Raw genomic sequence first — 126,320 nt, 5'->3', positions numbered from 1 at the left:
GTCTGTTTAGAGCTTGCTTCCTGCAGATATGATACTGAATGTGTGTGTGTGTGTGTTTGTGAGACTGTACTGTTGTCTCTGTACTTTACTATATGACATCCATTGGAGATATACTCATCCATGTAAAACAATGCAACATGCTGAACAATGGTCATGTCTTGCCCCATTTCAATATATACGCCCCCTCTCCCCACCCAGGCCAGTCTGGGGTCTACACCCTGGACTATTGTTCTGAGAAGTAGGTCAGACTTACAGAGCTATCACAACCAATTTGCCCTGTGGATTGATAAGGTGGCATGGGGGACCTTGGGGGTCAATGTGAACCTATGGTTGATTACACTTGTTGATATGAGTAGCAGCGGCAGTGGTCATCTGCCCCCCCCTCCTCCTTGCCTCCTTGTTAGTGGAAGTAATTAGTCTCTCTGGACAGATGGACAGCAGAGTTACGTAACCTCTGCCTAGAGTCAGTCACTCTAAAGGTTCATCTTCTTAAATGTCCGGAGAGGTCATCCCTCTTTACTTCCCTCCCTCTTTCTATCAATTGCTCCCTCCAACACTTCCTCCATTTCTCTACACCTCTTTCCTTCCATCTCTCTCCAGCCCTCCATCTCGCTCTCCCTCAGACTCTCCATCCATCCCTCCATTCATTTTTCCCTCCATTTCATCCTCCATCTCTCAGTTTATCTCTCTCTCCAGTTTTCCCTCTATAACTCCCTCTGTCTCTTCATCCATCTTTCCCTCCACATTTCCCTCTGCATCTCCCTCAGTCTCTCCCTGTGTCTCTCTATCCCTCCCTATACCCTCTCTCCACCCCTCCTTTCAGCCCAAACTGGGTTTACTGACACCTTGTCAGTCCATCTGGACATCTCACCATGTTCTGACAGCCTGGACCAGAATTATCCCTCTCCATCATCCCTCCATCCCTTCATCCCTCCACCCTGTGGGGTCTAATCCAGGTTAGACGTCTAAAATCTGGGCTGGGCAGTGCCGCTGCATACTGATGTCTCAGATTAGCTGCTGATCCTGCTCTATGTGTGACTGACGGCTACAAGCTGCATCTGATTGGACTACATTGATCCCTGTCACTTCATGTAGGTCCCATCCATGTCAGGTCACAACATTATGTCTAAACAATAACTCTGACATATGCCAGACCGAAGTGAGACTCTGGATAACCTCTGACAAACAAATAAACACACACACACAAAACCTCTCTCTCTCTCTCACACACACACACACACACACACACACTGTCTGTATGACTGTGCTTCCCATCACCTTGAAACATGCTGATTAAATCCACAGGGGGGAGCAGGCTAATTGATAGACGTGTGATAATCAATGTGTCCAGCATCTGTGTCCCAATGCATGGGTGTGTGTGTCTGTGTGTGTAAGTGTGTGTGTGTGTGTGTGTGTGTGAAGGGGGGTGGGGTCAATCTAATGATATGGATTATGTCCAGCCTGTGTCCTCATGTTCAGGCTGCCTGTAATGACCTCTAACAAGCATTGATATGACTAATTAAAAAAATCCATGATGGCCTAATATAGTGTCTGCCTGAATGTAATTGTTGTTCTAGGGTTAACTATCTATAATCTATCTGTCGATGTGTCCGTTCTTCTGTCTGGAAGATTAATTGTTTCAAAGATTAAGCAAATGTGAAAACTGTCAGTGTTTGGATCGAATGTTTATTTGTGAAATATGAAGAAGAATTGTCCAACTCTACCAAGAACATTGTCTGGTGAGGTTGTCATTGACAGCAGTCAGATTATGTTCCTAAACATAATCTGTAAACAAGTTCAAATCTATCAAGGATGACCTAGACACTCTCTTAACCGCACACAGACACATACACACATGTATACAACCGGTAGTATAAACCTTGTAAAGTTAACTAACACAGGGGAGCTAGAACTTCTTCCTGCTCTCTTCCTGTCATTGTCCTTGATAGGCTCCCTGAAGGTCAGGTGATATCAGATGCTCTCCAGCACTGTACAGAGCTATCAGACATGACAGGAAAAATCAGACCAATTCTATTTTTATGTGTACAGCTCTTTTGACAAGAAATGTCACAGAAGGCTTCACAGATTCCCATAGAACTATGCCTAAATCAACCGAAAACTAAAATGAAAATCCAGAATAACTAGTACACTGTTGTGTTGTGTTAATGTCGTCTTGCATGTGAAAGACTATGCAAACAGCTCTCTTCTTCTAGGTCGTTCTCTTTGTCTCTCTCTCTCTCATTATCACAGTCCAGTGCTCCCCCTTGTCTCCTCTCATCTAACTCTGGATCTGCATCCTCCTTCCTCCTCTATCCTCGTTAGAGTATTTTTTGACAAAAGCTGTTTTAGATGAGGAAGTCCGCATGCTTCAGACAGGATGGGGGAGAAGGACAGAGAGAAAAAGACAAGAGTGAGAGAGAGAGAGAGAGAGAGAGAGAGAGAGAGAGAGAGAGAGAGAGAGGGAGGGAGAGAGAGAGAGAGAGAGAGAGAGAGAGAGAGAGAGAGAGAGAGAGAGAGAGAGAGAGAGAGAGAGAGAGAGAGAGAGATGCTTGTCCTTCATCTCTTTCATTGTCTTCTAGTGTGAAACTATGTGTTAAAGGTTTTTGGTGGCTGAGAAGCTCTGGGAGTAACAACACAGAGCTCTGACACAATGAGACTGGAGTCAGAGGTCATTCTGCCCTGCAGAGAGAGACCCGCGCAGAGAAACTCATAACAATGACCCGGGGAAGACCAGAGGGGGGGCAGAGAGAGACAAGAGACAGACCAGAGATACAAGAGAGGCCATCACGGCTGTAGGGAGACGGGAGAAAGAACAGAGAAAGACCAGATCTTGACATGAAATCTTCCACATCCCTCCATTCTTACACCCTATCATCCATCCATACCTCCAATGCTCCACTTGTCTATCTCTCATCTCTCCATCCCTCCACCCTCCCATTTATCATCTCTACATCTATCCATCCCTCCACCCTTCTATCTTTCATCTCTCCATCTCTCCGTCCCTCCACCCTTCCATCTCTCATCTCTCCATCCCTCCACCTTTCTATCTCTCATATCTCCATCTCTCATCTCTCCATCTCTCTGTCCCTCCACCCTTCCATCTCTCATCTCTCCATCCCTCCACCTTTCTATCTCTCATTTCTCCATCTCTCATCTCTCCATCTCTCCATTCCTCCACCCTTCCATCTCTCATCTCTCCATCCCTCCACTTTTCCATCTCTCCATCTCTCCATCCCTCCACCCTTCCATCTCTCATCTCTCCATCCCTCCACCCTTCCATCCCTGGGCTGTTAGGCTGCCGGAGCTCAGAGGGATAATCCAGCTAGATGTGTAACCTGGAAAGTCAAGAGCAAACAGTGGAAATTTAACCAGGGATTATCCCTGAGAGATTACAATATTATCAATATGCAGCCACACACACATGCACACATACACACACACACATGAAGCGTGTTTCCAGGAGGACTGGTTCTGGCCCGTGCGGGCCAGATGGACTGAGACTGCGCGTGTTGAGCTTCACCTGCTGCTTCAGCAGCTCAGGCTCTGATCCTATTAGTGAGTGGATGAGGAGATGGACATCAGACTGGCAGGGCCTCCAGGCCCAGCCGACACGTCTGTCCAGGGGATTGGGCCACGCCCCAAAATCCCGCCGCCCTCCCAGGCTCTGAACCCTGACCCCTGGTCCTCATTAATGGCCAACATATGTCAGGCCAGCCCGCTGTTCTATACTGCTAGACTTAAGGAGGAGTCTCCATGCATGGAAAAGTACATTCAGATGATCAGATAGTTACCCGCTGCATAGCAGATCATCTGTATGAGAGGGGATCTAGATGACAACTGGTGGGAAAGGGGGGAACACTGGAGAGGAGCAGGAGAAAAGAGGGGAGGAAAGAGAAGTTGAGAGGGTAAGGAAAGGAAGGAAGGAGAGGAATGGAGAAGAGAGGGGAGAGGAGAAAAGAGGGGAGGAGAGGGGAGGAGAATAGAGGAGAATAGAGGAGAATAGAGGAGAATAGAGGAGAATAGAGGAGAATAGAGGAGAATAGAGGAGAATAGAGGAGAATAGAGGAAAAGAATGTCCTCCACGCTATGCTGGATGTTACAGATGAGTCTCCAAGCAGGAAAGAGATTCCCATGTGACAGGAAGTCAAAGTGATTAACATATTCTTGCTTGCGAGTAAAAAGCTTGTTGTTGCTCAAGTGTGACAACTAATATCAGGCTATGTGGGGGGGGGGGGGGGCAAGGCAAGACAGAGAGAGGAAGAGAGGGAAAGAAGAGAGAGAGAGAGAGAGAGAGAGAGAGAGAGAGAGAGAGAGAGAGAGAGAGAGAGAGAGAGAGAGAGAGAGAGAGAGTGAGAGAGAGAGAGAGAGAGAGCATGTGTGTGATGTTAGTGCCAGTATGGCTGCCAGGTCTGTGTGAGTGTGCTGTATTCTATAGAGAGACACAGGCTAGCCTCCAAACTGGCAATAGAACCAAGACACACACACACAGTCACTCACACACGCACACATAAATACGTACACACACATACGGTCTGGGCTGAGATGAAAGGCGTCAGGACCAATCAGAAGTGAGTTAGGGGCGCCCTGGGAGGAAGTTGGTTGGCCACAGGCATTCTGGGATGTCTAGCTGAACGACTCCCAGAAACAGAAACAAACCATAAAGGAGTTTGGGAGCGAGGGATGAGAGGGAGGGATAGATGAAGAGGGGAATGGAGCGTGGCTGAGGGAGGGAGGAAAGGAGTGAGGAAGGGGAGGGGAAAGAGCACTGTGAGAGCGCTATGTTATTGTAATCAACTGAAACGACATTCTATTCTAAAGTTTACCTTTCATTCAATCCGTTCTCAAAAACAGTGTGTGTGTAAATGTGTGTGTGTGTGTGTGTGTGTGTGCGTACCTCTCTCTCATCAGTCTCTCAGAGAGTGTGGTATTATTGGTGTTGGCCTGACTCAGTGGGATGGAGGATGCAGCAACATGCTTTCTGCATTTTCGGTTCTCTTCATGTGGTAACAGGAAGTACACACTGGAAGTGGAGAGGAGCAGGAGAAAGAGGGAGGTAGAGAGAATGAGAGGGATGGAGGACTAAGAGAAAAGCTTATCTTTCTTTTTCGCTTCAAACCCAAGCATGTCCTCCTCATACTCCTTCACAACCTTTCCCCCTCCTCTTCTTCCTCTCTGTTCTTTTTCTTTCTGTCCTCTACTTCTTTCCCTCCTCCTCTCTGTCCCTCTCCTCCTCTTCCTGTGGTGGGGTGGTCTCAGTGAATGCTATCTCATCAGGCAGCCTTTATAATCTAACTAGAAAAATATGGAGCATGGGGAGACTTCAAACCCCCCAGACACACGCTCAAACGCCACAGTCACTGCACTGTGCACACACACACGCACACGCACATGCAGTGAATACGTAAACATACACCCAGGCAAAACACTACATGCACACATACAATTATACTGTACATGTATACACAAACACCACACACATACAAACAACACATAGATAAATACCGCACACATACACACACACCACCCATGTGAAGCATGGCATGCATCCTTGCAGCAGCCTTTCATCCGCCCCAGAGAAAGACGGTGTTTATTTTTCCTGGAGGGAGGAGGGTTTCTAGCCACACTGATGATAAGGTAGGCCGAGGGTCACTCTGTATCTAGAGGAGAGGGGGGGGGGGGGCGGGGTAAGAGGGCAGGAGTGTAGATACTGTACATACAGTCGATTTTTTGACAACAGGATGATAATCTGGCGGCTCAGACTGGACACAGAGGAAGGCTCAATCCCGCAAGCGCCTCAATCTCAAACTCTAGCAACCTTTCTAAAAACCTCCCGCTCTCTCGCCTCCCCTGGTCTGCCCCATGGTCAGACTACCCTGAGGTGATCCAAGAGGGACCCGGTTATCCATAATATGACGATCAATAAGTGGAATGAATTAAACCAATTATCCAGATTATCGTGTGGACAGACAGAGGGAATGGAGAACATGTGCTGATTTTTAGATCAATAAGGGGATTTCAGATTTTCAGGTCAGTAAGGTAACTGATGCCACAGATAAATACTTAGAGAAGCTACACAAAGCAACACGCTATCTTCACTAACAGCAGTCAAGGCAATAGAAGGGATCGCCAACCCTGCAGAGTTATCCTTCTGGAAGTGTTCCGTCCAACCCTGCAGAGGACAGTTAATCTGACAAGGGCCCAATTCCCAGACACTCAGCATTCCCCTTACTGTCATCTGAATGTAATGTCTGTTCATTGGCAAAACTGAAACACACATATACACAAGCAGCAGTTGATTCCGAGGAGCGAGAGTGGCAGGTGTCCTTGGTAACCTATGTGTCCAGCAAGGTAACTGTGGCGACAGCAAACTCAGCAGCGAGACAGAAAGTTTAGGCCTCCCTGGACAGCCCTTTTGATAGGGCACTGGGACCAACCAATAATGTGAGCTGTGCCTAAAGTGCACACACATGTACACACACATGTACACACACATAAATTACTGTTCTACCAACCAAGTCTACACCGAGACAATAAGTTTTGTGTGGAGAGTGTAGGATGTGAAACCAGTGGAGATAGAAAGAGAGAGGTTGTGAAGAGAAGGAAAGGGGGGAAAGGGAAAACAAAGAGAAATTGAGAGAGAAGGAGGGGAAAAGGATAAGGAGAGAGGAGAGAAATAAGGAGAAAGGGTGAGAAGTAAGTAAAAGAAACCCCAAACCCCCCACCCTGCTTATTAAATGACTGCGGGGGCATGTCTGGCTGTACCCCACACAACTCAGACCTCCAGGATATCATAAGATTAATTGTGACAGCCAAAAATAACAACAGACCCGTTTCCACGGAGACAGGGGGCCTCCGAGCGCACACTTAGGAAATCAAGGTTTTCTTTTTTTTTCCATTTTCCTGAAAATGATTCATGTTGATGTCATTGGTGTGTGTTAGATGGCACATGTGGAAGGGTGTGAGGAGGAGGGGGGTGGAGGGAGAGGAATGAAGAGCGGGGGAAGAGGAGGAACAAATAGCATGGTGTGCTGAGGTTGAAACATACAATGTGAAACAGCTTTAAAATAGGAGGACTGAGTTAGAGTTAGCTTTATAGAGGTGTGTGTGGGGGGGGGAGTACATAGGCTGCTACTGGTTGTGCAGGTCAGAGGTCAGGTGTCAGGGTTGAGGCCTGGGGCTGACTCTGCTGTAGATACCTGAGAACAGGAAACAGGCAGGACTGGAGGCGTGAGAGAAACACAGCGGTGTTGCTGCTATGCTAATCCATGCACACATCTCTCTTTCGGCACCGTTCACTGCAGACGACCAATCAGAGCACTGCCAGGGAGACAGTGTTATGTGGGTCCATCACAAGGCGTGTGACTGTATGCATGGTGACTTGTTCCCTGCACACCCAAGGTGCCTGTCCAAATGGACCAGACTCTTCCCAGAGGCCTCAGTCTGCTGTCTCTGTGTATGTAAATACCACAGGGTGGTAGCCCCCCAGCCTCCCTTTTGTAGGGGTGGTGTCTGCAGGGTTCTGATGGCCCCCACACAAAGACAACAAAGGAACAGATATGCAGCCCTTTCAGTTTTTTGAGGAGCCCTGAAATGGCTGTCGTTCCCCCACAACTCTACACCATAGAACCTTAAAGCACTGGTAGTTAATGAATGAATGAATGAATGAAAGAACGGAAAAAATGAACATTTGAATGGGGCTGGAGTTTGTGACCTCTGACCTTTACCTGCAGAAAGGAGGATATAGGCCATGTGACTCTGCCCCCAAGGACAGCAGGGCCTGTCTGTCCAACCAAAGAGCTGTTGATGAGGGCCCAGAAGTGATGAGTCATATTTAAAGCCTATTGGTAAACAGAACACACATTGGGACTTGTCTCTGGTTGGGCCATGTTCCAGTACTTTTCCATGCTCCTGGCTCTTTGATAGTTAAGTAAACCTGTAGAGGACGTATCTATCAGGAAACGCTGGAGCCTTGAAAGTCCCATGCAAACACATGCAAATGAAGACACAGAAACATCCAATAGCACTCCTGGAGGAACATGCTTTATCCCTTTATTACTGTCTTTATTTACCCCTTCATTCTTACACCCCCTCGCTCGCTCTCTTTCTTTACAGTCTGCTCTTTCTTTATTTTCCAACTTACCTTTCCACTCCTCCCTCTGCCTACTTCCTTTCTCTCTCTCTGCTATCTCTCTATTTCTATCCTTCTCTTCATTCTCGATTGTTCTACAGTGTATGTTGATGTATTTTTACGTTCCTTTCAGTGTTGACCATGAAACTATGGAGAGGTGGTGTCTGTATTGAGAGTTCCAAGTTTCATTCAACCAGGGGTTTCCTCTCTGCCATCTTCTCCAAGATTCTGCCTCAATCCCGGGGTCTATCCTGTCATAGCTGCCCTTGAGCCTGTTCATGCTCCTCCCACCCTGACCATGTCACACACACACGCGCACACACGCGCACACACAGGCACACACACCATCACCCCCACCCACTGGGGCCACAAGTGTCAGGTCAAGCATGGTGCAGGACACACACACACACAGAGGACCCCAGCTTGCTCCCTGCTCCCTGTACAGTTCACTGAGCAGGACAATAGCTCTATCCATCTTCTCAGTGCTCATTGTGGAGATGACCAGAGAAGAGAATGAAGCTCCTTTCACAGAGAAACCTTCTCTGTCTCTCTCATCATCATCTGTTCTCAAATTAAGAGGAGAGAGGGTGGGGCTGTAGGGTGGGTCAAGAGAACAGAGGTCCTCCCAGACTGTTTGTCTGATAACCGACCCCACAGTGGCATTACGGCTTTAAAAAGACTACAACAAATTTGTAGAGAAGGAAAAGGGCAGTTAATTTATCACATGTTTCAGAAAACCTCAGACATGTTGAGGGAACAATCTCTTGATCTATGCATAGATGCACACACACACATACACACATTCCTATTTGTAAGTGTGGCCCTTGCCCAATTTGACCCCGGAGTCTCAGTACCATGTGGCCCCCAGAAAGGAGGCAATGCCAGTACACACAGGCCCCCCCTGTCCCCTGATTCTGGGGAGAGCTGTGGAGCAGGCTTCCACATGAACAAAGCATGGAGCTAGTGGGTATGAATTAACATAGGTCATTGTGGCACACACATAAACACGCTCACACACACAAGCTCTCACACACACACTCACTAGTCCATAATGTATTTATGTTGAAGCTAAGACTAATGTATGTGGATGTGAGAGAAAGAGAGAGACAGGAAGAACGAGAGAGCAATTGTTAAATACACTGTTTAAGTATTTTGTGTTGTATACCAGATTACATCTTTGAGTGAATGCCATGTGGTGTGCCATGGCTGCAGTAGGAAAACTTTAAAAGGGTGCACTGTCTCCTTAAGAACCACCCAGACTCTGCTCCCTTCCTGTTCTAGGTACCGTAACAAAGGAAGTAGAGGGCCAGTCCAAAAGTCACATGCTCGGTCTGCCTTTGTTCCACAGTAGAGGTGTGTGTTCTGCTGGGACAGCCTTCTGGGAGGCCTACATTCAGTCATGGAGCCTTCAGACTTTCATCACCCTCTGATGTAGAAATACAAATGACAGAATATATCCACAGGAAACACTTAGAGCCATTAAAATAGCACATTCGTTAAGTTTGCCATTTTATAGTATGTTTAGCAGTAGCACCAGGTTTACAAATGGGTTAGAAGGAAATGTTTTGATAGATGTGTAATAAATGTTTCACACTTTACTCTCAGTAAACTGCCACCTTTGATCAAATGTTTTCAATTGGAGAGTTATTGACATATTCCAAGTGTTTAACCGAGCACCTGTATTAACCCAGAGGTGGAAGGGACAGACAGAGGTGGAAGGGACAGACAGAGGTGGAAGGGACAGACAGAGGTGGAAGGGACAGACAGAAGTGGAAGGGACAGACAGAGGTGGAAGGAACAGATTGCATAAGATGTGTTTAAGCTCTCAGTGTTAAAACTCAATGCTCTGAACATTCTTCTCTGGTCAATGTTTATCAAAATTATGTTGTTAGAGATCAATTGGTGAACCATTGTAACTTATTGATAATCAAGAAATGTCCCTGACTGCTGTGGGAGTGATATAAAATAGTCCTAGGATCAAGCAAATGACATTATACTAGGTTTAGGCCTAGGTCTTGTAACAACAGATCCTCCATTCTAGCTGCAGCATTGGACCAAGCCAAAAGACAGTTTTCTGGGTTTTACGGTAGTCGGTAGCTGAGAAGAATCCTAGGAATGTGGAAAGCTGCAATTCATATTGAAACAAGACCAGAATGTGTGGGAATGAAAGGAAAATCGTACCTGATTACAACGTAGCTAAATTAAAGAAGCACATATACCACACACAAATATACAAATATAAGTCTATGTTAGATGCAGTTCTAGTCAAAATTATGAGATGTGTCTGAGCTTTTAGTACAAACTTTTAGATTGAGTGCCAGAATACTGCACCAAGAAGCATTCTGTTTACAGCTATACTTGCTAATATGTGATGTTACAGTAGTCTACTTAAAACTAAAACAATAGAATAAGAAAAACAGAAGTATACATTTAATTTCTTAGTACAGGTTTTATCAACCTATAAAGAGTTACATAAAGTTGTTCTGATAACTTAAGTTGTATTAAGTTACATCAACTTGTATTAAGTTACATGCAAAACAACTCTTTCTCTTGGTTATCTACAGTTTTACAAAGAAAACTTCCCTACACAGTCGCCTCACTTCTGCCTGGTAACAGCAATTCCTTCCATTGGTTTAACACTAATTTGTGTCTCCTCCCGCCTGTGTGTGTGTGCATTTGCGTGTGTGTGTTTCTGTGTGTGTGAAAGAGCGCGAGAAATACATAAAGAGAGAAAGAGAGGGAAAGAGAGAAAGAGAGAGAGAGAATGACAGCACAAAAAAGAGAAGTGTGTGGGGGTCTTTCCCCAGAACTTTCCTAACTTTATTGGACACGTTTCTGCAGATGGTCGTCTTGAGTTGAGTATTCCTGCTGTTGCATCAGACTCAGCAAGCATGGCAGTAAAATGAAACCAATCTATTGTTACTAAACCAAAGCCTGAAACTGTCCTTTGTTTTAACGTGCATCACTCTTACTCTTTAAGTGTTTATTTCAAAGTATGTATAGGCAAAGATATTTACATGGAATAAGATGAATCATTTTTGTAATTTTCCATTATCACTGAAAGTGCACAATGCATTGAATTAGTCATTGACCACCAACAGGGAATGGTGAGGAGAGTGTGAAGACTAAGCCCCCATACTGCCCCCTATGGTTCAAAATAACAGCGTAGAATGTTCTGCAGCCTACCAGACAGGGCCAGTTTTGGGGTGTCCATAGCCCCCATCCCCCTCAAATCTCCCCCTTCCACCCCCAGCGTCCCCCTCACCTCCTCCCTTTCGGCCATCCACCACCCCGGACCCTGGGCCCTCCCAACTCCATGCCCATAGCAGCGAACCAGCGGCCGGGGGAAGGACTAGGAAGCAGAGGGAGGGGGGTGCTACTCGCAATAGACTCTCCTTCCTAGTGCGCTCCCTCACAGACTCGCTGCTGGCTTTGATCTCCCCCTTCCCTTCCCCCTCAACCCCCCTCCTTAACAACAAGTAACGTCATCGCAAGGTCCCTGTGAAACGCAGCCTAGTCTGGCAGGGATCTGCGCTCGAGCTCTCAGAGGGCTTACGTACACTGACGGAAGAGCAGCATCCGCGCGCAACAGTTCCACGAGCAGCAGCACCTCTTCAAAACACTTCTTTACACTTCTTCCTGCAGTGAAGGCAATGAACCCGACTAAACTAACTAAAGATATGGAACACCAGCTGCTTTGCTGTGAAGCCGACGCGATCAGAAGGGCATACCAAGATGTCAACTTACTCAACGACAAAGTTTTAAAGACTATGCTAAAAGCGGAGGAGATCTACCTTCCTTCTCCAAACTACTTTAAGTGTGTTCAAAAAGAAATCGTCCCCAAGATGAGAAAAATAGTCGCGACGTGGATGTTAGAGGTGTGTATGGTTTACAAGCTGCATGGCTCTGCACAGCCAGTTAGTTCTTAAAGCCTTATTGATCAATGTCCATAGAAGGCCGTGTACGCCAATCAATCGATAATTTCGGTAGATTATAGTAGGCTATAGATTGTTTTAAGTTTGGTGTCTATGTGTGGTTCTTCCTATTAGGCCCCATAAAGTTGTGACTAACGTGCCCTCCGCGTCCCTCGGCCTATGTGACAGAGCAGTAGCCGAATTCTGCGGTATCTTGTTGCCTATCTGCGTGCATAATAAGGCAGATGCAACTTAATTGTCCATTTGCTATCATTGTACAGAAAGTAGGCAAATGTGCTGACTTGACTACAGATATTCCGAATTAATATCAATGTACACGTATGCAGTCTGACTCGTGCCCGTATTACGCGCCATCTTTGTTGTCGCTTGGGAATGTTTTTAATATTATAAAAAATCCACAATAATCAGAAGAATGACAGTTTATCGATCAGAATACTGAAAAGTGTATCTTTACGATGGCTGGCTAATATTTCTTAATTTAATGCAGATGTGAGTGCAAGCCCTTCTTGTTTAGCTTGGTCTTTGAGTCTTAATATAGGCTACATCACTTTGTGAAGGTCTCCCCACAAATAGCTTATGAGAATTCTGGCATAAAGAACGTAATTTCAATAGTCGGATTTGGTACTTAATCGATATATCTACATTTACATATATTTTGTGTTGGCATTCCCGGTTAATATATATTTTCTATTAATTTCCGAAGTTGCGAGACCGAACAGGAGGTCCATGTCGAAAAGTGCATGTGGAAAATAACTGTTTCTCAGTAACTAAATTGTTTTGGTGTTTCCTGTTTGACAATTCGACATATTTGGACGGATAGTGATAAAGCATGAGTTAACAATCATTTACATAGCAACTTTATCAACGGGGATAATTTTAAAGTATTTTTAATTCTTTTTTGAAAAGATGGCGAACTATAAATTGAACTGCAAACTCGTATTAACGCCACCTTTGTGTCTTTGCAAGAATTGACTGAAAACGATTTCACGACTATTTAATATGACGGCTAAACATTGGAGAATAATTGAGAACAATATGACCTGCATATTTGTGAATAAGTTTGAATTAGGCGGCTTGCAGTGAAGGTAGCATACTATAGCGTAAGAAAAATTAAAAGAATTAGGCATAGGCTATAGGCTATAACGCACCTTTTCAGTTTTTTGGGTTGGCGCAAATAGTTTATAATTGGCAAGAGGCATTTCGTTCACACTTCAAGGTATAAAGTTAGTCAGCAACAGATTATCGACGATGTAAGGGTCTAATTCCTTCTATTTGGATGCATGGTTCTAATGGCCGTTTTGCTTTTGCAGGTCTGTGAGGAGCAGAAATGCGAGGAGGAGGTATTCCCCCTGGCTATGAACTATCTGGACAGGTTTCTATCAGTAGAGGACACGAGGAAAACCAGATTACAGCTGCTGGGTGCCACTTGTATGTTTCTGGCGTCCAAGATGAGGGAGACAGTTCCTCTGACAGCAGAGAAACTATGCATCTACACAGATAACTCCATAGGACCGGACGATCTGAAGGTAAGCCATCTACACATGCAGCATGTCTTCCACATTGGAATATTACATAACATGTCCAACTAACCAATAGCCTATGTGTTTTCTATTTCTATGATGTGGGAAAGAAACTCTAGGCCTAATAAATGGGCCTTTAAAATAAATTAAGAGCCCTAAAATGGCCTTCTATCAATTGATCCAAAACAGCAGGCCTTTCTACAGAATGTAACTCTCATGAGATAAGTCTTCAAATGGTAGGCCCTAGCCGGTGGGCCTCAGAACTAGTTCTTGTGGGTAACAATGCAGGCAGTATGGCAACATCGCCCTCTAACGGATAACTTAAGAACTGACTCAGGCCAATAGTGTCAGTGATTTCTTGTAAATGAAACTTGTGCTGTTAAATAATTGACTGAAACCATTTACAATTGTAAATGTAGGTAAGCATAATTAAGTGTATTTTAATTCCACATTTAGACATTCTCTCTTATCACATTTGTATGTGTCTTGTTACAGCATATGGAGGTGTTGGTCCTGAACAAGCTAAAGTGGGACCTAGCCTCTGTGACACCTCATGACTTCATAGAGCACTTCCTGTCCAAGCTGCCTATCCACCTGAACGTCAGGCACACCCTGAGGAAACACGCACACACCTTCATTGCTCTCTGTGCAACTGGTACGCATCCAAGCAGCATCCATTCAGACGTTCATCCATCCATTCTCATTTCCTTATCTCAATCCTCCATGATCCTGCCACTCACCACAACCATCTCCTCCTCCCCTCCTCTCCAGATGTGAAGTTCATTGCCGTCCCTCCATCCATGGTGGCGGCAGGCAGCGTAGTAGCTGCAGTCCAGGGTCTGCTTCTGAAGCACCACGACAACACCCTCTCCTCCCAGAACCTCACCTGCTTCCTGTCCCAGATCATCAGGAGCGACCCGGTAGGTGTCACCAATTCTCCTTGGCTAGGGTGGCCATTTTAGTTTAGTCTGAATGGGTCTTTAATCTAATGGTAGGAGCTTATTTGTTTGTGTTAGAGTGATGGAGCAGGTTTAACCCTCAAAGACAGTCGACTTAAGTTCTTCGAAGTATAAGTATATGATAACTGACTGTTGTTCTCCTCTCCTCTTAGGATTGTCTGAGGTCTTGTGTGGAACAGATTGAGTCTCTCCTGGAGTCCAGTCTGAGACAGGCACAGCAACACACTGTCTCCACGGAAACAAAGAGGGTGGAGGAGGACGTGGACCTCTCCAGCACACCCACAGATGTCAGGGACATCAACATCTGATTGGTCGTTTCTGACAGACAGCAATATCTGATTGGCCTTGAATGACTGACGTCAGCATGTGATTGGCTGGTTGGTCCCCTTCTCATCTGTGGACACACCTATGAGGTTCTGTCTCAGCCAGGATGATTTATAGGAAGGGAGGACACCAGAGAAGAAGGAGCGGGTCATGTGACCTTCTGGTTAGCCCTGCCCCCCGCCCGCTGTGGGGGCCCAACTCCTCTTGTTTACCCATGCCTTGCCATGGCAGCAAGCAGGAGGGAACACCTCAGTAGTGTCTAAAGGGCCAGTCCCGGCCCTCTCCCTTTCTACTGCCCCGCCACTCCCCGGCTGAGGGCAGCCAAAACAAACACACATAAACTTCTTTCAGAAGCTCTATTGCTTATTTGCCAAGCCACAGATTGAAACTTTGTAACCCTCCAATATTAAACTAGGATTTTGAAATACTCAGATTAGACCTGCCTACATCCAGAAAGGTCTGGCTAGTCTGGCATTGTTATTGTTGTTGTTTACCTTTGTTTGGAATAATGATAAACAGGAAGAGCCTTTTATGTTTGTTACTTTCTTATCTTGGCTTAGTGTGGTAAAGATTACAACCTGGGCATTTGTGTATCCTTGTATCCTTATGTGTGTAGAGTCTTCATAATTTAGGCTTCGTTTGAATTTCTAAGATTGTAGTTGGTCTTTGTCAAAATGGCTTCATATCGCTCCGGTATGTGCCCAGTCAGTGTACTGCTTGGTTAGATTTCCTACATGGGCTCACTGCTGGTGCTGAGGTTTTAAGGAAGACCCCTTGACAGAAGCTGTCATCTAACCTTGCTGACCAATTTACAGTCTGTAGTTTGAATTTTGTTTATTTTGTTTTTGTTTTGGTATAATTATTTAGAGTTATATCCTTGCTAATGCCATTTCATTTGATGAAAGCACTTTTGTTCAGATTTGCTGACTCATAAAAAAATGAAAACGTTTGTAAAACATTAGCAAAAATGTCATGGGGAGGACATGGTGTATTTTTTAACAGAAAGGGTGCTGGGTTTGGTCGGGGGATGGGTGGGTGGGGGGTGCTTTGGAGATGATTTTGCACAAACCTGAAGACTTGGGCTGCGGTTTTGTTTGAAGTGGGCCTAATAGCAGGACAAGTGGGAGAGGGGAGAGAGAAGACAGGGAGGAGAAGGGAGGGAGGAGAAAAGGGGAGGGACCCTCAAAGCCACCAAACTGGGCTGGAGGGTTGGATGCTGAGGTCTTATTGTTCAAGTAGAGAGGTGAGCAGAAGAGAGGACAAGACAGAACAGAGGGAGAGACACTCCTTACCAAGCTGCTAAGGACCAATCCACGGCATCGTGTCAAACCTTTAATGAAAAACAAGAAAGAAAAAAAAAAGCTTTTTCTCCTATTGTTTTGCTGCTATATTTTTTTTTTTAAATTTTACATATAAAATGTCGATGTACTACCATGAAATAGATTTACATTTTCTCATAGAAAATTATGTTATTGACATACTTGTTTTTATGTAGATTTAAGATGATTTGTTTTGACACATGATTTCTGTGCTATTCCAAAAAAAAAAAAAAAAAAGACAAAGAAGAAATATGAAACGATAGACCAAGGTTGTGATCCACAATACCTCATCTTACAGTCAAGATGTATGTCTTCATTTAGTCTGTTTTACATTTTAGATCTTATTGTATTGGACTTGGATGGTTCAGTGCCAGATGGGTGTGAGGAGACTGCTATAGGTGGACGTTTACTGGTGATTACCGGTATGGGTCTAGCGCTGCGCGGGGGAGGGGGTGGAGCAGAGCGGTGTGTGTGCTGCTGTGTCTGGCTCCATAGAGTGTTAAGCTGTCTCAGTAAAGAGACATTGTTCCCTGGAGACCCGAGCAGGCTCCATCTTCTATATTTATAAATCTTTGTTCCAGTTAAAAGTCTGAATGCATTGATCTGTTGTATATAAACCATGCTGTTTTATCAAGCCATAGATGTTCTACAAATTACACACACACGCACACACACACTCTCTTCTGTACGGTCTGTGTCAGTGTTTCTGTGTCAACTGCACAATAAATGACTAATAGATGAATATCTGTCTAGTCAGCTATTTTACATTTACAATGCATTTTATTCATTCAGGGCACACTTTTTATCCTAAGTTTTCTTGTCCAAACTTTCATCCATCAGAGCTTAAGATAACAGATTAAAAAACAAGTGATCATGAATATGAATGAACAATTTTTAAGTGTCCTGACAAACCAGATTACTGGCTACACAAAACATTCTTATAATGGTGGATAACTGCAGGAGTAATATACATGTTTACATGAATATATTGATCCTGACCATGACCATACTAGCCACCAGACCTAGGACGTGGTAGCCAGGGTTTGGAGGGCAGAGGGCAGCGTTTTGAAGCCTTCAGCCGAGGACCGTGGGAAGGAACTCTGGGTATTTCACACGGAGCCGCGTCCCTCTGAGGTCTATGAGAATACACTCTCCACTGACACACACACACCACAACATCAGTCTCCTCTGACACAGACCACCTTGCAGCTCCAGAACCAGACCGTGCATAGCTGCCCACGGAACATCAAAGAGGTTCAGAGAGGAGAAAAGGAGAAGAGAGAACAGAGAGAAGAGAGAGAGTAAAGCGAGAACACATGCGAGAGAAGAAGAACGGTAGACAGAGAAAGACAGCCAAGGTTCCAAGCAGCAGGAAAAAGAAGTCCTGTAAGACAGACACAGGCAGACACAGGCAGAAGGAGTCCTGTAAGACAGACACAGGCAGACACAAGACGGAGTCCTGGAAAAAATACACACAGGCAGATAGGATGGGGTCTGTGTTTGTTTATTCAGAGAGAAAAAAACCTGCCACAAATACATAGTTAAGTATAATATCTTATTAAAGTTGAAACAGTGGAACAACTGAAGACGCCACTTGGCTCGCATCATGACTCATACTGCTTTTACTATGCCCATTATTACTAGGTAAAGAACAAAGAAATCACACGGAACAAATACTACATGATCTAGCCTGCCCTGGACAGCTCCCTAGCAACAAGTCTAGGACTAGAACTAGGACCAGACCAAGGCCGAGCACCAGAACAACCAAGCAAATCTGACTCATCTGCTGCAGTGTCAGGAAAACAAGATGGCACCCAGTCACTTCCTCTCCGGCCAAAACGGCGTCCTGTTCGACAAGCAAGTACCAGGACCTAGGGCAAGGTTCAGGTGTTCCTGATGTCCAAGCCAAGCTAGAACCAGGCTAGGTCCAGGCCCTAGACCTGGGACACCATAAGTAAGATACAGTTTATCATGGTTGTTATGGGCAATCCATGGGAGCAACAATACAAAGGGTTGAAACATATCAATTTATGAGGAGTTAAGGGAAGGTAAGCAGGCTCCATATAACATAATAGGAACAAATTCAATACAGAATGCAATATCAAAAGTCAAAGTCTTATAAATCTAAATATATGCTCCAGCTCTAGACAGGAATGTGGACCAGACAACACCGTACATACACTCAGAAGAGTCCTTATCAACGACTAACCTTCTGTGTAAATCAACTAGAAAAAGTGAGATGTCTGACCCATCCACCGGGTCCCAGGAGGGACATGCTTCACCATCCTCGTGTCTGCACCTCGTCACCCGCTCCATCTGCATTCCTCAGAACATTGGGGTCCAGGCAGACCTGGGTTAGATGGATCAGGTCCTGAGTAGACTGAGTGTTCAGACCACCTTAGTATAAGAATCATCAAGAGGCCCATTCTATCCTGCTTTCACATCTGCCTGGTAGTTGGCTCTGTACAACAGAACCGACTGACTGCTTCATTGACAATGACTGACTGCATACTGTGACTTGACAGAAACACTCACTGGTTCCTACACAGGGACACACATGGTGCTCATGCATTCTCCACTCATTCAGTTTCTCCAGTCACACCTAAAATAACTAGAATACAATTCCTGCTCATCTCTCAAAGATATTTTTGAATGAATTCATAAAGTGCCATATTTCAATGCATTCTTTGTGTAGGAAAGATATTGCGAGGAAATTAAAAGAGCACGACAATGCACATTCCATACCAGAGACATGGCAAAGTCTCACATCCTCTATCATGTACAACTTCTCCCTCTTTCCCTCCCTCTCTCTTAGTCCCTCCCTTCGTCCCTGCTGTATTTGATGATCTCAGTCCCTGTCAGGAACTAGAACGTCTACATGAAGCCAGTCGGAAAGATGGACAGGTTCATCTTAGTTCAAAGGCCTTTATGAAAACATGCATCCTTTGATTAAGACATCATTATTCTGACCTGATCAGACCACTGTGCAATCTCTCTCACAGTTATTTTCTGTCATGTGGTGAGGGGGGTCAGAAAGAGTAAGATCTACACAGTAGTGTAATTGAGGGTCTACAAAGAATACCCACTTCTCTTTTCACGGACACACACTAATGTAATTTGAGAAAAACCCATCATTCCTCAGTCAGCAATATAGCCCTGTCTGCACAGCAGCAGAGAACCTTATCTCTGGAGCTTGGTTGGTGGTGAAGGCCCACTCCTATGGATGTGGCTCCCTCAAGTGACTGAGTATGTGTACTACGCCACACCAGTACAGAGTTTATGCTTGCTCTCCCTCTCCCTGGCAGAGCCAGAACACTGCTCAACAACAGTACAAATGGTAAGATGTAAAAAGAAGGTAAAAGTCCCCTCAGACACGTGTTTTACTTTCTTGTTAATAGTGCACCATTTGAACATTGTTTTCTTCCAAAAAATATATATCTTCTTTTTGTTTTATCTGGTAGTGATGAATCATAAAAATATCACTGCAGCAAGGTAACAAGGTAAAAGGTAGATAAAGCAGAAACTGATTCCTAGATGTCTGTCCCTGTATACCAAGAACTACAGATAATTTATGTAGAAAATGCTGATTAGTATTCACAAGAAATCTAGAATAAAAAAGGTTGTAGCTTGTTGGTATTGTTTTGAGGCGGTGGCAGTAGTTTGGGTTGTGACAATGTTTACATGAATGATGGATAGATCTGTGATCTTCTGGTCATGCCTAAAGCAGGCAGCAGAACTCAGCCAATCACAACCTGCGTGTAGAGGCCAAACACAAACAAAGACAAACACACAGCAGTCTCTGGAACACTGACAGATGCAACTCTCCTCAAATGCAGGACACCATCGCTTGTTGAGTCTTGACAGAACCACAACGCCAGTCCTGAGGTCCTGATGCTGAGATGTTTCCATAGAAACGACAACAATGAGGATTGTTGCTGATGTTGAAGATTCTAACCCTGTTGGAAGAATCTTCTCATACACCACTCTCTCTCACTTTCTCTGTCGCTTTCTCTCTGACCGCAGAGTGGGACACATCTGATGGGGGCAGGGGCACTGAGGGGTGTGACAGAGATGGGCATGGCAGAGATAGGCGTGGCAGCAAGGTGTGTGTGTGGTGGACTCAGTTTTCTGCCAGGGAGAGAGCCAACGCCGCCTGGAGAGCAGCTTCCTCGTCAATACTGTAGTCCTGTAGTACACACACATACACACAAATAGACACAGCAAAATACAATTGTCTTTCCCTCCCTTCCTCCATCTCTCCATCTCCCCTCCTTACCACAAAGGTGTCGTAGCAGAACTTGTGTCTGTGGAGAAGGTGCTGCAGGAAGTTGGAGCTCTTGTAGCTGGGGTCTCCCCAGGGCATGGCTGAGCACACAGGACACACCTGCTAACCACACACACACAGACATCCACACCACATCCACACACAGACAGACACACCACATCCACACACAGACACACACCACATCCACACACAGACACACCACATCCACACACAAACAGACACACCACATCCACACACGCACACACACACACACATATATACATGCACTCAAAAGCAGGAATACTAAACCTTTAAATTTAAAAACAATATTTATAAACTATTATTACTACACCTCCACACAATCACGCACACACACACATATATACCACTTTGTTGGGGTCGTTGCGGTGATTGTCCATGCAATGTTTGACCAGTTCCTGCTGGTCCAGGTGGCGGGCACCACAGTAAGGACACACAAAGGTTGAGCGGTTTGGAATATTACTGCAACAATAACAACAACAACAACAGTTTACTATCAGCTACTCAGGATTATTTAGAACTTTTGGCTCGTAGCTATAACACACGTCTGAACGTACACCTGCAGGCACATACAAACACACAGAGTTGACAAGATTTCTCCTTAATTTATCCCAACCAATTTATCACGCTCATTTATCACAACCATTCTCCGAAGTTGTACGTCTGCTGTATTCGTATATCTCCAGAGTCCATATATATCAAAGATACTCCTCCTGTCCAATGACCTCTCTCAATAAACTCTCATTAACATAGCAGTACAAATATACACACACAGTGTGCTTACCTGGGGATGGGCTGTGTTGTGGGAACCACAGGTACAAACTTAGGGCAGTTGGCCATTTGCTCCTGTACCTTCGTACACGAGGTGATGTGGGACCTCATTTTAACTAAAGCCACCTGGGGGGCAGGGGGGAGAGAAGGGTGTTAGTTCAGTTTGTTAGTGGTTGTCTGTCTGTGTGTGTGTATGTCAGTATGACCTTCTTGCTGCAGCCTCTACAGGGAGCCTTGTAGGAGGACAGCTGCTTCTCCACACTGGAGGACTTGTCCACCTTCTTAGGATCAAAGGGCATCCGGCACAGGGGGCAGAGAGGAGAGGTCACCTGCAGACAGGGCTGGAGACACTCCCCACAAAACCTGGAGAGGAGACGGGAGGTCAGCCCGCTGTAGAGTATTCATCTCCCTCATCGCAGATGATGTTCAGCATCATGAATAAATACTGAGATATTCTCGAGTGTGTCTTCAGCGGAATCCCACCGTGAAGACGACGGTAATTCTACATTATGGGGAGTCAGATGGCTGAGCGGTTAGGGAATCGGCCTATTACTCAGAAGGTTTCCGGTTCGATTCCTGGTCGTGCAAAATGACGTTGTGTCTTTGGGCAAGGCACTTCACCCTAATTGCCTCGGGGGGAATGTCCCTGTACTTACTGTAAGTCGCTCTGGATAAGAGCGTCTGCTAAATGACTAAATGTAAATGTAATGTAGTACACACCGAGCCTGGTACCCTACTGTACCACCTCAACAGCAACACTACTGAAGTCCACAATCTTGGAATGCACTCCACACTCTGTTCCTTTTATCATTATGTATAGAAGCAGTTCTAGTGTATAAAAAACTCACTCTGTGTGTGTGTGTGTGTGTGCGTGTGTGTGTATGTGTACCTGTGTGTGTGTGTGTGTGTGTGTGTGTGTCAGGATAACTGGGGACAGTTAGTTCTGACTCCTTCCCCTGGAGTGGGACATTTTAGTGAGCTATTTATAAACCCCCACACACACACAATCTTCCTGTTTCAAAACCAAACAAAGGCCTCCATTGGATGATGTTGACACAGACACAGAACACGTATGTGCACAAACCCCACCCTCCCAAACACACGTCACACGCACACACCAACAAAGGATTCTAGAACAATGGTGATGTATGGCATAACAAAGAGAACTAGAGAGGGTACAATTTCTGGGGAAATTATAGGGTGTGCTTTCCTGTGTCGGTTGCACAGGGGGGTCCGTTTTTTTATGACATTTTTACAACTGATATTTCTGTATATTTTATATAAAAATGCATACTTATTATCTATAAAGATCGCTTTCATAAAAAGCTCACTGGTAGCGATCATTGTCAGTAACAACGCAAAGTGCGCTATCCCTGTGTGGAGAAGCTGCCCCGGTAAATTGTACTACTACAGTACAGTAGACTACTGCTGTGTTCGTCTTGGTAGCGATTGCGTTGGTTGAATTGGATTTAACGTTCCGTTGTACGGTTTAGGCTGAAATTAATTATTTTCATGAACAGATTGACAAAGTTTAGGCTGTGGCAATGAAGTTAAGGTTAATAGTTAGATAGACTTTTGATTTAAGTAAGGGGAGTGCCGAACATGTTCTGTCGCCGTTTGACTTCCTACAGCTGTGTAGATGTTTTTGTCTCACGTAGGCTACAGCGTTGCAGTGAGCAACACTGGTTTGAAACCACAGGTAATGATAATTTCATAGACCACTGTAGTATGTGTTGCCCGGGCAACAGAGGCTAATGTCATGATGCTAATGCTTCAGTGAAATAGTAGACTACCGTTTCCGAAAGTAGATGTGGGCCTACTTCCTTAATAATATCAGCTAATATTGTACATTACATTTCACAATTGTGTTTCAGATCACAAAGTAAAATGAGTAAATAGTTATCACCCTGGCCTCTTTGCTTGTGGCGTTTCTGCAGCTGCCTTGCAGTAAAGCTATAGTTAGCCTAGCTATCCCCCAAGTTAACAGATGCGAAACGAATGTTCTGCTACAGGTAGTCACGCGTGTTTTCGTGACGCAGTGACGTTAGTAACGTCAGTGACTGTGGCTATCAAATTAGCCACCGTTAGCTTCACTTTTCGCCACAAAAACTTAACTTGAGCCTAAACCATGCAACGGAACGTAAATAAAAATACAAGCAACTCAATCGCTACCAAGACGAAACTTTTGACACCGAGGTTGTCTATGTAGGCCAAATATTGACGAAGATTTAGGGGGGCAAAAAGTAATAAAAATAATAATATATATGTGAGAGAACAAAGGTTGTGCCCTTGCCGAAGGCAAAGCACACCCAATGAGGGGGAGAGAGATAGACATTTTATAATTGTGTAGGTTTATCCTCATCTAACCCCCCTCCCTTCCTCTCCTCTTTTCCTCTCCTCTCCTCTCCACACGTCCTCTCTTTCCCCCTGCAGGGGGGTGACCCTATTTCCTGTTCACAGAAAGGAAGCTCACTACCTCAGGAGAGATGTAGAGATGGAGGGAAGGAAGAAGAGAGCAAGAACAAAGGGGAGGAAAGATGAGAGAGGAGAAATAAGGGTGTAAGTGAAAGAACTAGAAGGATAGAGAGAGGAGTGTGGTAGACAGATAGAGGGAGGGGGTAGTGAGAGCATATGAATGCAGGTTCAGCTGGTCCTCAGAGCCCTGAGGGCCGACTTCTTCTCACCATCTGTACCACGCTTATCTCCAGCACACCCCATAATACTACACAGTACTGCACCTGGATACTCCACTGTACCCTGTGCTTCCACACCCTGTGATACAGTACTGCATACTAGTTAGTCTATTCCTAATACATACTAAGTACTGTTCTAGATCTACTCCTCCACTTAGCACTCCTCTCAGATCATGTGTGCTTGTCTGTCTGTCTGTCTGTCTGTCTGTCTGTCTGCATGACTTATAAATAGAAGTGTGTACTTTAATAGATACACAGTAAAGGTTGTTCCTGGACTGACAGACTGACTGGATCTCTCATTGAGACAGAACTGAAGCCTAACCCACACCTGACCAAACCATCCTTGCTCAGTCTAGTTAAGCCTCACGAGCTGTGAGCCTCAGAGGAGATGTAAGGAACAGGAAGATGAGATGAGACGATAAAAGTGATTCACTGTCCCACATACATGTGGAACTGCCATTTTAAGCCTCTTTGTCACTCCCTCATCAAACATTCATTTCATAAAAAGGACAGAAAGGGTCTGAGAGAGAGAGAGAGAGAGAGAGAGAGAGAGAGAGAGAGAGAGAGGGAGAGAGATGAGACACAAAAACACAATGGAGTTCTAGAGAGAGGTTGCTGTTCTTTATCAGTTTACAAGAAGAACAAGGCCTACATGCATGCACACACACACACACACACAGACGTATCACGTGTATTTAGTTTACATTGGTTTGTTGTTGTTGCATGGGAAGACTGTGCTAGCCCATCTTAGAGGGAGGGAAGTTATTGCACACATCATACATAATTCATACCAATTGAGGATTCTCGTGAAAAGCATCAAAAAAACGTTACGATGAGGAAATATCAAGATCCTACACACACACACATCCCCCATTTCTGTTTTCAAAGTAACAGGGCAGTGTGTTGCATTGTGTTGCATGGCTACTTCCTTATCTGACATGTGTTTTCTGGTCCTTCTCACTGGCCCAGACAGCTTCTACTGAGAACACCCTTCCCTGCTCCCCCTAAACAGACGTAAACACACGCGACCCCCCCCCCCCCCCCCCCCCCCCCTCCACACACACACGCGCGCACACACACATACAGTGTTTAAAGATAATTATCCATTAACCGGCCATGCGTCTGACCGGTACAGGATTTGGCTGGACATTAACATTTGCTTTGTGGACGAAAGGCCAAAAGCGTCTGGCTATTTCCGGCCATTTAGACTGTGGTAAGAATGTTTTGTCTAACATCCTCTTGACTAATATTAATGGACACTAAACAAACCATCAATAAACGCTTTTTGCTTCTTGTATTACTTGCATTACTAAGTACTTACGTGTGAGCACAGCTGGCAATGCTGACGGGTTTGTGGTAGACCTCCAGACATATGGGGCAGGAGAACTGGCTCTCGACGCTCTCCCCTGGAGCCGTGGCGGAGGATGCCCCGCTCGCTTGCTGATGCTGTCGGAACTGGGTAGCGGACACAAAACTGCGGAACATCGCCATCACGAACAATAAGCTCAGTTCGCTATTCACTCTCGACAACAGATATTCCTTTTCCTTGGGAACAGATGCCGCAAATTAAAACATAGATGGTGCTCTAATTAACGGATGAATATCCTACGTATAAACATGTCTAATGACAAAGATAGGCTACGTTTCACTAGAGGACACGCCGGAGCTGGAAACAAGTAAACATTAGAAGATAGACTGTTCGTTGACGACAGCTAGCTAGGGTAAGATGCTGTGTAGATTACTCGATGTGAAAACAACGTAAACCGTCAAACGGTAACGGTTCAGAAGGTACACATGCTACTAAGATTTGTGATTTTGCGCAGTGCCTTACCGGTCTGATACTTACGAACGAGCGTCCCAGCTACAACAAAACCCCTTTAAAGACGCTTCACGTTCTGGATACTGAAGTCCCATAGTAGCCTTCGTGTAATACCTTCAACGGAGCGCTCTTTTGGTTAGAACTACACTCCCAGTCACCAATGCAATTCGGCGTTGAGATGTGGTACACTCGTTTAGAAATCCGTGGTAGCCTACAACACGGCGGAGTCAGAAGCACCCAGTGTCACCCAGTAGGCTCTAAAAACAATGAAACCTTCCTATCTATACACAATTCAGACGGGAGAGTGTGGGGGTGGTGGGGACTAGTGGAAGCAAGGAGTAGGCCAACTCTTTGATCTTAACGTATTGAAATAGCTACAGTATATCCATACCTTTATTTTTGTTGTTTCTTACTGGAGTAAGTTGCATTGTTATTTGAAGCAGATTCATTTTTAGAGTATACAAAGATCTTCCGTCCCTAGTGTGGCCCAGAAGCCAGACTTGACCCTCCCAGGGCTGGCCTGTAGCTGCCCCTAACACAGCCTCTGGATGTGTCAACTCACCCAGCTAACCTGCCCTGACAGCAGCTAGAGTCAGAGTCTGCTAATTGAATACCCTCACTGTGTGCTTCTGTCTCCTCCTTTACCCTCTAGTTTCTCTCTCTCTCTCCTCTCTCTATCTACTTCATTCCTTTCCTTCCCTCTGTATCTTTTTAGACCATTTCTCTCATTCTCCATCTCTCTCTACTTTCTTTACCTTCTTTATCATCCTCCCCCATCCCTCTCACACAACCCCTAACACCCCATCCCTTCATCCCCTCACCTGTTCTGATCCGCATGACCAATTATTATGTTCCTCTCCTTTCCTGTATGTTGTGTTTTGGTCTAAACAACATGTCATGGTGAAAAGCCAGCAGGGGGCGCCAGCGGGAGGTGTCTGGGTCCCCGAGGCTTCAGGGTCTCCAGATTTCTCAGTCTAATCTTTCCTCCATGCTTGGGTGAAACAGTAACCTCTAGAACTCTGGTAGGTTCAATGGTCCTCTACCACCATACACACACATCCAGAGTACTCTAACTGCACACACACACACGCACCTTACCTCCACACTACATACAGTACGTCCTATCCTCACAAGAAAACATGTGATCCCCCCGTGTGTGCCCTACATCACACACAAACCAACCCCACATTAAATAAGTATAGCCAACACATAGCACATTCCTTCACCCCTGTCCCTCTCCAGCACATCAAACATACTTAAACAAGCAGCCTTTTCTGAGGCAGGTGGTCCTAATAGTGACACTGTCAGATTGCAGGGCTGGATGAGTAATAAGTATAATTTGTTGGGTTTTCAGTTGTTGTTATGAAAAACATGAGACAGGACCAGGAAACTCTGCATTCTTAATTTGTTGCATGTTAGGAATTCCTACCTTATCACAACATAGCCAGTGAAGACAGCATCTCTGGTATCTAACATGATTAAGGTATCATGTCTAGATCAAGATGAGGAATGGTGGCTGAGGTTTAGTTATGGTACATTTCATGTTTTTGTCTAATAATATTGTGTCTCATAATCTTAAATACCATCACAACCTCTGAAGAAAACATCAAGGCTACAGATACAGGCTTGTCATTGGTCCATCCTTTGAATCAATTCAGTTTACCCTCCAGTGTATGGTTCAGAGTCACACCCATCCGCTGGAGTCCTCACCCATCTTCTCTCCCCCTCCTCCTTTCCTATGTCCTCAACTACTGTTCATTTGGTCAAGCAGACCCCCTCCCTCCCCCCTCCTCCTCAGTCAGGCAGGAAGTCCCTGAAGGAGCTGAGGCTGAAACTGCGAGAGGGGGGCCCTGGGGGGCCGAGGCTGCGAGGGGGAGGGCCAGGGATTCCTGCGGGGGCAGCGGGCAGTCCGGAGCTGATTCTAGGGATCTTCTCCAACAGTTTAGACACGCCCCTTCGCCGGAAGGAGGCCGGACCGGAGTCCCCCTGCTGGAGCACGTCTGCGTAGAGGGCCTGGAACACAGCTGCCGTCTCCTCCCACCCGTCACGCACCGAGACCTCCCAGAACGGCAGTTTCAGCCCCCGTGCCAGGCCCTCCCCCTCCTCCCTGGTCACCATGCGGTCAAATGCCAGGTCCTTCTTATTGGCTACTATGACCATGGGCGGAGGGCGGGCCTCTAGGCCGCTGCGGCGACCGCCACTGGCATGGGTGTGGTTAACCAAGAAGCAGAGACGCATGACCTCATCAAAGCTGCAGCGGTCCGTTACAGAGTAGACAATGAGGAAAGCGTCTCCCCAGCGGATCTTCTCCTCGATCAGGAGGGCATCTTCCTCCTACACACAAACATACACACAAACAAACAACTCTCAGCTGGACTGACACAAACATCACGGATGTTAAGTCATTAAGGAGGCAGCTAAGTAGATTTCAGCTTGTAATATGGTCAGGTCTCATTTGTGAACAACACCAGTCTGAACAGGGTTCTCCATTTACAGATACAAGTTTAATTGTGTGTGTGTCTCCAATGCCAAACAATGATATTAAGTGTGCGTGTGCGGCCATGCGGAACCATGGGTGTCTTCTAACCATCTCTGCTACATCTCCAATGGTTTACCACAGGACATTGAACCCTTACCTGTCCTGCCGTGTCCAGTATCTCAAACTGCGCCACGTCTCCGCTGATACACATCTCGTGTCTGTATATGGTTTCTGCAGACACGTGCCACACAAATGGGAATCAATACATTATTGATCGTTATTATCTGATTTAGGCCTATCATGAATGACTAATAATATCAAAACAGTAGCCCTCATGGTAAAGGTTTTAATTTGACAGTGACCGCTTCACTAATTATTTACAATCGGGCTGCCCTCACCTACCGAGTGTTGGATCGTACTCTCCGATGAATCTTTTAGTGATAAATCGCACAGCCATTGCTGCAAAACCAAATTCGTGTAAAAAGTTTAGTCAACCATGTAGGCTAATTTATTTATCAATTATATACACCATGCATGAATCACAATAGACCGTATGAACATATTTTAGTTTTTTTCAATGCAAACTTCAACTTTTATCCGACAGCCTTGCTTGCTCACCGGTTTTACCGACTGCCGCTTGGCCCAATATCACAATCCGGACGGTCCTGGATGGGTGACTGCCCGATCTGCGAAGCGTTTTAGATAAACCGAAGTTTGTGGTCATGGTTTCTTTGTCCATTGACGATAAAACGGGTAACTATAGAACTATCCATGAAACAGTTCGTATCCCACTCATAGTTGGAGTGGCAGGTTGCGGGTCTCCGGTCAGAGAGGATAGCAAGAGCTCTGACATAACTCACACTTAGTTGCGTTTCCTCCTTTACTGGCAGTGGGTTCAGATTCCTCACTCTCAGACGAGACAGCTCAGCAACATCATGTTAGTGTCACTCCCTGGTCTGTCTCCACTCATACCTTCTCCTCTCTCTCCATTGCCTAAAAAGCCGTTTTCTGCACTTCCTCAATTGTCAAAATGGTTGATCACAGAGCAGTCAAACTGAACACTTTGTTAAAACAAAACAAAAAGAACAGAGACAAAGCAGATGTAAACACTTTTGGAAAACTTTATTTCATAATTGTCACAAACCATTTGTTAATTTCAGCACAGTGAGTAAGCATATTTACAAAGAGAAATACAGAAACTGAAATCATGAGAGCATAGGAGTCACTTCTATGGAGTTGATCCTTAGGATGGTCTGTGGCTGGATAACAACTGGAGGAGAGGAGAAAGGACAGGAGTAACCATTAGTCAGACATACAAGTTAGATACATTAGAATCACTGATAAAACATATAATATATGATATAACATGATAGTATTGTATGTATATTTTTCTAATAATCATTTTCTTAATAATCCCTTATCTCTTCCAATTCCTCAGCCTATCTTTCCCACCCCTCCCACTTTCTCTCTCTCCATCCCTCTGTCTATCAAGTGTTGAGTAATAATAATAATACATTTTATTTTCCAAGGCGACTTTCTCGGCACTCAAGGACACCGTATACAGAGGTACAAAAAACATTAAAAGCAGAAAAATTCAGAATAAAACAACATTAAAAACAACAGAAGGAAGCAGTGCAAATTACATTAAGTGAAATAAGCAGTAGTAAAGAGATGTGTTTTGAGTTGTGATTTGAAATAGGTAAAAATGAATCGATATTTGGGGTAGTAATGATAATGAGTAATGTCCTCCTGTCCACATGCTCTGATCGTGTTGACTGTATTAGACCTGAACACAGTGGAATTGGCACGTTAGGAGAAATGTAGGTCACTGATTCAGACTATAAACAGAATCTAACTAAACAGCATGGTCACACTCAGCTCTCTGCCTTCACACAGAGACAGACAGATAGGTAGAGATAGATACAGGCAGACAGACAGACAGGTAGAGATAGATACAGGCAGACAGACAGACAGGTAGAGATAGATACAGGCAGACAGACAGACAGGTAGAGATAGATACAGGCAGACAGACAGACAGACAGGTAGAGATAGATACAGGCAGAAAGACAGACACAGACAGACAGACAGACAGAGATAGATACAGGCAGACAGACAGGTAGAGATAGATACAGGCAGACAGGCAGACAGATGGACATGCAAGCAGGCAGGCAGGCAGAGACAGACACTGTGGTTTCAAAATGGAAGTTAGACAAAGTACACATACAGACATTGAGCCAGCTGGCCAGGCAGACATCATTACAGCAGGCTTAGTTAGTTCGAGACAACAGTCTGTTTCGACACCTAGCGCTGTGCCAACCTGTCTATCTCATCCAGAACACTGAATAAAAGGGGCTAATGACTAAGCCCTCAATTATATCAAATGACAAAGCGCATCAATATTATTCGTTTTCCTAATGAATCACTGTCTGGGATACCTTCTGTAGTCCATACAATATTATATATAAAGTCAACAGTGGTTATAGGCTGAGAACATGTCAGTCTATAGTAGATAACGCCCCTGACAGCAGCAGATGGAACCTACTTTTCTTCTTCTGGAAGCGGTGTCTCTTCCAGAAGCGCATGTGAACTTTGGGCCAGGACTCTGTCTTCTCAACCACCGTAGCTTCCACTCTGACCAGGTTTCTGCTGCGGGAGGGCATGAGGGGGAGATGACTGATTAGTCAGCATCTATTTACCAGTAAGATCAATTAGAACATTATATTGTGGGTAACACATGCATCTTTACATTGTAAGATAGATATGTTACCTGCATATCAGTAGCACCTGTAGCTAAGGATAGAGATGTGTGTGTCTACGTGTGCATGTGCAGCATACCCCAAAAGTGGCCTGCCAATCATAGTAAAGTCTTCTCCTCCAACCATCAGCACCTGAACAGCAGACAGACAAGATAACACTTTATTAATCAATGAAGACTCTATAGACACAAACCCCATTTGGGTACTTAGAATTAGAACAAGCTATCACCAAAGCAACCAACTGTTACTGGTTCTATTGTATGTATTTGTGTATGTGGTCGACCCACCTTCTCCATCCGAATCCTGTCCCCACACTCGGCCTCTATGTGGTTCTCTATGAGGATCAGGTCCTCATTGGTCACCTTCCACTGGCGGCTGGCGAAGTGCACCACCGCAAACAACCTCCCGAGATCACCCTGGGCAAGCACGCCATTCACCTTCTGCACCACCGCTGCAGGACACAGGAAGAGGAGGAGTTATGGCAGACAGACAGGAAGAGGAATAGTGATTGACAGATATATGACAGAAAGGAGATTTAAAACACAACAGATGCAGACGTCGAGGCTATAGTATGTTAGCACCACAAGGGTTGCGTTTCAGTGTTTCACTAACAGTACATTAGAACACAACAATATCCCACGGCCAGCATCTCCAATAAAGTGTAATGAGAGAACCACTCACACATACAATGTGGAATGAAGCCTAATACTGGGGTATCAGGATACTTTTACATGCTGGGGGTTACAATACACCTTTGTTACAAAAACGACATTATATTGTAACGTTGCCTAGATTTACTGGACAATGTGATAAGTGTGACAAGCCAGAACTTTACAGAACATAAAGTGAACGTCTCCAATCTGTTTTGTGCATACGGTGTGTGTGTGTGTGTGTGTGTGTGTGTGTGTGTGTGTGTGTGTGTGTGTGTGTGTGTGTGTGACAGTGCGCTTCAGACCTGCGTGTTGCTCTCTCTGCTCCTCAGGGTCAATGGGGGTCAACTCAGGCCATGGTGGTCTGGACAGGGACGTCTCTGGAACTGTTCTATTCAGGAAGGAAACCCACACCAATTAACTCTGGGTAATAACCACAACATCTTCTTGTCAACCAATCACATCACGTCAGGGGAAACCTGTCAGAGCTACAACAAAAAAATAAAGTGGGATCTGTGTGTGCATGACGTGAGAAAGCAAGACAAGATAGAGAGAGAGGGGAGAGAGAGAAGGCGTGTATAGACTAAAATGGGCACAGATGTATGAATATCATAGACACCTTGCAACTCGATTGGGTCGTAATTTGATTAGGTAGTTATTAGTTCACACACACGATTCCGTCATCATTACCTCGATGGCAACTTAACGCTCTGAGAACTGCAATGACGTACTAGCGCAGGGAACTGGACACCTGAAAGAACATAGAGACAACCCACAGTGAGCAAACGGTCTGTAAGCCGTGTTAGCCTTAGGGCGCTGTAATGTTACCTAGCCAGCTGTATTCATCTTTTAAATGACTCTCTTCCTATGAGATTACGTTCACCTCAGGTTATGTTAGCCAGCAGAAAGCTAGCTACGATTGGCTAGCACTGGTTAGCTTCCAGGACATAGGACTCAAATACAGTTAAAGTAACCTGCTACCACACAAATAATCAATTAAACACATATTTGTAAATGTCACCACTACCCACCTATCTGATTAATAACGGGAACATGAACATGTTGACTTTGTAAGCTCCGACACGTTCTCAGCAGTTGTACACATCCACCCCTCAAAGTCACCGCCATCTTTCCGACTAGTGTGTTTGGTGTCACTAAAATGTCCATCCTCACACTATGTAAACCAGAGCAGGATGATATTCAAAAATGTGTGTCACTATTATGTTAATTTTAACTGGCAGAAAACCACAAGTTTAATTAAAATATTTGTTAAATTGTTTTTGAATTCTGTTTAAAATACACGAAGGAGAAACCCGAGACGGAACAGTTATTAAGATTGAGTGGAAGGGAACACTTTCTCACACCGACCCTCTGCCGTCTCCCTGCAACTACTTCCTTCAAGGTGTCTCGGCCTAATTTCATATACAATTAAATATAGGATTACAACACTAGATATACTTCTATCAATCCACTTCTTACAATTGCACCTACACCCTACACCCTTCACACACGCTCATGCACACGCACACACACATATGGGGATCTTACCCCACAGTAACAGAGCACCTGCAATAAAAACATGTTTTGGATTGCATTCAATTTCACCTTTACAGTGTTTAGTATTACACACATTTAAATGAATCGAATTTGAATTAAATATTTTTTTTGTGTGCATGTGTAATATTTTTTTCCTGTCACTGGGTGGCGTTGTAACACCGCATCTTTCTGTTCTGTCTTTGTACAAAATATGCCAGTGGGCCTGGTGCAGTGTATCCACAAGAGCCAGGTCTATTCAGCTGTGTTTTCAATATAACGTGAAGGGGCAGGGTGAGGTAGAAGGCGATGGGGTAGTCAGGGGAACAGCTCAGTGCACCTTGATATGGAGAGACTACAGATGATTTGAGAGTAACCAACAGAGACCAGCTCAGGAGAGATCTGAGAAATCTGGCATCAGGGCTTGAGTCACTGCTCTCAGTACACCAGCCCCCCCCCCCCCCCCCCCCTCTCGCTCTCTCTCTCTTCTCTCTCAAACTAATTACACAACTTTCATCTCTCCCTCCACCTCCCATCCTTTTCTCCTTCCCATAATATCTTGGTCTCTCTCATCTCTCCATCCCTGTCTCTCTTTCTCCCCTCTCTGTCTCTCTCTCTCTCTCTCTCTCTCCACCCCTCACTCTTTCTCACACCTCCTGCTGTGCTTGTTGTTTCTTGGAAGTTATGACACATTAAGTCATCACAGGAATGTATTGGTGTGTATCTGTTTGTGTGTGTGCATGAATGTTTATGTGTGTGGGTGTATCTGTGATTTTTAGTCCATGATGCAGCCGTGTAGTAGCTGTGGCGTAGGCGTGTAGTAACTGTGTAGTAGCCATGTTTTTCTACATTGACCTCCAGGCTTGTTGAACCTCAGACACCCACAGGCTCACACACAAGGTCCCATGAATAATTGAGAGTTAGAATTCCAGGACTGCATGTGTTTATGTGTGTGCGTGGTGTGATATTGGATTTCTGAGGACAGCCATATGCTGGACCAGCATGAGACTGATATCCTAGCCACCAAGCCTCCTGGCTTTTAAGGAGGATGCCCAAATGTGTGCCTGTGTGTGTGTGTGTGTGTGTGCATGTATGTGTGTGATGTGTTTTTGTGAGTGTGTGTCTCTATTTGTACTTTCCATCTTTGTACTTCCATGACAGGATGCTGTTGCTAAAACATATGAAAGGTAGTGTGTGTGTGTGTGCGTGGGGGAGAGGGGGTGGGAGGGGTTGGAGGCATGAGCTTGCTTTAGGATTGTGTGGGAGTGAGAGGGTCTGGTATCTTAGCAACAGCACGTTTATGGTGAGAGAGATAGAGAGAGGTGGATGAGGATGCTCTAGTGCTTTAACTGACTCCACCCATTCCCCCACGCCTGTTAACACTGTCAGCTCCCTGATTGGCCACCTGGGTTCTGGCCTCAGAGCCCCTGTCCTTGTCTCTTTGCAGCCCATTCGCACCTCGTCCAATCAATAAAGGTCACGTTCGCAGCTCTCTCTGAGACACTATCCTGCACGATACTCATCCACATCTTTCTCTCTTTTCTGTCTTATTCTTTCTTATTTGTCCTGGGTCTCTCCCCTTGTCTTTATCTTACCTCTTTCTCCTCCACCTCTCATTCATCTGTCCTCTAACCCCCCTGCCCCCGCTGCAAGGAGGTGTAAATGGTCTGGAAGATGGCTGCCAGACTTGTCGATGTAGAAACTGCCACAGACCAGGTCCCCTGCCACAGCGACAAACAGATGGCCCATTACTGCAAAAACACCTGGGGGATAGGGGGACACAGAGGGGGAGGAAGGGAGCAAGTGTGTGGTGGAGGCAGCAGGGGAAGAACCATGAGAGAGGAGTGGGGGGGGGGGGGGTGGAGGGATGATCATAGAGTAAGAGGCATAGCTGGAATGTCCTCCAGAACGTGTGACTATCTTCAAGAACCAGCTGCTTCCATTTAGTTGACCATGTCAGAACCATGAGAGAAGTGGAGAAGAGAGCTGTTGCTGTCAGCTATAATTGGGCTCTCAGGAAAAGAGATGGACAGAGAAAAGAGAGAAGGAGAAGAGAGGGAAGAAGAAAGACGAGTATGTGTGTGCAGTAATTGCAGTGTGCAATTGTAATATAATTATTGGGACTGCTATATCAGAGCCATCCTATTCCCCAGAGAGCTCCTTCCCGGCGCAGAGAGCAGGAGATAGGTGTGGAGGATGACAGTCACTCTCCTTCTACTGAAGCAAACAAGCTTCTTTAACTAGGTCTCTCTTCTAAAAATACTCTTTATGAAACAAACCCTGATCCCCCAGGAGACAGAAGCACTGTACACACAGAAGCATATGTGCACGCACACACAGACACACACACACGCACCCATACACCAAGAGCGGCAGTGTGTGTGCAGAGATGAAAAGAAGACATATTCCTATGGTGGCTCTTGGAGGTCACAACAGAGCTTCTCTATCTGCCTCTCTCTCTCTCTGGAGGGAAGGAGTTAGGGAGAGAGAGAGAGAAAGTTATTCCTAGAGTAATTTTATCACCATGGCACAGCCAAATCTGAATGTGTGTTGTGTGAGTGTTTGTGTGAGAGAGAAAGTGTGTGTGTGTGAGTTATCAAACACCCCATTATGTCAAAACTGATGGATGAATGACTTTGACTATGTTCATCTAGAGAGATGAATGACATTCATTAAACATGCTCACGGCCAGCTTTGAAGTGTAAACGCTCCAGACTGTTCTCATTAAGTCCAGTGATTGTTTTCGTTTTGTCTGAATGAGAGCGACAGTAAACGAGTGGACTGTTGGGGTGAGAAGAGGAGAGGAGAGGGAAGGGGAGAGGAGGGGGGAGTGGTGTGGAGAGGAGTAAAAGGGAGAGGAGATGAAAAGAGGGGAGAGGAGGGGGGTGGGTGAGGTCACATGTCTGGTGTGTGTTGAGTTTGCTACGTCCCAGGCCGAGCTGCTCAGACTATGTGCAGCAGCGTGGAGACTCCTGCTGTCAGGAGCCATCAGCCAGACAGAGCAGAACAGAGCACGCTCTCCAGACAGCCTATCAGAAGACCCCAGGTGGCCACACAACCTATCAGAGAGCCCCAGGGGAAGCATGTGTGAGTCACACACCGAGCCAATACCGTTGCAGAACTGCACTCTTCACTGGCCTTGAGAAAAGACAAAGTCTTAGATGTGAGAATGCCCATCCCTCTCTTTACTCTCTCCTCTTTCCATCTCCTTTATCCAGAACATTCTTTTATTTCTTCCTCTGGTCTTCCATCTGTGTCCTCCTTTCTGCTACTTAGTCTGGAATAGGTGTGTTCTCCAGACATCATTATTCTTATCCTCATCATCATCCCCAATGTCCAAGCCAGTGTATTGCCAAACTTATACACACTGTGTGTGTGTGTGTGTGTGTGTCCGTATGTACAGTATGTGTGTTTGTGCGTGCATGAGAGGTTTGATTTATGCTGTTTCCATGGAAACTGCAATTATAAAACACACCCTTTAGTTTGTGTGTGTTTCCTGTTGCAGACAGTCTGGTTGACATGTCCTTATTAAGGTATCCAGGACAACCACAACCGTACTGATTAGAACACAGAGTGTGTGTGTGTGTTTTCTGTTGAAGGGTTTTAACAGAAAGCGCACACACACACTCTGTGTGTTGTCTGTCAGTGACAGCAAAACAGAATACAAGCATAAGACGTCAGTTGTTGTGGCATTAAGATGAGGAGAGCGGACAGAGGCAACATGAAGACAGGCTGGAGAACACAGCAGATTAAGACTAAATATAAACAACTTTTGAAGGATTCTTTCCAAAGCTGACAGGTACGTTCAGTGGTGTGTTACTAATCCTGCTCTCTCACTTCTCCTTGTTGACTTGGTTACTGCACATCCCTCAGGTTTCCTCTACCTCTCATCATCTTAAAGCAGGGCAAAGCAATGGTGGACCAGTTCTACAGTGAGTGTGAGCTATATTTAGTCTCCAAGATTTTCCTTACAACCAGTTAATGACCAAACTAGGCCAGACTGACTTTCACATTCCCTGCTTTGATGTAACACACACATTTTCACATACACTCACTCACACACACACACACACACACACACACACACACACACACACACACACACACACACACACACACACACACAGGTTTTTTTATTTCTAAGGACAATGATTTGCAAAATGATCTTAGACACAAACAGTAAGAATTGTGAACAGTAAGTAATGTGTGTGCGTGTGTGTGTATGTGTGTGTGTAGAACTGAGTTATTGCAGCATGGTGACAGTATCAACCCCCATTAGATCTCTGGTCTGAATTATTTATCACCAGGAGATTGAGATCACTTGAATAGAAACAGCCAGTTTCATCTATCTTTCCTTTCCTCTCCTCCCCCTCCTCTCATTTCCTCTCCTCCCCATCGTGTCCTCTTCGTGTCTCTCTCGTGTTCTCTCCTTTCCTCTCTCCTCTGGATGTGAAATTTTGAATGAGATTATAAATGAGGAGCGGTAGGATGAATTTCAATTTGAGAGGATTATATGTCCCAAACCTCTCTCCCACTCTCTCTTTTCTCCATTCTGTTTCTCTGCTTCCCTTTCTCCCCATCCTTCTCCTCCCTCCCTCCCCTTCTCTCTCTCCTCCCTCTCCCTTCCTCTGAAACAGAATCATGACTACTACAATGAGGACTTGGGGAAATTGGCACCATTGTTGCTACATAACAATGCTTCCAGTGATTATACTCTGCCTGTCCTTCTCCGCCCCTCTCGTGTGATGGCACACATTCTCTTTCACACACACACACACACACACACACACACACGCACACACACACACACACACACACACACACACACACACACACATACACACACACGCATACACCCACTCACATACACTAAACAGACACACACTTATAAACACCTATTCATACACTTCGGCAGATGGTCAGGGGATCTGGGTAGATTCTGGATCTGGCAGAGACAATAATCTTCCCACCCACCTGAACCCCCGGGCCCCCCATCGCAGCCCAGGGACACATCGACCCTCCAGAGCCCCTTCCACAGCAGCGTCCCCCCAAACAGTCTCATATCCTCCATGTGTATGTTTACGTTTAAGGACAAATAGAGAGCGAATAGAGAGATCACTGAGAGAGAGAGAGAAAGAGAGAGAGAGAACATAAAGAGGTCTAGAGGATGCAGAGATGGTGGAAAGAACAGAAAGAGAGAGTGAGAGAGAGAGAGAGATACAGAAGAAGCAAACAGAGAGACAGCAGAGAGATGAAAGAGAGAGATTCAGAGAGACAGAGAGGGGGAGTGGTATATACGCGTGTGTAGCAGGGAACTTTAAAGCAGCATTCTTGCCCAGCAGCCGCAACCAGAGCAGCTCCGACCAGCGCTCTACCTGATACAGACCCAGTCCCAGAGCCTCTACGACCCACAGACAGACAGTGACACGGGAGCACAAAGACACACAGGTAAGGAGTGCTAACTGCAGAAAGAGCAGGGCTGGCTCGTGTGTGAAATAGCTGTGTTTTGATTGCTGCTGTATCTTTCTATCTTTCTATCTATTTATATATCTATCTATCTATTTATCTATCTATTTTTCTAAGCAGAATTTTTATCTTTATATAAAAGATAAAATAGCTGCGGGCTAGAGATCGTGGTGCCTGTGTGTGAGCGAGCAAGCATGCAGTGTTTGTGTGTGTGTGTTCCGATCCATTGTTCCAATATTTTGCACTAGTAGTGTTATCTCTTGTTTTCTCTCTGGGATGAAAGCACACATGCACAAGTACACACACACACTCACACATAGTATGTCAAGGCAGGTGTGACTGTCAAAGAGAATACTAATATGGAGACAGCATATACATACGGAAGGAAAGATAAAACATTGACTAGGTGTCTCTTCCCGCTCGTCTCCTCTCTTCCTCTCCTCTCCTCCTCTCTTCCTCTCCTCTTCTCCTCTCCTCTCCTCCTCCTCTCCTCCTCTCCTCTTCTCCTCTCCTCCTCTCCTCCTCTCCTCCTCTCCTCCTCTCCTCTCCTCCTCTCCTCCTCTCCTCCTCTCCTCCTCTCCTCCTCTCTTCTCCTCCTCTCCTCCTCTCCTCTCCTCCTCTCCTCCTCTCCTCCTCTCCTCCTCTCCTCCTCTCCTCCTCTCCTCCTCTCCTCTCCTCTGCTCTGCTCTGCCCCTGAGCAGAGAGCAGCTGTACTGGAGCAGGGCTGTAGGGTGGGGCACAACCACCTGTACTCGTACATACTCTTTATACGGTAATCTGAACTTTACCTTTATCTGCATATTGTGGAACAATGTATGGAAAATTTAGGGCTGAGATCTATTATTTATGTTCACCTCTTTCTCCAACACCTGTGCTGAAGAGACCTAAAGTGGAGACAGAGGGTAATACTGTTTAGAAATCCCTGAATGACGGTTTCAGATCTGATTATTAGTGATGGTGGCAGGGATCTGTCCAGGAGCAGATCTAGTGGTTATCCAGTGAATCTCCAGAGGGAGGTGAGAAGAGTGTGAGAGCGACGCTGAGATGGTTACTCACTGTCTCTGTCTGAGAGACCGATCATTACCACAAATATCTGACTTACGTAATAGACAATAGATATATTATGAATGTCTGCTACTGTATATTGTAGTTTAATGTAATCTAATGTAATGTAAAGCTATATAATCAAATTGATCAAAATGAATTCAGCGATAAGAGGTGACGTGTTGTGCTATGTCGGTCTCAGCTTCATACTGGCTGCATGCTTCAGACAATTCACGTGTTCAAGTGTTATACGACCCTTCTTGAAAAGAAAGATGATGTCATGAAGATTGGGGGCTGATTGGGGTCTGTCAGACAATATCTTGCCTTCTAAAATCCGCCCAGTGTTAGACATCGTTACGTACGGTCGCACAATCTGTTTGGTTTGTAGAATCAAAGCTTCTGAAAAAGCGTTGCACAAAATGTAAACTATCTAGACTAGTGCAGAGTAACCATAGAAGGGGAGCACAGTATTGGCCAGACCACGAACACGGAGGTCATGTGCAGACCAGGGGGTTATATTCTCCTTAACGCTAGTCTTGGGTTCTTGTCAAAGAGACTTGTCTTAACGTGACTCCCGTTTTAAATGAAGGAAAATCTATCACACATGTAAAGGTATGCACACAAACACAAACTCCCAAGGACATACCTGCCACTGAGGGGGGAGGAGTCTGAGGATCATGTGATGGCATGGGGGAGGAGTCCGAGGGTCAGGTGACACCATAAGTCAGTGGTGGTCATGGCAGAGCTCACCTCAGGGGGTCTCTATCCATATCTTGATGTCCCTCCGGTTCTGTGGTCTGACGACCCTGCAGGTAGGTAGGTGAGGATGGGTCTCGCCATGGGGGATCTCAAAGCAAGATCCAGGCAGCCAACATCAAAATGCATCCCACCATGATTTCTATCTCTCCATTCCCACCTCCATCTACTCCTCGATCCATGTCTCAAACTCCCTTTCAAAGTTGCTCAATGTGTGTTCGTTTACACTTACATTTGACTAATTTAGCAAACACTGAATAAACTGTTCTCGATCTACCCATCTGTCTGTCTGTCTGTCTGTCTGTCCATCATCCCCCTAAACATTTTCCACACTTCCCTTCCTTTACCTTTCCATCCCTCCTTGCCCTCTCTCACACCCCCCTCTCCCCCCTCTCCCCCTCTCCCCCTTCTCCCCCCTCACCTTCCTTTCTTCAAATCAAATCAAATCAAAGAACTCCAAAATAAGTTATACTTATAGAATAAGGATGAAAACAACCCGTCCCCCGTTGCCTCCAACTAGTAACAGAAACAATAACAGTAACAGTATACAGCAACGGAAACTATAACAGTAACAATATACAGTAACATATTTACTTTATTTGTAACATCTAGATGTAACATCCAGATGTGAACATAAAAGCTATAATTACAATTTAAAAGTTACATGTGACTTTCTTCAATCCCCCACTGCTCCTCAGAGCAGACTCCCTGGCTGAGGTGCTCATGCTGGTCCCAGCCCCTCTCTGTGGTTCTGAGGCTAACATCAGCCTGCTCTGATATCCAGGCACTCAGAGAGGATGGTGCTTTGATGGCTCGCCAAAGTCTCACACACAGGCGGGGGCGGGTTCTAGCAGGGTTCTGAAGCAGGGGCCATTCAGGAGGAGATTAATCAGAACCTCAGAGACAACCTGAGCCTCTTATCCTGTTGGAGACAGGGTAGGAGCTGTGTGTGTGTGTGTGTGGCAAGGGGGGGATGTAAAGAGAGAGAATAAAGTGCGTTTGCATTATTGTGTGATTGTATGAGTGTGTGTGTATGTGTGTGTTTATGAGTGTATGTGTGTCTCTGTGTTACGGTAATAAGGAATAAACGTCCCACAGCCTCCACGGTCAGCGGGGTTTTTTCTCCAAACAAACAGTGATCTCATGGGGCTTGACTGGCAGGCTGTCCACCCAGACCATGCCTTACACCCTGGGAGAAAACAAATAACAAGAAAGTAAAATAGATTCCTCCTGTCCACCTGTCTGGATGGCAGTTTGCTCTGAGGGGGGTGGGAGCTCATTCGTTTTCAGAGATGGAGAGAGATTGGGGTTAGAGAGGTGGGGTGGAGGACATGATGTGTTGAACAGAGTAACAATGAGATACTTGTTTTACATCAAGAGCTGAGTGGATGGTTCACAGCAACAAAGATAGATAGTGTGTGTGCGCCCAGACAAAGGTGTGTATATGTATGTATGGAGGTGTGTGAGTGTCTGGCACCAGTCCCAGTGAGCTAGGCAGCCTCTCCCTGTAGTGGGAGTACATAGTGGGGATATTCATGTCTGGAGGAGGAGGATGTGAACATATATGTGCTGCCAACAGCAGACAAAGTGAATCATTTAAACTAACAGCAGTGAGATGTTCTGGTCTAATGATGTCCCTCCTCTCCCTCAATCCCTTCCTACCTTTCTTCTATTCCCTGGCTTTCATTCTTTCTTTCTTTCTCTCTCTCTCTCTTTCTCTGTCTCTTTCTCTCTCTCTCCATCCCATCTCTTACTCTACTTCCTCCTCTTTCTCTCTCGTTCCCAGAGTAACAGCAGTGTTTGTTATCGTCACCACCAGACAGCTAAGTGTGGAGGAGAGCTCCACAGACATAGTAACTCTGCCAGGGTGTGCTGCCCACACACTCCTCCAAACACACACACACACACACAATCCCACAGAGAAAAATGTTGGTTCATAATGCATGAATCGAAGTGCATTACATGATGCAGTCGAATATTTATTCACATTAGATGATTTAGCTCATGACTAATTGTCATATTTTCGGTCAGCTTTTGCACCTCCCCCCTTGTTCTCTCTCTCCCCTCTTTCACTCTCCTTTCATCCCCTCCCGTATCCTTCTTTCTTTCTCCATCGTCGTCTTTACCCTTCCGTGAACACAGTTATTGATCTCCCTCAAAGGAGGAGCTGACAGCTTTGATCTCTCACACTATATATAGAAGTAGGACTCCTGGCAGGACACAACACTGAAATATTCACTCAAGATGCAACTAAAATGCTACTGCCAGGCTGCTCCTGCCCCCTGCCCAGAGATGTCAGGTTGAAAGAGATCTTCTGTTGTTAGGTCTTGAAGACTTCCTGTCGAGATTACAGATTGAATGTAGAGTGAAGTTTGGTGTAGATTTCAAACAGCAAAGTCCGTGTTTATCAAGAATGCATCCCTGCCCCCCCCCCTTTACCAGCATCTCTGCCGTGTTCTAGAACCCTGGCACGGAATCATGCCCACGATGAAGAACATTTTGCCAAACACTGCTGAACCACAGTAACAGAACCCTGTGTTTCCTTATAGAACCTTGCCTACAGAATGCTGTTACTTATTCTAGAAACTTGGGTCTGGAGCTAATACAGAATGTGGGCCAGCAGCAGAACCACATCTCTGGTTGCGATATTAATAGTGCTCCCACATCTGTGGCCAACTCTCCAGGGGGCTCGTTAAGGAGGAGGAAATATCTTGTTTCTGTTTGCTTTGTTTCATAGCTGTTTCAAACGGACAGTCTCCATGGAGCTCTCCTCAGAATGCTTGTCAACCTGCCTACATGGGGGGCTGTCGAAAGTGGCTGAGACAGAGCCTTGATCCACATACCAAGTAGCACACACAGGATGTGTGTGTGTGCGTGTGTGTGTGTACAGGCACAATGTATTTGTGTGTGTGCCCAGACAGAAAGGTTGTGTGTATGTGTGTTTTGTGTGTGTGTGCCCAGGCACCAAGTACCAAATGTGTATCCCAGAGTGTGTGGTCAGATAAAGGTGATTAATTATCTATTCTGCTCCCAGGACACTAGAGAGGATCTGAACCCATTCACACGGAAAATAACATCCTGATCACTACTATTGATCAGCCTAAGGGCTGTTTAACACCACAAGCAGGGATTGATCAAGCTGTGATTAATGCTTTAACCATGTTTCACCTCTACAAGAGCAAATAAATGACAATCCTTGGAGAACACACACAAACACCTGCACAGCACCTGTGAAGACTAGGCTCATCTGGTTCACAGTGACCGATCTAGAAAGGTGAGGAGGAGGAGGAGGAGGAGGAAGAGGAGGGAAAAGGAGATTGATTTTTTGACGAGGTGTTCCCGAGGGAGGAAGGTTGTGTTTTGTACAGTAGAGACACCTAGGAGGTGTGGAGAGCTGGTTATGAAGCTTCCTGTCTGAGTCTGTCTAAGGTCTCATTAGCAGAGAATAGTGACATCTCTCTGACAGGTCCTGAGTAGAGACAACTGCTACAGCTACACAACAGTATCACAGTATAACAGTCTCAGTCCCACAGATCACTACACATCTGCAGTCAGGCTTATAGACACACAGTTGCACCTGCAACATCAGCATTCTAACATTGATGTGTCTTACTAACAAATTGACGTGTGATTACTTATCTACTTCTACTGGTCCGTTCTCTCATGAGAGGCAGAGAGAGGAGGGGAGAAAGATGTGTTTCTAAACTCTGGACTGTTTTAACGTTTGTTTAGGATCAGCTAGTGAACAAACCTTCTACTTGCTGAGCAATGTAAGCTGACCTCTCCGTCTCCTGTATACCCACAGGTAACCATGGCAACCTTTACCAACCGTCTTCTGATTGGTCTCCTGTGCCAAGCTGCCAGTGCGTGGGCGTTTGCCCGTCTCAGTGATGACACAGAGCTGCGCTCTGCCTTTTCGGTGGCACGCACCAGCAGCATGGAGGGTGGGGCCAAAATGGTGGTGACTTTTGACACTGTGTATGTCAACATCGGCGGGGACTTTGACCCGGGGGCGGGGCTATTCCGCTGTCGGATCCCAGGGGCCTACTACTTCTCCTTCACGGTGGGCAAGTTCCCCCACCGTGACCTGTCCGTCATGCTGATGAGGAACCGGAATGAGGTACAGGCCATCGTGTACGAGGAGGGCGGAGGCGAAGAGAGGCGAGTCCAGTCCCAGAGCGCCATGCTGCAGCTGGACTTTGGAGACACCGTCTGGCTGCGTCTCCACGGCGACCCCCGCTACGCTCTCTACAGCAACACGGGACACTACACGACCTTCAATGGCTACCTGGTGTACCCTGACACATACACTTTCCAGCAGACACGCCCCCCACCGGCTACAACGAGCAACAATGAAGCTGTCATCAATGAAGCCACCGACCACCACGTTCTGCCAGATGAGGTGAAGGAGAAAGAGGAGAAGAAGGAGGAAGTGGAAGGTGAGGAGGAGGAGGAGGACGACCAGAGGTCAGCATTCTCCGTGGGCCGCACCCAAAGCATTGTGGGAGAAGACCAGGGCTTCCCACAGCACCAGCCAGTCAGCTTTGACACGGACTTCGTCAACATTGGTGGGGACTTCAACGTGTCGGTGGGCGTGTTCACCTGTCGCATCCCCGGAGCCTACTTCTTTTCCTTCAACGCAGGGAAGCTTCCCCACAAGACGCTGTCCGTGAAGCTGATGAAGAACCGTCTGGAGGTCCAGGCCATGATCTATGATGACCACCAGGGGGAGCGTGCACTGCAGAGCCAGAGCCTGATGATGTCACTTCGGCGTGGGGACACAGTGTGGCTCTACAGCCACCAGAGGGAGGGCTTTGGAGCCTATAGCAACCATGCTAAATACATCACCTTCACAGGCTTCCTGGTCTACCCCGACCTGCAGACCAGTCCCCAGGCTCCGGAGCCAGGACAAGACCTGAAGGTGGGACAGTCCAACCCCAACCCACAAACATCTCACGCTGGCCAGGCCAAAGCCCATCCTCAGCCCCAGGCCCATCCCCAGAAGCGGGACAGCCAAAAGCCCTGACAGCTGCCTATGTGAGGGAACCAGGACCATACCACTGAGGGGGTGGGTGTGGGGGGTGTTGAGCTGTGGAGCTCCTGATGTCGTCTTATCTGCATCCAGCTGGGTTCCCTCCTCTGGCTGACTCCACACTTAACGCAGTTAGGCAGCCAAGGTTGGGTTGTGTTATCTGTGTGTGTTAATATTCTTCTTCTCTGGAATGATACTGTCCTGTACTGTATGTCTTCAAAGGCATGTGACTTTACTTTAGGGATGCTTGTTTTGTGTCAAAATAAGACCTTTATGAGTTTTTCCCCTCCGCTCTGGAGTGTTGCACCTCGGTTGAGACAGCTGGCAACGGTCATTGTAACAGCAACATTCAGGTTGAATGAACAGCCCCCATGATGGAGATTGGCTGGACCGTGACAGCCCCCCCCCCCCCCCCCCCCCGCCCCCGCCCTGCATCCTTCCTGGCTCAACCTTGCTTCCGTCCTCCAGGCAAGCTGCCATCATTTGTTAAAAAAAATCTGAGTGAGATTCATTTCTCTCTGGTAGGAAACGGTGGGGAGAAAATGTGATTGTCTCCATCCTCTGTCCAGGGCACTGCTGAATTGCTGAATTCACACTCGCAGTTGGAGCCTCTAACAGACCAGACTCCAGTCAATTACTGACTCAGTTTCACTGGTGTCAATTCAGCCAGAAGAAAAATAAGTCAATTTCAAACTGTGAATATCACACTTATGTCAAGCACACTAGCAGAGTTTTTTGTCATTGATGACAGTGCCTACAATAAAGTGTATTTGTTTCTAGAAACATACCAATTTGGACAAGTGGGTTCCACAACCAGGCTACAGGTTTGTTTAGAAACAGTCTGTGGGTCACAAAGTGACTAAGCACTGGTTAACTTACCCTCTGTGCACACTATCCGACTTCCTGGTCATACAAATATACAAGTCAGACTTTTTGGTATGCTACAACCTGCCAAGGTATTATCCCAGCCCAGCCAAAACTCTGTCCTTGTCCCTTACGACACAAACACTTGTAATACCTACGCCACAAAATATAGATAATCTCACTTTTAATCAAATATTTTGCTCATTTTGTACGTTAATAAAACATAGGGAAGGCTGCAGCCTTCTGGACATGGTGTGTGTGTGTGAGGGAGATAGCTGTGATTCTGTCTGGGGATGTGAAGAAGAAATGCACAAGGGGCCCTCCCAGAAGAAGCTAGCACTGCAGAATCACTTTCCTCCCTTTGGGAGGGACGGTTTCTGATTAGTGTTATGGACCCCATTTGGATTCTCTGAAATTGCAATCTTCCCCCATCCTCTGAGAACACACAGGTGAAAGCTGAGTGGAGGTGGTAGGAAGGGAGTAAGGTAGGTCCTGAGAGGGGAGAAAGAAAGATAGGTACTACTGGGGGGGGGGGGAGTAGGTACAGTATGTTTGTGTTTTTTACAGCACTACAGCAACCAGTTTCATGCATGCTGTTATGGAGATGTCTACAATAGAAATACAAATTAATTAAGTGACGATTCCTTTAATAAATACTTGTCTTAAAGCTTGAAAGGTCTACTTTCCATGTAAAAATGTGTTTCTACAGACAGCTTGTTGTACAGTGCGTAATACAGTGTAATGTTCCTACTGTTATTCCAAGAATTCCTGGGAGATTAATAAACTGCTCTAGTCAGTGGCTTATTAAATCACTCCAGTCATGATACTTTTACTGTTCTGGTGTTTCCTAAAGTTGTACAGTGAATGCTTTATTGAACTATGTCTATGAAAATAAAGAGAAATCCAATGATTGTTTCATCCCTGAGTTAAAGGCACACTTAACAGTGCCACATTAATAGATAATATATTTACTAATATATTACATAACAATACAATAAGTGTATTAATAATTCAGCATATTAGTGACCATCTACCAGCCTTTGTAGTTTGTGACAATTTCTATATGAAAAATAAGGAGAAAATTAAGCAGCGGTTTAAAAAGTAAGAACAGAAGAATCAATCAAATCATTCAAAGATGAATTATTGAAACATAATTGGGAGTCAATATTGCAGGAAGAGGATATTGACAAAGCATATGAAAATGTTCTGAATATCTTTAAATTATTATATGACAAAAAACTGTCCATTAAAAATGTTCTCTCATAAAAACAAATACTCAGAAGCTCCATGGATCACGAAGGGATTGCAAAATGCCTGTAAAAAAAAGAAAAAAACTATATAGAGATTTCATAAAGCATAGATCATTGGAGGTAGAGAATAAATATAAAAAATATAAGAATAAATTAACTGCTATTTTACGAATAGCTAAACAGGCTTACTACAGTAAATTATTAGATAGAAATAAGAAAAATATGAAAGGGATTTGGAATGTATTAAATAGTATTATCAAGAAAAACTTTGGAAAAAATAATTTTCCACAGTTTTTTAAAATAATGATGAACATTTTGAGGACAGTAAAGATGTGGTTCATAACTTCAATAAATATTTTGTAAGTGTGGGACCTAAACTGGCAGAAAAAATCCCTGATCCTACAACAGCTGGAGCTCTGAATGAAACATTAATCAGCAGAAATCCTTATTCAATGTTTCTCACTGCAGTGGGAGAAAGTGAGATCTTGGATATTGTCAGTAAATGTAAAAATAAAAGGTCAACTGACTGTGATGGCATTGACATGACAATAATTAAGAAAGTAAATGAGGACATTATTAAGCCTCTGACTTACATCTGTAATCTGTCATTTCAAGTGGGTAAATTTCCAGAAAAGATGAAAATTGCAAAAGTCATTCCACTTTATAAATCTGGGGACAGACACCATTTCACAAATTATAGGCCTGTTTCTCTACTTCCACAATTTTCCTAAATCTTGGAAAAATTATTTGTGTGTAGATTGGATACATTCATTAACAAACATAAACTCCTTTCTGATAGTCAATATGGATTTAGATCGCAAAGATCCACAGCAATGGCAGTCCTTGAATTAATAGATGTCACTAGCTCCTTAGACAAAAAGAAATCTGCAGTTGGTGTATTTATTGATCTCAAAAAAGCATTTGACACAATAGATCATGAAATATTAATCAAGAAACTGGAGCGCTATGGTATCAGGAGAGTAGTCTTGCACTGGATGAAAAACTATCTAAGCAACAGGCAACAATTTGTGCAAATGGATGACTGCCAGTCATCTTGCTTGGACATTGTGTGTGGTGTCCCCCAGGGGTCAGTATTGGGACCAAAACTGTTTATTCTGTATATTAATGACATCTGTAAAGTTTCTAAAATACTTAATTTTGTTTTGTTTGCAGATGATACCAATATTTTTTGTACAGGTGATAATTTGCAGCAGCTTTTGGCTGAAATCAACTTAGAGTTATGTCAACTTAAGATATGGTTTGATATTAATAAATTATCATTAAACTTGGATAAGACTAAGTTTATGTTGTTTGGAAACTGCAAAAGCAAAACAAATTTGCAAATCCAAATAGATGATGTGTCGGTGGAGAGAGTTAATGTGATTACGTTTTTGGGAGTGATGATAGACCATAAGATTTGCTGGAAACCGCACATTAAATCCATTCAGTCTAAAATATCCAGAAGTATAGCTGTTCTCAGCAATGCTAAACATTTTCTAAATTATGCTGCACTACATACTCTATATTGCTCGCTTATCTTGACTTACTTGAGTTACTGTGTGGAAGTATGGGGCAACAACTCTAAGACCTTGTTCAGACCGTTATGTACATTACAAAAAAGAGCCATCAGAAAGGTTCATAAGGCAGGACTCCACGACCATACCAACTTAATATTTATAGAGTCCTGCCTCCTCAAACTCCCAGATCTGGTAGAATTTCAAACAGCACAGTTGATGAAGCTAGAAAAGCTTGATGAAGCTAGAAAATAAACAACTACCAGATATCATTCAAAAAGTGTTCACTGATAGAGTGGGGGGCTATGACTATAGGGAAAAACTTAACTTCAGAACCTTGAGGGTTCGAACTACCTTGAAGAGAATGTGCATTTCAGTCAGTGGCGTGAAGGTCTGGAATAAACTTCAAAAAGAGCTGAAGCAAAGTCCAAGCATGAGGCTCTTTAAAAAAAAGGCTCAAACTGGTGATTTTCAACAAGTACTGTGATGAAGAGGGGAGGTGAATGGTATCACTACTCAGCACTGTATATATGTGTGTATGCTATGTGTCTGTACGTGGTGCATTTAGGGGTGCTTGGCCCACTTCACTTCTCCTGGTCCTCTGTTGCTGCATCCTGATACTGCAGTTGTTGATGCCTGGCTTCTCTCGCTGGGGGTTTGGGGAGGGTCTCTGTACTCTGTGTGCTGATGTACAAGGGTGTGAATGTGTATTGAGGTGTGATCGTCTCACAAGGGCCTGCTGTAGGGTTGTTGTTATATAGGTTGAATACAGTTTGGTACGTGGATGTATGTATATATGTGTATATGTTTTTTTTTGTTTGTTTTGTGAATTTTGGATAAAAGCATAGTAATCAAACAGGAGGGTTACTATAAGGCCAATTAGAAGGAGAAGGGGTATGAATAAATAAGTTTTGCTTCTTCATACCCCTTTTCAGACAATTTGTATTAATTCATGTCATATCTTAAGGTATGTATACTTACAAGTTTATTCAATTGGAAATCTTGTTTATATTATCAGTTTCTATTTATGTTCAAAATGTATATATGAATATGTAATGCGAGGCTGAGCTAATACTGGTGAATATGTATATGTTGTTCGGGATTGTTCTTTTATTTTTATAACTACTGTTTACCAATCACTTTTGTGGTATATTGTCTGAAATAAATACATTCATTCATTCAAAGCTAATGAACAACTCACAGATAGTACTGATGTAGCATAATAGTTGGTGCACACCACGTTAACATAGCAACCGAAAACCATGAATGCTATTTTAACCACATCAACAGAGGCATCTGGTGGTCTATGTAAAGAACTACAGGAGCCCCCCCCCCATCAGCTCTCTTCCCGTTGTGAAAATAAAATGTGTTCTCTGGGGATAAAGAACAAAAGATAAATAGAACACAATACACAGAACAAAATGACCCTCTTTTATACACGTCTTTATTTATTTACATAAATACTCAAGAGAGAGGAAGCAAGGCTCCACTACAGTTCAGACAGGTGTCTGCAGAGGGTCTGGGACAGTATCGGGGGGGGAAATATGGGGGGTAGTTATTTATTCTCAGGTGCCTTGTCCCCTGCTGGCAGCTTGGGGGCGTCCTTGGGCTCACGGTATGCGGGGAACACCTCCCACGGAGTGTTCAGGTCAAACTTCCGGAACTCCTGAGAGAGTTCCACAGGTTCCGCCACCACACGCTTCACCTCGTCATCGTAACGCACCTGGAGAAAGATGAGAAAGGACGTCAAGACGAATAAGATTAGCTTCTTGACATAGAAGCGTTCTTGTTGCAGTTAACCGTTCTTAACTGTCTATTTATTGATCCGTCCGATCACTAAGACAAATTCAATCTCCTAACATGCCTCGCTGCCTCACCTCCACATATCCGGACAGGGGGAAGTCCTTCCTGAATGGATGGCCCTCAAAGCCATAGTCTGTCAGGATGCGCCTTAGGTCAGGGTGGTTGGCAAAGAACACCCCATACATGTCCCACACCTGGACACACACAAGGAGCGCATATTGATGAGTCCTGATCTAGATGTGAGGCTGGATGAGGACAGGGTTTAGGGCAGAGCAGCAGGTATGGGACGCAGCCTGTGTGTACTTACTTCCCTCTCATACCAGTTGGCTGCCTGGTGCACAGACACAGAGGAGTCCACTGGTGTCAACTCGTCTGTGTATGTCTTGATGCGGATACGAGAGTTGAAGCGCAGGGACAGCAGGTTGTAGACAATCTGCCAACACACACATAGATCTACTCACTTTCTAACACACACACACACACACACCGGTTGTGTGAATGGATTATCACTGACACGAGCACCACACAGTGTGCAGTCAGGCAGCCGGTCATGTGTGGTACCTCAAAGCGGTTCTGGCGCGTCGGTATGTCGACAGCAGTGAGGTCAATCATATTCCTAAACTGGCCGTTGGTGTGGTCCCTGAGGAAGGTCAGCACCGGAACCACCCCATCAGGATGGATCATCACCTCCAGCTCATTGTAGCAAGTCACCTGTTTGTGTGGTGTGTGTGTAGGTGACAGACAGCATGGTCAATACTTGATTTAGTTTGACAAACAATATAACGCATGCTTTACATAAAATACAAAAGGTAGCATGCTGGTATGTCCCAAGGTCTCCAGGTTGGAAAAGCCAGATGGAACTGGACTGACCTGGACCTGCTGAACGTATTTAGGCATCATCTCTGCCACATACTCCCCAAAAGCAGACAGCTGGTTGTGAGTGACGGCATCCTTGGACCTTACTGTGGCTGCAGGGCGACACAGAGAACACAAATCACAACCACAGATGTGGTTTTCAGAGTACCAATATCGGCAACAGATCAAATAAAGTGTAATTCCGTGCCGAAACGGCCAAGTTGTCAGGCTACCGCGATTTCAAATATCACATACTAGGGGCTATTTGTCCCTACTCTAATAGAGCTCCCGTCTAATATTTCTATAATCCCCCAACTTTGTTAAAATACACTTACGTCTAGTTTCAGTAGTTGTGGTCTCCGCCCTCGCCTGCACCAGACAAGCGCTTCGATTGGCGACTGGAAAACAGAAAGCATTCACTTTCCATGTAGGCAAGCAAGATTGCCACCTGGCTATTACAGTAGATGACTTGGATGTCTTAGGATCATTTACCAGCTAGCATACAACATAGCACCACACAATGATAAACTAAACCTAACCTTCAATCATTAAAATAGTTATTTCTAATTTGCTAGCTAACTCAGATTATCTATAACACAATTGTGTGTACAGTTGCCTATAATTGTGTGGCTGTCGGCAAGCTAGCGAGACAGTTTCACAGAAGGTCATCGCTAGACAATTCGCAAGTTAAATCTCAACACATCGTAACGCAGTTCCAACCTTGGCAAAAACATACGCATGCCATAGCATGCTAAATGACAGTCAAAATAAGCATGTTGTAAAGCTCGTATATTGCAAATACCATTTAAACTCCGGCAAAGACCTCCGCGGACGAGACGGACTAACGACGCCGCCATCTTTGTACAAATGTAATATTTTCTTCTTCGGATAAAGGCAAACGTGCAGACCAACTCAGGGTCTACTCACTAACGCCAACTTCTGCACTGGAGTCCGTGTAAGTGTGGTGTATTTCGCCTGCAGATCGGATAAGCTCTTAAAAGTAACGGTACAATTAAATTGAATTAGATTAATGAGAGAAATGTGAGAACTTGTTTATTGAATTCCAAGCAAGCAACATCCTTGTACAAAATGTCTGGATATTTACAGTTTTAGCCATTTCATAAACAGGTAGTAGGCTATACATTGCTTTATGGATGTTGCTGAAATGGTACAAAAAATACATTTGTAAACTTCAGAGTTTTTGACACAGCAGAGACAAGTCCTTCGATATCCCTCGTCATAAATATATGTTTTTAATACAATTTAGACAGAATCAATTCTTGACCCCCCCTTCACAGACTTGCTGGTGGTACCCTCTGAGCATCTCCAGTTGTGCTGATCGAACCAAGATGTGTGGTCGGACAGAGGCTAACGTCTGACAGGCTTCTTCTGGACTCAAACTGTGTAACTAACGAGTTAAACACAATAAAATACACAGAAAAATTGGCAATCAGTCTCACTCTATATCTCACGTACACATGGTCTAATGGCACACTCTTGCTCTCTGATTAACGCTCTCTAGCACACTCACACTCTCTCTATTGATACCTTCAGCACACACCTGCTCTCTCTCTCACCTGCATGGACCTTGACTCACCCGTATGAGGTAGGCAGCGGCTAGGGTGGCACTACGCGAGCGACCGGCCTTGCAGTGAACGTAGACGCTGTTTCCATTCTGCCGGTGCTTCAAGGCGAACTCGACCCCTCTGTGGAGGTTCTCCATGCTTGGCACTCCCGTCAGGTCCACTGTACTCAGCCTCAGCTGTTCCACCCCTGCAGCACTCCACTCCTACGCATCACACACCCCGATGTGGTTAACACTTGAATTTTAAAGTTGGGAACCAGACACACCCACCACACACGTGCATCCCTGTCAATATGGTGACACTGGTATGAATGCCATCAAACGTAGGCCTATATCGGCTGTAGTAGGACTCATGTTTTCCCTAACTTACCTCAGCCGAGTTGCAGAAGTATTTTGTCTCATACTCTTCGTTCATGGTGATGACTCCCCTGACATGCTCTTTTTGTACCAGCTGGAAATTAGAAATACACGAATGATTGAGATTGTAATGCCCAGTCAAATGATGAAAGATGACATAGTAGCACAAGCTAAATTGTTACCTCATCCGTCATAGATCTGAAAGGCAGAGCCCCAAGTATTATGGTTTGGTCCACACGGTCGAACCACCGCCTCAAAGACACCTTCTCCATGACAACATTGTAGGCTAACGTGGGGTAAAACAGCAGTCTTGCTAATGCACCAGACATAATGACGATTATCCCTCTTTAACAGACGAGGAACTCGTTTTGGGGGACTTGATGATAACTTAACCGTGTTATACTTTTTACACTAGAGCTATGCATTTCAATGACATAATTCTGCCGGGAAGCTGCTGCTGCTTCCTTGGCTTGGTTTCGCTACACGTGAAGTTGTAGCTCGCCTCTTGTGGACGGGTGTCAAAGTACAGATCCAAGATGATACTGTTTAAATGCGCTTTTCTTAGGTCTCATTGAACAGATAAGCTCACGAACCAGCACTGTCTGTAAATAAATACACGTGTATTTGAACACACGGTCAATCATCTCACAAGCTACCTCAAGCCGGTAACTTCAATGTTATCCATAACTAAAGCACCCAAGTACAGTGTTGTTTACAAATAAACATCGTCAATCGGATTGGCTTCCCCGTTTTGTCTTCCTGGCAAAATTGATAAAATATGACATCTGAATTAATTATTAAATTGAATGAGGGCCTTAGTGGGATATGGCTACTGTCAGTCTGCCATGGCCCTCCTCTGTCGACCACACTATGTACAAAGAGAGGGGACAACTTGCTATCAAAACATTCAAGTGTTTCTTCAACAGCAGCGAAATATTTTTTTGGTCTATGATTTGACACATGTTACATTTGTGTTTAATGGTGAGCATGTTTACATGTCATGTTAAAGTAGATAACATGGTTCCTCAGGATTGGTCCTCCACCCAATCCCCTTTTCTTGAAGGCGGTTGGAAAATTCAGGAAAGACAGCCATTTTGCACAGCTTCCTCGCAAGAAGACACAAGTAAAAGTAGGCTGTTGTTAAATAATATAACGGAGACAGCTATCTAGTAGGACACAGAAGCAACAACACACGGTCTCATAGTTTCACTCTTGGTTTGTCGCATTTTTATTTAAACGACACAGGTAAGTACATTGAAAGCGAAAATATTTGCCAGCTAATTTGGTTGTTCTAGCTAGGTGGCTAGCCAGCTGTCAAACGTTAGACCACATATGGCATGTTTGGCCATCTCAGCTGATAAGCTAATGTTAGCTAACCAGCTAGCTAGCATGAATGCGTCATGACTGGAAGATTACAGAGGAATACCAGCATGCTCTCACGAAGTATGGCTTACCCTTTACTAGAGGGACTCGTATCCAGGTCATTGCCACCATGCGACCTCCCGTGTAAACTAGTGTTCAACAATCTTTTGAAGCAAGCCTTCAGGCCTTGCTATGCCGCTCACTAGCTAGCTGACTAGGCCCCCTATCCGCCCCTTTGAGATGCACACCCCATTGGACATGTCTGCATTTAGACCCACGCTAAAGCCCTGAGCCCGGTGAACTATTACCATGGGTGTCAAAATCAGGACAGCGGCCGCGAGACTCTCTAATAGAAACTATGGATACGCACGGCCGTGTCGTGGGTCTACTGTATACACTATAGCTAGCATCCCTCGGGGTCTCTGTCCGTTTCACCTGACACACCTAGTCAGTCACAGACTAGTCATACCAGTGTTTTAAGTGACCTGTGACAGCCACAGTAACCAGACTGTGAGCAGCCCCTTACTTTACATGATAGTAAGGCAGATAGCCTGTTTGATAGTGAGACACAATGAGATGCGTGTCATGTGCCACTGCCAGGCAACATAGTGTACTGAATGCAGCCCTGCCCTGTGCAACATGATCCTGAATGGCATATTCAGGGGTGAAGGGTTAGGAGAGCAAAACAGTTGCCCACCTATGTCATCACTGGTTGTAACATTGCAGTCTATCGTAGCAAACAATACATAGTAGGATATGTTTCTTGTGATTCTGATGGTTGTGGCATGATTTGACTGACGTGTGTGGGTTTCCAACAGAACCAGTGTAAAAGGGCAGGTTTCAACGTGAGAAACACTACAGGGTGAGTACACCTCACTAACACCAGCACTCTGACACAATGACTACAGGCCTTGCAGTCTCTTCCACACACTGCCACACTGCTTGCAGAGAACTCCTCACACATATTGCCATTATAGCAGGTTAGCCTCAGCTTTGTTTGAAAGGTGCTGAGATGTTGTCAGGGTTGTTCAGTTTCTGAAACTGACTGTACTAGTCTCTGAACCTTGGTGTGGACCTGACTGATAGCAGTAGTGATCTGTAGTGGCTGAATGAGAGGCTATTGGGCACACAGGTTGCCTTTTTTAGCTTAGTGACTGGCAGTGTGACTGGCACACTGAGTGGTTGATTGATTGACTGGCTGGTTCAGACCGTCAAGTGTGGCCTGCTTATGCCCATGGTTTGTCGGTATGTCTGTTGGGTGATTCAGACCTAAGCCATATCAGGCAGCACTGAGACTGCACCTCCTCTACCTCCTGCACACAGGGACTGGCGTCCAGGCTCTCCTTCCTGTAGCACCACTGTGGTCTCCTCCCTGTCCTGTCGCTCAGCAACCCCGTCAGCTGTCTTCCTGTCCTGTCTGTCCTCCTCCTCCGCCCTGACTCCTAGGTGTGTTTGTTTTTCAATGTGGTCCGTCTGTGATGTGTATTTGCGTACAACACTGTACATGTTTGTGTGTTTCTCCTGTCCTTTCCCTAAGTGTCATTTGTGTGTGTGGCCTGTTTTGTGTGTGTGTGTCTGTTCCTGTAGTGTAGTGATCGGCACTGGATGGATAGCCTGGAGGCTGAAGCTCTTTACCTGTCCCAGGAGCAGCATGGGCAGGTCCAGTGTGACCTGGACCCCAACACCTTGGGGGGGTAAGAATTCCTCACTCTCCCCCTCCTTGTCTGCCAATCCTCCCCTTGGCCCCCCCCCCCCCCCCCCCCTTCCCTAGCTTGGGGCAGGAGGATTTGTCTCTGTGTTGGTACAATACTGGTAATATTCATATTTCCTGTTAGCTTAGTATGCTATGAAGTGGTACTGGCAGCTAGTCTCTGCTTGTTCAGACAAACAGGAGAGGAGCTAGGTGTTGTGTAGCAAGGAGTAGAGTGTTGTTTAGAGGGGATTAGTTGTTTGGAGAATATTTAAGGTGTCGTGTAAACAGGATTAAGGTGTTGTGTAGAGAGGATACATGTGTTGTGTAGAGAGGAGTAAAGTGTTGTGTAGAGAGAAGTAGGATGTTGTGTGAAAAAGAGTAGAGTATTGTGGAAAGAGGAATACAGTGTTTTGTAGAAGAGTATGATGTGTAGAGAGGGGTATGATGTTGTGTAGAGAGGAGTATGATGTTGTGTAAAGAGGAGTAGGGTGTTGTGTAGAGAAGGGTAGGGTGTTGTGTAGAGAAGGGTAGGGTGTTGTGTAGAGAGGAGTAGGGTGTTGTGTAGAGAGGAGTAGGGTGTTGTGTAGAGAAGGGTAGGGTGTTGTGTAGAGAGGAGTAGGGTGTTGTGTAGAGAAGGGTAGGGTGTTGTGTAGAGAGGAGTAGGGTGTTGTGTAGAGAAGGGTAGGGTGTTGTGTTGACTTTCTGTGACAGGGTGACTAAGTCAGCCATGCTGAGTGCAGGTTGTTTACTCTGTCTGCTGTTATTATGTCCTCTGTTTATGATTCCACTGGCAGCTCCCACAGGTCAGTGAGGTGTGTATGCGTTGTTGTGTGTGTGAGATACAGCCTATGTCACATGACTGACTCCCCCACCCCTTCCCCAGCGCCGGAACCTGATAGTTGATCGTCCCTATTCTGGAGCAGGGATTACCCTCTTTGGCCCTGTCCATTCATTCCTGCTGTTCTGACAGCCTTATCTACATCGATCTGACAGCCTGTTTATCTGTGGAGGCAGCAGATCTGCTGGGCTAGGACAAAGCTGCACAATGGCTTCAGGGGCCATCAGCATTTTCATTGTGGCCCCAGGGGCCACAGCCCCTAGTGAGCTGGCTGGACGCAACGCTGCCTGGCTAGTCCTGCTCTCCTCTCCGCCCGCTCCGCGCTGGCCTGTCTGTCCTCTCCTCTGCCTCGCAGTGTTGCCGTCGTCCGGTCAGAGAGGAGCTGTCGTCTCACCGTCTTCTGAGAAGTGTTTTGGAAGGTTTTTTCGTGCCGTGTTGGTAGTACGGTAGACAGCTTTTACATTATTTATTTTTTAGGACGGTTCTCCATGAGGACCGCGTCTGTTTCTCCTCCCCAGCCTCTCCTCCTCCCTTCCTCTGCTCCTTTCCTCCGTCTGTCCTCTTGTCCTCTCCTCTCTGTGACTCGTCCGGAGGCTGTCGCATAGTCCGTCTAGCCGGGGTCGTCTTCCTCGCTTTACTCTGTTGCTCTGGAGAGATATCTGCACTCAACCATGGCCTCTTTTAAACTGGACTTCTTACCTGAGATGATGGTGGACCATTGTTCCCTAAACTCCAGCCCAGTGTAAGTACTGTACCTCTATTCTTCTCTGTCCATCTGGACCACCTGGAGGTTTTGAGTTGCTGTCTACTAAGGTCTACTGCATGTAACCTAAGCCTAGCTCATACAGCTGAACTCGTGTAAATGGCGATCCTGCTTTTTTTGTTAATCTATGAGTAGAGATCAAAAGCTGTGTCTGTTTTAGGCTGTGTGTGTGGGGGGGGTGTGTGTGTGTGTTTAGGTTGTGTGTAGTAGGCCTACCAAAACCTACACTGTACCAGTTGTGTACCTGAATCCATGTCGTAAGTCTGGTTGGATCAATCCCAGTATGACAGGCACAAAATGTACGTCTTCACATTCAGTTTGGTTGCACTGTTTGAAATCTGTGCAAGATATAGACTAGAGATGCCATTGTTGTGTTCTTAGGTTGGTCAGACTATGCATCTCTGGGTAGAGTAATATGAGGTTTAGTTTTGCAATGTGTTGGGCTGAGACTGGGAGTTGGCCTGGTCCTGACTCAGTCTCTGTGTTGTGGGCCCGGGCCTGAATATGGGTGTTGGCCTGAGTCCGGTCTCTGTGCTGTATCATGTCCGCCAGGTGTGTATCTGGGACAGCAAGCTCTCTGTTCCAGCATCACAACATCCTGGCATTGTTTACAACTGACTCGTCACCTCCACTGTACTCGCTCTATCTCTATTTCTCTCTCTCTCTCTGTCTGTGTCTCTGGTTTTGATCTCTCTCGGTCTCTCCTCAGAGCTAAGAAGATGAATGGGTCGCTGGAGCACCCGGACCAGCCTGACATCGACGCCATCAAGATGTTCGTGGGTCAGATACCGCGCTCCTGGGCGGAGGAGCAGCTGAGGGAGCTCTTCGAGCCGTATGGCGCCGTGTACGAGATCAACGTGCTCCGAGACCGCAGCCAGAACCCTCCGCAGAGCAAAGGTATCTGAAACTGACCTGTCCTTCCCTCCCCCCTCCACCTGTGATTGCCTCCCCCTCATTTGTGACCTTTCTCTCTGTAACAGAGTATGCTTTGAATGCCACTCAGAGCCGTGCTGACCTCTCACCTGTAACCTCTAACTCCGTGCCATCCTCACTCCTCTCACCTAATGAAACGAGGTTTGACCCCTGAACTGTGCTTTTCCCCTTTTGTCCTCCAGGCTGCTGTTTCATCACGTACTACACCAGAAAGTCCGCGTTGGAGGCCCAGAATGCACTGCACAACATGAAGATTCTCCCTGGGGTGAGTCAACACCCCAACTCCTCCCTCTACAGCCCTGTGCCCACCCGCATCCCTTTCCCCCCATCCCCCAAACAGATCCGTATCCATTCCTTTCTCCCCCCTTGTGTCTGTGCCTGTCTCCCTTCCGTTGTAAGTAAGCCCTTTCTCTCCCACCCCGGCTTTCAGATGCACCACCCCATTCAGATGAAGCCAGCTGACAGTGAGAAGAACAACGGTAAGTGTTGTAGAATGTCGAACATCTAGAGTTTCTGTGTCTGGGCTATCTGGAGGTGTAACAGAGGATCTGGTACCTTAGCTCTGTTAGAGGTCGTTTCTCTCACCATCTCTCTGTGCCCAGCTGTAAGGAATCCTGTACTTCCTGGTTCTCACCTCCTCTCTTCCTGTCTCAGCGGTGGAGGACAGGAAGCTGTTCATTGGTATGATCTCCAAGAAGTGCAATGAGAACGACATCAGACTGATGTTCTCTCCCTATGGACAGATTGAAGAGTGTCGCATCCTGCGAGGTCCTGACGGACTCAGCCGTGGTGAGGCAGATTCAGTTCACCTCAGGACACACACACGCACGCAGTCGCACGTGTGTTCAAAGGGCTGTGATAGCACTAAAGAATATGTTTGTGTGTATGTGTGTTGTGTGGCAGGTTGTGCCTTTGTCACCTTCACAGCCAGACAGATGGCCCAGTCAGCCATCAAGTCGATGCACCAGTCTCAAACCATGGAGGTAAGACCTGGGTGCTGAACACACACACACTCGCCTCTAATTCCATGCCAACACTTTGACACAAACGCCTCTCTCTTAACCCTTTATTATTCCTCAGCTATACATTGGTTTGGTCTTTCTTGGGAATTACCCTCATCGTCTATCTCTTTCTCCCCCACTCCTCTGTCTCTCCACCTCCTTTTCCTCTCTCTCTCTCTCTCTCTCTCTCTCTCTCTCTCTCTCTCTCTCTCTCTCCTCTCTCTCTCTCTCTCTCTCTCTCTCTCTCTCTCTCTCTCTCTCTCTCTCTCTCTCTCTCTCTCTCTCTCTCTCCTCTCTCTCTCTCTCTCTCTCTCTCTCTCTCTCTCTCTCTCTCTCTCTCTCTCTCTCTCTCTCTCTCTCCCTCTCTCCGCCTCCTCCAGGGCTGTTCCTCCCCCATGGTGGTGAAGTTTGCAGACACCCAGAAGGACAAGGAGCAGAAGAGGATGGCCCAGCAGCTTCAGCAGCAGATGCAGCAGCTCAACGCTGCCTCCATGTGGGGCAACCTGACGGGCATCAACTCCCTGGGGCCCCAGTACCTGGCAGTAAGCTCTCTTCAACGCTCTCTTCCTAACTTTCATCTCCATCTCTCTTTCTCTCTCTACCCCATCTCCTTCTCCCCTACACCCTTATCCCCCAAAGGTCAGTCCTGACAGATGTTTCTGTGTGTGTGTGTGTTGTGTGTTGGTGTAAATGTCTAGCTTTACTTACAGCTTCTCCAGCAGTCTGCTTCCTCGGGAAATGCCCTCAACAATCTGCACCCCATGACAGGTACACACACACACATATTCACACATGGAAGCATGCACACACATGTACATACAAGCAAGGCCGTACACACACAAACGCACACTTACCCTAACAAACTAACACACAAATGTCTCTCCCTTACTTCATCTTCCCTGAGAGAGAGAGAGTGTGTGTGTGTCTTAACTCCGCCCGGCTGTGTATCTCAGGGCTGAACGCCATGCAGAACCTAGCAGCCCTAGCGGCAGCGGCTAGCGCCACACAGGCCACACCTTCTGGCTCCAACGCCATGACGACGTCGAGCAGTCCGCTCAGCGTTCTCACCAGCTCAGGTACGACCGCCGGGCAGAACCTCTCCTGGGACAGCTACAAGGGTTGGTCCCTCTCCTTACCTCCACACACACACACACACATACACACACATACACACACATACACACACATACACAAACTTCTGGGAAATCTCCAAGGGGATGGTCCCAGACGATGATGATGATGACAAAGGCAGTGTAACAATATGGGCACGTCCTCCCCCCAGCAGGCTCCTCCCCCACCTCCAGCAGCAGCTCGTCGGTCAACCCCATGGCGTCTCTGGGGGCTCTGCAGTCTCTGGCCGCCGGAGCGGGCGGTCTCAACATGGGCTCCCTGGCAGGTGGGCACATCCAGCCGTACACACACAGCACTCGGGCTCTAACTGCCTCGGTGATCCTTATACAATCAGCAATGATATAAACCGCATGCTTAAACGCCTCTCTGTGTGCGCCTCCTTCTACGTGTCTCTCTCTTTGTACGTGTCCGTCTTTCCTCCCGCGCCCCGCCCAGGTATGGCAGCTCTGAACGGTGGCCTGGGTAGTGGGGGCCTGTCCAACGGGTCGGGCAGCACCATGGAGGCCCTGAGTCAGGCCTACTCTGGCATCCAGCAGTACGCTGCTGCAGCCCTGCCCAGCCTCTACAGCCAGAGCCTGCTGGCCCAGCAGAACGCCAGCGCAGCGGGCAGCCAGAAGGAGGGTGAGGACCTGGGGGAGGCCAGAGGGAGGTGCTGGGGAGAGCTGGGGCAGGGACTGGGAAAGCGGGTGGGGTGGATGTGTCTGAATGCGGACCTCCTGTGATGTGACTGTCCTGTTGATGTTTAACTCACACACTCCTGCTATCTGTGTACTCTGTGTTTTTGTGTGTGTGCTGGACGTTAGTGAACAGGAGAGCTAGGTCAGCCGGAACTAGAAATAGAAACCTAGGCTAGAGAGTGTCACCTTCAGCTAAGGCTTGTGTCTTGTCTTGAATCTGCTGCAACAGCCAGTGAGAGTCGGAGCACCGGTAAGACCCCCATCCACCACCACCTACTTCTGGAATGTTCTCTTCATCTCTGACTAACACTGCTACAGTAGTGATGTAGCCTGAATGCTAGCACTCTCTGTCCCATCACTCACCTGCACCCAGTACTGTCAGTGTCAACCATTGATTCATTTATTGATTGGTTGAAAGGTTAATTGCTTACCAGCTTTCTCATTGTGTAGTATACCGTGCCCCCCTCCCTGAGTGACCGTGCCCCCCACCCTTAGGTCCAGAGGGGGCCAACCTGTTCATTTACCACCTGCCCCAAGAGTTTGGAGACCAGGACCTGCTCCAGATGTTCATGCCCTTTGGAAACGTCATATCAGCAAAGGTCTTCATCGACAAGCAGACCAACCTCAGCAAGTGCTTTGGTGAGGGGGGGGGGGGGGTCAGGGGTTAACATGTGAAGGCATGCTTAGATGCCATGTGTGGTTAGTTAATGTGATATAGGCAGGCTCCATTAACATTTAACTAAGTTTATGTTTCCCCCTAGGTTTTGTGAGCTACGACAACCCTGTGTCGTCCCAGGCAGCCATCCAGTCCATGAACGGCTTCCAGATCGGCATGAAGCGCCTTAAGGTGCAGCTGAAGAGATCCAAGAATGACAGCAAGCCCTACTGACCCCCCTTCTGCCCCCTCCCTCTCCCCCTCCCCAACCTGCCTCCTATGTGCCCAACTGTCTGTCTGGGGCAGGCTCAGAAAGGGGGGCTACCTGGTAAGTGAAGAGAGAACCAGAGCCTGTTAATGCCCCCCCTCACCCAAACACACCCCTTATTTAACCCCTCCCTCTCTCTCTGTAACTCACCTCTACTGGGGCTTGCCCCCCCCCTCCCCTCTGTATTAACTAAAGTTCACAGACACCACTATTGCAACACAAATGTGTAGAAGCTGCAGGAGGGGTTGTTGCTTATGATGAGTTTGTTTACCTGAAACTGGATTCTTGTGTTCTGTTTTTGGAATTCGTTTCATTTCTTTTTCTATTTCTTTTTTTAAAAACCTAAATATACTTGTATTTTTTATTTAAGAGAATTTGTCATATTAGTTTGCTGTGTTCTATTTAAAGTCTTGATGATGTGTTGCACAATGACAGCCTGTTGCCAAAATACACCCTTGATGTTATCCCTGACCCTCACACCCCACCTAATCTTTTACCCCTGCCTCCTGCCCCACTCTTAGATACACACACACACACACACACACACACACACACACACTGACATTGACCCCCCCAGCCCAGAGCCGGTCAAATCACACAGATCCTCTAGACACCCTGTCTATCACCCCACAGACAGACAAACACAATCACATCTATCACGCAAGATAGACGCTCAGAGAGACTGCGTAGCAGCTGTCTACTTTCACTCTTCCTACTGCTGAACTAGCCTGGTTACTTCTGACAGTACTAGCCTTGGTACTAATTCCTACTGTATCTGTGTACCAGTAAACCTGATGCACATCAGTTCTTTTCTAAGTATGATGTTGTATCAGGGAAAGAAAATCATGAGTGAGAGGCTAAATTATTATTTATTAGTTGTGTTTTGTTTGTTACTTTAATTTATTAATTCAGTAACCAAAAATAATAAGCTTGAATTTTTGTTCTGGGAATCTTCAGCTAAAGGACGAGTTGAGTAGGGCTGGATTACTATACTGGGACAACCGGATGAGCATGAGGTAGCTCTCTGCTTTTCTCCTCTAATCTCCTCTTTCTCCTCTACTCTCCATTTACCATCTTCCTCTCCGGTTGCTGCCAGAGCTTGTCTTGGTTTTAATTGACCTAACTCGGAACCCTCCTAACGGGTAGAACAGGAGACCCCCCCCCCCTCAAAGGTTCTAATGGGTAGAATAGATCTTGATCACCACAAACCCCTGTCATCTACCCCAGCCTTTGACGAGGCATCCAGGAACTCGCGTTTTTATAGATACTGTAGGAGAACCAGGTGTCCACGATGATGATGATGATGATGATTCTGTATATTACTAAAGTATTATGATGCCTTTTCTATTTTTATAGAGGTTTTATACTCCTGAGCAACAGGAATCTATTTATTGCCTAAATTATTTCACTGAATTGAAATGATTGTTTTGAGAATCTTCAACAGTATTTTGTAGAATCCTTATGTGAAGAGGTTGCCATGCCTACTTTAAGACTACTAGCCTTAGTGGGCGGTCCTATCCATCTACACAGCAATTGTCAATTATCTAGGTGTTGTTGTGGGCCGGTCCTTGTTGCCATGACGCTGTGTCATGGTGTGGAGGTCTGAGGTACAGGATAGCTGTCCTAGCTGCTGAGGGCCACAGATAATCCCTCTCGCTCGCTCTAATTTCCAGTCTCTCTCTGTCTCACTCTTCCTTTCTCGAAGGTGGTGACTGGGCTGGGGTGTTATAACATTTGCCTAGTCTTACAGAGACAGTGGACATAAAGTGGCACCTTGTCCAACTAAACCACCATTGTCACCATCAGTAAGATGAACCTCCTCTTGAGGAGTCAAGCCTTAGACCATCACCCCCTAGTGGTCTGGTGGTTAATTTGCCAAATGCCACAGACCTGTGTGTGTGTGTGTGTGTGTGTTACAGTAAACCTGACTAGCTGTAACCACGTTGGAATAGGAAGTATGTTGGCTCAACTGTGTTTGACTTTATATAGTGTACCGTTATATCCACCAACCGCTACCGTTACGTTCTGAAAGACTCATTTAACACTATCCAATCAGGGTACAGGTCTTTGTTGTCGAGGCCCTCGCTGCACTGCTGCCTAGGACACACCAAGTACACAACGAGACTGATAGTAAAGCACAAGCCCACACCCAAAGATGTTCAGCTCTGATGAGAGATGAAGCCACCAGGAGGTGTCAGTGAGTCCTGAGAGGCCGCAGAGCCTGATGCCAGTGCAGAGCGATACAGGCCACCTAGTGACCACTACTGGAGGGAATGTGAAAGCACATGTTTATACTGAGCTGAAAACCAGCCAGGATCTATTTGCTCGATGTTTCCACAGAAACCTATGGCGTGCGTCTAATCTTGTACAGAAATACAGACAGGTTTGGTAGAAGCTATGCTAGGAGAGGCAGACTTGTTGGTTGGTGTCTGTGTTGTCAAGTGCTGTATGTTTTCATCTCACCTCTATGTTACAGCATGTTACTTGTTGTCTCCCCCCCTCCCCCCCATCATCTATCCCTCCCTCCCCTATTCAGTGTTAAGTGTCTAGGCTACATGTATTTGTGCCCAACCTCCCTCCCCCCACATCCACCCGTTCTCCACCACTGTATAAAGATAATCATTTATGATTTTCTTTTCTGCCCCTCTGTGTGTGTTACCTGTGGTAGTGTTGTTAACCTAGGGTCCTCCTTCTGTCTGTCTTCTGTTTTTATCCTAGATCTCTTCCAGCCCACGTTTGTTCCTCGTTTGCCTAGCATGTTGATGTGACGTCAAAAAGCTCATCGTCCAGTCCCTTACCCTCTACTCTTCTCTGAATCCTTTGACTCCTTTAGTTTTTTTTTTCTTGTGTTTATAAAGAGGTTTGTGTTTGTGTGTTTCTCATCTGTCCTTTGTGCTGCCAAAAGGGGGCGCTAGTAAGACTGCTGTTTGGGAGAAGAAAAACAAATGTATAAAGTTACATGAGTATTGTTACGAGTAACAAAATAAAAAAGAGGATCTATTTTTCTAGAACTTTCTGACATAACCACTAGAATTTTGCAAACCTTTTTGTTTATTTTTCACTTAGTTGGACCTGTTTTCCTTGGTGGTGTGATTGTATTTGAGTTCTCGTAGTGTTGGAGCAGTCGTCCTAGCGCTTCCCTGCTGTGTTCCCTTGGGTTTGTGTGTTGAAAAAGCAGCCAATCAATTTCTAGAGAGTAGTTCAGAGTGTGAGTGTTTCTCTCTCGTCTGCTCTAACCCTTTTTGTAGAATTGTCTTTGGTCACATTTTGCTAAACAGGGGAATACTTTGTAGTTTTGTGCTAGTTAGTTAGTTAGTTGGCATGGTGTAATTTTTTGGGAGTTCCTACTGAGTGATGACAGCGATATACACTTGAATCATTGTTAGTCCTACAGAGAGTGTGTGTGAGATCATCACTGGCACATACTGTTCTCATTTTCTTCTGGCATGGTGAACCAGCAGGGTCTGAGTACTGAGATAGTTATTACACTAAGCAGAACTGCGTGTCATCAGTCAAGCAGATATTAAGCATGCACCTTTCTTTCTTTTTTTCTTTTCTTTTTTTTTTTGTAACTGCACTGAAATCCTCAGCAAAATGTGATTTAGTTTTGTTTAAAAAATAACGACTAATAACGAATAAACCAGTGCCAAACATTTTGCACATGGGTCATATTTTTCTCTGACACTTTGCCCTTGCTGATGCTAGGATTGAGAGTCTGGGGCGGTTCTGGGTGTTGCTGTGGTGGATGGGAGCATGCGTATGAGCGAACGAGAGAATGTAGAATTGAAGTTGAAGTTGGCAGTCATGCAGAACAGTATAGTGAGAGATTAGTAGTCACCCACCTGTGTTATAATGTTCAATATCATTCATCTAAATATGGGCCTGCACTGGCTTTGTTGAAGCAATTTGAGGTAAAAAGTGTGTTTTGTGTGTGTGTGTGTGTGCGTTTGCTCAGGGGTGTGTGTGCGTGTATGTGTGTTGCCAGTCTTTGTTTGCGTGTGTTTTAGTGCCTCAATAAAAGCAACCTGATCAGTGCTCGGTCTGATAAACTACAAACATGGATCCTGTAATTTAAACAGCTACAAACATGGCCGCTGTAATACGACCAGTCGATGGCTTCCTGTGTTACCATGTGACAGCTCATACGACTCCTCAGTCAAACGGGAGTTCTCGTAGTCAGTATGAAGGTGAAAGGCGTGTTTATAACTCTTGGTTTGTACAGTACTGCCTTTTCTACTACAACAAACACTCTGTAAAATGTTAGTGGTGAACCCTGTATAGCTTGACACAAAGACCAAACCCTAGTCTTATAGAAGGCCATACAAATCAACTGGTATGAAGACAATTCTGTAAAAGTCGCCTTTTGCTGCATTCAATAAAATAAACTTTTTATTTTCCTTAATTTTAAATTTTTTGTTTTACATTGTTGTGGTTTTGATGTGACACATAGTAACTGCTGACATTGTTAGTAACTGCTGACATTGTTAGTAACTGCTGACATTGTTAGATGGCTTAATCAGTTGTAACTGCTTGTGATGGGTAGATGGCGTACCGAATGTTCTGGAATGTAGAAGGCTTCCGTCTCGTCATCCAGGGGACTGGGGCCACACTCCAGCAATCCTCTCTGTCAGCAGACTGTGTGATTCTGATTGGTTGGTTGGTTTGTTTGTTATGTACAATTAAAATGTTTGAGAAGATTCACATTCAGGGTTTTTTTTTTGACTCATTTGTGTGTATTCGAATGTTTTTATTCAGTTCAAGTTCGCTACAGCATATTTAGTATATAAGTATAGAAATGGGAGTACAAAATGTATCAATTAATGTAAAATGATCCACACGCTCAATACTGCATAGCATTGGGCTCAAATAAACATCAGGTAACCAACTGTGAATCACAGCAACACCTTGACATTTCCGAAGGGAGGGTAGACGGGCAGACGGGCAGTTAGCGTGGAGGACGCCCGGGGCTCATGCTGATGGATTACTTACTAAGCTGTTCCCTTACTTGTCAGTGTTTATTGAAGCTTCCTGCTCCTTAGGCAAACACTGGATCTCCCCTTCAGTCATGTACACACTGCTGACCATTCTTTTAACAGGTTTGATACTGGTTGTGTGGTTCTTTGTACCTTTCACTGCACTGTACGTTTGTCTGGGCAGTGGGCAAGCGGCTTAACAACTCACCAGCTGGATTTATTTTGATTCAGTTTAGAAACCATGCAGTGTGATAAAAGCAGCCTTCAGCCATGACTGAAGATCTATATAATAATACCATAATAACAGAGGGTTGTACCGTGTCACTGCACTAAGTCAAGATGGAGGGAATAGCTCAGTGGTTAGAGCACTTCACTGCAGATCAAAAGGTCACAGTTAAAATCCCCCTTGTGCTGAAGTCTGCTGAATGAATACATTACATTGCAATGGATAAAGCACGCATAACTGTTCTTTGATTTTTTTAACACAGCCTTTGTTTTGTGAACGGACATGAGTCCGTTCAGCATGCTAAATGTATTAATCCGATGAGGCTGTGGTATTACAGTAGAGCAGAATCATGTGAAGATAGTGAACCAGCAGTCCTGACTCAGCTCTGATTCAAGTGTTTATTCTGCAAAGTACATTGGATTACATGATTGTGTCTGACAAAGTGTGGTCTAAAGGACCACACAAAACACATCTCTCTCTCACACACACACACATTTCAATATCTCTCACACACCTCTACATCACCCACAGAAACTTCCCTAGCCCTTTTCTCAGTACTTCCCATAAGTCCTCATTCTTACAACTTTAGTCTGATTAGTTCATGACACAAAAACATTCATTAAATGATTTAAAAGTTGAAAATAAATTAAAAAGCAATTAAAAAGTCTGACTGTAGAAATCTACCATGAGCAGAATCAAGTGCTGGATGATAGGGACTGTGTCAACATAAAACACCCCTTACCGTTCAGAGGAAACATCTGGTCTTAACACACACACACAGACCACAAACATGGGTTTGAAGAACTAAATTACATCAGCATTATCTGAAGTTTACCCTTAAAATGCCTCTTAAGGATTCAGAAACTTGACATTAAGAGATGAGGAGCAGCTGGGCCATACTAGATATACATGATGGCTGATGTGCTTCTCTGCTCTTCAGAACCACTAACAGTAACTCAAACTGTGCATAGAGACAGTTTGAACATGAAGAGAGAAGAAGGGCGAGTTCTGACCAGAGCCCCACCTTGATCACTCTGGGCTGTCTGTCATGTCAGGACTGGTCCACTAGGGGGGGCCGAGGCACTGCTCGCCCCTCACTGGAGGTCTGTCTGACAGTCATACCAGCCAGCAGAACTCTTTAGTAAGGCACTGGGTGGGTCTGGGTCTTGATCTGGTCTGGTCTAGATGGATCTGGTCTAGGTCTGGCTCTTGTAACATGTACAATTTTTTGTAGAGAGAACGTGTAGTCTGTAGTATTAACTTTGTTCTTGACTAGTCATATGGTGACTGTCCTCTGGTGACTAGTCTCCTGGTTAGTTTGAGGGGGAGGGGTTTAGTTAATTCTGTATTCCAGCTCGCTGGTCTAGAAGCGTTCCCGGTGCCTCTGTGTTGTTGGCGGAATGTCCAGGGGCAGGGTTTGGGTGGTTGTGGGCATGGGGTTGGCAGGGCATCAGGAGGTCACAGCCTGGACGTAGTTGGCGGGGTAGAGGCCCATCTTTCCAGTGGTCAGTCGGCCTTTACACCAGCCCTGCTCATCCTCCTCTCCCAACTTCATCAACTCTTCACCTGGAGGAGGAGAGCAGAAGGTTACCTCAATAAATACACCACTTCCATACATCTCTCCATCTGTATTCAGATCAGTGTCTGACCTGAGAGCCAATAGACCTCATAGACCTCATCCAGGGATCACCAAGGACACATCAAATCCTGTTACACTGTCCCTGTCTTACCTCGGCTGATGGTAATCCAGGATATATACACCATAAGAGACATGAGATTATTTGAAGGTTATGGACCAGGCCAGACCTTAACCCTAACTCTAAAGAAAGTCATGTCTATGCATGTTGTTAGTCAGGAGGGTTGTGGATCTCATCACAGCAGATCTCTGACAGAACCCGTCCGTGCGCAACTCCGCCCCCCAGAGGGGCTCAGACTGGCTTAGCACCACAGGAAGCCTGATTGGACCAGGAGCTGACAGGGATCAAGCCAATCACAGAATACGATGCCAGGCAGACAGATTTCTTTACACCAATGCTCCCCAGGGGGGGAGGGGCTCTACAGGATCAACCTGCCAATCAAACACTGAGAGCACAGTTCCGTCCTGGTTCCTCAGAAAAACCTAGACCAATCACATTCGAGCAGGCCCCATATGATGAACATGCTCCTGGTACAGGATACATTTTAAAAAGTGGATCTCTGACCTGTCAGAACAAGTATGGTGAATTTATTCCTAATATCATAAATTAATAATAATATGCCACAGTACTATGACAACATCCTGAACACTTACCAGCCATGTTGACGGTTCAGTAAGTGGTGAGAGGGTTTAGACATACTATAGTTATCATCTGATAATCATAGTGGTTTTATAGATCAGTTATGAATGTTACACCTCCCGCTATCAGGCTGGATAACTCCATAAATGGTTTGTTACATTCACACTGGAAACCATGACTACCCCACACATACAACAGTTGGGCCTATGGATACAGACAGTGAGAGTGTATCATATTCTTACACGAGTACAGACAGTGAGAGTGTATCATATTCTTACACGAGTACACACACACAGGTACCCGTACCCACAGGTTATGAGTACTGTTGGTATAGCAGGCTGAAGCAGAGGCCAACATGCAGATACTCCCACACTGTGTTTGTGTTTATGTGCATGTGTGTGTGTGTGTGTGTGTGTGCGTATGTCATTAATAAGCATTAGTAAGGATTAATACCTGCTTTAAAGCTCAGCTCGTCAGCCTCCTGGCCAGTGTAATCATATAGTGCTCTGACTCTCACGGCCGCTACCTTCTCCTCATCCTCCTCCACCTCCTCTTCACCCAGCCCGTTGGCTGAAAGGCCCTTCTTAGGGCTGTCTTCATCTGACCAATCAGAGGAATAGTCCTTCGTCACCCTGGGAATCACACATGCGCGAGTGCACACACACACACAGAGTCAGTAATAGTCCACCTCTGACAGCAAGGCTGACTGGGGTTTAACATTGTTAAACTTTGGCATTCCCTCTTCCCCAGTAGAGGGTGCTGGTAGACATTCTATCACCCCTCCCCCTCCGCCTCCCCCTCCCCACCGAACACAGGGGCTTGTTCTGGTAATCAGATCTCACTGGTGACTGTGTATGAACAATAAAGGAACACACAGGTTTACATCAAACACACAAAAAGAGGACACACAAAAAGAAAAGACAAAAACACACAAAAACATACAAATAAACATACCCCCCCCCCCCCCCACACACACACACACACACACACACACTAACCCTTGGGCCCTGACTCAGCATTATCCTTCTAATTACAGACTAGTGAGTGATGCATGCTGGGAACAGGAAGCATCCTCCATAAGAACCCAGACACCTTAAGCCTTATTCAGTTTGGGCCTGGAATCTACCCCAAGTCTGAGTGAACAACTCTGGCCTGGTCTGGGTCACAAGTGCAAATACACAGACACCTTTCCCACCAGCAGGTCCTGGTGGTCCTGGTACCTGGTGTTCTCTTGGGGGGTTGGAGGAGCCTCCTTCCCTGATGACACAACGTTGGTGAGAGTGACCACATCATCTTCACAACTGCTCCTCTCCTTCCTGCCGATGGAACAGTTTGCCTCTGGGGACCACTCCTACACGCACACGCACACGCACACACACACACACACACACGGATTACGACCATGTCTTTCATCTTGTTGGGTCAGGTATCGAGTCTATTGTAAGTAATCGGTTTCAACCATCAGACACACCCTTTTGGCACAATGAACCCAGACGAGGAGAGGTGGAAAGGAGAGGAGGAGAGGAGCAGAGCTCCAGGTTCTGGTTGTCCAGAGCAGCTCCCAATCTGACCAGCCAGGCCACTAAGACAATGGAGCCTCTGTGTGGGAGGAGCTCTGAGCTGTGGGAACGCAAGAGGATGCCTGCTTCCCTGCCAACCTCTCTGCCAACCTTCCTCACTTTGCCCTACCAGCCTGTCTCTACCAGCCTGTCTCTGGGGCTGGGAGGGGGGCTGGGCTGGGCTTTGGAAGGGTTACTGTCTAATTGCTGGATGGAGGAGCAGAGGGGAGGGGCTTGGCTCAGAGAGCCAACAAGCATTCCAGGGCCCACTCATCTCCGCCCTCCAACACAACAGGCTCCTTTTACCAGGCTACCTCTGGAATGCACCGCCTGGCAACCAGCATGGCAACCAACAACTTTATACCAGTTAGTAACCAGGAAATGAAACAAGAGTATGTGTGTGTGTGTGTGTGTGTGTGTGTGTGTGTGTGTGTGTGTGTGTGTGTGTGTGTGTGTGTGTGTGTGTGTGTGTGTGTGTGCGTGCGTGCGTGTGTGTATATACATAGTATATGTCATAATGTGTGTGTTTGTGTCTCACATCAAACTGGGGCCAGTTCATGCTCATCCCAGGTCCGTGTGTGTTCCTCCACCACTTCAGGTCCTCGCTGTCATTGGCTGAGTTGATGGTCTGGCCAAGGTCCCGGTACAGACCCTTAAACCTGATAGGAGATCTCACATGTCAATCACAGGCCCAGTCTAATAGTTCTACTAACACACACATAACTAGTGTGCAGATATACACATTTATTATATAGTATTTTAGTATATAGTTACAGTTATGTAGGTATAGTTATACATTTATAGTTGGATTGGTGCATTTCCTGCTATATATTAGTTCTAATTTCAGGACAGGTTTCATGGGTATGTGGCCATGTTGCCTAATTTGTGGTCAAATTCCACTGAATATTTACTCAGTGTGAGGGACAGCGTTGACATAGTAACCTAAGCAGTGTTTAAACAGTAAACAGTGTTTGGAGGACGATACAAGGTTGTTGGTTAATAAACAACATCTCTGGAGTTTCATTCACTCCCTAGACACACACACAAAACGAGAGACTTGATCAATATTGAACCAGTAAACACCCTCACTCAAAGTTAAGAAATAAATGGTGCTGTAGTGTCCAGTAGTGTTTTTGTGTGTGTGTTGTTTGTGTTTGTATCCTACCCATCGCGGGAGGAGAGGTCCAGGTGTGTGTGGATGTCCAGTAGCACCTCCTTGAAGAAGCAGAGCCGGTTCTTCTCTGCCTCCTGAGTGAGGTCAAACACCTGCTCCATGTCCTCCATGTAGCGAGGGTTCACACGGTTCAGCTCATCCAGGGCCTTCTCATAGTGATCCTTGGCCTAGATACACACACGCGGCAGTTACTGGCAGGTTAACACTCTAGTTTACAGTCTTGAGAACAGTGGATCTCATTACAACTACACACACACACAGCAGTACCTTCTCGGCCTCTTCGCTGCACCGCTCCACGCGCTCGCTGTACTTCCGTACTTCCTCCAGAGACTTGGTGGTGTCCGCCTTCGCGTGCGTCTCCCTGGTAATGGCAGTGCGCTCCTCCTTGCGGGCCTGGTGGTAGCTCTTCCGGGACGCCTCCACCTGGGAGTCAGGGGTCACAGAGACAGCCACACAATCACCGTCACAGATAGTAAGAGAGAGAGAGAGAGAGATAGGGGAAGAAAGAGGGAGATTTGAATCAGCCCCACCTCCTTCAGTTTCCTGACCCAGGGTTTCTGGGCCTTGCGGAACCCTTCATCGGCGTCCTTGGACTCACGGAAACCCCCGATCATCTGCTTGTGGAAGGCCTCCTTCTGCCAGCAGCGCACCTTCTCACTGTCTTCGGCTGCCAGGCGCTCCTTCAGCTCCAGGTGCAGCTCGCTCAGCCTATCAGCAGCCAGCATGAAGGCATGCCACGCCTTCTCTAGTGTCCCATATTGAGGCCCTGGAGGAACAGCATTCAGAAGACTTAACTTTAAACTGTTCCTTTTCCTTCAGCCTTAACCTGATTTCTGATTCAACTATATGAAATCTAATATACATTTTGAAATATACTGGTAGTGAAGCCCTGTGGGAAGCGTAGTTCATCCCACGTGATGTTTGTTGTCCAGGTCACTTCCTGCTCACCTTTCTCGACCACGCCCCTCCACTTCCTGGCCCAGTCGCTGAGCTGTGTGGAGTAGCTCTTCTCTATCTTGGCTCTCTCCTGGAAACAGCTGACCAGATCATTACACAGACGGTGGCCATCATCGATGCGCTTCACTGTCCTCTTGTAGTTACCCGGCTACACATGTGCACAGACACACATACAATTAGAAGAGCAGGTAGGTGGTTAGGCAGGCAGGGCGTAGAGCCAGGGTTAGGGACAGCTACATCATAGGATAGGTGTGTGTTGCAAGTGGGAACTGGCCTGGAGAAGAGGGTGTGTGTGTGTGTGTGTGTGTGTGTGTGTGTGTGTGTGTGTGTGTGTGTGTGTGTGTGCGTGTGTGCGATCACGGAAAAGAAAAGTCAACAGGGACTCATTAAGAGTATGTGTGTGTAAATGTGTGTACACACTCAAGTGTGTGTGGGGTGTTCCTTTCTTTAACATGCAAGTTTCCCAAGCTTCCTGGTAAAATGCAGGGTGTGTGTACGTGTGTGTGTGTGTGTGTGTACGTGTGTGTGTGTCCTCACCTCCCAGAAGCTGTCGCTGCTGCCCACGTCTCTCAGGTCTCCATTGGAGGACATGGCCGGGTCTCCCTTGCAGCACGGAATGATGGCGGCTAGCGGTCAACCTGGGAACAGACAGACAGCCTGGAAATAGACAGACAGCCTGGTAACAGACAGACAGCCTGGTAACAGACATCCTGGTAACAGACAAACAGCCTGGTAACAGACAGACAGCCTGGTAACAGACAGACAGCCTGTCAACGTCTCCTTCTCCACCCGCCTCCCTCCCTGCCTGTCTGTCTGTCCATGTCCAGCAGATGACCTCCCTAAAGACAGACGACCCCAGGACTTCCTCTAGCCTCATCCTTCACATCCTCACAGCCCACACCTGATTGGATGGCCCGGTTGCCAAGGTCATACAGCTTCCTGTCAGAGCCACAACAACTTCCTGTGTTAGACAAGTTCTGTGTGGCCTGGTCCAGTCACTACTACATCAAGGGATGTGTGTGTGTGTGTGTGTGTGTGTGTGTGTGTGTGTGTGTGTGTGTGTGTGTGTGTGTGAAGGGCCAGTGGAAAGTATGCCAGCAGGATAGGCATCTCCCACAAACATGCAGAATGAAGAGCATTTGTGAGAAGCTTACTTATTACATTTCTAATTACATTGCCATGCACTCTCTCCCTCTCCCTCTCCCTCTCCCTCTCCCTCTCCCTCTCCCTCTCCCTCTCACTCTCACTCTCACTATTGGCTTGTGTGTCTTTGTGTTATGGCACATGGGCATGACAGGGTTGACCAGGGGTCAGGGATATCCTGCCTGCTTTACCAGTAGTTACCAGAGCAGAGACACACTGACAGGCCCCAGCAACTAGGTCTGTTGCACGCACACACACACACACACACACTTCCCCTGAGACCTCACTCCTCCTTCTGGATTACGACAACTGGAGAGAAGAGGAGATGAAATGGAAGAAAGAAGAGGAGATTGAAAATGCATCATAAAAATTAACAGAGGATTATTTCAGAGAGAGGGAGGGAGAGAGGGAGGGAGGGGCGCACTGTTGACCTGCAGTGACTCATCCCTCTCTTCCAGGCCTGTCCTAGTGATGCTGGTCATACTGAAGATCAACACAGAACTCTGAAGCCCAGAATCAGGACCAAGACTTCGAAGAGGCATTTTTACCCAGAGTTCAGACTGACTAGACCTTTCAAGCACAGCAAACACATTGCTGCAGCTCACAGAACTGACAATAACAATAAACCACAACAAAAGAGACATGCATAAACACACACACACACACACACACACACACACACAGTGACTGAGAGAACTCTAGAAATATGTGTGTGTGTTCCCTCGGTCAGTGACTCCATAGTGTGTCCACAATGTACTGTCAGGGTGACTAACTGGAGAACGGTGGGGAGGGGGAGGGACATCAGAGTCTCTGGGCTGACAGGGCTGGCTGACATCAAACAGCAGCTCCACTGTAGGAGCAGTGTGTGTTTATAGGGGAATGGCGGGGGGAGGGAGGGGGGGGTTGCATTGGGGAGGGTCATATGTCTGGACTGATGGAGGAAGAAAAGGAGGAGGTGCAAGGCTGTAGTAGTACAGCAGTAAGCCTACTGTGGGTCCTGGAGGACTCCACACACAGACAGGAGACAGGGCTGCACACCACATGGCTGCACATTCACAACCCATGAGAGAAGCTTGTACCCCTCCTCCTTCTCCTCACACACACACACACACTTCAGATTGGTTACAAGAAGACAACTTGTAAGCATGTGGAACTCATTTACATTCAAGGTTTACACATAGGTTTTGTTGGAGAAGATAGCCGAGCAGGGAGAAGAAGAAGGGAGAAAAGAGGAGGAGGTGGAAGTGGGTCAGGGAAGGCAGGCCAGGTCACTAAGCCCCTCTGGAAACTGGTAATCATTAATCTGATTAATGTACAGCACCATGTGCTTCTCCATGCCTGGTCTAGCCTGGCCTGGCCTACTCTGGCCTAGCCTTGACCTTCCAAACCTTTGTCCATTACGCTCTACTGCAACTAGGCTGACTTGGCACACAAAGTAAAAATCCCAGTAGAACTCCAGTAGAATCCCAGTGGGAGTGGCAACACCCAGCTGTACAATGAGAGATGGAGGAGTGGACTTACCCAGTAAGAAAGGAAAACGGAGGAGAAGAGGCTGTGCCTCTGATAAGGACTGGTGTTTTCTCTCCGGGCCTGACGGAGAGAGTGAGGGGAGGATGATTACTCCAGAGAAAAGAGAAGAGAGAAGGATGAAGCCTGTGACTATAACCGACAGAGTCTCAGTGAGTCATTGGAGATCCACACCAGGTCCCTGTAGCTGCCTGGGTAGCTAGCTAACTGGCTGTGTTGTAGGTAACTGGCTTGGCCGGCTTGCTGCTTGACTGATTAGCTGGCTGGCTGGTTAGTCGACTGTTATAGATGCTGAGTGTGGGAGGTGTTAGATTCTGAAGAGGAGGGTGAAATGCCACACATGGAGATGTGGATGATGAGTGGAGGAGAGGAGGAGTGATCTTGGTCTTGGGGAGTGGGAGAGGGAAGGGGTCTAGAGGGGTCAGGGCACATCACACCTCCAAAATACCCAGCTGGGTTGTTGGTTATTGGGATGCCCTCTTTCTTGTTAAATACCTGTTAACTGCTGCCAACACTGACACCACCTACAAACTCACTAACACACTGCCATCAAGGCCTGGCAGTTCTGAGACCTGTTGTTCTCCTCAGTTACACCTCTGACACAGGAACAGTCTCTCCTACACTGGAGACCACACCCCCCACCGTGCCCACATTCCTCCTCCAACGACAATGTCAGGTTCCAACCTGTCCTCTTTCCTTCTAACCTTCACAGACTCCACACACCACAGGAGTGGTGAGGAGAAGAGTGTCCTCGGAGTAGAAAGAAGAGGAGTCGAGGAGAGAAGAACAGAGGCATGGCATGAAGAGGCAGAGTGGACTGGGAGGAAGAGGAGTGGAGAAGCGAGAGGGACGAGTCAGCCTGCTCCTGACCATGTGCTCTCCCAGACTGATGGACTGACTCTGTCATTTCGAACCCACAGCAGAAGGCTCAGCTTTCAAGAAACTGTATATAGAACAGAACCACACAAACATACACACACACACACACACACACACGTGTGGACATGTATTCTTGTATATTTCTTAACACACACACACACACATATTTCAGAAAACTTGAGAACCCACTCTATACAGTGGCAGAGTAGGTGTGGTATTGGAACACGTCCATACTTCCACTAAACAGTGGCCTGGCAGGGGGTGCAGGAAGGTTCGAATGTTGCTGAGCTACAGTGGCAGACTTTGGCTTTTTGAAGGGCAAGGGCGAAAAAATAAAAAGGGGACATATTACACGACATGGGGCCAGCACACAAAAAGCTATGATTCATCATTTGTGATGAAATTGTCTTCATCCTGATTAAGATTAACAAATTATAAAGTCATCCAGATTATGAATGTAACCACAACCAATTTGGTAGCATTCCTGTTTTCACAGGGAACCTTTACGAAACTTCCCCACATTCTCACTCATGTGGTGACATAATTTAGAGCACTGGATCACTATACACTTGAGGGGCACTTGTCCATTAGAGAAGCACCCAATTGCATACTTCCGTGCTTTCTTCACCCGTAAGACCCTGTACGGGACTGCATTCCATTTTCTCTACTGGAAAGGGCACCCTTTGGGACACTGTCATGTAGTCGGCATAGTGGGAACTTCATAACGGCACCGTTTTCAATTGTAATGAAGGCCACCCAGATAGAGGAACATCAAGTTTAGACCATAAGGGTACCTTATAGGGCACGTTTTCTCAACTAGAACGGCATTCATAAAGACACGTTATTGAATTTTCTTGCACTAGAGGGCACATTAGAATTTATTGCATTAATGGACACCCCGTAGGACACAATCATTTTGTCCTTGTGAAGTGCAGCCATTCCTCTCGTTTTCGCCATACTATAGTGCACTTGAGCGACGCTTTATCAACTATGGGGCGGCCAGCGCATACTGCCCCCACCCTCCTGAGTCCCCCAGTGAGCTATGAAGTAGGCTAGTGAGTGAAGTAGGAAAATTAGGAGGAATCGGAAGGGGCCTACTGTAAACTCTGTAACAAGGAGTTTTCAGTAAACCTGTAGCCTAACTCAATAGCGTGTACACGCTGTACACAGCGGTCAACGAACGCGGATACCTAGGATAATGTAGGTTAAATCAACGCCAAGATCTCTTGAGCAGTCTGCGTCTGCAGATTATGACCATTGAGTAGATATATAGACGAGCTGCCCCATACCGGCATAATCCGCGTTGATTTGGCAACATAGTCCGCTTCTTTTATTACCATACCAACCTGTAGGCCAACCTAAACATTAAGTTAGTACTCAGATGACTTGGAAGAACAAATTATCGTTACATTAGATCCTTTGGAGCTAGATTTAGGTCATCAAGGAAAGATACAACCATAATTCCTTGAGGGAATACACTGTAGCCGCATGAATATGCTATGTAGCTATCTATTAACACGCGAGTTTTACAGACGTGGCATGGTGCGGAGCTACTTTGTTACTCGTTGACTAGTTGCGACTATTCTACCGCTCGGGTTTACCTGTTGCAGCCTCGAGATCGTTGCTCCGTTAGAACTTTAGTTGACAATCCACCGAAACCTACGATAGATCCGCTGTATCACGACTAACAACGGGTTTAAATTTAGTCTCGTGTCCTAGTTTGATTGCGATGTGCTCCACCATGAACTCAGAAACGACAGTTTGTTGACAACGACTGGTCCTCGCTCATCCCCCTCTGCCATTGCAACGAATCCATCTGTATTCTCTAGCCACTAGATTCACTAGGTGGGGCGCTCCACTCGTGAATTGGTCAGGTTGCGTGAATTTTACCATGGAAAAACAAATATATCCGTAAATATATCCCTCTGGGAGTTTGACAGACAGGCGGGCCTTATTGTTCGCTGTGTTCTAGAGAGGTCTTGCATGCGTAATCAGATGCTGCCTCGCCACAATATCCATTCATCCAATTATAGGGTTAACCGTTGCCTGGCCAGAGGAAACCCATACAGAGACCACACTCGTTTAGCTAGATCAGTATAGTTCACTTGCTTCACTGAGGTTAATGTTGTCATGGGTTCTGTTTGATAGTTAAAAGACACAAACTTTATTTCAAGTTATAGTTATTGTAGTAAAATATAATTTGTTAATGTAATGCAATATTTCATAAGTTTACAAACACAGAACAGACTGATTCATTATACCCTTAATACATGTTAAAACTTTAAATAAAAAAGCTGGATTGGTGTTTTTCGGAGCTCCGTCATGTATTTTGAGTGTAGTTTACAGTTCACTGGTTAGGCGACAGCGCTTCCTACAGGGAGTGAAGGGGATATCGCAACGCAGAAGAGGTGGAGAAGAACACCAAAGTGAAGTTTCATATTCGACATTCTTCTCACATTTGGAAGACGCTACTTTGCAGCGTCGCGTTAGGGACCGGGTGAAAACTACATTACATTACATTTACATTTATGCATTTAGCAGACGCTTTTATCCAAAGCGACTTCCAAGAGAGAGCTTTACAAAAGAGCATAGGTCACTGATCATAACAACGAGATAGCCCCAGACATTCCAAGCAGCCAAAACATGAAACATACATGGTGGAAAACCAAATAAGTGCCAAAGGGAAGAACCATAAGAGCATGCATTTAAACAAGTTACAATTGAACAACATGAAACTCCCCACAAGAGTGCAAGAGTGTACCTGTAGAAAAAACAATCAACAGTAAAATATTTCACAGCGAGTACAATAATTTGAAACCGTTACAACTAACAAACAAGAGCAACAAGTCTCTCAATACGAGTCATTGTGATCCTGGAGGAAACTAACATCAGGTCCAGCCAAGCATTCCTAAGTGCCGTTGTACTCCCGGAATAAACTACCCATACAATTTTGAAAAATGATTACTTTTATAATATTTTTATGAATATAAAACCTCAAACCGACACCAGAGTATTCTAACAATGTCTGGTATACTTCCACAGCCTTTACTTTTTCAATTAAGTTTCCATGCATGAATTTTGACAACCTTAGTTGGGATTTTTTTCCCATGTGTTTTTAGTCCTCTTTATGCATACAAAAAATTAAGTCGTTTGGTTCTCACATTCACAACTAACAACTGGGAATTTAAAGTTCAATATTTTATTTGACAGACTGATTGGATTAACCTTGTTAAAAAGACAATACTATTATGTGGCACTTCATACTGTGAGCTTACCATGGCAACCTCCTAAACGGACCCAGACTTCCTTTATCGCTGGAACAATAAATGATTGTGTGAATTAATTACATTCTCATTGGAAAAGTTGCAATAACAACACAAGATCCTTAACTTAGATGCAATAAAATGTACAAATGCTGACAGAACATGCAAACGGTTGATTAAGTAACTAGTGTAGAATAAAGTCAAATGAGTGTTGTTGGAGCAAAAACCAACAGGCAGGTAAAAAAAACATAAATCAAATTATAACAGACCAAAAAGTTGTTGCAGATGAAGTGTTTTCAAGAACATCAAAGTTGCAGTACTAGAATAAATTGTGGTTGACAAAGCCAGTGATGCTTGATGTCCAATTTAGTGGACAGATGATCAATTGTAATTTTCTCCCAAAATAAAAGCAATACTTCGAAGATTTGACAATAGTATTGCCCAAAATTGTGTCAAAAAGTCTAAAAAATACACCAGATTATTCTAATAAAGTCTGGCCTACTTCCACACCCTTTACATTTTCAATTGCTCATCTCTGAAAATACCATGAAATCCTTGCTAATCTTAACTACAATTTTATTTTATTTTGTTATAAATTTTCTAAATTTTTATTTTGTTCATTATGATAAAATGTTCACTGTATGCACCTGCCCACCAAAGTCAATTCCTTGTTTGTGACCACTTACTTGGCGATTAAACACGATTCTGATTCTGATAACCTTTTCAAAATTTTACTGAGAAAACTCATTAGCGAGGATTTCATGCTATTTTCAGAGATTAGCGATTTATTATCATTTTGTTTGAAACTTAATTGAAAATGTAAAGGTTGTGGAAGTAGGCCAGATTTAGAATAATCTGGTGTATATTTGAGATTTTTTGACACAATTTTGAAAAAATTAAGATTAGCGTGGATTTCATGCTATTTTCAGAGATTAGCGATTTATTTGAATTTTGTTTGAAACTTAATTGAAAATGTAAAGTTTGTGGAAGCAGGCAAAATTTTATTAGAATAATCTGGGGTAATTGAAAAATTAAAGGCTGTAGAAGTATACCAGACATTGTTAGAATACTCTGGTGTCCGTTTGAGGTTTTATGTTCATAACAATATTATAAAAGGTCATCATTTTTCAAAATTGTATGAGTAGTTTAAACACGGTCCCTAACGCGACTAGCGTTTCCTGAATGTGAGACGAATATTGAATGTCGAATATGAAACTAACTTCACCTCACTGAGAAGAACTCTGTTGTGGTGCCTCTACTTTTTCTCTTAACCCTCGTGCTGCCTTCGGGTCACATGACCCAAAGGTTCATAACGAACCATCGTTGTGTTTACCCAATTTTACCCAATACAATACTGGTCTGAGACAGCCCAGCGGTTAAAAGAAAATGCTTCACTTTGTTTTTGTATGCGGTAAAGTTGTCGCAATACGACGGTGGGTCACAATGACTGATGGGTCAGAACGACCCGAAGATAACACAAGGGTTAACCCATCCTCTACTGAGAGTGAATGTTTCAGACAGGAAGTAGTTTGGTTCTCACATTCACAACTAACAACTGGGAATTTAAAGTTCAATATTTTATTTGACAGCACAACTGATTGGATAAACCTTGTTAAAAAGACAATACTATTATGTGGCACTTCATACTGTGAGCTTACCATGGCAACCTCCTAAACGGACCCAGACTTACTTTATCGCTGGAACAATAAATTGTGTGAATTAATTACATTCTCATTGGAAAAGTTGCAATAACACCACAAGATCCTTAATTTAAATGCAATAAAATGTACAAATGCTGACAGAAAATGCAAACGTTGCTAATTAGTTTTACAAAACAACAGATGTCTTATCAGAAAACTGCTGAAATCATGTCAAGCCTTATTACAAAGACATTGGTAAAGCTTATTGGAAATTATCTCAGAGAACATCCTAGAATCCAATGGTAATGGTCTCAGAAGATTCTCAAACATAATGGTGAAGGCCATTGATGCCATGTTAAGATTCAACCTAAAATGGTGAAGATCTCATAACATCCTAGAATTCAGAAGCTTGTGTCAAGTTGGACTGTGTGAAGGAAGCATCACATTCTACTAAGAACATTCTTAGGTTGAGCACAGCAACAACTAGTGTCAGGAATCACACATGGAATGAACAGAGTTAGCGGTTGTGGGGGGAAGGGGGGGGTCAGAGATAGTTCAAGGGGAACAGTAGTACCAGTGTTTCACAAGCCTCTCCCCCAGTTCAGCCATGAGCCTCAGGCCACAATGTGAAGGCCCGCTCAGCACAGTACACAGTCTGGACCCTGTGGTTCCTGTTACGTCAGCCAGAACTACAGGCATCAAGCCACACACACATACACACACACATTCAACTTTCAGCGATAAACTCTCTGGTTATCAGAGGTCAAACTCAGGATGTCACATAAAAGGCAGAGTTGAAGACCAAGATTAAAAGCAACCATGTTCCCTTCTCCTGTGGCACCATCAAGGGGCAGGTAGACAGCCAATCAGTGGTCACAGCAGGGCAGAACACCAGCTGTTAATTTGCGAGGTGGAGGGAAAAGTTCAGAAGTCGTCCTCGCTGTCCCAGGGGTCATATCGATGGCTGCCTCCACTGCCCAGCAGGCAGAGCTTGTCCATCTGTCAGGACTCCTCCCCCTCATTCATCACATGACTGTAACCACCGCTCACATCCTTCTGCCGATACATGACGGTGAGGATGAGGATGATGAGGAGAAAGAGGAGGCAGCCACATACCGCTAGACCAATCATCAATTCTGAGAGAAGGGCAGCAAGAAAAAAAAACAAGGTTAGGAGGAAGAAGATTTAGTGCAATATCCACGTTTATTGTCTCCAAGTGAAAAAACATTTCATCCTGCTCTTCAGTTGGTGGTTTTTGAAGGTCTGAGCGTTGTCGTGGTGTGGAGCCCCAGCGTACCCGTGTCCCTGGAAGAGGCGTCCAGCTGGCACTCTTTCTCCCAGTCGTTTGAGATGGAGGGGCTAGTCAGGTGGATGAAGTCTTCCAAGGGGCAGTGGAGGGCACACCCGGGCAGAACCAGGGGGTAGGGCTCTGCGGCACTGTCGTTACGATAGAACATGGCCACTGATAGGGACCTGGGGGGAGGGGGGGGTTAGGACACATAGGGGGGACAGATAGAACTACTACTAAAATAAAGTGTAAATATTTCTAAAATGTAAACAAATAAGTCATGACTGAGTCATGAGAGATGAGGAGAAGCTATACCGCCCTCTGCAGGTGTTTAATATGTAGTGCATCGGTTTCACTAGGACGCCGACAGGGCCAGAGGTTGAAGCCTAGACAACCACCTTTCTGCAGTGTGTTTCTGTGACGACCACCTACCCGTTGTCTTCCTGGTAGAGCTCGAACATGTGACAGGAAGCATATGGAGGCTGCTGGCCGTTGAACACGCCGAGACTGGACTGAAGAGCCACGATGGTGGTGTCATGCTACAGACACACACACACACACACTGATGGAACACCGATAGAAAGCTGATAAAGCTTTACATAGTATGTGGTAAAGCACAGAAGTTCTTACAGCAGACAGCATCATCATGCGTAGATGGCGCTTGGGGTCTGGAACAGAGAACTTAGACATGTTCTTCAATATCTGGCCCAGCAGAATACCTGGGGGTGGGGAGACAGTTTGTTTAAGTTGTGAAAGAAAATGACATGTCTATCCCTCTCTCCCTCCCTCCTACCTCCGTTAAGCCGGCTCTTCTCCTGCTGCTTGTAGACTCCAAACATGATCTGGAAGCCAAAGTCCTTCAGTTTCCTCAGGTTTTCCATCACCTCCGCCGTCACCCAGGAGGGGGCGCTCATGTTGTGCTTTGACTGGAGAGGAGACACACACCATTGCCAGCCGATACAAGTACATACATTTCTGCAAACATAAGCACACTGCCAATCACTTTTATGGGCAGAGAGAGATCATGTGAAGCTGTGGCTACAGCTGAGCAAGACAGGAAGTCAACACTACATGTCTCCCTGACAACACTGACCGTTTCTGCTGACACAACAAATGCCTGGGGAGAGAGTGGCATGGGGGGAGAAGGGGGGATGTCCAGGTCTCCCCTCTGCTTGGTCAGTCACAAGACAGAAAGCAGCTGTTGTCTCCTAGGCTTCAACCGTGGCCACACTACTGAAGCCAGGCAACATACCCCACTCTTTCTCACCCCAGAACTTCTGCTTTCATTTTCAACTAATGTGGTGCTGTTGCCTGCTGCTGAAATTCACACTAGATAGTTGCAATTCTCTTTATATCCCTTCAGTTCCCTTTTGTACTATGCTGTATTGTTTTGTCGTTCGTGTGCTGCTCACCTCACAGAAGAGTGTGTCGTGGACACTCCAGACAGACTCGATGTTGGCTGTCGTCAGACCAGTCTTGTTCCTCACCATCTCTAGAAAATCCTGCCAGGAGAACATGTTCCTCAAGGTCTAAAGCCTGGTTCTGCACACCAGAACCAGGCTGGCCTCTCTAATTCCACCAACATGGAACAGATTACGTTTCGGTTTGCACATCTTATTTTGAACCAGATGAACTGGTTCGGAAATAAAAATGTTTGTTTCTAGCATTCCAACATAGCAGGTTTTCCTTGACGTAATATGTGATATCAGTGTCATTCTACAGGTAAGAAAAGGAGGATGGAGAAGGCGACAATGGAGGAGTCAAGTGAGAAATTGTAATGAGAGTGCGGTAGCCAAACCCAATGCTTGGTGACAATTTGATCATCTCCTGAGTTTTAGGAAAAGCTAGAGATTGGGTCGAGTAAGAGTAAAATGCCAAAATTGTTGAAGAGCTGGCCAAGGCTGGGTTCATTCAAACTCAAAAACATAATAAACAAACTGAAATAAAACAACCAAAAAAAACACACACGATGACGCATCCTTGATTAGAATGGTTCCGCTCAAAACCGGCACAAAGGTTCCAGTGCTAACTGGGTGGAAAAGTGGCAGGTGGCAATGAGCGCCCAATACCTTGTAGGTGTCAGTCATGTTGAGGAACTCAGGTGTCTGCGCCGTCTCGTTCATGAGTAGTTGGTAGCGAGGGCAGTGTGAAATGGGGAAGGACAGCAGCTGGAGGGGGTGGGAGGAGAGAGAAAGAAAGAGCGGATATGAAAGCACAGCAGTAATCCCAAATCCTATAGCAGTCCATCTACATAAAGGGCCCAGTCCCTCAGCTTCTATCCTCCAGCACCCAGCACCCAGCTCACCCTCTCCTCTGCCTGGGGCACAGTGTGAACAGGGATAGGCTGCCAGTCCAGGCCTGGTCTGAACACCTGGGAGCCATTGGGGGGATATAGGCCTGCCAGGTTAGCCTGGGCACTCATTAGGGTCCGGTCATAGTCTGTACTCCTCACCGAGATCTGGATGGGGGAGGGGATGGGAGAGTTAATTAGTTATACTGCCTTTGGATGCACAAGTGTATCTGATTGTACACATGCTAATGGGGTCGTTATAGAAAGAGAATGGATGGCCAGTAAGGGAGCAGGTACCTGGTGTCGGTCGTACGTTTCATTGAGGAAGCCCTGGTATCTCTGCCTGAGCACCCTGCCCAGCTCAAAGTGCTGCCTCATCCCCTCCTGGGAGGAGAAAGAGAGAGAAAGAGTGTGGTGGTGGTGGTTAGTGGTCACCCAAGACAGCTGTATCACTTATATAAATGATACAAATAGGTGAAAAGTGTTGTGAGAGAACAAGCAAGAAAACAAGAGATGTGAGAGAAGTGATGTGTACCTGAGACAGTTGTCCAAAGCCCTGGGGCCAGGAGCTGTCTTGATAGGGATCTGTAGGATAGGCTTTGACAGGGGATCTGTCTCCATGACGATACAGCTGAGAGGACAGAGACAATTGTAGTTTCATAGATAGCTCTAATTGGGAACTAGAAAAACGTATTTCTTGTGTTGTTGAGTACAGCGAAAGCCAACTATGCTTGTCTGGGTTATGGGTCTAGGATCAACACAGGATACACAGTCCACCACTGTATGCAAACATACCTCCTTATCAAACATACAGGTGATACTGACAAACGGAAGCATCCAAAACGTCCAATCTACCCTGCACTTGGTTTTGCATAGTTAGCACAATGATACTAATCCGCCCTTTGTGTTACTATGTCACTAAGAAAAACAATTCCAGGTCGCTCGCTGGTTGAGTAATGTAAGGCTGGTTAATTAGCGGCGTCAGGTAGACTCCTGGACCACATCCTCAAACTCAAACAAGACTTGTAGCCAAGTAGCTAATGATGAAAAATGTGTTTGTCTTGAGTTGGTTACGTTTTCACTTTTGTATGACACTGATTGAGCAATAACCACATTTTTCGATCACAAGACAAACATCCCTAGGAGATGACTATACAGCTAAAGTCTACAGAAGACTGTTGGAAGGTGGCCATACAGCAAGGGAAACTTGGCTTAGGAAACGCCAAGTTTTTTCTACTTACTATCATGCATGACTTCTAGCAAGTCTGGCTAATATCTTCACGAGCCACTGTATCTCCCTTTTCAGACTACAAAAAAAAGACTGCAAAAAAGGCTGTTAGACATTTGCTAAATCGTCTGTCTGTGTGCAATCCTTTGGTGCCTCACAGTCTTCTCAGTATGTTAGCTATGCGAGGCCAGTTTGTGAGAATATAGTCTGAACAGGAAGTTCAGGTTCAACTCAATTTTCAGACTATATTCTGAAAAACTGGCCTTACATAGCTGGTGTTTTAAGGGATTGCACACAGACTATTTAGCAAATGTCTAACAGCCTTTTTTACGATGGCAACTCACCACAGTCACGAATGTTAGTCTCTTGTCTCCCAAAATTTCGTTGAAAACAACGACTAATGTCAGTATAAACGTGGGCAGTGCCGAAGCGCCCATTTCATACAGTTAGCTAGCTACGCTTGACAGAGGCAAAACACCTGACTGACTGTTAGCTAACCAGCTAGCACAATAATCTACTGCCTGAAACAACCAAAGATGGGCGGGCTTAAAGACGCCACGTAACGATGTGCGCGTGCTCCCTTGGCCAATCAAGAAGACACGTTTATAACGTGAGTAGATACATTTTGGGGGAGTATAATGCCCTGAATTAGTCAAAAGTACGAAATTTACTAAGGTTGTTTATTTAAATTCAAACGTAACTATTTAAATGTATTTCTTAGCTTATATTGAATATCTAAAGAGTAAAGTTATCAGGACAAGTATCTATCTCTGACACATGTGTGAGTCAAAATTGTTGGATTCCTCATGTAATTTTTCTCACAACAGTGACGCCCATCCGTCAGATCCATTGGACAGCAGCTTATAGATGTAACATTCAACACTGGAGTATGAAATAAAAGTAAGCCACAAACACACATCACCGGGGCACAGCAGTCTCATCCAGTACAGGTTGTTTAGTGACTCTAGCAAGGGAGTTGGAGGCCACCATGGCATGACACTGATATTTTTTTCAGATGCTCGTTCAGCATTCAGACCAAGGAGAGACGTTTTGTAAATGTATTCATTTGTTGGTTAATTGTTTACTGATTGTTTTGGGGTAATGGAAAACACATTTCTAACAATGGGAGTCAGGTGGCTGAGCGGTTAGGGAATCGGGCTAGTAATCAGAAGGTTGCCAGTTCGATTCCCGCTTGTGCCAAATGACGTTGTGTTCTTGGGCAAGGCACTTCACCCTACTTGCCTCAGGGGGAATGTCCCTGTACTTACTGTGTCGCTCTGGATAAAAGCGTCTGCTAAATGACTAAATGTAAATGTAACAAGCAGTCGTCAGTGTGAGATGACCAGGCTGTGCTTGGACAGGCTCAACGATGTCAGGAATGTTGAGATCATCTTAGAGCATGAGCCTTCACCTCAGCAGACCCATGTGTGTTGTGTGTTCCAAAGTAGGGTAGTCCAAAAGCAAGTGAAGAACAACAGTGCGTTCACACTGCACACTTTAATGTAATCTTTAAATTCAGGCTCGTCACATTAGTAACTTTGTTCTGCAGTGTGAACGCACTGTTGTTCTGAACAGAACTGGGTGTGCAGACACATACGAAAAGTTTCTCCTCCATCTTGAAATTGTGAAACCTAGAAATGTTTATCATGACCAAAGGTTGCTACTTTACAAGAAACAAGAAAACAATCCGATTGGCCAACGCTAGCGTTTTCACGCTCCTCATTCTCGCCTTCCCACAATGCCCTACGCGAGCGTCAACGCCTGGTTTCATTGAAAATGAATTGGAAGCCGACGCCGCGCGCCGCCCGCTCCGCTGCAGTGTGAACGCACTGACTCCGGAGCGGAGCGGAGCGTTGCAAGTTGGATTTTCTCAACTTTATGTAAATGAGGAGCGTGAAAACGCTAGCGTTGGCCAATCGGATTGGTTTCTTGTTTCTTGTAACGTAGCAACTGTTCGTCATGGTAAACATTTCTAGGTTTGACAATTTCAAGATGGAGGAGAAACTTTTCGTATGTGTCTGCACACCCAGTTCTGTTCAGAACAAAGTTACTAATGTGACGAGCCTGAATTTAAAGATTACATTAAACTAATAATGCATGGTGCATGGTTGCCGATGTCGTCATTGTTCCTAGTGTGTTTTTATAGCCTACTTTTAAATGTAGTCGTCACATTACGTGACTGTTCTGTGCCACTGCTAGCTCGCTAGCCCAGCCTACAAACGACTGGTTGAGTGACCGGTGGCGTAACATGTATTCTACTGTAATCTTGCACTAGTAAAATCTTGCACTTACATAAATGTTGTGTAAAAGTGGTATTTTGATCGATATTGTGAGTACATTAACCCAAATCTGCACGCTTGGCCATGACTACAACAGTGACCTTAGAGAACTACAACTCTGTATTAACTTGTCTAACACGCCCCCGAGCGTGGTGTACTGTGGGAAGGCAAGCGATGCAGAGCGTTAAAAAACGCTGCAGTGTGAACGCACTGTAAGAGCAACAGAAAAGAGAATTGTTCTCATGTTGTTACTTTCTTGTCCACGAGGTGGCAGTGTGGCACTGTCAGAACACCCACAAACACAAACACTGTACATAAAGAAAGATGAGGAATTACGAGTGGAAAATGATTGCATCCCTCCTCATTAGATCTCTTGCCTTCACTTCCTTTCTTTTTCTGTTATATCTCCCTCTTGCTGTTCTGTCTTTTACAATCTCACTCCTTCGCCGTTACGCTCACTCTTTCTCTGTCTCTCTGTCTCTCCCCTTTATCTCTCCCTATCTCTTGAGGGAGAAAGGAAGACATGGAGCGAGAGAGGGAGAGAAGTAAACATGGAGCTAGAAAAAAGGAGGTGGAGAGACCATGAGTGATAGAGAGTGGAATAAGAGAGATTACTGAGACAGCTGAATGTATCCCAGCCATCAGTGAACTAAAGAGCTGGGGTTTTTCAGGGTTTCATCACCCGGAGTGGTGACGGTCTCAGAGGGCCCAACAGGGTGTCCAGACTGTCCCCTCCTTGCTCTAATGATCCCAGTGAGGGCTGTGACTTGGATAGCTCAGTGTCAGTGTGTCTGTCTAAAAATGCCTGTAACATCTGTCCAATCATAGCGTGATAGACGTCTGATTGTCTGTCCAATCAGTTTGTCCTGAGGAATGTTCACCCCATCACATGGTATTGTAGCTGAGACAAATGAGCAGATCAACTTGCCCCCAGACTCTCCGATTAGCTCAGTCCCTGGAGTGTCTGTCCAATCAGCGCTTCGTATTGTAGCTAAGACAAGTACAGCTAGTTCCCTGTTAGAAAAAGTCTTAGAGGACTGCCCTGAAGTGAGACTATCGCACTGTGACTGATCACATTATCTATTATCTGGCAAACCTGATTACCTCATAAAGCACAGAGGTACTGATAACTATTTGACAGACTCATTTCAAGAGACTATCAGGACTCTCTCTTTTCCTTCTGTCTATCCCCAAGACACCACATTTTCATTTCCTCTCCAGTCTGTGTTCTCCTATAGCTTGTGATATCGCTTACCGACTAGAATGTCATTCAAATAACAATTTAATTAAATCACCAGGAACATTTTTCCTCTTGATTGAGAGTATTATCTGGGCAGAAAAACAGTTTCTCCATAAAATGTAATGAGAATACTAAACTACTGTAGCTATCAGAAAACAGAGAGTAAAGCTGGCTGACTGGTTTAATCAATGGCCGGCTGAATGGACAGCTGACTAACTTACTGGCTGGATGGCTGAAAGGATGACGACTAACTGACTGGTTGACACACTGGCTGGCTAACTGGCTGGGTGTGAACTGGATATGAGGACTGTTTTGCTGTAGAAAGGTAGAATGCATAATGAGGGAGTAACAAGACCAGCAGGTCTCGGCAGCAGACAGTCTGTGGTCAGGCAGGAGGAGGATGTCGGGCTGGGAAAGGGCACTGTCGTGATGGAGACCTCTAATTGATTATTTACTTTATAGCCCCTATTCATGTGTAAATTCTGGTTGAACCTGTGGGAGAAGGGAGGCAAGTAGAGGAGAGAAAAAGAGTGGAGAGGAGGGGGGCAGAGCGGAGAAGAGGGGAAGAGAAGATAAAGGAGGAGAGAAATAATTGAGAATATATTTTGTGTGCATTGACAGTGTGTTTCTGTACTTTCTCTTCTTTCTCTCTTTCTGTCTTTCCATCTCTCTCCATCCTCCACCTCCTCATTTACTGGAGTTGTTTCACAGCTCTAATTCGCTACTAGACCCTCTTACCCTGCTGCATAACACACTGGAAGAGGAATGGGAGGGGTAGAAAGAGAAAGGCAGAGAGTGAGAGAAAAAAAGAGAGAGAGAGAGAGAGAGAGAGAGAGAGGGGGGGAGCAGCAGTAGTTTAATAATGACCTGAGGGGGATAATCTCATTAGCAGCTCCACCTCAGATGACTCTAGGGGCAGCATCCCCACAACGGCCTTATGAGAGGAGGAGGAAAAGGAGAAGGAGCAGGTGTAGGAGGGACAGGACAAGGAGGAGGAGGCGGGTGGAGGAGGGGCAAGAGGAGGAGTAGGAGGAGGAGAAGGAAGAGGAGGTGGAGGAGGAGGAGGAGGTGTCTTTCCTCCTCTACAGACCCAGGCGGCACCGAGACAAGCTCTGAGTGTTTGCCTTCATGGAGACACTTCTACTCACTGTGTGCTTAATGCGTTTATAAGGTCTGTCAGGAGCCCCTCTGTCCAACACTACTCACTATGTATGTTGGGAGTGACTGAGCTTGTAGTTTAAACCCGGATGGTAAACCTGAAATCCTCCTTTTGCCCTAAACTTTAGTTTTCACAAACTCCAGCTCTACTCCCTATTCTAACTCAAACTACCCAAGGTGAATGTCTAACCTGGTAAAGCACTTGAACTCACGTTGGCAGATCTTTGGGCTCACGTTGGCGCTGTAGGACCTGCCCTCCCACTCAGTGTTCCATCAGAGCTGGAGGAGGTCCATGATTGGCTGCTGCGGGTAAGTGTTTTGCACGAAGCCTTTGTGGTGATGGCGCCCCCCTGCTCCCCACCCACGCCTCCTGTAGGGTCGTTGTGCGGCAGCCATGTTTTTGTGGACGAGAGGATAATGAATTCGTTGTGGAGAGCCTCTCTGGTTGCCCTCCTACTCTGACTCTGACATGCAGCTACGCCCACACTCCACATCTATCTATCTATCTATCTATCCATCTATCTATCTATGTATCTATCTGTATGTTTGTCTGTCTGTCTGTCTGTCTGTCTGTCTGTCTGTCTCTCTCTCTTACATCCTCTCTTTCTCTCTGGTGTGTGTGTCAGGATCAGATGAAATGTGTTTCTTTAGTCAGATGTGGTGCTTACTATATGTGTGTACAGTCAGGAGCATGTGTGGGCAGAGTCAGGGTTGTGTGTGTGTGTGTGTGTGTGCGCGCGTGTGCGTGCATTTGCTTCTGATCCATCTCTCCAGAGAAGCATTAGCTTGCCACGCTGATAACAGCTGATGGTTTAGAAGGCTTCACTCAAAATATGTGTGTGTATGTTTGTGCGTTTATAATGGGTGTGTGTGTGTTTGTTTATGTGTGTGTGTGTGTTTGTTTATATGTGTGTGTTTGTTAATGTGTGTGTTTGTGATTGTGTTTGTGCAAATGCACTCATTTACGACTGTAGATTAGAGTAGTTGATACCTGACACTTCACCCCCCTGCCCCCTCCTCTCGTTTTCTCCATTCCTCTCCAACATGCCCCCTGCTGTCTCCCCTGCTTACTCTCCTCCTTCCCTGAATCCCTCCTAGTCTCTGCCTCGGTCCCAGACCTGTCACCAGTCCAGAGTAATACCCGGAGCTTAGCTCTTCGAGGGACTTTTCCCTGACACCAGCCTCAGAACAGGGCTCCTCCATTCACATTGTCCCTGAATGACTTGTCTCTATTAGTCATCTGTCCTCACCTCGACAGCAGAGCAATGGTGGACCATGAAGAGGTCATCTACTCACATACAACTACAACACAGTCAGCATGTATGACTCAACATGAAACTGGCACACGATCCATCCGTCTCTGAACAAACACAAACATGTACACTGTTTTTCACGTCCCTAAACTCACATGCACATCAGTGTGGAGAGGAAGAGTGATACAGATCAAGGAGGAATAACAGTCAGACTTTCTCCACCCGACATCAGTTTCAGACAAGCAGACATACACACGCACACACACCCATCCTCAGGTTCAATACTGAGACAGTCCACTTAGTCATTTTGATATAAATATTCCCGACAAGGTCTCCCGGAGTAACAACATTACAGGACCACAGCCATTAGAGCTAATGGTCCAGGACGGCTCCCATTCTGGGGGAAGGCCGTCTCTGTGCTGCCGTGGTCTCTCCTGATCTCCAGCCTCTCACCCCAGGTCTGTCTGCACCTGCTCTCCAACCCTCTCTCTTCCACTCTCCTGCTCTCTGTTTCTCTTTGTTTATCACCGTATCTCTCTCTTTCTCTCTATCTCTCTCTTACCCCTTCTCTGTGTCTCTTTCTCTCAAACTCGATACCCCTCTCTCTAAATCTCGCTCTGTTCCTCGCCCCACTCTCTGCTCTCTCTCTATGCCAGATGGACACTCATACAGAGAGCAGGTCTATTACTGGAGGGGGCTCTGACACCAACATGGCTTCCTGTAATAGATGGAACTTTTGAACCTCTTCAAATAGTAAATGATCTCTCCTTTCCTGTCCTCTGGTCTCCTTTCCTGTCTTCTGGTCTCCTTTCCTGTCCTCTGGTCTCCTCTCCTTTCCTGTCCTCTGGTCTCCTTTCCTGTCCTCTGGTTTCCTCTCCTGTCCTCTGGTCTCCTGTCCTCTGGTCTCCTCTCCTGTCCTCTGGTTTCCTCTCCTGTCCTCTGGTCTCCTCTCCTGTCCTCTGGTTTCCTCTCCTGTCCTCTGGTCTCCTCTCCTGTCCTCTGGTCTCCTTTCCTGTCCTCTGGTCTCCTTTCCTGTCCTCTGGTCTCCTTTCCTGTCCTCTGGTTTCCTCTCCTGTCCTCTGGTCTCCTCTCCTGTCCTCTGGTCTCCTTTCCTGTCCTCTGGTCTCCTCTCCTTTCCTGTCCTCTGGTCTCCTCTCCTTTCCTGTCCTCTGGTCTCCTCTCCTTTCCTGTCCTCTCCTGTCCTGATCTCTACTGTCCTCTCTTCCTATCTTTACCTCCTGTCCTGTCCTGTACTATCTTCTCCCTTCCCTCCCCTCTCCTGTCCTCTCCTATCGTCTCATCTTTGCGTCCTCCTCTCCTTTTCTCCTCTCCTCTCCTCTCCTCTCCTCTCCTCTCCGGGCTGAAGGAGCAGCAACCAGACCATAATAAACGCGTTGCTGCTTGGTGATAAACTGTAAGAAGTTAATCCCCAACACTCGGCAGCCTCTGACTGTGTCTGATAAACTTGTGTAGCTGGCGGAGCTAATCATGGCGGCTTCCATCTGCTCTTAATCTGCCTTGTTTCTGCAAACATGAAGGGAGCTGAACCAGGCTCTGTGTTTCTGTATGCGCTGCTGGTTGATATTCTAAATAGCACAGTCCAGGAAGTGGGGTGTATTTTGTATGTCTGTGTGTGTATGTGAATGAGCGTCTGAGTGTGTTTCTGTGTACATGTGTGTCTGAGCGTGTGTTTGTGTGTGTGTCCGCCTGTGTCTGGTCCAGTGAGGAAGTTCTTGTGCTGCCAGAGTGTCTGGTGACATCATCGTCTCCGTCTCCGTCTAGCCCCCCTGAACAGCAGGGGATACCTGCACATGCACACGACTGCTCACTCACATGCACTCTCATGCCCTTCTTACTTTCCCTCGCTAGGTCTCCTATCCATTTCTGTGTCTCCTGTCCCTTTCTGTACTGCCCTCTCTCCTGCCCACCACTTTAGCCCCTCTAGCCATAACCTCCTTCAAGATGATCTTTAATACCCCTGAGTTCAAATCTGACCATGAACAATTGCATTAACCATAGCCACCTGAGCAAAGGTCAAAGGTTGTACAGTAGTTCAGAGTCAGGTCTTGCCATGGGGTATGTGTACCGTAAGAGCTCAGACTGTGTCTTAGCGTATTAGCATGTTAGCCCACAGGCTGGTTTGTTCTGCCCGGATGCTTTCCTTTCAGCTCCCATTCACGCACACGCACACGCACACACATACACACTCTCATACTCACATCCTCCTTTGAGACTAGAGCTCCAGCGAACAGAGAGAATGACCATAAGTTATCAAGCTGCTCTTTTACTGGTTATCCTACCATCCTACTATAATGAGGGTGTTTGTGTGTGTGTGTGTGTGTGTGTCTGCGTGTGTATAATAACTATTCCTGGCCGGGTTATGAAATGGCTCACATTGACTTCTTTATCTGTGGCTTTATCTATGGCTGAGCTGAGAGCTCACTGGATTACATCAGAGTCTGCATCTCTACCTCCTGACAGACTGAGTGGGAGTGGAATACTACCCGTACACCTCTCTGTCTCTCTCTTTCTCTCTCTCTTTCTCTTCTACCCTTTCTTGCTTTCTATTCCCCTCCTTCCCTCGTGTGGTTGGAAGTCCCTCCTCAGTCCCAGCAGACTAAGTGCTGGTGGAGCCTCTAATGACTGACCAGAACAGCTGTTGAGAGCGACAGGAGCTAGCAGTGTGTGTGTGTGTGTGTGTGTGTGTGAGAAAGTTTGTGTGTGAGAAAACGTTTGTGTGCGTGTGTGCACACACGTTTATGTGTGTGTGTGTGTGGTAAGCAGAGCAGTTTGTATTCAGCCATCACAGTCCATGCTGAGCGCCTCAGTGCGCGGTGCCCCTGGTAACCTTGCCATATGTAGATGGTTAGATATGCTAATACCCAGCATGTAGGCAGGCAGCGCCTGGTAAGGATGGGTTCTGTGTGGGCTAGAGCCCAGATAGACGTTTAGCAGCTTCCTAGTGGCTGAACTGAACTTCTGTCTGTCAATTTGTCAATCTGTCAGTTTGTCAATCTGTCAGCTTGTTAATACACATGCACACACACACACACTCTCCATTACTATAATAACCCCCAATAAAAAGCCCCATGAAAGTTTTAGTCAACTTTTGAAGGTATTGGAGCCTGACCAGGCCAGACCAGACCAGACCAGACCAGGCCAGACCAGACCACACCAGGCCAGACCAGAGCAGACCAAACCAGGCCGAGCTGGATCATTGGATCCTACAGCTCAATGTTCTAACACCCCAGAACAACCAGGACAGAGACCCTGAACGTCTCTCTGGTTTAATCGGTCTGTTCTCGCCTGACCTTGAAGAAGAGCTCAGACACACTAACAATCTCTCTCCTTTATTTTCCTCTCCTCCTCTCCTCTCTTCTCCTATATCCTCTACTATCCTCTCCTCCTCTCCTCCACTTTCCTCTCATCCCTTTTTAGTCTAAAGATTTACTCCTCTTTCTGCATCCCACTCGAGACACTAAGAGGGGAAGCTCATTTGTGGTGTGAAACTCCCCTCCAAATCCTGTCTGCGGACAGAGAGAAGGAGAGAGAGAGAAGGAGAGAGAGAGAACGAGAGAGAGAGAGAGAGAGAGGGTGGTGGGGGGGTGAGAGTGACGAAATGGGATGGAGAGAGAAAGACAGATTGAGAGTAAGAAGGGAGGTGTATTTATTGATTGAATTATTTCCATCCCTCCATCCATATATCCATCTATCTATCAATCCCATTGACCTATGTCTCTCGCCATTCACGTGGCTCTCTTATTGCTGATCGGCCTGGTGATCTCCCCCCCGCGTCCTCTTCACCACCCCCCCTCCCCCAACACTCTCACGCACCAGAAGGGGAAGAGAATAATAAACATTGTGGAAAACAATCTCGTTTAATTTCAGCTGCACGCACCCCTCCATCACGGTGCCTGTGTGAGAGCCTAGATAATGAACAGTTTGTGCGTGTGTATGAAACAAACTGTTTGTCTGTGTATGTGTGTGTGCGTGTGTGTGGAACACACTGGCTAAGTAATGGCTGGTGATCGTAATGACCTGCCTGTTTATTAGGGACGACAAACGCTTGTTTTAATTATCCCCTCTCTCTCCCCTGCAGATCACAACATGGTTGTTCAGAGCACTAATGTGATGATTACGTACATGTAGTCTTTGGAGTTGTTGTGGTTGTTATGGTTGCAAGCAAGCTTTTTCAGGTCCTGTCTCAGCCTGGTTCTGTTCCTGCGCTGTGGGCCCTCAGCGGGGCAAACCAGGCAGCCCCAGGTAACACTCCTTCCCTTGTCGTCTCGCCTTGAGATTTGACGTGTCAGTTTTTAGAACGTTCGTTTCAACATTTCAAAAGCGTCACAAACATGAACGATCCCCCATGGTTGCTGCCGGTTACGCAGCCTGGGCAGAGGACAGCCGTGGCCATATGCAAATGTACAAAAAATCCTTCTCTCCGGGAGATTTTTCTAGTAGTTTCCATGGTCCACTCGGATACGTGGCTCTAGCATCTGTTTGTGTAGCAGGTGTAACAGTCGTAGAAGTAGCTCTTTAAAACACACACACACCTCACACTCCCTGTACATGCTGGAGCCATGTGGAACATTAGAGTGTTGCTGTGTTTATTGGTGTGTTCACAGATGACAGTGGCCAGCTCCCAGCTGTACTAACACACAATCAAACCGCAGCCCTCCTGAGTGTTTGTCTGTGTCCTGACAGATAAGCCTAATAACCCTGCCACCCCCCCCCCCCCCCCCGCCCCCCCCTCCATCACACACACACTCACTGACTCCTTGGCCTCCATAGACCTCCAGTACAGCAGTTGATCCATGCTCCGGAGTCCAGACTATTAACCTTCTCTTAATGATGGTCTGGATATGAGTGTGTTTTGTCTTCCTGAAGAGGAGATGTCAGGATGCTGGGCTCAGCTCCTAACCTCTACTACTCCCCATCTATCTTGCTCTGTCTTTCTCTATTTAAAAAGACCTTGGGCGTATTTACTAGAGTAGTTTACTGTTTCTCTATCCTATGCTAATGACTGTATATGCCGCAGGGGGTAGCGTTCGCTACTCTTACACAAGTATGTTACCCCCTCCTTCCCTCTCTCTCTCTCCCCCTCCCTTCCTGACTCCATCCATCCCTGCTGTGCCGAGCCTGAGAGAGCAATGATGTTGTAATATGAGAGTGAGGGGAACTTCATAACGTATTCTCATCTCTTCACTCCTATTGTCTTTGTTTTTCTTCTCGCCAGAGTGAATGTTGATATTTCTCCAGCAGTGATATCAGGATGCCAGGGTTCTGTCTGTGGGCCCCTGTGCTGTCCTTGGGGACAGGCTTGATTACACTTGTCTAACTAGAAAAGGTACATTTTCTAAAGAAAATGTGTGTGTTTACTGAAAGCAGTTGACACGATTTTGTTTTGATGGCTTGAATAGTGAAGAAGGTTTTACAAAGTTTTTAAAAGAGGTATGTGCTTTAAAAACTAAATGATGAGACAATGTTAAATGTATATCTGTCATTGTTATGCATTGCGATATTTTCTCAAGGTTGAAAAAGGAGAAAAAAGAGTGATGAAAAGGGTATCTTATTTAATTTCATAAATGTTAAAGATATGTTACATTAGAGCTCAATGCTCTAAAGACAGTTACCCCCATCATCCTGTGCGACTCCCCAGTCAACACTGTCCTCTCCAAGGACTTCAAGTGGGAACTGAACATTAACTCCCTCACCTAGAAAGCACAACAGACGGTGTTCTTGAAAAAGTGCGAAAGAAAGAGAGACAGGGGAGTGGGAAAGGAGAGGGGATGAGAATTTTCTGTATTCAGTGTGGGCTAGGTTATGACAAACACTGTCTAACCAGGGACACTCTGAGCTGTCTGACATGACAGCTCACACACACACACACACACACACTCAATTTTGTTTCTCTGACAGGTTAAAACACAGGCAGACAGACATGCAGGCAGACAAACAGATAGGCAAACAAGTTAATGGTGATGTTGATGATAGTATGTGTCTCAGGGTGTATGTAGGGTGGGAGGGGATAAGAAGTGAGATCACTTCATCCTGCAGCTGGGGCTTTCAGTCCCTCTGGGCCTGGCCTGGCTGGGCCTGGCTCCCTCTGGACCTGGTTCTGTCTGGAATAGCTCTATCTGGGCCTAGGTCAGTCTAGATGGGCCAGCTCTAGAGTTTCTAGAACTCACAGAGGAGTGTGTTTGGGTCAGCTGTGCCCTGGTAAACTGAATTTAACCTGCATCAAAACCCAGCTGTCACACGCACACACACGCACACACAAACGACTCAAGTTAACAGGCAGGCTTATTCTCAGTAGTTAAACATTGTCACTACACTAAACCTGCTGCTTGGTCAAAACTTGGCAACCTTGTCTTGGCTACTGCATTAAAAACACACACACACACAAACAAACACACACATACACACACAAGCTGTCAGGTGGCTCTCTTATTGTCTGTCACACAGGTGTTATGTCCTAGTGTATGTCTGGGTGTGTGTATGTGTATTAACTGGACAGTGTAATGATATATGATATGAAATATGTGGGTGCGTATTGGTGCATCGGCATATTTATGTTTGCGTGTGTTAGTGTGAGTGAGTGTATGTTTGTGTGGCAGTGCATGTGTGTGTGTGTGTGTGTGTGTGTGTGGCAGCAGACGAAAGAAGCAACATGTCAGGATACTTCCGTTGCAGGGATTTAGGTGTCATGCACTCAATATATCTCTCAGATGCATATTCCTCTAGCTTGAAGGAGAGTAGGAAAATATACAACCCCCATCTCTCTCTCTCTCTCTCTCTCCCTTTTTCTCACTCCATCTGTCATTCTCTCTTCCTTTCTTTTTCCTTTTTCTCTGTCTTCTTCTCCCCCCCCCTCTCTCTGTCTCTCTCTCTCCCCCCCCCTCTCTCTCTCTCTCTGTCTCTCTCGCTTTCGTTCTCTTGTCTTTACTGTAGCTCTCATGTGTTTTCCGTCAGCCTACCAGTTCATCTACTGGTAAATGGACATTTTGTTTTTGCTCTGGTGAATGGTATTCATACTGTCCAACCCAGGCAGCATAGATACACATGCACACACACACACACACACACACACACACACACACACACACACACACACACACACACACACACACACACACACACACACACACACACACACACAGAGAGAGAACCAGGCGCACATACACATACATACACACGCCGAAAACTCCAATCCTTCACACTCACTCAACATACACAACACTGTGTGTGTAAGTGTCGTTACTTTATTAGCTGCTTAAGTTTTCTGCCTTGCAGCACTTTCCCCAAATCCACTGGGGAAGAAATCCAAAAAGAGCCATTGCTCATTCTGTTATCAACTATTTCACTTTCCTGTGTCTCTATAAGGTGATGAGTGGTGGCGGTGTGGAGTGTGTGTGCGAGGAGGGGGGGGGGAAGAGCTTACGTCGTTAAGCGTATGCGATTTATCACTGATGTCTGTAGACGGATGCTGATTTGCTGACTGGCCATGCTGTCTGCTGGAGCAGGGATTAATGAGACATGGTTTCCTTTAATGATAGTCCGGACGTGTCTCAATCCTTCCGCTGCCTCCTCAGCTGAGGGACACATCTCAATCCTGCTGCACTTCTTCCCATGCATACACCTCTGCTGTCTCTGCGGCCTCTGCTGTGTCGTGTGTGTGTTTGTGTATGTCAGCTATTAGGTGAATCATTTGGTGGGAGAGGAGTCAGACAGGCCTCAGGTTTTGAAGATATTATTATCTGAGCCACGAAACATAATCATCCCAGAGTTGGCTTTCAGCTTCCCGTAGCGCAGTTCTAGGGTTAGATACATATCTGTTTGGTAGGGTTTCATAAAGCCCAGCATCTCAACATCTTCACACCTCTCTCTCTCTCTCTCTCTCTCTTTGTCTTTATCTGTTTGTCTTTATCACTCTCTTTCTGTCTCTGTCCCTCATGACTAATTGACTAATTTCCAGGAGGACTCTCATTTAGTGCATGTCATTAGAAAAACAACTGATCTGTGGACACACACACCATTTAATTTAGTAGTTAATGTGGTACAGGAAACTGATGATGATGATGGGATGGTGGGTATGTTAGTGTGTGCATTTGTTGGTGGGTATGCAAACTCATGTGTGTTTGTGTATGTGTGCATGTTTGTGTGTGTGTGTGGGGGGGGGGCTCCTCATCACATTTCTGGAAGGACCACCATGACTGCCTGACTGCTTCTCTGATTCACAAGCTTTGTTTTTGACATGGCTGACAGCAGCATTCACTGGAGACTGGCTGGCTGGCTGACTGTCTATCTGGCTGACTGGTTGGCTGACTGTCTAGCAGACTGACTGACAGGCAGACTGAAGGAAACATTTGCAGACAAACAAACAGATAAGACACACAGGCACACATCTGTCAATCATCTACTTCCTGGCATTAGAAGGCACTCCTCTCCTTCAACTGTGATTGGCCACATTGAGTCAGCTGAAAGCAGCTGAATTGCCTGCTTCTTGAATTCAGAACTTCACAGAGATTCACACAAACCCAAATATGTCACTCTTCACCATGTTACCCCTCCCCCCCCTCCTCTCTTTCTTGCTATCACTATGCATGCTCTCTCTAACTCTCTTTCTCTTTACCTGTCTCCCTTTCTGTACATTTCTCTAAACCTTTCTCTTCCTTTCTGGCTCTCTTTATTTGTTCCTCTCTCTGTCTGTCTTTCTCCGCCTACTCCTTCACCCCTCTCTAAAAGTGGAACAGATAACTGTTATTGGTTTTTCTCTGAGCACCTCTCATCACCCCCCCCCCCCCGCCCCCCTGCCCCAACGCACACACAAAAATGTACACACATGCATAAACACACAATGTACACTGGCCCTATAAAATAGTGCAGGCATATTTAATTTGTAATTCAGGCAGAGCCTAATCCATCCATTTCATTTCACCAGGTAAGATAAACCAAGTGCACTTAATGAATGTGACAGTATCTGGTCATTGTGATTGAGGCAAGATTGGTGGAGGTGTGTTCTGGTGAGTCTACTGTCTCCTCACAGAATGCAGCTCATGTTTAATGCATGAGTCTGTTGCATAACCGCAACATCCTATCACAGCAGTTATTCAACTAGAACATTTAGTGTTGGATAATGGGAACCCTGGTTCCATGTAGGTCAGACGTGAGGGTAGTTTTACTATCAACAGCCTGGGGGGGAATGGTTCAAGCTGGTACTGCACAGGTTATCTTTTTATTTCTCTTTCTCTCTCATTCTCTCCCTCTGAATCTCTCTTTCCTTCTCGCCATTTCTATTTCTCTCTTTCTCCCCCTCTGTATCTCTCCATATATCTCTCCATTTCCTTCCAGTTCTGTCTGTCCCCCTCCCCTCTGCCTCTACCTTCGAATATCTATACATTATTATGATTAAACTGTAGTAATCAACACATCAGCAACTGAGCGATAGACATTGTAAGATGGTCCCAGTGGAGTTATTGGAAAGATTTGTAACTGAAGCACAAATACTGAATATTTGGTGCACAACTCCTCAATCAATGCTATTATACTGAGATCCCTTGCTCTCTCTCTCTCTCTCTCTCTCTCTCTCTCTCTCTCTCTCTCTCTCTCTCTCTCTCTCTCTCTCTCTCTCTCTCTCTCTCTCTCTCTCTCTCTCTCTCTCTGTCTCTATCTCTCCTCACACACACATACACACACACACACACTCACAGGGACTGCTGAGAGAGATATGAGGCCTCACATATCTCCCACAATTCATTGTTTCTTGAGAAGCAGAGTCAGGAGTCTTTATTCGTTTACTTTTTTTCTCCTTCGCTGCCCAGAAGGTCATCATCTTCAATCTGGTGAAACTTCCATGTGAGGAGATGAAGGCACACAGGAGGACGCAAAGTTGACAGTGCTACTAAATAGATGGATGAATAGATTCAGAATGGTGGGATGGATGAATGGGTGGATAGGTGGATGGATGGATAGATGTCAGATGAAAGCCTGTTGGGATGAAGGGGTGAGTGGATGGGTGGATGGATGGTTGGATATTTCTGACTGGTGAGACACTGGTCTGTATAGAGTCAGATGAGCACAACACAATTAATCATTTTAGGGATGCTTTGATTGGCTGTTGGAGTGTTTACAAGTGAGTGATATCAGAACAGATGGATTTAGCGTTGGAGATATATTTAGGACACACACACACCACTCTCTGCTTCTCACACGTCAAAACGCTTATATAACAGTCTAAATGGATAGGCCACACAGATGAAAACATCTCTCTTGACTTTAACAATGCTGTTTGAAAGCCTGAGTCAGGAGCTGGGCTGGGGTGTAAAGTGGGCGCCATTGAGAGCCCCGTGTTCTCTGTGTAGTGTTTAGAGTGCAGTGTGGAGTCCTAGCCTTATCCCCCCCCCCCCCCCCCCCTCTGTCTACAGGGCAGGTGGAACCAGCAGCAGCCCAGAGCTCCAGTCTCCGTGGCAGCCATCCTAGGAGCAGCTCCACTTCCTCTTCCTCCTCAGGGGATGTTTTCTCAGTTGGTGTGTGTGTGTGTGTGTGTGTGTGTGTGTGTGTGTGTGTGTGTGTGTGCGTGCGTGTGTGCGCGCGTGTAGCTGTCTGCCTCTGCAGCAGTGTACCAGCTGCTCAGGGGAAACTCTCCATAAAAGTGAGATGTTTTCACCCAACAGAAACTCCATGTCTTCTCTTCCTCTCTCTGCCTCCTTCTCTTCCTCTCTCCACCCTTTCCCTCCTTTCATCTCTTCATTTGTTTTTGTTTGCAACTTCTCTCTCCCTCTCTCCCTCTGTCTCTCTACCTCTGTCTCTCTCCATTGCTTCTCCTGTGCCTTCCTCCTCCCTCTCAGTAATTCTCATCATGCACTCTTCCCTCCCTTCTACTCCTCCTCCATCTCCTCTTCCCTCTCTTCCATCTTCGTCCTCCAACCCTGCACCACCTGCCTCCTCCCCCCCTGGTCTCTCCTGTTAGAATATCTGTGCCCCCCATGCACAGTATTTAGGGTATGCCAGATTGGCACTTCAAAGCAAGCGTCTTAATTAATCCAGTTAGGACAGGGAACACTACTGGGAAGGCCCTTACTGTCCAGGAGACAAGCAAAGTGCATGCTGGGTACTGGGGCGTGGCTCTTCAAAAGAGAATGCCTTCCTATCTTTCTTAGCCACAATGTGTGTGTGTAATTATATTTCTGTATCGAGTGTAAGTGTGCGTGTGAGTGAGTATGTGTGTGTGTGTGTGTAATTTACTGTTGTGGTCATTACCGTTATACAACAGATACAGCTATGCTATCCATACTGCGACTCATCACATCAGAACACCATGGTTACACAGTCAGAACATGACAGATGAGGTGCTGAGGCTCTATATGTATTCACCTTCCACTGGAGAGAATGAAGAGCCTCTCTCCTCTTCCCATCACTGTTGACAATCTCGACTGCAAAAACACCCCTCTCTACTGTTCCTTTCTGCACACACACAGATTATCTCACAAAGACGCACACACACACACACACACACACACACACACATGCATATACATCCAGCACACACACAATTACACGCTCAGTCCCACACACACACGCGCACACACACACACACACACATGCATGCACACACACACACACATACTACTTTCCTCACTCTCATGGCCGGCAGCTATGGGTTAAAGCTGGATGCGGTCTTTCATCACAGTAAATAGCTTCAGGACTCTGAAATGGAGCGTGTCCAAGAAACAAACACACAAACACACACATACATACACACACCAGCCATCTTTCTCCACTTAGTTGTTCTTGGTCAGACCATGTTGTTTGGAGTATGGCTGCTGTCAACCTCTGCTCTGTCTGGAAGAGGAGAAACATTACTTATTATCACAGGACATGGAATAGAGTAGAATAAAGGTTAGATAGTGTTTTTGTGTGCTTCAGCGGTCTGATGGTGTCAAGTTGACTGGGTGAAAGGGAGATGGGCAGTAGTGGGTGGGAAAGGTGGCAGGGTGAGGAGGAGGCAGGGGATATGGAGGAGTTGGTGGGGAAAAAGATAGAAAGAGAGAGAGAGTGAGTGAGTGAGAAAGGTAGAAAGAGTTATAGCAAGAGAAGGAGAGCATTGACTGCAGTGAAGCTCAGTGGTTTTACTCTGAAACTGTAAATTGCTCCTGCCTTTTTCTCTCCTTGCCGTCTGGTTACAGAACAAGAATGTGTAGTGGAATGTGTCAGGAAAACAGACATTGTACCCCCCCACTCCTTCTATATCTCTCTGTTTCTCTTTTTCAGGTTTTTAACCTTGATTTTGGAAGCTTACCGAATTAACCAAACAGACTCCATCCTGTCGTTTTTGTTTCATCCAGCTATTCTATGTGGATGACTGTAGGTTTCTAAACACACAGTATTGACTGCAGTAGACAGATGTACAAACACTCTCTCTCTCGACTCCACACTCACAGAATATTTATTATAATCATCAGCTAACCCAAGCATACAAGTCAAATGCTCCCATGAATGGGAAAATAAATCTTGTGTGTGTAAGTGTGTTTGTGGGTGTATGTGTATTTTTGTGTTAGCAAGTTGTAGGAGAGGATTTATAACCAGAAAAAGACCTGGCCTTTAGAGAAAATCCTGTTAAGCTCCTCTCCCCATCTCTTCTCTTCTTCCCCCACCTTTCCTCTCCCCTTCTCCTTTCTTGCCTCTTCCCCTCTCATGTCCTCGCTCCTGTGCTGCTAGCGTCAGGAGTCTAACCTGCAGAGGTGGAGCAGAGATGCCTCTGCGCGCTAGTTCCTACCAGAGTCAGGTATGGACTTGATGAACATCTCCTGCCTCCAGTTCATCCAACTACTTGGTGAACTGTTCCTTTAAGCAAGTTGCATAGATACTTGAAGAAGTCTGCTCAGTGACTTTGAAACAGCAAACTTCTCAGAGTCAGCTAGAAGCTCATACAGCAGTTAGCCTATTTTCTCCTCAGCAGCTTTCATCTTTCATCATCCACACAACCGCAACACCGCAACAACGGTGTTTCTCCCAGCAACGCCATCTAATTATCTCCATGCATGCTCAACATGAATTATGTACCGTAACCACGGTGACTATTCTCATTACAAGTAAGCAAGGTGGAGGTCCCAGCCATGAAAATTGGTGTGTGAGTGTGGCTGATCAAGGCTTATTCTGAATGTAGTTATACAGTCAATTATAAAGACACGCCCACAGGGTAGGTCACAGCTTCTGTCTATCCCTCCATCTCTCTCTCCTGGCTTTGATTTTTAATCTAATTTCTGGAAATGGCAAGTTTGGAAGCGTGTGAATATCAAGGGTTTCTCCTACAATCTGCCACTCCTTTAGATCCTAATATAGCATAGTGGTTTTATGAATCAATTGGTTGAACCAGCCTGCCAGAGTTGTGTGGATCAGTCAGTCAGACAGACTGCCTGAATTGTGTGGATCAGTCAGCCAGACATACTTCCAGAGTTGTGCAGGTGGTTCAGTGTGTCATAGGAGAGCTTATTGTTACTGGGTGCACTCTAGAGACCGTCTCTCATGGCAACCGAACATTTTATGTATTTTCAACAGCCGGTATTACAAACACACACACATACACACACACACACACAATGACCTTCTGAGAGTCACCTGCTGCCTCATTGTTCTAAAACATCACTCACACATTTTACTCCACCCACTCCTCCCGTTTCTCCCCAGCTTCCCCAACCATCAGCTTCCCCATCTCCCCCACCCTAATTAGTAGTTTCTAAACAGTGCATAACAAAACTGTGTAATTCCTCACTTGTCAATTGTCATTATCTGGACACACTTTCTCACACACACACATACACACACAATAAACCTTTTTCAGGCAGTGCCATTTAAAAGGTGTGAGAATGGAGGGGATAGATTATTGGTCTGGTTATTGATTGATCTGCCATCATCCTGTTACTGAACAGTCAACATTGTGTGGAGATCGTCAGACAAGTGCCACCCCCCCCCCCGCCCCCACCCTCTCCCTTCAGCTCTAGAGGGAGAAGGGGGAGTGCACAGGACATGAGGGCATAGAAGAAGGAAAGAAGATGACAAGAAATAAGAAGCTGTTGCAGTTTTCCATTGCTTGGCTGGTGTTAAACCTGGTCGCGTTCTCTCACTCAGCCAGCCAGCCTGCCAGCCAACCAGCCAGCCATCCAGTTAGCCGGCCGGCCTGCCAGCCTTCCAGTCAGCCAGCCAGCCAGCCAGCCAGTTAGCCTGCCTGCCTGCCAGTCAGCCAGCCAGCCAGCCAGCCAGCCAGCCTGCCAGTCATCCAGTCAGCCAGCCAGACAGCCAGCCAGTCAGCCAGTCAGCCAGCCAGCCAGCCTGCCTGCCTGTCAGCCGAGCCAGGTCCTGACTGTGAGTACCCTCTCTTCTTCTCCTTCTGTCGGGTGTTTGATGCCTCAGACCTCCCCAGTAGAGACAGAGCTGACCCAAGGGAATCATGGGAGCTAATGGCCCTCTAATCCTGGTGGGAAATGGAAAGAGATGCACACACACACACTTACACACACACACACTGACACAGACATACGTATACACACACTATCATCACCATCATCCTAACATTCCAGTGTGTCAGTGTTCTTGCAGGCTGATAGGCGGTCCTCTGATCTCTGGGAGAAGATAACTCCAAAGCTTTACCAGCTGTCCGACCTGTGAAAAGACATCACATCACTGGAAACATTAAGACTCATTAGCACAAATTCCAACACCTTTCTTCAGCTGCTTGAAGACCTGGTAAAGTGTGAGACTTGGAACAAGACCTGCTAGGAAAGGTTCATACTCTGCAGTGCTAGACTTCCTTGTGCATGTGTGTGTGTGTATGTGTCTGTCCTTGTGTTCTAGAGTGTAATAGCATTTTAATCATCAGTGTTTTGTGTGTGTATTGTATAGTTTTAATTGCATTTCAGTGGGTGTGTGTGTTTCATAGTTTAATGGTATTTTAATCTGCTGTGTTAAGATAATGAACTACATCAGACAGTAATGAAGTCGTTATCATATTATGACATTATCAGATTATCACATCATCACACTTCCTTGCGGAACACATGCTCTGCTCTACTTTTCCGTCAAACAACCACACACACAGACATTCATATTCACCACATACACAGACAAACACACAGATACACACACATCAAGTACAACAAGTACCACCATCACCTTTGCTAATATCACCTTCAGATATGCCACTATGCTGCTTTTCATTTAGTTTGTGTTAAATGGGACTGTGTGTATGTGTGTGTGTGTGATTGTGCACTCTGGTCATAGAGCAGTGTGCATTCTGAACTTGTTTATATATGGCGGTTGTTGACAAGACAACCTGTGGAGATGAATGACGTTTGATCTAGTCTCATCTCGTGTGTGCTCCAGGTGAGCTGGTTTCTTCACAGACAGATTTCCAGGAAATAGAGAGACCAGAGTTGATCTTTTCCTGACCTTTCTCCAGCCACCAGCCTTTGTAGAAGGTCATTGGTTTTAGTGGCTGCATCATCTGGGGGTGATGCTGCACGGATGGAGAGTTGTGATAACACAGGTAGACGTGGCTGCAGAGGGACATTTACCCCAGGCTGCTCACACACATGTAGAGGCTGAGGAACTACAACCTTGGACTGAAAAAACGACTGGGAAACTACAACTCCCAGACTGGGAAACTACAACTTCCAGATTGGGAAACTACAACTTCCGAACTGAGGAACTGCAAACTCTAGAGTGAAAAAGGTTCAACCCCATACTGAGGCATTGCAATCTCCTGACTGATAAAGGAAGCTTGTAAATTATAAATAAACCATCAACCATCAACCCTAGCCTGTTATCCAGTCTCAGGTCAGTATCCAGACCGGCAGGGACTCTTCCCTGCTCCCCCTGGGCAACATAAACAACCTCCTGGATAAACAAGACTTGTTAAATAGTAGGATGAATCCTGTTGGTCACTGGACACTCTGCCAACATGGTCGATAGAGAAGGACTACTTACCTGTTTTAATTAGATGCTGTATAAACACATATCAATCATTAAACCATTAGTGTCACTAAACTGTATAAAGTTACTGATATATGTAACACTCTCAGTATTGGATATTTTGACAAATAATGTATCTAAGACCTTGACTCTATGCTTTATATAACCAGATGTGTTGGTAAAACCTTTTACAGACCACTTCAAAGCATCTCCAGGCAAACAGAGAGAGATATTATTTTAATTTGTGTTCGGGGGATATTAATCCAGCAAGCAATCTGGTGTTGGCGGCAGTTATGTTGTTACCCAGGCCTCCTGCTGACATCAGAGCAGGATCGGACCCAGGCCTGCCTCCCTCTGAAACAAATGCAACATTAAAGGAACAATGGTGCTGAAGATGGGGACGACCTGAGGAGCACGCACACCCCTGCCTACACTGACCAATGACACAGGCAGCAGGTTTTTCAACTCAAACTAGTTTATGTTCTAGGTCCATCCATTTCTTGATATCTATGTCAATAGCTGCCCCCCCCACACACACACATGCACCCACACACTCACATGTGCACACTTTGAAGAGGATGGTCCGGTGTATATTGATTGTTGTAGAACGCTGGTAGATTTACTGCTCTCCTGGGGAGAGACCTCCATTGCACACACACAGATCCAGACACACAGAGAAACCCAGAGGCAGATATCTGCTTAATCACTCATCCCTCGGTCAAGGAGCACATTGCTGGACCTTTACATGAAACAAAATAGGATGTAGTGTTATAGATGGACCAGGACCATAATTAGCTTCCAACCTCTGCCTTCTGCCAAAGAACGAGCCACCTCATTCATATCATTGACTTAATTAATCCCCCCAAGAATAAGTAAACATATAAAGGAAGTGTCCTTCAAGATTTCCTTAAAAACCTTGCTCTCTTCTTCTAGAACCATAAGATTTCAGGCTCCCATTCCAGAACCTTGAAATGTGTTCATTTGGTCATGGGCTTCCAAGAACTGTTCATGGACAAGTGGCCCCCTGGGATATGTAGTTCTATATATCTCTCTCAGTGAGATTGACTGCTATGGTGTACAGCCACCCAGGCCTCTTGGTGCTGACACTGACACTGGCTAATGAACAGCTCTGTTCAGAGACACTACACAGCTCTTGTCCCTCCCCTCCCCTGACCTCCCCTCTCCTTCCCTCTTCTTTCTCTTCTCTCCTCTACTCTATGATGTGGCTTTCATTTGATAAATGTCACTAGTGTGTGAAGTCTGTTTCATGATATCACCCACAGAGGGTAAAACACACACACACACACAACCCTCAACCCATACAGCCCCCCAGCCCTGAGTGTGTCAGCAGTGTGATATAAGTTTTTTAATATAAGAATTTTTTTCTGACAGCAGAAGCTCATGTTGGGATGACCCTGCTGCAGGCAATCTGACCCTGCTACCGAGGGGGCGGGTTGTGTGTGTGTGTTATGAGCGTACGTGTAGTTGTGTGTGTCTTGATGAATGTCTTTGTAGGGGTTTGTGTGTTTGTAGATGTGTTTTCGTGTTTGTGTGTGTGTGTCTGACCGAAAGCAGGGGGCGTTAGTGTGTTCTGTTTCAGCCCCAGGAAAGCATGGAGGCCAGTAGCCACATCTTTGATGGTGTTGTGTTTGAACCTCTTACACACAGACATTGAAATTGTGCTGTTATGGTGGTGCTGGACTCCTCACTGGTGTTTGTGCTGCCATGCTAATGGTGCTGCTCTGGTGATGGTGATGGTGTAAATAAAGGTAATGGTGTTGGTTTCGGTGCTGGTGTTGGACATGGCGTTGGTGAAAGTATTTGTGCTGGTGTTGACAGTGTTTGTGTTGGTAAGGGTGAGAGTTGGTGTGTTGGTGATGGTGTTTGTGTTGATGATGATTGTGATGGTGATGGTGTTGGTAGCACCTCTCCAAATTCTTCTCCTCCTGACAGTCCTTCTCCCAGACCTCCCGCCCTCCTCTCCGGCTCTCCCTCCCAGACCTCCAGCCCTCCTCTCCGGCTCTCCCTCCCAGACCTCCAGCCCTCCTCTCCGGCTCTCCCTCCCAGACCTCCAGCCCTCCTCTCCGGCTCTCCCTCCCAGACCTCCAGCCCTCCTCTCCGGCTCTCCCTCCCAGACCTCCAGCCCTCCTCTCCGGCTCTCCCTCCCAGACCTCCCGCCCTCCTCTCCGGCTCTCCCTCCCAGACCTCCAGCCCTCCTCTCCGGCTCTCCCTCCCAGACCTCCAGCCCTCCTCTCCGGCTCTCCCTCCACGTCCTCCCAAACCTCCAGCCCTCCTCTCCGGCTCTCCCTCCACGTCCTCCCAGCCGTGACGGGTCTGTGTTCGTCTGTTTCTGACACGTCCTGTCAGGAGGTGAGATGCAGCCTGACTCATCTCCGTGCTGATTGGTAAACAGGGCTGGTCTCTGGAGGCAACCGGGTTCACTCTGCTATGAGTCAAGACTCAGCAGCTTTTAAAGATCACTCAGATATTTCAACCAATATTTACCTTTGGAAATAGAACCAAAAGTTTGTTACACCTGAAAAGTTTTTTGTTTTGGGTGAAGGTTTTGAGTCAGATAGGGTTACCATAAAATTAATGTTAGAAAAGTAAACATGTAGCAATTTATATTTTATGGAAAGCTGCCCTTTTATCCTTTCCTCATACATGCACTCCTCTCCACTTCTCACCTCCCTTCCTGATTCTCTTCCTCTCCTCATCTCCCTCCCCACTCAACTCCTTTCCTCTACCCCCCCTCCTCCCCCAGGAGTGGGTCTAATTTGATCAGGGTGATTACAGGCTCTCAGGAGAGAGGCCTGCTGGGTAATTGTAGCAGGCAGGACTGAGAGGAAGTGGCATCCATCTTTAATAAGAGGATAATAGGCCTATTGGGAGGGAAGGAACGATGTAGGGATGGGGGAGGAGTGTTGGAACAGGGGGTGGATCTGGAAGCTTGTGGGACTGGGAAAGGATGGTATAAGGGATTGAGGGATGGAGTGAAGGGACTTAGTCAGAGTATTTGGCATGGACAGGAGAAGGCATAGAGAGATGTGGGGAGGTGGAAAGTCGGGGGGAGTTAGAGAGAGAGGGGGGATGTTTTTATATATGAATGACCGTATGTATGAATAAAGCTTGAAAGTACAGAGGACTGTGGAGGATGGGTTGTGAATGACAACCAGGATTCCACCCTTCCACAGAGAGCTTACATGCTGTGTGTGGGTTTATGGGTGCGGTCTGTGTGCGGGTGTGTGTGTGTGTCGACCTGGTGTTTGATCAGTATCACATCTCCACAGTAAACAGCAAGTTCAGGTGTGAAGCTGTCAAAGGGTGTGTTAACATGTGGGAGGGTCTTTGTCTCTCACTCTCCTCAGAAGACACCATGGGGATCCACTGGGGAGGGGCTGGGATATTTTATTAATCAACAGGAACAAAGAGGGGTCACTGGAGAATAATACAGAGAAGAGAAGGAAAGGCCAGGACAGGACAAGACTGGAGAGGTGAGGAGAGTAGAGGAGAGGCCAGGAGAAGTATTTCAACCATCCATGGACACCAAGTTACAGGGGGAAACAACCGCCTGGCAGACCAAACTAAACTGCTGACACAGGAGTCTCCCGCACAAGTTGTTGTTGTGCTTAAGTCTGTTTTCCAGCTGGCTGGTGAGTGACTCTGGAACATCAAAAATTGCCGTCCGCCCCCAGTGTGTCCATCATGTCAGATAAGAGCCCACCATCTCCAAGAGCGCCCACACACGTGTACGCACACACATGCTGCCGCTCCTTACTGCCAGGATGACATAAGTACAGGTCAGCTGGGTGGTGGTGTGCAGGGAGGGAGGGAGGGAGGGAGGGGGTGGGGTGGTAGAGAGGGAGGGGGAGGAGCTCCTCCAGTGTCAGGACAGAGAAGGGAGGGTACAAACAACCAGATCCCTCGCTAATGAAACAGGCCAAAGGGGTCCCCCAGGGAATACTGCAGCAGAGAGACCTTAGTCTAATGATCTATTATCACACACATCTGAGTAATTATGAATACAAACACAGAATGGTCATATATCTGTTTATTAGTTTGACTTTTGTGTGATTGCATCAATTAAGGGTCCTGTAGGGATATGGAATGTTGTTTACAGAAAATACACATAATTCGTTTTTCTATCTGATCTAAAGCAAATTGGGTACATGTTTCTTTGTATGTATCTTTATTACATAATCATGTCAGAAAGAAAGAGAGAAAGAAAGAAAGCGAGAGAGATATGAGAGAAAGGGAAGATCCCAGATCCCAGATCCCAGATCTCCAGATCCCAGACCATGGACAGGAGAATCATCAGCTTCATGACAAGAAGTTAGAATCCTCCAATGCACACAAAGGCATATGCACACACACACATACAGACCCACACAAACTTTACACACAACAACGAGTCAGTAATATGCTTCCATATTACAACCCACATTGTGTAACATACACACATTTATGCACAGAAAAAAGGCTTCATTAAAATTAGGGTCATTTGAGAATACTCCTAGAATTAAGAATGATTTCAATGATGCTTCAGGATTTATCTCTGATGTTGTTATTGCAGTCAGCCTAGTACATGTGTGTATGGCTGTCTGGTTGTTATGAAATCCTGATTTTCCCTCCTTGTTGGTTGGATTGACGCTAAAATAATTAGTCGTCAAACATCCTTCTCAGTTGCACTCACAAACTTACGATGAGCAATTTGTGTTACAGCGCAAAGCCCTCTGAATCGACAGGGAGCGAGCTTGGAGAAAATGGTGCTCTAGTCTCCCTCTTCTACTATATCTAGCCCACAACACAATTTACGGTTGTCTGAGGGCTAGATGTATGATTGGCAGCTGATCATGTAAGGCGAGTGTGTACGGGGAACACGGTTTACCGACTGTTTTTCGCCGACAGAGGAGCTGTCCGCTTGCCCGGTGCTGAAACAAGAACAGGGGCTGTTCCAAGTAATGTGCGTCTTTTGCACCCCACTATTCCGTTATCCTGTTTTACCGTGTGGAAACTAGTTTTATTATCAATTATAAAGTTCTATAACCCTCATTGTATTAAACTGAAATGTAGCCTACTGAACTGAAATGTATGACCACTTTAGATGTTGACTGTGCAGATTAAGTTGCTGTGCCGGAGCAGTTCGATCCCGTTTTCTGAACAGCAAAACGAAGACTGAGCGAAAGCGCACCGACACAGGCCCTTCAGGTGATTGGTTAGACTCACATGACATCATTCACGGTCCGCTCTCTCGCTGTCTGCGAGCCTGCAAACTTGGAAATCAGAGTCTCGCGGAAAAGGGCACATCTGGCGGGAGTCCGCTTGAGACAGAAGCTTTGCGCCTGGTCTCGCGGTGCGCACCGGTCAACAGTGATTTGGAATAGTATGCTATCCTTAAATACTCTGACGTGAATGCGTGCGATGTGCTTAACAACAAGAAAATAATATTTTTGAAATCTCACAAAATGAGGACAGCGCTTTCACTCTCTGACAGGGAAAACTTCCAGTGAGACTGAGAGGGATTGCCACGGGCTGAAAGCCTTCCACAGCATGCGCAATGGACACCACTAACGGCACAGGACCTGGCGGGCTCGCGCCCTGGAACTTTAACAGTAAGTTATCATACACAATTTGTTTTTCTATTTTTATTTTCTTCCTATTATTGAAGCAACATATTAATATAGCCCAGAGAGTACGGGGTAAAATGTACTGTGCAGAGGATTTAATTTTGCGTTAAAAAGCTTGGTTAAATAGCTTTTAAAATAATTTCGAGATTCACATGACTGCCAGATTGCTATTTCACATTCAAATTACATTTCACTTAGCCTACATAAAGAGACGTTTTCATGTATTTACGTGAGTTTATAAATGTAGGCTATCTTTTTTTGGCCATCTGGATTTCCATTATGTTAACATAAAGCGTGCAACTGACCGGAAAAAAATCAGAGAGCGCACTTTCTCTGGTGCGCTTGATAAACTGTCATATCTGTCCAATCAGTGTTGCGGTTTTCCTGAGAAACGCACCTAAAAGAGAAAGGTGCATTCATGCGTGCACTACTATGACAAAGACTTAAGAACAAGTTGAATAATAACATAAAATGGACATTAGTTTGCTTGTACTACACTGCTCATTGCGCACTTGCAAGCCCCGCCAAAAAGCAAACAGAATAATTGTACATATTTTTATGCATACAATTATTGATTAAAAAAAAATTGATAACAAAGACAATAAGACAGATCGCTCTCCTTACCTCCCGTCCCAGTACATTTAAAGTGGTATGCGTTCCATTGTGCACGTTACCGCGTTAATAGAACACATAAACTGTATTCATATAGTGGTATACTCGTGGGAATAGGGCTTATGAGAGTAACCTATACTGGCATATACTGGATATATAGTCATAGTTAGAGTAGGTGTAGCTGGGTACAAAGCGGTGATGGTGGGGATTGACAAAAGCTTACGGTCAAGGGAGATGTTATTATGTTCTCTCATCTGCTCTTCTATCTTTTTATCTCTTCTCCTCTCTCTGGAACCCATATCGTTTTCTCTTTCCACTCCTTCTCTCTGCGCCTCTCCTCTGCTCTCCTCTGCTCTCCTTGGCTCTCCTCTCTGTAGCGTGTGTGGTGCTCTATAGTTGGCTGTGATGACAGACACTCAGACAGTAGATGGGGGTCATTTAGCTGGTTGCCCTCAAACCCAGACTCATTAAGTATTAGCTGCTACACCACAAACACCTTTTTTGAACCCTTGTTCACACGAGCAGATGAGGTGTAATGTATGGTCCAGATACACCAGAAAGGGGTTTCAGCTCTGATCCTGATGTTTGTCCAGGATCCCAGGTTAGCCTGCCCATTACAGGCGTCCCTTTACAGGCGCTCCAACACTCTGCCCTCTTGAACAGTTGATTAACAGACCCTGCATGATGTAAATACCTTGACGATGCTCCCCATTGGCTCAGGAGAGGGAGCTGTCTGGCTGAAAACTACAGTAATGGGGTCACACCACTCCCAACCCTGTTTCACACACACGCACACACCATCTCTTCAACGCACACTCATGTGCACAGACACAAACCCTCACATACCCCTACATATAGTTGTAATATCTCTCTCACACACACCCCTCCTGGTAACCCAGTTTCAGGAGCTGGATTCTGACTGTGCAGCAGCCCCAGATGTTTGGACACGCTGGCACACAACACACCCAGACTCTCTGGCGCAGAGCGTCAGCCTTGCTCTGCTTTCTGCAGTGCTGGGGTGCTGGGACTAGAGAGCTGGGGCTAGAGAGATGGGGCACTGGGGCTAGGGATCTAGGAACAGAAACGGTGGTGTGCAGGGAGATGAAGCTGTACCTTAATCAGTCGGTGGCTGAATCAGTCAATTGCATGCTGAGTGTTTGTGAGCATGTGTGATTTTATGCATGATTGTGTTTTCTCTGTGTGTGTGTGTGTGTGTGTGTGTGTGTGTGTGTGTGTGTGTGTGAGAGAGAGAGAGAGAGAGAGAGAGAGAGAGAGAGAGAGAGAGAGGGGGGGGGGGGGGCGGGGAGCGAGAGAGTGTGTTCTGTGACAGACCCAGACCTAAACATGATCCGGACAAGATCCAAACCAGACCAGATTCCTTGTGTGCCTACTATGCTCCTGTGTGGTTAGAGCATGTGTAGGTCTTGATAGAGTCTTTATTCAGAGTGATTTATGGAGTCTCCACTGTGGAACTAATCATTCTACTGTCATAGGAAATTGATAATTACAACACTGTATGTTTTATATTTCATGAAATCATCTCTCTCTCTCTCGTTCTTTCTCTCTCTCTCTTTCTCACTCACTCACTCACTCACTCACTCACTTACTTACACACACAAACACACACACACACACGCACAAGTACACATACATTGCCCCAAATTGAGAGGGACATAAATTGTCCCTCTCATCTCCCTCTTTCCACTTCGTTTCCTCTGTGTGCCTCTCAGATTCCGTAGTTACCGTAGTGACCGTAGGGGTCCATGTGATCCCGGACCGTTCCAAATGAGAAACTCGCCGTCTACCACGTTGCTCCTGATGCTCTGATTGACTTGGGCCTAATGGAGGACAGTGGGTCCTCGGCTCCTGTTGGAGCGTGACATCATCTCAACAGATGTGTCTCTACGTGGCGGTCTGTCAGTTGGTCCTCCTCGTCTCCTCTCTCCTCCCGTTCTCTCTATTTATAAACTCATCAGAGGCAGGAGGCTGTGACGTCCTAGATCAGCTCAGCTCTGGTGAGTGACAGCTGTTATAGCTGCTCTCTGTGGATGTGAGAGCAGGAGAGAAGGCTGAGGTTGGAGGTGCAGATAGACAATAGCCCATCTGAGAGGCCACAGTGCAGACACAGTGGGGCTGTCACATAAATTAGTGAGACCAGCGGGGAAAGAGCCATGTGCGATTCTATGCGTGTGTCTTGCTTCTCAATGTTTCATGCCAACACGTAGTTGTGTTCCTGTCATGCACGCCCACCGCCTCTGGGATCTTTCTTTTATCGCTCCTTCTTGTCATGTGTGTCTCGCTCTCCTTGTCTATCTCCCTCTGTCTCTCTCTCTCTCTCTCTCTCTCTCACTCCCTACCTCTCTTTCTTTTTCCTTCCCCAATGTGAAAACACAAATCTCTTGCAGTTCTTCCATCTGAGATTACCTTTCACTAAATCTTGATTCAACTTCACTCTGAAAGGCTGCCAGGTTTTGTGTGGGCTGGGCGTTGCCAGCAGCCGTATGGGTGTGTGTCTGTGTGTGCATCAGTGTGTGTGCATCTGCGTGTGTGCGTGTGTATGTAGCCTTAGTAATGAGTGTAATGATAATCAGAGGTGAGTGTGGCGGACATCAAGCAGCTGGCACTATGGAGCATGCACCCTGTGGCGTACTCTGCTGAGCACCCGCACTTCAGCACAGCAAGATCAGCTAGTTAACACAGATACACCCTGTCATCTGCCTTCAGACGGGGGGTCTCTTCCCCTCAATTCCCCCTACCTTTTTCCTCTTCTGCCCCCCCCCCCCCATCTTAGCCTCCCTCCCTCCTCCTCCCCTGCCTGTTAACCCCTCTCCCTCCCCCTTCACAGTGAGACCAGCTGTCTGTCAGTCAGTCCTCCCTTAGATCTCCTGCAGTGCAGACAAACTGGAAACCCCATCCGTCTTAGATCAGATGCTCCAGAAGGGAGCATCTGATCTAAGACGATCTAAGAAGATCTAACAGATCTTTTCGTGGATCCAGCTTCTTGGCTCAGCGATGCTGACATAACAGGTACTGTAACAGTCAGTCAGTTAGTCAGTGAGACAGTCAGCAAGTCAGTCAGTCCAATCAGCCACTCTGTCTACATTCTTTATACATGCTGTGTGTGTGTGACAGTATGTGTGTTACAGCATTATGAATGTGTGTGTGAGTCCATTAGAAATATGTTTCAGGGCATTATTCTCATTCAGGAGATTCATACTCTTATAGGATTAAATGCACAATGTGTGCAAACGATTTAGTCGTCTCAAGTCAGAGTCTTTAGGCAGTCTCTTAGTTACATGATATTACTGTCTGTGCCTGTGAGATTGTAATTTGTGGCTGTTTAAGATTACTACGGTCTGCCACCAGTACAATACAATAACAGTTTATTAATGACCAATTTATATCAAATCACTGACACAAACAGTGTGTGATATGATTAGTGTTTGATGAATCAGAATACACTGACTGTGTGAGTGTCTTAGAGTTATACAGGTTAGGGTAATGGCAAGTCAAGCAACAAGTCAGTCAGCCAAGCAATCAGTAAGGCACCCAGCCAGCTATCCAGGCACAGTGACCAGCCAGCCAGGCACAGTGACCAGCCGGCCAGCCAGCCAGATAGGGTGCTGGGACTTGGGAAGCCTCTGGGATCTCAGGGAATCTCTACTCGTCCTGCTTCCTGTTCCTTCCTGCTGGGTAATATATGAAGGTATTTGTCAGCAGCATCTGGTGCAGTCAGCTTCCTGCCGCATCTCTCTTTCTCTCTCTCTCTCTCTCTCTCTCTCTCTCTCTCTCTCTCTCTCTCTCTCTCTCTCTCTCTCTCTCTCTCTCTCTCTCGCTTTGTCTCTCACTCACTCATTCACTCACAAACATACATACACAGAAGGCTCTGGATCTTTATCTGGGGGATGTCCATCACACTCTCACATCTTAATGAGGTGTTCTGTTCAAACACGCTACAAGCGGTAATTACTTAGACATATAACACATATGCTACAATCAGAAATTCCATATGTAAAGCAATAATACACACATACTCACACATGCATGAACACATGCATACACAAAGGCACACACAAACACTTTAACACACAACACTTATTCTACAATCAAAAAGCATGTACATTATACTGTAACGTAATGTACATGCGTAACGTAACGTTCTTCTTTCTCTCTCTCACACACACACACCTTCCCTAGTCTGTGTGCAGCAGAGTGTTCGAGACTCAGGTGCTCTGCCTCAGAGACAGGAAGTCCCACAATCACAGAGAACTCATGGAACATTGATCCCAGTATTTAATAGTTGAACAGTTCCTGTGGGATGCAGGTGCAGCTGTGGTCTCACAGTGAAACACACTTGGATAATTGATCATCTTGTTCATAGATATTTCATCACATATGGAGTAGTATGGAGGGGGGGTGTAGCTGGTGTAATTCATGGCTTTGTGGGGAGAGGAGGGGTGTGGGGGGACAATGATAGGGAGTAGAGAGGAAGAGGAAAGGGGTGAGTGTTAAGGTTAGTAACGACTTAAAGGACCATGCTGGACTGTGGCACTAGTCATCCGTCACACACACACACACACACACAAACACACACACACACACACACACACACACACACACACACACACTGGAGACGTTTAGATATCATAACTAACGCTAGAAAACTTCCTTAAAGCAATCTGAAACAGCTTTAACCTAGCTCCGCCTCCTGAGCGTTTCTAATACAAGATGGACATTGCAGGTCTCCATCTCAGAGACACTTTAAGACCTGGAGCTAACAGCTGGATCATACACCTGGATAGAACACCCAAGAAGCAGCTTCTCCTCCTGGATCCAGCCCTGAGGAAGCAGCCTCTCTTACAGCTCTCTGATCCAGAGCTGTCAGCCTTCAGACACAGCAGAAGATCGGGCCGACAGGCCCTGCAGGGTGTAAGAAAGCTGGAGGCCGTCCACCCTGCGTCCAGAGGGAAGAGAGAGAGGGAGGAGTGTAACACGAAAGAGTAAACCAGAAACAGAGAGAATGCTCTATCCATTTGTGGATGGTTACAGAGCCACTGCTACTCCCAGTACTGGGTTATTTAAAGAATCCCTCTGAGTCTTGTAGAGCTTCTGAATGCCCACATTAGTGCTAGAGAGCTGAGAGGGGATGAGAGGGGGGGGGGGGGGTGAACTCCACTCCAGGTTCGGAGTGAGAATCGAAGGGGGGAAGGTGAAAGACAGAGAATGGTGTCAGAAGAGGAAACAACAAAAAGGAGAAAAGAGATCATCAAAAGAGTGAGAGAAAAACAGCGAGTGGAGAGGGGGGAATGAGGAATAAGAGGGACGAATAGAGGTAGAGAGAGGAAAAGTCAAGAGTTAAGAAGCTATGACCCAGTGAGAGAAAGAGAAGGAGTCAGGGCGACGTTTGAATGTTAGCAGGCTGCGTCTCCGTCTGACTGTTATCAAAAAGAATGGTTTATGCACCCCCGCCCTGGCGCAGAGAAATATGGATTTTCAGCCAGTTTGATCTCCTCTGAGGTATTTTTAACTTCAAAGATGGCTGAGCAGAACAGACCTGCCACATGCCCACAGGAGCTGCCCCTCTCTCTCCTCCTGACTCTTACAGCACCTCCTGCATCCTGACTCCTTAATCCTCGCTTTCTTCCTGACTCCTACAGCACTTCCTAAATCTTGACTCTTTGCTCCTCTCGACCTGACTCCTTCCACCTGGCAGAGACTCTTTCTTCAGCTCTTCTCTCAGGGCGTTATGACACCAGTCATCCAGTAGAGGGCTGTCTCTCAGAACCTCTGCTTCTCATAGTGAAATTCTGCTACATTTACCTGAGGGCTTTCCAACTGTGCTCCTGAAGAGACACCCATCTGTAGGTTCTCTCTCCAACCATGCTCCTGGAGAGACATCCTACTGTTTACACTCCACCCAGGATGGTATCTCTCCAGGAAGAGACCTTCAGGATGGTATCTCTCCAGGAACAGACCTTCAGGATGGTATCTCTCCAGGAACAGACCTTGAGGCAGTAGGGACCGTGTAGGAACAGACCTTGAGGCAGTAGGGACCGTGTAGAAACAGACCTTGAGGCAGTAGGGACCGTGTAGGAACAGACCTTGAGGCAGTAGGGACCGTGTAGGAACAGACCTTGAGGCAGTAGGGACCGTGTAGGAACAGACCTTGAGGCAGTAGGGGCCGTGTAGGAACAGACCTTGAGGCAGTAGGGACCGTGTAGGAACAGACCTTGAGGCAGTAGGGACTGTGTAGGAACAGACCTTGAGGCAGTAGGGACCGTGTAGGAACAGACCTTGAGGCAGTAGGGACCATGTAGGAACAGACCTTGAGGCAGTAGAGACCGTGTAGGAACAGACCTTGAGGCAGTAGGGACTGTGTAGGAACCATCATAATGATACTTCTGGGCTTCAAGAGCTTCTTTACACGCTCAGTACACACCTCATGCAACATGTACACACAATTCCATGATATATCACTTCATGATTCAGTAAAGACACTGATACATTTTTCAGCCATTTCTTGATTGAGAAGTTCTTCCATCTGGAGTTTTCACAGTCGACCACTTTGCTGTTTGCATTACAAAGCTCTACAGCTCTTATACTACAGGGAGAACTTCCGTGTGTGTATGTATATATGTATTCATATGTGTGTGTGTTTACTGTATGTTTGTGTTTGTGCTTGTGTATGTGTTTGTTTGTGTTTGTATGTGCTTGTGCATGTGTGTATGTGACAGAGATGGCAAAATCACACACATCCTTCACTCAAGTAGAAGTACAGATACTTGTGTTTAAATAGACTCTGGTAAAAGTTGAAGTGCTGACTACCCTTTTTCACTTAAGTTACAGTAAAGAAGTATGGGCTCTGACATATAGCCTACTTAAGTAAAAAGTAACCATTACTACTACCTGTTTTAGTGTCACGCTGGTAACTGGACCTCACATAATACATTTGTACCAAAAAACACTATATATAGACACACAGGAAACCGCATTCGCCAGGAAACCTTTTTGACACAGACAATTTCGAACATCTCCCTCATATATGGCCATGGGGGATCAGGAATGTCTCTATTCTCAGTCATGTCGACATCGGTAGCTCCCTCTGTCTTATCCATAACGTTAGCCATTCTTCTTGTTGCCTTCTGCCTTCCTCCATGGTAGCTTCGAACACTAGCTTACGTTTGTTGTGCATGATAGCCAGGAAATGAAAAAAGGTTCTCAATGACAAAAAATAATATTGATCATGCCACCAAATGCAGATTAAAACTAAATTAACAAGCCTGGTTTGAAAATGTAAGAAAAAGAAAGTACAGATATTTGTGTAAAATATTTATTAAGGAATGAAAGTAAAACGTAATAATAAATAGTGAAGTAAAGTGCTGATACCAGAAAAATCTACTTAAGTACAGTAACAAAGTATTTGTACTTTGTTACTTCCCATCTCTGGTTTGTGGTACAGATGATGACGAAACCTCAAGAAACAGCACGATCCACAGTTCCTTAAAGTTTCATATAGATCAGTCTCTGCCTCAGTCTTCATCTGATTACCATTCAACACATGGAGATTCTGCATAATTTGACTTAGTAGTTTACCCACTCTCTCTGATCAACGTCATTGTGTGTGCGTGTGCGTGTGTATATTTGCCTCCTGGCGTTCTATATTAGCATGCAGGGAAAAGTTGATCCATGCATTTAATCTGATCTGTTTCAGACATTATTAAACAATTAACCTTTAGGTCAAGCTGAATTTCTACAGGGGGATATTGATCTCTGTTGCAATGTTTGATTAATCTGTCTGTGGTGTCTTAATGAGAGGAGAAGCCACCTGGGCAGGGCAGGTAGTAGATCACAGGGCAGAGATCTACATCATCGTGTGACGAACTGGGGCACTGAGAGAACACTCCATCCATTATAAACATACTCAATGTCAGCCACATTATCCTGCATTTCTTTGTGCGCGCTCACACTCCTTTTGTTAAGAACAAGAACCCTACGTTAGATATGAGTTAACCATGTTGATTTCTGTGCTTATATCCTGTTTGATGTCCATCTAATGCATGCTGGTCGAATGTAGAATGCATAAAGGAGCCTTAACATGCCACTGCATTACAAATCATGTCTTACGCAAAACACCTCCACAGAACCAGAGCACTCACAGATGTGCTCTTTACGTGTTTATGATTCAACACTTTGATTTTTCGACAGATATCGTTAGTATTGATAGTCAATACTAAACATATATTATTAATGCCTCTCTCGCTTTCTTTTTGCTTTTTTTGTTCTCTTTCTCTTTATCTCATCAGGTTCACTTACCAACGTGTCCAAAGACATCTTCCTGACCAATCAGAGCTGCGATGTGGGTAATGGCACATGCACGGGCACAGAAAGGTCGGGGTTTGGCAGCCCCTACAAGACAGTGGAGATGGTGTTTATTGCCCTGGTAACTGGTTCCCTTAGCTTTGTGACAGTGGTGGGCAACATCCTAGTCATGCTGTCAATCAAAGTCAACCGCCACTTGCAGACCGTGAACAATTACTTCCTGTTCTCGCTGGCATGCGCTGACCTCATCATTGGTGTGTTCTCCATGAACCTCTACACGGTGTACCTAATCATGGGCTATTGGCCATTGGGACCGGTGGTGTGTGACCTCTGGCTGGCGCTAGACTATGTGGTCAGCAATGCCTCCGTCATGAACCTGCTCATCATCAGTTTTGACCGCTACTTTTGTGTGACCAAGCCGCTCAGCTACCCAACAAGACGCACCACTAAGATGGCGGGCCTGATGATCGCGGCAGCCTGGGTGCTCTCCTTCATCCTGTGGGCTCCCGCCATCTTGTTCTGGCAGTTCATCGTGGGAGAGCGTACGGTCCCGCCCGGAGAGTGCTACATCCAGTTCCTGTCCAACCCGGCGGTGACCTTCGGCACAGCAATCGCTGCGTTCTACCTGCCCGTGGTCATCATGACTGTTCTGTACATCCACATCTCACTGGCCAGCCGCAGCCGTGTGTCCAAGCAGAAGTCTGAGGCTAAGAAGGAGAAGAAGGGGCTGAAGGCCCCAGGGCTTCTCAAGAGCCACATCCTGAAGCAAAACAACAACAACCAGCTGCCCTCCTCCGCCAAGCCAAGTCTGGAGAGCAGCGCCGCCCTGGAGGACACGCTGAAGAACGGCAGGGTGGAGGAGGCCCCATCCAGCCAGGCCCAGCCAAGCACCGCCCCCGCCGAGGAGAAGGAGACCTCCAACGACTCCAGCACTGCCAGCATTGCCCCAAAGGAACCCAAAGAACGTGCTAACAGCGAGGCCACTTCAGAGGTCGGGCTCTGTCCTCCTGCCACCCCCACGCCCGCACCCTCTGCCCCTCCAGCCACCAAAGGAAACCCCGGCTCCAAGTGGTCGAAGATCAAGATTGTGACAAAGCAGGCAGGGGACGAGTGCATCACCGCCATCGAGATTGTACCCCCCAATGAGCAGGCGGAACGCCACTCCATCCCCGTTAACCGACCGCGCACCGTGGCAAGAAAGTTTGCCAGCATTGCCCGCAGCCAGGTGAAGAGGAAGAGGCAGATGGAGGCCCGGGAGAAGAAGGTCACAAAGACGATCTTCGCCATCCTGCTGGCATTCATCCTGACCTGGACACCCTACAACGTCATGGTGCTCATCTCCACCTTCTGCCAGTCCTGTGTGCCAGACACGGTCTGGGCCATCGGCTACTGGCTCTGCTATGTCAACTCTACCATCAACCCAGCTTGCTATGCCCTCTGCAACGCCACCTTCAAGAAGACTTTCAAGAACCTGCTCATGTGCCAGTACAAGAACATCGGCACCAGATGAGCTGGACCTAGGAAAAGAGGGATGGAGGGATGAGGGATGGAGCAGGAAAGTCTGAGGATTGAGGAGAGGGTTTATACTGCAATATCTTGTATACAAAGAAGGGGAGGATATGGACCAGACTAGAATAGTGGGAAATAGAAGGAGAGGAGAGGTGGGCGAGAAGGAGGGAGTCGAGAAGATTGAAAGAAAGGGATAAAGGAGGGGATGGGGATGCAGGCGGGAAAGGAGGACAGGATGGGAGGTAGTTCCAGATCTCTCTTCTCTATCTCCCTGATTCTCCTCATAGAAGACATAATCCACTGTGTAGACCGGATCTTAATGAACAACATACACCTACATTCAAAGCTGTGTGTGGGTTGAAGGCCTAAGACCTAGTTATATGTGTAACCCTCATATATGAGACATTAACACTTGAATTCTGAATCTGTTGGTGGGTTGGCTGTATTCCTCCCTTCAGAGACAGAGAATACAGTTTGTCTCCAGTACAAGGCAGTGAGTGAGAGACACACTTCCCCCGTTCTCCTCCCTCCTTTCCCTCTATCTTTTCCTTCCCTTGCTTTCCCCCTCCTTCCTTCCCTCCGTCCCTCCCTCCTTCGCTCGGCCCCAAACCATCACAACCAGGAAAGGAGATGAGAGGATGAGAGCCCCAGGAGTCTGGTCGTACCTGCCTCTTAGACAGATGCACATCAGAGAACTGTAACATCACCGTGGTGGAATACGGTGTAATACTGTATGACACCTCTACCCCCACCAGTCTCAGTGACTTGCTAGACTAGAAACAACCCCTGTTGTGTTAGTTCCAAAAGAATGTGGTTCCAAATGATGACAGAGGTGGTTGGAAAACCACCTGGCCTGAGACCTAACGATGTGTGCTGGCTTCCTGAGCTAATGCCTGGT

At 46.1% G+C, this 126,320-nt stretch overlaps 11 protein-coding genes across 39 annotated transcripts in view; 4 read left to right on the top strand and 7 right to left on the bottom strand.

The window, feature by feature from the left end:
* The first annotated feature begins 11,610 nt into the window (after positions 1-11,610).
* ccnd1 (cyclin D1) lies at positions 11,611-16,443 on the top strand. Its single transcript, XM_062471343.1, has 5 exons — positions 11,611-12,006; positions 13,374-13,589; positions 14,079-14,238; positions 14,355-14,503; positions 14,695-16,443. The coding sequence occupies exons 1-5, from the start codon at positions 11,782-11,784 to the stop codon at positions 14,848-14,850; spliced, it is 906 nt and encodes a 301-aa protein (XP_062327327.1). The 5' UTR covers positions 11,611-11,781; the 3' UTR covers positions 14,851-16,443.
* Positions 16,444-17,594: 1,151 nt separating this feature from the next.
* LOC134028112 (E3 ubiquitin-protein ligase RNF166) lies at positions 17,595-26,003 on the bottom strand. Of its 5 annotated transcripts, none has more exons than XR_009931499.1 (6): positions 25,274-25,993; positions 21,466-21,622; positions 21,273-21,385; positions 20,836-20,950; positions 17,912-20,572; positions 17,595-17,875 (listed from the first exon to the last, which is right to left on the bottom strand). XR_009931499.1 is itself a non-coding variant. In XM_062471470.1 (6 exons), exons 1-6 carry the CDS (start codon positions 25,441-25,443, stop codon positions 20,306-20,308), a joined length of 729 nt encoding a protein of 242 aa, XP_062327454.1. In that variant the 5' UTR covers positions 25,444-25,988; the 3' UTR covers positions 17,865-20,305. The 5 variants fall into 5 exon arrangements, 4 of the variants coding, with proteins under 4 accessions (XP_062327454.1, XP_062327453.1, XP_062327452.1 ...); XM_062471470.1 differs by having other exon boundaries at positions 17,865-20,371; positions 20,462-20,569; positions 25,274-25,988; XM_062471469.1 differs by having other exon boundaries at positions 17,865-20,371; positions 20,462-20,572; positions 25,274-25,985.
* Positions 26,004-26,641: 638 nt separating this feature from the next.
* LOC134028040 (ras-related and estrogen-regulated growth inhibitor-like) lies at positions 26,642-29,209 on the bottom strand. 2 transcript variants are annotated; one of them, XM_062471351.1, is made up of 5 exons: positions 29,111-29,204; positions 28,869-28,936; positions 28,653-28,709; positions 28,408-28,481; positions 26,642-28,105 (listed from the first exon to the last, which is right to left on the bottom strand). In XM_062471351.1, the coding sequence occupies exons 3-5, from the start codon at positions 28,705-28,707 to the stop codon at positions 27,566-27,568; spliced, it is 669 nt and encodes a 222-aa protein (XP_062327335.1). In that variant the 5' UTR covers positions 28,708-28,709; positions 28,869-28,936; positions 29,111-29,204; the 3' UTR covers positions 26,642-27,565. The 2 variants fall into 2 exon arrangements, with proteins under 2 accessions (XP_062327335.1, XP_062327333.1); XM_062471349.1 differs by having other exon boundaries at positions 28,869-29,209.
* Positions 29,210-29,353: 144 nt separating this feature from the next.
* mrpl21 (mitochondrial ribosomal protein L21) lies at positions 29,354-32,815 on the bottom strand. Its single transcript, XM_062471124.1, has 7 exons — positions 32,688-32,815; positions 32,347-32,407; positions 31,962-32,047; positions 31,294-31,457; positions 31,086-31,138; positions 30,793-30,896; positions 29,354-29,520 (listed from the first exon to the last, which is right to left on the bottom strand). The coding sequence occupies exons 1-7, from the start codon at positions 32,782-32,784 to the stop codon at positions 29,456-29,458; spliced, it is 630 nt and encodes a 209-aa protein (XP_062327108.1). The 5' UTR covers positions 32,785-32,815; the 3' UTR covers positions 29,354-29,455.
* Positions 32,816-38,462: 5,647 nt separating this feature from the next.
* Positions 38,463-45,767, top strand: c1qtnf4 (C1q and TNF related 4). The gene is made up of 2 exons (XM_062471835.1): positions 38,463-38,637; positions 44,261-45,767. Exon 2 carries the CDS (start codon positions 44,267-44,269, stop codon positions 45,479-45,481), a length of 1,215 nt encoding a protein of 404 aa, XP_062327819.1. The 5' UTR covers positions 38,463-38,637; positions 44,261-44,266; the 3' UTR covers positions 45,482-45,767.
* Positions 45,768-50,545: 4,778 nt separating this feature from the next.
* ndufs3 (NADH:ubiquinone oxidoreductase core subunit S3) lies at positions 50,546-52,721 on the bottom strand. Its single transcript, XM_062471713.1, has 7 exons — positions 52,576-52,721; positions 52,109-52,171; positions 51,789-51,886; positions 51,480-51,629; positions 51,226-51,351; positions 50,993-51,112; positions 50,546-50,838 (listed from the first exon to the last, which is right to left on the bottom strand). Exons 1-7 carry the CDS (start codon positions 52,628-52,630, stop codon positions 50,671-50,673), a joined length of 780 nt encoding a protein of 259 aa, XP_062327697.1. The 5' UTR covers positions 52,631-52,721; the 3' UTR covers positions 50,546-50,670.
* Positions 52,722-52,804: 83 nt separating this feature from the next.
* On the bottom strand, positions 52,805-54,214 carry ptpmt1 (protein tyrosine phosphatase mitochondrial 1). 2 transcript variants are annotated; one of them, XM_062471715.1, is made up of 4 exons: positions 53,898-54,214; positions 53,729-53,809; positions 53,371-53,562; positions 52,805-53,173 (listed from the first exon to the last, which is right to left on the bottom strand). In XM_062471715.1, the coding sequence occupies exons 1-4, from the start codon at positions 54,042-54,044 to the stop codon at positions 53,066-53,068; spliced, it is 528 nt and encodes a 175-aa protein (XP_062327699.1). In that variant the 5' UTR covers positions 54,045-54,214; the 3' UTR covers positions 52,805-53,065. The 2 variants fall into 2 exon arrangements, with proteins under 2 accessions (XP_062327699.1, XP_062327698.1); XM_062471714.1 differs by having other exon boundaries at positions 52,805-53,181; positions 53,898-54,208.
* Positions 54,215-54,684: 470 nt separating this feature from the next.
* celf1 (cugbp, Elav-like family member 1) lies at positions 54,685-67,737 on the top strand. Of its 22 annotated transcripts, none has more exons than XM_062471702.1 (18): positions 54,685-54,960; positions 55,896-55,939; positions 56,401-56,523; positions 56,665-56,771; positions 59,081-59,268; positions 59,487-59,569; positions 59,735-59,783; positions 59,959-60,093; positions 60,208-60,287; positions 60,686-60,847; positions 61,016-61,073; positions 61,259-61,381; positions 61,588-61,701; positions 61,872-62,057; positions 62,343-62,363; positions 62,609-62,752; positions 62,875-63,096; positions 65,755-67,737. In XM_062471702.1, the coding sequence occupies exons 4-17, from the start codon at positions 56,683-56,685 to the stop codon at positions 63,000-63,002; spliced, it is 1,560 nt and encodes a 519-aa protein (XP_062327686.1). In that variant the 5' UTR covers positions 54,685-54,960; positions 55,896-55,939; positions 56,401-56,523; positions 56,665-56,682; the 3' UTR covers positions 63,003-63,096; positions 65,755-67,737. The 22 variants fall into 22 exon arrangements, with proteins under 22 accessions (XP_062327686.1, XP_062327680.1, XP_062327679.1 ...); XM_062471696.1 differs by having other exon boundaries at positions 54,687-54,960; positions 61,259-61,423; XM_062471695.1 differs by having other exon boundaries at positions 54,689-54,960; positions 59,959-60,090; positions 61,004-61,073; positions 61,259-61,423.
* Positions 67,738-68,587: 850 nt separating this feature from the next.
* pacsin3 (protein kinase C and casein kinase substrate in neurons 3) lies at positions 68,588-79,819 on the bottom strand. Of its 2 annotated transcripts, XM_062471106.1 has the most exons (11): positions 79,352-79,819; positions 76,866-76,934; positions 74,739-74,839; positions 74,193-74,349; positions 73,775-74,010; positions 73,512-73,667; positions 73,236-73,411; positions 72,609-72,729; positions 71,732-71,862; positions 70,965-71,143; positions 68,588-69,801 (listed from the first exon to the last, which is right to left on the bottom strand). In XM_062471106.1, exons 3-11 carry the CDS (start codon positions 74,790-74,792, stop codon positions 69,686-69,688), a joined length of 1,326 nt encoding a protein of 441 aa, XP_062327090.1. In that variant the 5' UTR covers positions 74,793-74,839; positions 76,866-76,934; positions 79,352-79,819; the 3' UTR covers positions 68,588-69,685. The 2 variants fall into 2 exon arrangements, with proteins under 2 accessions (XP_062327090.1, XP_062327091.1); XM_062471107.1 differs by lacking the exon at positions 76,866-76,934.
* Positions 79,820-82,575: 2,756 nt separating this feature from the next.
* On the bottom strand, positions 82,576-87,993 carry acp2 (acid phosphatase 2, lysosomal). Its single transcript, XM_062471497.1, has 11 exons — positions 87,804-87,993; positions 86,767-86,862; positions 86,529-86,615; positions 86,247-86,399; positions 86,011-86,109; positions 85,354-85,443; positions 84,735-84,867; positions 84,572-84,660; positions 84,374-84,480; positions 83,951-84,126; positions 82,576-83,789 (listed from the first exon to the last, which is right to left on the bottom strand). The coding sequence occupies exons 1-11, from the start codon at positions 87,894-87,896 to the stop codon at positions 83,656-83,658; spliced, it is 1,257 nt and encodes a 418-aa protein (XP_062327481.1). The 5' UTR covers positions 87,897-87,993; the 3' UTR covers positions 82,576-83,655.
* A 26,241-nt stretch (positions 87,994-114,234) lies between these two features.
* The window catches only part of chrm4a (cholinergic receptor, muscarinic 4a), a 12,889-nt gene continuing 803 nt past the window's right edge, over positions 114,235-126,320 (top strand). The window contains exons 1-2 of the mRNA XM_062471867.1: positions 114,235-114,967; positions 123,898-126,320. The exon at positions 123,898-126,320 is cut by the window's right edge and continues 803 nt beyond it. Of these exons, the coding sequence (XP_062327851.1) occupies positions 114,913-114,967; positions 123,898-125,423 (1,581 nt within the window). The 5' untranslated portion in view covers positions 114,235-114,912 and the 3' untranslated portion in view covers positions 125,424-126,320. The remainder of the gene's footprint in view (positions 114,968-123,897) is intronic.

The sequence above is a fragment of the Osmerus eperlanus genome, chromosome 10 (genome assembly GCF_963692335.1).
Source record: "Osmerus eperlanus chromosome 10, fOsmEpe2.1, whole genome shotgun sequence".
NCBI classification, from domain to species: domain Eukaryota; kingdom Metazoa; phylum Chordata; class Actinopteri; order Osmeriformes; family Osmeridae; genus Osmerus; species Osmerus eperlanus.
This window is presented reverse-complemented; position numbering and strand designations above follow the sequence as displayed.

Coding starts and splice junctions, on each gene's coding strand:
- ccnd1 (XM_062471343.1), top strand. CDS start 11,782: ATGAACCCGACTAAACTAACTAAAGATATGGAACACCAGCTGCTTTGC. Junction 12,007..13,373: donor TCGCGACGTGGATGTTAGAG/GTGTGTATGGTT, acceptor TTGCTTTTGCAG/GTCTGTGAGGAGCAGAAATG. Junction 14,239..14,354: donor CATTGCTCTCTGTGCAACTG/GTACGCATCCAA, acceptor CCTCCTCTCCAG/ATGTGAAGTTCATTGCCGTC.
- LOC134028112 (XM_062471467.1), bottom strand. CDS start 25,443: ATGGCGATGTTCCGCAGTTTTGTGTCCGCTACCCAGTTCCGACAGCAT. Junction 21,623..25,273: donor ATTGCCAGCTGTGCTCACAC/GTAAGTACTTAG, acceptor TCTCCTCTCCAG/GTTTTGTGGGGAGTGTCTCC. Junction 20,573..20,835: donor GCAACGACCCCAACAAAGTG/GTATATATGTGT, acceptor GTGTGTGGTTAG/CAGGTGTGTCCTGTGTGCTC.
- LOC134028040 (XM_062471349.1), bottom strand. CDS start 28,989: ATGGACAAAGAAACCATGACCACAAACTTCGGTTTATCTAAAACGCTT. Junction 28,710..28,868: donor AGCGGCAGTCGGTAAAACCG/GTGAGCAAGCAA, acceptor TTGGTTTTGCAG/CAATGGCTGTGCGATTTATC. Junction 28,106..28,407: donor TACTGGACACGGCAGGACAG/GTAAGGGTTCAA, acceptor GTTTGTGTGTAG/GAGGAAGATGCCCTCCTGAT.
- mrpl21 (XM_062471124.1), bottom strand. CDS start 32,784: ATGGCGGTGACTTTGAGGGGTGGATGTGTACAACTGCTGAGAACGTGT. Junction 32,408..32,687: donor TCCCGTTATTAATCAGATAG/GTGGGTAGTGGT, acceptor ATGTTCTTTCAG/GTGTCCAGTTCCCTGCGCTA. Junction 31,139..31,293: donor ACAGGATTCGGATGGAGAAG/GTGGGTCGACCA, acceptor TCTGCTGTTCAG/GTGCTGATGGTTGGAGGAGA.
- c1qtnf4 (XM_062471835.1), top strand. CDS start 44,267: ATGGCAACCTTTACCAACCGTCTTCTGATTGGTCTCCTGTGCCAAGCT.
- ndufs3 (XM_062471713.1), bottom strand. CDS start 52,630: ATGGCGGCGTCGTTAGTCCGTCTCGTCCGCGGAGGTCTTTGCCGGAGT. Junction 52,172..52,575: donor TCTTTGCCGGAGTTTAAATG/GTATTTGCAATA, acceptor TCTGTTTTCCAG/TCGCCAATCGAAGCGCTTGT. Junction 51,113..51,225: donor CCAACTGGTATGAGAGGGAA/GTAAGTACACAC, acceptor GTGTGTGTCCAG/GTGTGGGACATGTATGGGGT.
- ptpmt1 (XM_062471714.1), bottom strand. CDS start 54,044: ATGTCTGGTGCATTAGCAAGACTGCTGTTTTACCCCACGTTAGCCTAC. Junction 53,810..53,897: donor TCAGATCTATGACGGATGAG/GTAACAATTTAG, acceptor TCTAATTTCCAG/CTGGTACAAAAAGAGCATGT. Junction 53,182..53,370: donor CCGCTGCCTACCTCATACGG/GTGAGTCAAGGT, acceptor TTAACTCGTTAG/TTACACAGTTTGAGTCCAGA.
- celf1 (XM_062471692.1), top strand. CDS start 56,683: ATGGATAGCCTGGAGGCTGAAGCTCTTTACCTGTCCCAGGAGCAGCAT. Junction 62,058..62,342: donor AGCGGGCAGCCAGAAGGAGG/GTGAGGACCTGG, acceptor CTGCTGCAACAG/CCAGTGAGAGTCGGAGCACC. Junction 62,753..62,874: donor CAACCTCAGCAAGTGCTTTG/GTGAGGGGGGGG, acceptor GTTTCCCCCTAG/GTTTTGTGAGCTACGACAAC.
- pacsin3 (XM_062471106.1), bottom strand. CDS start 74,792: ATGTCCTCCAATGGAGACCTGAGAGACGTGGGCAGCAGCGACAGCTTC. Junction 73,412..73,511: donor GCAGCGAAGAGGCCGAGAAG/GTACTGCTGTGT, acceptor GTGTGTATCTAG/GCCAAGGATCACTATGAGAA. Junction 72,730..73,235: donor GACCTCTCCTCCCGCGATGG/GTAGGATACAAA, acceptor ATCTCCTATCAG/GTTTAAGGGTCTGTACCGGG.
- acp2 (XM_062471497.1), bottom strand. CDS start 87,896: ATGGGCGCTTCGGCACTGCCCACGTTTATACTGACATTAGTCGTTGTT. Junction 84,127..84,373: donor CTCTACCAGGAAGACAACGG/GTAGGTGGTCGT, acceptor CCCTCCCCCCAG/GTCCCTATCAGTGGCCATGT. Junction 83,790..83,950: donor CGCCTCTTCCAGGGACACGG/GTACGCTGGGGC, acceptor CCCTTCTCTCAG/AATTGATGATTGGTCTAGCG.